The sequence below is a fragment of the Vanacampus margaritifer genome, chromosome 20, assembly GCF_051991255.1.
Source record: "Vanacampus margaritifer isolate UIUO_Vmar chromosome 20, RoL_Vmar_1.0, whole genome shotgun sequence".
Classification (NCBI taxonomy): domain Eukaryota; kingdom Metazoa; phylum Chordata; class Actinopteri; order Syngnathiformes; family Syngnathidae; genus Vanacampus; species Vanacampus margaritifer.
The window spans coordinates 3005914-3140299 of NC_135451.1; the positions used below are offsets into that span (position 1 = coordinate 3005914).

Here is a 134386-nt window from a genome sequence, read left to right on the forward strand (position 1 = left end):
TTCTTATTTTCTTCATCACCAAGACATTGGTTGATTAATAATAGAGCTAGCACAATATGGCAGCGTTGTTTAATCACATTTTGAATACCATCATAGTTTTTAGCTCTAAATGTAATTTCAAATGCCATTGGATTAATATTCACATGAAAATGAGGTGCCTAATATGAAATGATATTTTTCTCTCGCGCCTGTGACAAGGGAATTGGATAATAAACCAGCGCACAAACAATTTTAATTGGAATGATTAAGTTCCCGCATGATAACAAATATTACAGTTGTGATATTAGTGTTCATTTTGTGCATGTACACTCAGTTCTAAAGGTCTCCTATGTTATAGAGGTGACTAATCTGTTTGTTTGTTTTTCACCAAATCCACCTGCAGTCTATCTCTCTGCCTCATGCATCGCTCCCCTCCACCCTCAGTGACCACCCCACCGCCCCCATCCTTTGGAAGTGTGTGTGGATGATGAGGCGATGACCAGAAGAGGGCAGACATACTGTATTCACGCTCATATTCTATCAGGCATCCTCGTCATCCTTCTCTGCTGTGTATTATTTTCATTGTCACCCCCAACCACACCACTATTTCAGTAAATAATATCTGCATGCTCCCTTTAATTTTGGAACATTATTCATGATCAAAATGCACGTTCTCTGACGCGATCTTGAACCTATTGTAGCTCTTGGTGCTGTCAAACTAATAGATACATTGATAATAAAGTAGGATAGCATTTGTACAGCAGTGAGTAAATAATAAATTACAGTAAAAATAAAAGTAATAGAATATCAGGTCAATATTTTACCATTGTACAGTAAATGAGGAAAAATGTAACTTTAATGTATTTGCTTCCACACATATATCATCTGGTTTGTTTGAATGGCATGCCATGTTTCTACTGGATAAAAAAATGCCCATAAAGAAAAAACATCTTCATAAAAGACTTGGGTGACCAGACGTACCGTTTTAATTAACTAACAGTCTAGATTTTGAGCCTTGTGTTGTGTTTTACCTGCTCCATTTTTTTACCCACTTTGGTCCCTGCGTCTCTTTTTTTTTTTTTTTTTTCCATTCAGCAATTCTTTGGGCCATGGTACTTCTACTTCCTGTTTCAGTGTCTTAAGAATCATGGAAAATGTAGTCCTACTAGCCTAATGCTGCGATTGCTGGTCAGACCCAATGCAAGCTAAGCTTTTCTGGTGGCATATTTCAAATGTTAAAATATGGGACCGATGCGGGGTAAACGGCACAGCCAGCTTCTAATAGCGGCCAGGACCAAACAAAAAAAGGTTGTATAATGGTGAGTGCATTGACTTTAGCGCTGTTAAACCAAGATAGCATTTAACATTAGCTACAGCAATAACACAACCAGATTGACTAGCAATTAAATTTGTTTAAAATAATACTTGGTGAAAATTTATGTCAGATTTTATTTTCTGTGAAATTGTAGTGTCCCGATTTTTAACTTTGAGAATCTGGTCACAGTGATTATAAATGTACAGTATGCATTCTGTTTAGGTTGATATGATTGCCACAAATCCATTTAAATTGTTTCCCTTTATTATGTCTCTTCCTACCAGGTGAGACACAGTCTTTATGTGTTTGTGTCTTGCAGCTTCACAACTGTGCTCTTTTCCTGCAAACCTCCCTCTGGTGTATTTTAGAGGCTGGGCGCCTCAGGCCTTCGCACACCTCACTCCTCCTCCATGCCACCCCCTTCCCCGTTAGTGCTAATGAGTTAGTGTTGCTAACAACACAAGTCTAGCTAGCCTGCTGTTGAAATGTAAATGGCAGTAATGAGCACAATCCTAACGACTTGACGGGAATTCGGTCATAGCCATCCCTCTCTGCCTCTGTATCTCCATCAGTCTATCCCTGATGGACAGGGCCTGGTCTCTGGGTGGGCATGTGAATGACAGGGGCGAGCTCCTGTACTGTGGATTGCCCAGTGGGGCCTTTGGAGGGGCCCATCATAAGTGGCCGCAAGAGCAGGCAGAATGACGGCAGCTTGTGGTCTCATTGGCCCTTCTAAACTGGTCCATTAATTACACTGAACCCTCAGAGAAAATTAGCTGGCAAATTTAATAACACAAGGCGGAGGAGTTTTTTTTGTGTGCGTCTGCTTATGTGTGAGTATGTTAGGGAGTAGCCATACAATCTTGTGCTATCCAACCATGCATCCCCCCACCGTAAGTGTAAGGTCCAAGTATAACTGCCACTTACCAAGCAGAGGTTTCGGATTGGCTGTTTGGTGAGTGGATAAAAAAAGCTAAGCTTGACATGGGAAGTTCCCAAATTGATTCATTGATAGATTGAAAATAGATTCTGGTGATTATTCTGGATGGATAGATCATAAGTTATTCATAATGGCTTAATAGATGTGTAAATAGTAACACTCACAAATTGAAAAGTTAACCCTTTTAGTTTTGCTTACCGTAGAACAAAGAATATTTTTTCTCTTTGGTCCCATTTTAAATCCATCTACTGTACATTGCTATTGCCTGATCCTAGCTAGTGCTAAGCTAGTTTGTCTCTCAGGTCCGACGTTGATATTTGAAAATTCCCTTTCTTTTGTTGCTAGCGCGATATTAGCCGACTAACAGTCGAGGCGTTAGCTGGCCAAATATTCCCGTTGCTAGGATGACATAAGCCGAGCAAATACTCCCATAACAACTTCTGTCCGTCCGATCGAATGTACACATAAAACAATGGGACATGTCAATCAAAACTTTGACAGCAATATGTGATGGCACTTTCTGACTCCAAAGGGACAATTCAGATTGCGCCTCTATATTGTATTGTTGTATTATCACTTGACAAAATGAGTTGAGGGAGATTTTCCAAAGGAAATTTCATTTAGTGCCGTTGAGTGCAATCACTCTATTCAAACGTTTAGATCAGTGTACAGTACACTTTTGCACAGCTATTGGCTTTCACTCACAGTATAGTGTTTAAAGATGGATATGCTAATGCAGGAGCTCATCGTATTCCCAAACACTTATACTGTAGAAAAAGCGACAAACCCATCAGCTTTACACATATCAAACTAAAATCTAAGAGTAGTGTAGATATGAGCAAAAGATGAAGAAGAAGCAGAAGAGTTTGGCGTGGCCCACTTCTTCTATCTATTCCTTCTTTCTCTGCGGTGCTGTCAGTCTCCCTGGGGTCGGATCAGCGCCGCCGCAATAGGTAGGCCGAGGCTATCAAAGTACATGCTTTAACTTTTTAAGACTTTGCAGGTTGTCTTTGTTCTCCTTTTCTCTCTGTTGTGCAGGATCTCTTGGGCCCTGGGTTGGGGAGTCTCTGTGGGTGCAGGCGAGTGGCTTTGGGCTATTAAAAAAAAAAAGGGGGGGGGGGATGCATGTTATCTACTGGGAGTGGGGGAGCCTTTTAAATTGAAGCGAGAGCTTGTGACCAAAGATGAGGTTTTTGAGGAGACTGATAAGAAGTGTGTATATATGCTGTATATACAATATTATATAGGTGTTTAAGCTGTGAGGGTCCATGCATGTGGAATGAATTTAAGCTTAGGGCAACACCTTTGCAAAGAAATGCTGTGCGTGCATCCCAGCAAACAAACACAGACACTACCCACAACACCTCCCTCCCCTTCACACACACACACACACACACACACACACACACACACACACACACACACACACACACACACACACACACACACACACACACACACACACACACACACACACTAGTTGGATGTAACATCACCACTTCCACCATGTCTACCAACAAAAACCCACAGGCTTAAAGCCTTTGGGATGATTTGATTAGCAATGATATCTGAAAACGGCCTCGTCGTGCTAACAAGATTAAGCTGAGGCCCTGTCTGTTTTCAGTGCTGGATATTCGCTAGGTGATTAAAACTGGCTCTCTGTGCCGGAACAGGAGCCTTAGTCGGCTAGTGGGACGGTTGCCAGGTAACAAGACATGACTGCTGTTTTGATGCGGCTGCATACGCACAATACGCTGCTGGGAGATAAAGTACAAAACCTCTGTCCTTGGCCAACCAAATCAGAGAGTGACAGGTCTCATAACACATTCATCGTGTAGGAGCTGGAGCGAAAAGCATGGTTGACTCACACCAGCAAGGACTACACAAGTAATCCTGCATAACTTTAACGTGACATGTTTTTGCAAATTATGATAATGATGTTAATTTTGGTGTTATGCTACAAAAAATAATAAGCAAAGAATTAACTCATTTATGTCACTCTCTAATGCAAATAATTTAGTTAAGACCAAGCAGTAGAACCTCTAAGGGTCTAAGTAAACAGAAAAAATAGGAATGTTGTTTTCTTTGTGCTAAGCGCACAGTCTGCAATGTTGCAAATGTTGCATGGCAGGCCAGTAGCTAAACAATTAGGAGCCATGTCACTTTGAAAAGAAACAAAACGTGCATGCAGACCATTTGTTAGCGTATATAGCCTAGTGTAAATGTTATGCTTAGGTTGCTCAAGTTCAGTACTCTTAAAATCCTCATTATAGCAAATTTAGAAGAAGTGGGCCATGGTGATCAATAAACCTGCCACTTAATGACACTTGCATGAGAGAAATATAAATCTTGAACCAATCCAGAAACTCAGGTCCAAAATGGCTACGGTACATCCAGTCACTAATGCATTTTGATGAATGCCTCCTTGGACAATGGAAGTAAGCACAAAATCAAATAAATATCCATTGTTAGGAAAGCTGCGGGTACTATGTTTGCATGCAGTCAAGATAGAGGTTAATGTCAAAATTCCGGTTTACAGTACATGCGTGAGTGGACAATGTTCCTCCGGTATATATATAATCCGATTTAAATCGTGATGTGTGGGCATCATGCAAATCGACGTCATTTCTTCTTTTAGCTTTTACTGTCAATAAAATACACTGTATTCATTTCACACTCCACATTAATAAAGTAGTAGTCAGTTTCCTCCAAAAGCGTGGTTCTGTCCTGCATTGTCATGTTTCGCTATTTTGTTTACCTTTTCTTGTGGCATTTCCAGTGGTTTGCGACCTAGACGCACAGACTTATAGACACGCGTATACTGTATGTGTGTCTATAAACACACTGTGTCATTTTCACCGTAGAGACTAAAAACAAACGTTAAAAAGGCTGTGGAGAAATCAATCTATTCAAGTTAAGATCATTTAGTGAGTGGCAACCCAAGATGTCTGCCACGTATACATGTTGTTCACAACAAGATTCTTTTCGAATAGAACATTCAAAGGAGGTAACCCATTACCCGTTTGTATGACCAAATGTTCGGGTTAGAAAAGGGCTAACCCATCTTTTATGCAGGATTTTAAAATCCCGAATAACAGGATATTCTGGTATTTGTGCACGTTTACATGGCCTTTTAAAACCCAAATCTGAGCAATATTCGTGTTTTGAACGAGTATTAACAGCATGTAAACCTAGCCATTGACATCAGTGACGATGAACAAATTTGAAATGGCAGCAAATTGCATTTGAATATGTTAGGTCAAGAAAGACTGCCTTTATTTTATATTAAACTGGGTTCCATCGAACCCCAGTCAGTTTTATGGGTTGGCAATGGTCAAGACACACACACGACTCAAATGATTCGTGCTGATGCGCCCAACTTCATTGGCTGCAGGTAATCTCACCACATTGCTTGTCCTATCTGTGCTGTAGGGAATTTGGTACGCTCAGTAGTTGAGTTGTGACTGTTGTCGTGATGGTACGTCGTGCAATTTCTTTAATATTGTAATCTCTTCGTACCAATGACAATGTTGGGCAAAAAAAAGAAAGTGGTCGGACGAATATATGCAATACGAATTAACATCATTTTTAAGTTAAGCAGAATGGTTGGCATCTGTTGAAAAGTAATTTATAATCTGACTTAATTTTAATTTCAAGGTAACTGCAGCAACACTGTTAGTGACAAACGATGACACTTTGAGACTTAGCTACATATTAAGGTTACAATGCCACCGTAGGAACAGAACTGTCTTTCACTGAATCCCGTGTACTAACAGAAAAGTCACACCATTTTCCATTTACATAGGGTGACTTGTTCCCTCTTTCCATGTTTGTGTGGATTATCCAAAATAGTGACCCAGATATACTCCATATAAATTCTGGTTTGAGCAGCCTGTGCAAAAGATCTGTTCATGCAAGCCTAATAGCAATTGCAACTGATTTAATTTATTCCTCAAAATACAATGAATCAATAATATCAGTGCAAAAATGATTTTAGAATTTTTAATAACTTTCAGTTCTAACTCATCCCTATTGCTTAGTGCGGTGAAGAAAGTTTTATGTCAAAACAGGTCAATGCAATGTAATTGGACGATGATAATATAATGCATTTATAATTCATAAGGTCTACAGGGCACAAAGTGATGCATAGGGTAATCAGAAGCAAAGAGGTCATAGAGCACGTAAAGGTCACCTTTTTTAGAATATTGATTATGATTTTGCAACAGTGGTGCCATGAGTGTTTTTTCTTCCTATTGATTAGGCCAGTTCACATCTGAAGGTGGCATACAAATATGAAGCAGATGCCAATAACTGGGAAAGAGCAGTCCACTGGGCTCAATATCGAGAGTGGAAGAGTGAGTAAAAATATGATTACGTTAACGTCCTCCCTGCCAAGCTTGCTTGAGTCCTTCCACACTTTTCTTTTTATTTCTGTTCACCTTCCCAACTTCCTTTTTTATATGCCTTCCTTCTTTACATACTTTGTGTCCTTCCTTCCGTCTTTTATAATTCCTTTATTAATTATCTTAACACTTTCCTGTTATTGCATTTCTCTCTGTCCTCCATTCCATTCTCCTTCAATTCCTCACAATATCTCCCTCAGAATCAGAGGACCACACGTGGCGGGAAAACAAGGGTGGGATGCATCCTCACAAGTTATCACCTATATTCAATTCCGCCATCTATATATTGTCAACAACAGTAATCCGAGTTGTGATGGTGAAAACCTTGCAGACTGTTTTATTATATTTATTATATATATCACCGAATCTAAATGAAAGGAATGTGTCAGAGTTAATTGGGAGAATGCTGTATTCCAAGTGATGCCGAAATTCTTATATGGCCTGCTGTACATCAATTCAAACACAGGCGAGGGACTGTTCCAAATATATTCATGGGATGTTCCACAAAGGATCACACAATATCCATGAGGTGATAAGACAAGGTATTTCTCATATTTCACTGTATTTTCATTCATTCCATCCTATTTTGGCAAAGGAGGGAAAGGAGTTTGGCCCCAGGCAAGATTAATAAGCATTTAAAACGGTTTCAGTGCTAAGCGGCAGATCACAGTGTGTGTTTCACAGTATTGTTCACTACTGAGTGGCCATGAATGACATAAACAGATTGCACCAGCAGCAATCTATTGTGTTCATGGATCCTCTGTGTGAATGTACACACATTTTGCAAATTCAATGCGGCAAACAGGTAACTCTACTCACAGACAGAGAATATGAGTACTGTTATGTGCAAACTGAAAGTACATACTGTAATGTTATTTACCAACAGACTCTTGACTATCAGTAGGCCAAATTTGTCCTCTGTGGAATACATTTATAAACCTGCATATCGCTCACTGAATAAACTCCTTTTGTGTTCTACAAAATAAATTTAAATGACTACGTTTACATGTAATCAAAAACAATTTCAAAACCCGAATATTGTCAATATGACCATGGTCAAAGGCCATGTAAACATGAACAAAAACCCGAATATACCCCTGGTTACCAGTTTTCTAACCTGAATATTTTGACATATAATCATGATGGAGGTACTTTCTTTGAACGGAACTTTTGTTTGGGTTCGAAACAACATGCTCTTTTCGCAAGAAATTTTGGTCTTCAGGAACCACTTGTGTGTGTGGTGGCCATCTGGCCATACATTGATTTCGCAATGTTTTCACATTATGAGACACAGGCATTGGCCTTACTGTGTAGGTGCCAGCCCGTACGAGTACCTGGGGTTATGACTACCTGCGTTCTGACGTAAATAACAATGGCGGCAAATGTCCAAATAAAGTTTCTACAAAACGTTTCAAACTGGAAATGATTTTTTTTTAAAAATGTCATTGTTATGTTAGTAACAACCCAACAAATAACATAGAGCAAATTTGTCATTACAGTCAGGGTTCCTTTTAACCAAAGTAAGGCAAGGAAGGTCGTTGTCCAGTGAGTCAGAACGTACCGGGCAAACCAAACCCAACTGAATTGAAGGTGTTTGTCTTGGCTGCACCAACTGGTCTAGTCTTGGACAATGTGGTCTACCAGGACAAGACTACCCTCAAAGTTACAGGAGGAAAGCACATTAGAAACAAGCTGTTCTTCATTCGGCAGAGTCTGTTTCTCAGTGCACCCACCTGTTTTTTTGATTGTTACATTACAACGACCAACCTCCTTGACACCCTGACAACAAAAGGTCAGACAGGGACTGGGACTTTCATGATTAACAGGATTCCAAAGGAGTGCAAGATCATAGGGGATAAGCCCTTCAAAAAGAAAGCAAGAGGAGCAGAAGAGATGTTGGTAAGAAGAATACAACACCAACATGTGTGATGTGTGGACTTGGTCAACTGAATGTTCACTTTCAACAGGATGACCTTTTACACTAGGAAATGCGTGCAGTTTTCCACTTTTTTGAACACCCAGCTTGTGAAGCTATGTCATCAGTAGGTGAATGAGAAGCCAAAAAATATAGCGCTTTGAGGGCCTTGTAAGAAGGAAAGATGCTTAAGTTAAGTCTCTTTAAACATCAACTTTACAGATGCCATTTGTAAAAGGCCTACTTAGGCTAAAGACGTCCACCTAAATATTTCCTTAAAAGTAATTATTGTCATTTTTGCAATGTTTTTTTTTTCTTTTGGAGTCGAAAAGTCACGGGAGGTAGGGATGACAAATTTATTCATTCAGATTAGTTGGTAGGTGTTTATCGAAACCAAGTCCACTATTTGAAGGAATTTGGTATTATAATTTATATTTATTTATATGAATAAGTTTTTTGGGGGGGAGTAAGGAATTGACAAACCACTAGTAAAAAAAAAGTTGATTCCAGCCAATGATGTGAAATACACAAGGAGAAGTAATTTGTTATAGTTACTAAATACCTTTCCGAAAAAGTATCATCATTGAATTAGTCACAGAATCACTCTTTCATGAATGTAAGGGAAAGTGAATATCACTTTAATTTTTATAAAAGCCTTCACATATTTAAAGAAGGCAGATTTCTGAGTGTTTTGTCAGAATGTAGTTACAGAACAGCATAGACGGTACTTAATTTAATTTAATACAATATTTATTGGACTTTAAACTACTACTCCACATACTATAGGCTCTAATTCAAGTATTTTTTGTCACTGCTAAAAGATACAACAGTAAGTGCTTTAAAATTAATGTAGTGTAAAAAAAAATAATTGTCACACTGCTTCCAGACAATTGGTAAACACTGTGCTTCCAAGTATTTTCAATAAAATATCAAAACAAAATATATTCCTCAAATCTCACTATTTGTGTCTACTAATTAGCGTATCATGTGGGAAACCGCAACATTATTATGATTGAAAAAGTAGTAGATTTTGCATTACTGAAAAAAAAACTAATGCAAGTTGGTAACGGCATTACTTCTAATGCTGTTACTCCCTAACCTAACCCTACATACAGCACAAAATTTTGAAAGACTGCTAGTGCAAGTGTAGCCAGCATAATTGAAGCCCTCCCCAAATTGTGTTTTTATTTTGCTCCCCCAGTCCTGAAATATAATCACTTTGCCCAATTTTATTGCATTTCCTAATGATGCTTGCCCAGAGCGATTGTTCTGTGTGTTCCTTAGCAAACAGCGCGTGTCAGCTCACTGAGATTAATCTTGATTACTTTAGCCCTTGATGAAGTAGGCTACAATAATGCTTTAATTGGGGAATATTACCACATAGGGGAGGAAAAAATTGTGATAGATAGCGCAAGAGATAAATGTTTGTCTCCAAACCGCACTAATTGTGATACTATTTGGAGTGATTAACTCGGATGGCTCAACGGCTGGTTCAGCAGGCGGAACGCAAACAGCACAACGCGTGACATATTCATGACTAGTATGTGCTGAATGTTGATTTTATGATTATGATGTTCCACTAACAAATAATATTAGTAATGAAGAACACTGATGATATCCCATTAGCAAAAACTTACATTCTAAAGGGAAGTAATAATATTTCCTTTGAAAGTGTTGTAGCAGACAGTTTTGGGACAAAAGAACGGTCTCATTCTTCATTACCTGGTCCCGCATAGAGTCGAGGACCCCCGACCCCACCTCCTCCAAAAATGCGTCTGAGGCCTGTCACGTTGCTACTTACGGTGGCGAATGTACGCACCCTGGGGCAACACCCAAATCTGCCCATGCAGCTCTCCTTCTATTCTGCCTCTTCTTCACATGCATGGTATTGCACTTGACATGGGCACACACTCACGCATGCACACACACACACACACGCACGCACGCACGCACGCACACACACACACACACACACACACTCTAAAGCACAACTGTGCCAGGCCCGAACTGCAAGAGAGAGCCAATCTGCTTGGTTGGGACAGTTGTCTTGCTAGGTGTCGTACGCTGACTGGACATATGCTGACCCTTTCTGATTTTTTTTTTTCTGTGTATGCTGACTTCCTTGTTGGTGCCTATTTGTGTCAGGACTTTGTGCTGAGTGTTGTTAAGGGGGCGTGGAGAGGGGGCGCAAGAAGGGGTGACAAGAGAATTTGGAGGATGCTATTTGTCTTTTTTGGTTAACATAGTAAGAAAACTGATTACAAAATGCGACAACTGTATAGAAATATATCAACATATATTACCTAAAATATATACAGTCCTGCTCACTATTATTGGCATAATGGTAAAGTACAGTACAGTGCAGTACAGTACAGTAAAGTAAACATAAAGGTAAAGTACATAATGTGGAATATCTTCTCAAAAAATTAATCAAGTAAAACATTTTATTTTTTATGGAGAACTTGTGTTTTATCCAAAGGACCAAATGATTAAAAAGCTATTTAAAACCATAAACAATGGGTGGAAATAATAGAAAACTTGAATTGTGCTCTGTCACTGGTATTGGCACCCTTTCCAGTAAATCAGTATGGAAACTCACCTTTGGTAAATCATAAATGAGAGTTCCATGTTTTAAATTGTCTGTGCCTAATTGACATGAATTAACCAATGAACATTGTGGGAAATAACGGCGTTTAAACTAACGGTGTTAGGTAATTCAGTTTTTTTTTCCATAAACAAACTAATCTAACTAATTATTCTCCCCATATTTGATAGACCGTTATCGTTATTGTATGAGAAATGTGTTGTGTTACAATTTGTTTATTAGATTCTGGGCTCAAAGTAAGCTTACAAGACATTGTGCAGTGACCAGCTCTGAAAATGTCCTTTGCACACAGTTAGAGGCCCTGTTGTTGTCAGGCCTCGTCACAATAAAATTGTCTTGACAGCTGAAATGTATAGTGACTTTTATTTTGGAGGTGCCAGGAAGCGTGTCACGACGTGACGGATGTGTCGTCCTTCTTCCTTCTGGACTTTAAGGCTTAGCATATTTTAGGATTTTAGCAAATAGTCCACGTCCTCGCTTGGAACTGGTTTGGTCTTTGACAAGAGTGACATTAATCAAAAATAACAGTCCAGATTTGCCGAAAAACGGCCGCTATGAGGAGCAATTTGTTGACAATCATGGTCCACCAAGAGCCATATTGCGACCAAGGTTATTTTAGTTAACTAAAACTAACAAAAAGACTAAAACAAAAACAATTTTGTTAACTAAATAAAAAAAATACGGAAATGCTTTTTAAAAAACGAAAACTAACTGAAACTACATTTTATGTTTACAAAACTAACTAAAACGAACTATAATTATAGCAAAAATGTCCTTCGTTTTAGTCTTTGGTAATAAATTTAATGCATGAGCCTTTGGGGATGATTTTAAAAGCGATTCTAAGCAGATTTATTTTGATATTAACCGCAATAAGGACATTTGAAAGTGTGTCACACAAAAGTAACATCATCTAGCAGCAGCCAAAAGAAAAGCACCTTCAGATGACGTTGCCTCCATGGTGTTTTTTAAATACTGTGCGCAAGTAATAAAAAAATGTTTTAAACTAATACTTTAACTAAAACTAATCAAAACTAACAGAACCACCTTGAAAACTAATTAAAACTAACTAAATATACAAACCAAAACTCAAAACGAAATAAAAAATAAAAAAATAACTAGAATGAAAAATTCCAAAACTATAATAACCCTGATTGCGACTCCACAAGCACCATAACAGCGATAAAGATACCGGTAAGTCATAGTGACACGCTCGCCTAGTGTAATTAATAGCGTCAACAATTGTATTTCTCTTATTTCACGTGTGCTAAACATGTGAAAAGTGGTAAAAGAAAGAATATGCTCATACTCATAGAGGCGATGGAGTGAAATTTGTATGTGAATGATGCATGTTAAGTCCAGAGTTGGGCAGTTTTCTGACGGAAATAAATCATTAAACACGTCTTATATGTGTAGAATTATAAACTGAAGATATGTCCCCATACTTTCATATTTGAAAGTGTACAATAGTATACGTTTTCAGAGAGATCAACTGGAAGCTGATGATTCTGAGGAGTAAATTTAGTAGTAGTTATGGCTATGATTTTGGCCATGATAGCATTAAGCACTGTATATCTTAATAGCATTGGCAATTTCTTTTATCTATTATTGATTATTTTAGCCCGCAACAATCATAAAAAATGCCCGGGAAATCCTGGAGGGACTTGCTAGGACTATCTACAAATTACCTATAGATGACATATGTGCCACAAATAACCATCTATTCAGTATTTATTTTATTTGTATTATTATCCTGATTGCTGTAGTAACTGGCAGTGGTAGAACATACATCACCACTCCAAATTTATTATTATTATTATTATTATTATTATTATTATTATATGATGTGTCATATAATGGAGTGAGGCATTTGTGTGACATAAATATTCACAAAAATAAATGAAAACACCCTATATAGCCTGGACGTTATTTGAATTCCTTGTATAAAAATCTAATAATAATAAAAATAATAATAATAATAATACATTTTAAAAACATTAAAAATCCAAATTGATATAAAACTGTTTTCTTTTAAGTAGTGAAAATAGTTACTTTGCCTGGTAACGAGTTGCTTTTATTATGAAGTAATACAATTACTAACTCAGTTACTTTTTTAAACAAGTAATGAGTAACTATAACTAATTACTTTGTTAAGGTAACGTTCGTAACACTGCCAATGAATGAGGACTTTGATGTTTTAAAAAGTGACCCTTTATCTCCTTTTCCTTTCACAATCGCATAAACAAAGAAGCTGTCTGAGGACTTCTGAAGTGCGACACAAGCCCTCCAAAGGGTATAGAGCCATCTCCAAAGACTTTGGTAGCCCTGTTTCAGCAGTGCGTAATGTTATTAAGAATTTTGACAAGCACGGAACTGTCAAGAATATCCATAGACGTGGGGGGAAGACAGAAATTGATGACAGAAGCCTTCGACGGTTGGTGTGAATGGTGGAAAAAACACCATGTTAAACATCCAAGGACCTAAAAGCCAACCTGGAACAGTCTGGTATCATGGTTTCAAGAAGTACCATAAGCCACACACTGAAACAAAAACAGGGCTTCATGGATGAAGACCATTCCTGAGACAGACATAAAAGAGAATGGCTAACCTTTGCCAAGGAATACCTGGACAAACCACAATTATTTTGGGAAAATGTTCTGTGGACGGATGAAACAAAAATAGAGCTTTTCGGTAATGCACGCCACCAGTTTGTTTACAGACAGCGCAATGAAGCTTCCATGAAAAATAACACCCTCCTTACAGTTAAGCATGGTGGAGGATCCATAGTTTTGGTGGGCTGCTTTGCTGCATCTGGTACTGGAGGCCCTGATCCTGTCACAGGAATAATGAAATCAGAGAATTATCAAAACATTCTAGGGGGACATGTCCGACCAAGTGTCAGACAACTTGGGTGGAGTCGAAGCTCATGGATCCTCCAGCAGGACAAAGACCCAAAGCACATATACAAAAGCACAAAGGAATGGTGAAAAAATACTGTTTTAAAATGGCCAGCAATGACTCCTGATCTCAATCAGAGTGAAAATCTATAATATGAGCTGAAATGTGCCATTGCAAAAAGAAACCGGCAAACATTCAAGAGCTTGAACAATTTGCAAAGGAAGAGTGAGGGAAAATACCAAAATATCAAAGAGGGGTGCCATTATTGATGCACATGAAGTGTTTTCTATTTTTTTGTTGGAATTTCATTATGTAAATTGAAAAACAATTTCCTTTGTTGAATCACTTCGGATGTCCTGATGATATAAATTTGGTACATTTCCATTTATTTCTGAAGATATTGTAGAGATCATGCAAAAAATGAAGGGGTACATATATATATATATATATATATATATATATATATATATATATATATATATATATATATATATATATATATGTTTCTGACTGCAACAAGAACATCTTAACTGTTAAAAGTTCTTAAAACATGAGTTTCTTCATATTATATGCTATGTTAAAATTTAACGCATGTCATTCTGTCAAATTTGAGTAAAAATGTGTTAACCACTGTAACATACAAGACAACATTATTCAAGGTAACAGAAACACGTGCACACAAAAAAAGAAAATAATGAGAAAAATGAAAACAAGCACATCTGGTGAGGGAAGCATCATGTATGACATCGGTCCATCTTTTGGAGGAAGTGTTGGGGGTAAAAACAAAGAAAAAGCAAAAAAACACTTCCTGAATGAATTGATGCACTCTGAACTGAGCTCATGCTCGAATTTTTGAAGCCTCAAGTAATAACCTGGTTTTGAGATTTTTGCATGGCAGCGGTTTGAATGCATATTGTGCGACTTTACCATATTACTGTAAAAACTTTGCTAATATTTCAAATTGTGCAACCTATTCATCTTCAGAGGTTCCAATGTTCTGGTTTTGACCGTTTAAACTAACACAAACAATTTCTTTACAATAATATGTTCTATGCAGTCCCACTAGTTTAAACACGGTATTCTGATTAATGTTGTGTTTGTGGAATATGAATTAAGAAGCAAAATTCACCTGTTTTTATCCATCTCATGGGGTAGCCATTTTGCCACTGGCTGTCGACTCAATTGACATCAGTTGCTCAAGGGTCAGTTATTGACCAATCACGGCTCACTTTTTTTCAGAGTTGGATAATTTTACGTTCACTACCTCAGCCGTTATTGGTCACAAATGCAATATTTATCAGAATATCATGTTTATACTAGTGAGGCTGCATAAAACATTATTGTAAAGAAAATTATGGGTTGACTTCCCCTACAGTATTGGAAAAATTACCATTACCATTTTAGCTTGAAAAGTGTCAAGTTAATTAGCTAAATAGGGTACACCGTTGTAGAAACTAATTGTTCCCATGTTTTAAATATAATAATATATAATTAAATCTCAATTTCCACTGAGTATGACATACCGTAATAATACCGTAAAATGAGGGGAAAAAATAACCTTTGCTTGAACAAAGACAAAGAACAAAGTTATCTTCTACTACTGCTACGAAATAAAAAGTATGTTAGTGTCGCTGTAATTTTTTTGTCTCCAACTGTGGCGAGCCGCCTAGAAGTCATCCAACATGACCTCCCATACCACACAACAAACAAGGCAAACAGCAGCGCACTAGCATACATGACAATAATTTGCATGCACGTGCAGACACAGCTAATTTTGGACAACCACCGTTCACGTTTGCATGTGAAATCCTGTACATGTCAAACAGGCAATTTAATGTATTTTATTTTATTTTACTTTATTTTATTCCAGGCAAGCCTGACAAAATGCAGAAGGATCAGTCTTGCTGCTCTGAAATTATAACGTCATAAGAATCATTTACGACATATTGAAGGGAAGGGTGTGAGGGGATGGAGGAAGTGTGACGCGCACACGCACACACAATGGACATGCTTAAAACAGGAGTTGTTTTATGATATTAATGCATGAGGACTAGCAAAAAAAATCAATACCATTTTTATGACATCTCCATCTCTTTTGGCCGGCATGTATGTAGTACTATTCAAATGGGAGCAATGGTAATAAGGTTGGGCCAAGACTTCAATAAAAGAGGGGAATAGAAGACATTGGGCCTCGCTTCAGGCTTTCTTGGTGTCATAATCTGTTGTTTTATTTCCTCTTTTGCGGATGTAATCAGAGGAACAAATGCAGTTGACAGGGAGGCGTGTTATCTCCATCTTTCATATAGCTCTACGTATTGTATGCAACATGAGAGATTACGAAGCAATGCGTCAAATTGGCTCTAAACCTGGACTGCATCATCTTCTCTGTCCATACAATTCTCTTGTTCGAATCAATTTCCATGAATCCATTTTGTTGTGCACCTGCATTGAGGATATATAATTTTAATTTTTTTCTTCATATGCAGCCAAGCTTTGCAGATGTATTTGACAGTTGAGAGTCAACAGGTTGTCTCATAATAGCTCTGTGATTAAAAACACTTTTATATACTCATAAAGATACTACGACATTGTCATAATAATAAGATCTAACTTCATTATGTTCTTTTGAGTCGATTCCCGTGAATTTGAGAACTCAAAGTGACACGTGCCTGGGATGGCCTCCAAGGTTGCTGTCAGGGGGAATTTCATGTCCTTGGCATTAGTGTCTTTCCGGGAGCTTGTCACATCGGCTCAGCGCTGAATGGCGTACACCAGCGCAGACCCCTGGCAATGTGAATATTAATAGAATATCGATTCCACCAAAACACTCTCTACAACCCAACACATCTAAGTATAGGAGCCAAACCGTTGGCCCCTCCATTATTTTATTTTGCTCTTTGGTTTGGTTGCACTAGTACCAAGGTTTAATTCAATCTAAGATTAGCTTTAGTCAGATATAGTCAGAAGTAAAACTAGGTTTGAAATGAGTTAATGCCGTTTTAAAATGAATTTAAAATAATTAAAAACAGAAGAGATAATTATGGATATAGAAAATTTAATTAATATTTAATTGTGATTTCCCAAATTAAAAATTGGAACACTAATTAGAAATGTCAAATATTATCGCTAGTCAATCGTTTTTCGTCAGTGGGGGTTACTTTAGCTAATGCTAAATGCTATCTTGGTTGACAGTTCAACAGCGCTAAACAAGGCAATGTACTTGCCATTATCTCAATCTCAGAAGCTATTGGAAGCTGGCTGTGTAGTTTATCTCGTGCAGGTCCCGCATTGGAAATATGCCACCAGAAAAGCTCAGCATGCATTGGCTCTGACCACCTACAACAGAATTTACACTTAAACCATGATTTAATCTGGTTTTAAAGTTAAACCTTGTTGGTGCAATCGAGTCTTACTGTCTTGTACTGTTTTAGAGAGCAATGAACCATTTTTGGTAACCTAAACTTTACTGATGTTACAAAATAGAAAGAAAAAAAAGAATTTAACATAATTGTCTTGCAATGTGCTACCATTTTCTGAAGTTTGAACATAAAAGTTTAAACATTAATTAATGTAATACAAAAAAGATTCTACCATTCTATTATTGGAAAGAAGTGCAAATGTAAATGCTGTAGGCATGTTAAATGCCAAGTTTGGCTTACCGCCAAAAGTTTATTACTAGCAATGATGTCTGCTAGCCAAAGGTTGAATTGCACTGTATTTGTTTACAAAGTATCAAGTGACTAGACCGCAAGTGAGTAACATTTGTGTCGGTCACTGCACTGTTTCGATAAAATCTGAATACAAATACATGTAATTTTATTTGTCGGCGAACAACCCAAAATGGGTCAGCAACCCACTTTTCGGTCTCAGCCCACCAGTTGAGAATCACTGATTTACTGTAGGCATTTATTCATTAACATGCTAAACATGCAAGTCTTTTTGTCAACTGAACAATCAAATTAGAAGTTTGCAACCCAAAGTTACCGAATTACATAGAAAAATATAGGACTGAAATGGATTCATTTCAAAAAACGTAAAAGCATGACTGTCTTTCAATGCTTCGCTATCTTGTGCACATAAACTGAAACCACACGATGCGTCATAACATATTTCATTATAAGGGGCATTGATTTTGGATGTAAACATAATTATCAAAAAGAGTCAGACCAAAGTGGCCTGACGAAATAACGTTCATTATCAGCCAAAACACTTGGGAGTGTGTTCCTCTAATTAATTTTCTATAATGAACCCAATGTTTTTGTTAAGCTGCGAAATGCTTCAATGACACGTTTGTTTACTGTGAGAGCTCATTTGGGCTCCGACGGGATTTCTGCAAAGCGTACTTGTTGTGTATTAAAGTGGTCTGCTGTAACCCTCCACTCGTGTTTCATCAGCTTGTCTGGAAGTGCAAATGAATAATAGCACTTGTTGTTTTAACATCATGTAACTGGAATGCAAAACATATATATATATACAAATATATTTATAAATAAATAAATAAACAGGATTGAGGGGGTTATGGTCATCTTTAATTACAGCGTAAACACACATTCTGTTCATTTGAAGGTTTTTGGTCAAGGGTCTTGATACTTCACTGATGCCCTTTTCTCTGCATGCACACAACAGACTTTGGCATCAGAAACTATTTTCAATAATTGATTCTGCACCCTAATTGAACAGCACGACTGAACGACATAGCTCATTACTTTGCTCATTAGTTAATTATCGGAGAAGTAGGACAAGTCAATAAAAGTGAAGGCAGTAAATTCCGATACTAATTAGCCGCGCTTCCTTCGAGACATATTTAAAGGCAGATTAGTTACCTGAATGTCCCGCATCGGGATAAGAGGGTAGGTTGGGGGGCTGCAATGGGAGAGTTGGATGCTGACAGGAGATTGGGCGAAGGTTAGCTGCTTGATATCATTAAGAGGGGAAATCATAGTTACAGTGAAGTGATGGAGGTCCCCACAAGGGATATTCTCAAACACAGTGGGATTTCATGTTCGTGCTAAGTAGAGGCATATAGCTATACTGTATAGAGAGGTATATACAGTATATATATATATATATATATATATATATATATATATATATATATATATACACACACACACACACACAATTTCGGGACCGTATGATGAGTTGATTTCGTCCATTTTTTTCTTTTTGGACAGCGGTTCCCAATGTAGTTTGCACCACAGACCTTTTTCAAATCAAGTCATATTTTGACTGTCACATGCAGCCGCTGAGCAGCGAGGCCAAGACTTCCAAGAAGCCCGTCACATCTTTGGTGGCCATTCTGTGCTCAGCCACCATCGCAGCCCCCCAAATGGCTTCATTTTAATTCAGGTCATGAAGTAATTCCATTCAGGATATTTGTTAGTTAGTTGTTAGACGTTGTGGGCCAGTCTACAACTTTACCCCCCCCCCCCCCCCCAAAAGGAAAATACAAATTTATTGTTATCCAAATGTGCAGTGATAAACTTGAACCTGGTGTGCTTTCAATATTTTCAGTATACATGCACACCTGCGCACCAATCATGTGCACCACTGCCTAATATACGTACACAGTATATGCAAGTAATTGTTTGCAGTACCTTCATGTCCAATATTTAAGGAATATAATTTTTCCCATTTTGTAAAGGCTACAAATAATGTCACTTAAGCAGTAAAACTTATTCTTTAATGAAATTTCCAGACAATAATCATGTTTCAAAATCGTGAAAAATCAAACAATTGTCAGAAAACTTAAATGAGTGCGTCTACCTTGCATAGGTTAGAATTTGTGTTTAGTGTTTGTTTGCTTTCTCCACAGCTTTTAGTTATTTGTTGTTTAGCCTACTCAATGCAATTTATTTGGTTTTGTTGTCATTTTTTGGGGGGTATTTCACAATTTTTTCTCTCTCCCATTTTCATGCAACTTTGTTTCAATAAATTCTGTTTGATTGATCCTTTTGAAAACTGCTCTGGGGTTCACGATTCTGCATATTCCTTGCATTACACACAGAGGTTTTTGTTCTACTTATGTAGTCAAATGAGGTAATCAATATCAATATATAAGGTACATAGGGCTTAGTATATATATATAGCCCACCTATCATAAGGAGACCAGCCACCATCATTAAGTGCTTAAATGAGGACTGAATTTTCGATTTTGAACTGGATTTTTTTTTCAGGAATGTAACTAAACAAATATAGACATCTTAATTAATAAAAAAATGTGCTTTATTTATATATTTATTTATTTATTTAAATAGTACCTTTTAAAATTATTGAACAATAATGATTAGATCACCTTTTAGGTCTGAAAAAGTTTGCTTGATAAAAAAGCTAAATTACATATAACAATATTTGCCATTTACCAATGGGACTTAACCCTAACCGTACTCTTAAAATAGGAGTGCGGTGGCGTAATTCTTACATTGGGTGGTGTTTGCTAAACAAAATGGGCCTAATTTACGTTAAGGTTTGCACATGGAAAAAAAAGTGCAAACTTGGTTGCATTCACAACCAGATGTGAAAGCTAATCTACTTAACCAGGGCCAAACATGCAAAATATCAAGTTAACTTTCTCATTGTGGGAGGAGTTTGTGCAAATGGTTCATTTACATACATTTTAACGCTTGCTATTTGAGACCTTAGTAGATCAGCCCCTATATGTAGCAAATGTTAGAAACAGGTCTCTGTGTGTTCAGTGCTGTCCAGTGAACATTCAAGGGGCTCGTCAGTAACATCATGTGATGTTGTCTGTGACATATTGCTCCGAATGGATTCATTAGGGGAACTGATTAAATCAATGTATTCCCTTTCCTTATTAGCTTCTCCACTATTTGTATTCTCGCCTAACACCACCGATAATAACCGTTTGACACACTTGGCCCAATGTGAATAGCCGTGACCGGGTTCATGTGCTCAACTTATCTTCGCAACAATGTTGCGCAGATGCTCATTCAAGCAATCACAAAGCAGCAAAGTGGGAGTTTTTTCATATGCAAATGAAACAATGTGATAATAAACACCTGACATGAGGTTTGACTGAATTAGCTTGCCTGTTTAATCAAAGGCACTGTTCACACTCTTCTGTTTATTACACTATTCCTTCACACTTCCTTACTCTCTTCATTACTATCGCCATATATTCATTTTGAAATGTCTTTTTTCCTCCCTTCTGTCTGCTTACTTCACAGCCACTTCTTAGTTGACTAATCTCCCTGCCTTCTATCACTCAGCTGTTTTCACACTCATATATTATCACTTTTTCCGTCAATTGGCTTTAAGTTTGGAAGGGGAGGGAAGGGGGGCCCATGGGTCCTAGAAAATGACAGAAGGCGGCCTTTATTTACCTCGGCGGCCCCTACCGTGTCGTCTGCTTAATCATGTGGCTAATCGACAACACTGTCTCCCTGCTTGCCCGCGCCCAGACAATAGGGAAGCTCATTCATATTTAATACAATGGAGTGTTTAAGTCATTGCACGCGTCTGAGGAGGAGGATATTGTGTTTCATTGTGAAGGGCTCCATGGGGACCTCCTCCCTGCCCACCCAGGCCACCCTATGGGCCCTCCTCCTTCCAACTAGCATATGCTTGGCACTTCTGGTGTTAAGCAGTTGGGCCCCGGCCTGTGCAGCTGGCTGCATGCAAGGGCCCACGCCTTGTATCAAAGCATTAGTTCCCATGATTAATTCAAGTGGTTAATTCTGCTTTATCATGGCTTAAGAAAAATTACCAAGACAAATATGTACTCCACTGAAGAATGAATAAAATAGAGGTGTGTTTAATAATGCAACAGGGCGTATAATAGGGCCTCTTTTCTTTTGCACTAATCTCCTCACCAGCTCAACTTGGTGTCAGATGCTGGCTGCCATGTGCTTGCCTGTTCTTTAATGGCGCTAAAAGTGTATTATCCAACGCACACACACAAAAAATCACACACATTATGATGGACTAGATCTGTTTGTGTTGCTACTTAACCACTCATCTGAAGTGCACCATAGCTGTCCAGCATAACATAACAAGGACTGTCGAGTGCCTCTTGGAGAACTCCAATGTACCTCATGCATCTCTAACTGGTTGGCTGCGCCCACCCTGTACTTTAAAAGATTAACCAGGGTCATTAAGGACACGGAAAAGGTTCATTTCGTTGCTAAGATCAGCCAATTAATCATGGAGGTGGGTGGGGGTGGGGGTGGCATTAATGACACACTTCCATGGACTGATTACTTGCGTGTTTGCTAATTACGCTGGTTAACTAAAACACACCCGTGAAGGTCCTTTTGGTATTTTGGTCTCACAAGTCCACAAACGGCCTACAAAACACCCACTTTTTCTCAACACGATGAAATTAATTAAACAACGGAATAAGTTGTGTGTGAGATGATTATAGATGGCGACCGCCGACTGAAGGTCTTTAAGTCTACAAAATGTACACATGACCTGTACAATAATCCTCTAGGATTTTTTCTTAAACCACTTCATATATAGAATTCGAAATACATCTCATATTTTACTACTTAATTCCTAATCACAATTCTTCTTCTTCGCCTTTAGAGGGACAATACAAAGGGTTAAAAAAACGCCTCTGAAATTTGGGACACCACTCGATCCTGCCACGTCATCACTTCTCGCATCTTGCAGACACAACAATTCAAAGATGCCCTCTTTCATGATTTCTATAGTCGCTCTACGACACGTAGAGGACATTTAAGCAGGTAAAGTTTTCTCTGTAAGCTGCTTGAAAAACGTTTCATTGTTTTTATTAGTTGAAACATCTCTGTGCCAACTAGGCTAAAAAGTAGTTGACCAGCCATCACTGCTTCTTTTTTCTTTCCATAAAGGCCAGTTATTATGTGTGACTTACATGGGACAGAACAATTGAACCAGTTCTTCTATATGTGTGTTACTCACCAAATGACGCTTGCTAGAAAACTGCAGTTGTTTGTTTACATTCAACCCTTGTTGTAGCAAATGTGAGTGGCGTCATGTCATGCTGTAATCACAAGATTAGATTAGATTTTGTTTTATTTCATCCATTTCAATTACTGACCTCATACTGGTCTTTGAAGACTTAAATTTTGCTCCTCTCTCTCATTTTACTGATATCTTTATAACATATGCAACAAGAGGAAATTTAACTGCACCTCTTGTATGCTAAAATGACAATATAAAGGGAGCTATGACATATAATTAGAATTTTTTTTAGTTTATTATTATTATTATTAGTAGTATTATTATTTACCATCCATACATCCATTATTATTATTATTATTATTATTATCATCTTTTATTTTTTATGTATATACATTAGTACTAGAAATGAATAGCATGACACGAGAGGAAACAAATATTTCCTTCATTTGACTTAATAAAAAACCCTACAAAATATCACCCGGGAGATTACACTGTCCGTGGCAAAATGTATAAGTACACTGTATGATGTAATTATGGTCATGGGAAAATACTGTACTTGGTAATAAACAAGCCACCTATTCACCAGTATTCCTAATTAACAGAGACCAAGCCCTTTGTAGGGCTAATGTTATGTTAGTAAGGTAAATTAACTAGTAATGAATCCCACTAGTTTGCGGAATGTCAATTTTACCCCGTTTTGGATTATATGTAGCTTCACTCTGGGCGTCTTTGGGGCAGATCATGGTCTGTGTTACAACAATTACACTCTAAAAATGGATTGGGTAATAAAGCTCATATTGGCTTGATTAACCAACAGATTGGTCAGACATTGACCATTCAAGGTGGTTATGGGCATACCAATTGTATTGGTTAGCCAAACAACCAATGAAATTGGTTACATCAAAAAGTAAGTCTAGATAGATCACTTGGAAATATATGTATTTTATCAATGTTTTGCATTCTAAATGTATTTATTAATTGTTATGATTGCAATATATTATTATATATAAATAATATAGTGTTTAAAAATGGAAATGTGTGTCGAGATAGATCCATAGATGTGACCAGATTAGTGGCCTAGTAGTATCTACCCTGAGACTGTGAGGTTGTGGGTTCAATCCCTGGCTGGGTCATACCAAAGACTATAAAAATGGGACCCATTTGCCTCCCTGCTTGACACTCAGATCACCAAATGATTGCCGAGCGCAAGCCCCTGCTGCTGCTCACCTCTCCCTCAGGGAATGGGTCAAATGCGAATTTTTGCCCCACTTAGGTGGGGCATTTAGGATTAGGGTTAGGGCTTCTCCTGTCTCACTACTCTGGCAAAATGAGATGAAAGGGCACGGACTTACATGTAAATCCATGTGATAAGGTTGTCCCTGTCGTGACACCATGCGGGACCATAATTATGTTCTTCAGCGGTGTCACGTTACATCGAGTTTTGGTTATACGGCACAATCTTATGCGCACATGTCGTGCGCATGTGATTGGAGTTGCTTTAGAGTGACGTCATCAGCCACTAAAGATTTTCCTAAGAATGTATTTTGCTCGTCGACAGCCAATCGATGATAATCCTTTTCCATACTGTAAGTGATGGCATATTCATTCAAATCATAACTAAAAAAATACAATAACGCTTACATGTTCATAGTTCTAAACGCAGTTTATTGTTTTTGTTGTTTTACCACTGAAATTAAATGTAATGTTAAATTTAATGTCAATAAAATAAAAAGTAACACACACACATCAAGCAAATGTTTTTTCTCCAACATAATGGTCCAGTGCTTGTGGATGCACATACCTGTATATTCTCTCTCAGTCTGACACTCACCCTCTTGTATGACACTCTCAAGATCTTCAGCTGTCTCTATTCCCTGCTCTGTTGTCCTAAAAAAATAATAATAATAATACAAAAATAAAGTGTCTATAGTCCTCTGGCTCTCTGTGCCCCCCCCAAAAAAAAGTGTCCCTCTGACAAAACCTAGCCAGGCCCCCCTAAGTTCTCGAACTGCCACTAAGTGCTTGTCCATATTAGTATCACAGGTAAATTGGAGCCTATCCCAGCTGATTTTGGGGGCGAAGCACGGTTGACCGTGGTCTGGGTGCTAATCTCAGAATAAATATAAACAACCATTCACTCTCTACACACATCATCATCATCCATTAAAGGACTCCTTCAAATAAATGACCCCTCCATCTAGTGGACACCTTGTATGTCTGAGAGTGGAGTTAATTTCTAAGAGAAAAAAACGTGGCCGCTATTTTGAGGAAATTAAGGTATTTAAGTTACAAATTATATTATTATAACCAAAATTTGATTTACCTACTATGCAAGTTGGTGATTAAAATCCAACGCCATTAGGACTGCCATGATTTGACCACCATTATTATTCAGCGAAGGGGCTCGGCAATAGAATACACGTTAGACAGTGGGGGCCCCAACCCGGTTAATAACGGGGAGGATTCCTGGGGCAGGTAAGGGTCAAACTGGACACTTCCTAGCATGCAGCAAAGAGCCATTCATCTGAATGGAAATGTCAGCAGAGAGCATGAGGTCAACAGCTCCAGGCTAAGTTGGACCTGGGTGTGACTCCTGACACTCAACAGTGGACTGGGGCCAGATAATGAAGGTGAATGAATGATGGTTATCTCCTCAACTTTGACTTGTTTTCATTCTTCTTGCACCCTCCCCTTCCTCCGTCCGTATATCCACCGCCCGCCAATAACCCACCCAAACTCCTTCAAACGACAATCAAGGGGGGTTAAACGGTCTAATTCCTTCGAGTTTTTTGGGAGTGTACTGTAGATACGTGACAGATTCGTCGAGATAAATCCAATGTTAGAGCAACGTTGTAAACCGACCACATGAATGGCAGCCTTTGTGATGGCGCTATTTATAGTGTGGATGGGCAAACTACAAAAAACCCCGCCCTCCTACTATCACCATTGGAAGCTTTTTTCTGACAAGATCACATTTTGTTTCTTCTTCACTCATATTATTCCTCTATCATATCTATACTGCTACTCAAATGGAAAACAATTTTCAAGCTATTCTGCTTTTTCCTGTCACACTAAGCACTAATTTAAAACAATATTTTCTTAGCAGAAATATATTTTTTAATCACATGCGTGTTTGAAGTTGCACAAAATAAAATCAGTACATCTGCTACTTTTAAATAAAGTTACAAAAGATCCTGTTGACAAAAGTTTCATTGGACACAAAAAAACTAAAACATAACAAAAAGAAGTTATGAAGAAGTTACTTTTGGAAAAAGTTTGGAAAATGTTAAACTGGACAATTGGAATGTCCCTTAGTCTGTGGTACTCAAACACAAATCCTGAATATCTAAAATATCTTTTTCAATGAGTCAAAGGTCAATTTATCTAGGTTGGTCAGGAAATATGTAATAATATGTCTAAATCAAAATGTCCTTTTTATTCAAAACAACAACCATCCAAACGGAAATAAAATTTAATTTCAATTGTGACATACATTGAAGTGAATAATTGGATAAAACAAACAATGACCCCTGCCATAAATAAAAATGAACATTTGAACAAATAATTTCAGAAGAGTGCGATACGACAGACGCCATGGACATTAATAATAATATTACATGTGAATTCAGCGGAAAATGCAATAAATTAGCTAATACAAACCTCATAAACATTTGTAATACTATCAGAATGCATGAAAATTTAATGTCATTTGAAATAATTGGCTTTTTAAATCATTATTTGGCTAATATGCATATATGCTTGACGTACTATTTTTGTAAACAGATTTGGGCCTTCTTTGTGACATCTTTGAAACTGTTTTGTTCACAAAACCTCAACAAGAATTTGACAAAAATGAACATGACAACCGTAAAGCAGATTGTCAGTCCACATGCATTCTCTTTCAATTCAACCTGCTTGTGGCCCATAGACACTGTTTACAACCTCCTTTTTAGCACATATGTTTAATTTGATACAGCATCTTTGGCATGTTACTTTGCCTACACAGCCCCGCCTGGAGACTGCTACACGCACACTACAGTAGATAGGATTACACCTTCTAAGAAGATTTGGTTATGGAAGGGTTAACCCAGATCCCCCTGCTCTGTTAAACAAATAGGACATAATTTGAAGACACAGGAACTAACTGGACTCTTATTAAGATACTTTTTTTCTTGCTTGTCTAGAGTTCGGGTGTGTGTGTGCGTGTGCGTGTGTGTGTGTGTGGGGGGGGGGGGGGGGGGTTCTGTCCTGCTTTCCTGTAGAAGAGGCACATTGCGGCCTCCTGTCGCGCCGTCTGGTTCTGTGAGCGTGATTCAGCATGTGGCCTAATGACGAAAAGTTCCTCTATAAAAAGTATACAACACAGCTCCCTGCAAATTGAGTTTCCTCTTTGTGCCAATTGAGGGTAGTTTATGTAGGCTGCAGGGAGTTTCTATACTCCCCTTCCAAAAAAACTAGATTCCTGGGTCAACCCCCTCCAACCTCAACTCTCTTTCTCCTAATTCTTTTTTTTCTCCCCCAGCAGATTGAGAAGAGAAGAATCAGACACCAAAAAGTATGGCACTTGAGCAGTATCCGGAAAGAATAATAACATATTTTTATAAATAAATAAATAAATACATACATACATATTGAATCACAATATACAGTTAAATGATGATTTAAAAAATTAAAATTAAAAAATAAAATATTAATTCTATATCAATACCACCACCAAATTGAAAAGCCAGTTGTTGTTTTTCAGAGCCCCTGTCAGTCATAGGTCTTTCCAATTGTCAGCACTTTTTTCACCCTTGCATTGCTCTTGATGTGGAAATGTCTGAAAAGGAAAGGTCAAGAACACAACACATCACTGTATTTTTGTTTTTTTAGGGCTTTTTTATTAATTAATCGCATGATTTTAATAAGTAACTTGTGATTAATGACAAATTAATCACACATTTTATGTGTCCGAAATGTACAATAAAATTGTTTTTTCAAATTTTTCCATACTCTTGTTAATTAACATAAAAGAGGGAAAATATCTTAACGTAATACAACTATGGTTGTATATTTTAATTCCTTGATACAGTCATTTAATAGTAATTTATAAAGTTATTGTAAGTTAAAAAGATGTACTGTACTGTAAAAAGGAGTGTGGAACATTGATTTGTGTTGAGATCATTTTTCTGCCACTAGATGGCATTAGCGTTTCATGTTGGGCATTTATGACATTAACAGTGTTTTTCTTTTTCATGTTAAGTACTGCTTGATTTTGAAAATGAAGTAGCTTGTTGACTTTTTTTTAATTTCAAATTTAATCAACACCTGCATATGGAGATGCTGAATAAAATATGCTACATTGCTAAAGGTCAAGTGCCTTAGAGTTACTCCAAGTGACAAGACAAGCATACTGTACACTCGCCTTTTGGCTCTCAAAAGTTGTGCCCGTGCAGTCCCCTTTGGTAGCTGTAGCAACCTAGCTCAGTGCTAACTGCTAACTAGCATTACCAATGTTTCTGTTCGGTTCTCCTCTCTTTTTTTTTTTTTTTTTTTTTTTTTTTTCTTTTTACAGAAGAGCTCAGTATTGTTCATTCGATTTGACATCATCATTGCTCTCCTCTTTTTTTTTTTTTTTTTTTTTTTTTTTTAAAAACAACAAATCAATTAAAAAAATTTTAATAAATGTTTTTTTTTTTTTTAAATACATATACATATATATATACATATACACACATATATATATATATATATATATATATATATATATATATATATATATACTTTTTTTTTTGTATGTGGGTGAGTATGTGCGTGTGTGTGTGTGTGTGTGTGTGCGTGCGTGCGTGCGAGCGTGTGTGTATTCATCAGTTCACCTAAAGCCCATTAAAAAAAATCCCATACTAATAATATAATATAATAATAAATTGCCAAATGCAGAAACATCAATGTAAGTTATCACGATGTAGTGGCTCTCTCTAACAGACAGAATTAAGTAACCGGAATTAGGTTAAAAAATTCTATTTACGTAGACCATGTTTCTATAAATTTTGATATTTGTTTTTTATTTGAGGCAGATATTTTTTCCATTAAAATGTGATTTATGAGGAGGTTAGACCATTGGTCGATATTCAGAGTTTGTTTATTTTTCCAGTTAACAAGAATTGTTTTTTTAGCGATAGTATGGGCTACAAGTGTAGATTGAAATTGTTTATGTGGTAAATCAGTTGTTGTTAGGTCACCTAGCAAACACAAGTTTGGAGATAAAGGTATCCTACAGTCCAAAATAGCGGAAAGTTTTTCTAAGACTTTAGTCCAGAAATACATAACCGGAGTACATAACCATAAAGCATGAACATAAGTGTCTGTAGTGTTTTGTAAGCATTGGAGACAAATGTCGGAGTCTGAGAGTCCCATTTTCTTCATCATATATTGAGTAATGTATGTTCTGTGAATAACTTTATATTGGATAAGTTGTAAATTTGTGTGTTTTGTCATTTTAAATGCGTTTTCACAAACTTGAATCCAAAAGTCAGGTTCCGGTGCTATAGACAAGTCTGTCTCCCATTTCGAGATGGGTAAAGACATTTTATCAGTATATGAAAGTAACTTATATATTTTTGAAAGTTTTTTTGTTGTTGTCGGAGAAAGCTTGTTAATATCTTTAGCTAAAACAGGCGGTTGGAGCGTACCCCGAAGTGTTGGAATTTTTTTCTTTATCATATTTTTAACTTGTAGATAATGTAAAAAATTTCCGTTTTTTATATTGTATTTTTGGAGCAAGGATTTATATGATATAAACATATTATCTGAGAAGAGATGGTGGAGATGTGTAATTCCTTTCTGCTCCCACACAGCTAAATGAAACGGTTGGTTGTTAAGTTGAAAGTCGGGGTTATGCCATAGGGGAGAAAGTCCACAGGGCTCCACTTGGGCTTTTGTCAATTCTAGTGCCTTCCACCAGGCAGTCACGGTGGCGGAAATCATTGGGTTTTTAAAACAATTATGGCGCTTAATCGATGTTGTAATAAAGAGTAAATCTCGAAGTCTGAGGTTATTACAATCCTTCTGTTCTAGTTCCAACCAACAGTTAGTGTCTCTGTTGGGTTGTGCCCATAGAACGATATATTGTAGCTGGTTAGCTATATAGTAGTACATAAAATTTGGTGCCTCTAGACCACCTTTGGATTTGCTTTTCTGAAGAGTAGATAGACTAATCTTTGCTTTTTTTTTATTCCAGTAAAATTTTGTTACGGCTGAGTCCAACAACTGGAACCATTTAGCCGTAGGTTTAAATGGAATCATTGAGAAAAAATAGTTTATTTTAGGTAAAACTTTCATTTTAATGGTGGCTATTCGTCCTATTAGAGAAATAGGAAGATTATTCCAGCGCTCCAAGTCACTATAAATGTTATCCAGAAGTGGAGAAAAGTTTAAATTAATTAAATCAGTTAATTTAGGTGAGATTTTTATGCCTAAGTATTTTAAATTACCTATAGGAAATGAGTAGTGTGGGTCCTGGCTTGCAGGGTTCCATGAATTTTCTGTAATAGGTAGAAGTGTTGATTTTGTCCAGTTAATAGAATAATCTGATAACTGTGAGAATTTAGTTATTAAATTAAATACTTCCCCTAGCGAAGTAGCCGGCTTTTCTAAATAAAGTAAGATGTCATCGGCATATAGATTAATTTTATGTTCTGTTACCCCAGAGTGAATTCCTTGAATCCTTCTTTCCTGGCGTATGGCTAATGCAAGTGGCTCAATAAATATTGCAAATAATAAAGGGGATAGTGGGCATCCCTGTCTTGTGCCTCTCTGTAAAGTAAAGCTCTGAGATATAATCCCATTAGTAGTAACTGTAGCTTTTGGAGAATCATATAATACTGATACCCAGTGGATAAATGATTTCCCAAAGCCAAATTTATTTAAAACAGCAAAGAGGAAGGACCAGTTAACTTTGTCGAAAGCTTTTTCTGCATCCAATGATATAATAACTGCTTTTTTATCATGCCGCTGTGACATGCTAATAAGGTTAAAGAGTCTCCTAATATTATTAGTAGAGTGCCGATCTTTAATAAAGCCTGTTTGGTCGCTATGAATAATTGTCGAGATTACTGTTTCTAGTCTAGATGTGAAAGCCTTAGTGATAATTTTAATATCAGTATTAATTAGTGAAATCGGACGGTAACTTGATGGAAGGGTGGGGTCTTTTTCTGGCTTTAATAAAAGTTTAATTGCTGCTGTATTCATGTGTGGGCGTATGTAACCCTTAGTTTTAATTTCTGTTACTACTCTTAAGAATAGTGGAGCAAGCATTAACCAGAAGTGCTTAAAAAATATAGCCGGATAACCATCCGGGCCAGGTGCTTTGCCATTAGGCATACTATCTAGAGCACTGTACAACTCGTTTATAGTAAGTGGCGCATCTAACATGTCTTTATATTCAGTAGTTAACTGAGGCATATTTAAGCTACTGAGGAATGCCTCAATATGCTCAGGGTTAGGCTTGTTAGTTTCTAAGTATAGGTTACGATAATAGTTATAAAAAATGTGATTAATTTCTTCTGATGATTGTGTGCATTCACCAGTTGTCCCTTTAATCGCCGTTATAAGAGACTTTTCCCGATTGCGTTGGAGTTGGTTTGCAAGAAATTTACCTGATTTGTTATTATATTCAAAGTTGTTATATCTCAATTGTTGTATTATAAATTCTGTCTTTTTAGTTAGCATATCGTCTAACTGTATTTTTGTATTTTGTAAGTCAGTCCATATTTGGTTATTTGGGTTTATTGCGTACTCATCCGTCAGTTGTTTAATTTTATCTTCCAAGTCTTTTTCTGATTTTTGATCCTGTTTCTTTTTATAAGATGAATATGATATAATTTTACCTCTAATTACTGCTTTCCCAGTTTCCCAGAGAAGAGATGGCGATAGGTCTGGAGAGTCATTTATTTCCAAAAAGTCTGCCCATTCTTTTCTTATAATTTTGTCAAACTCTGCGTCGTTTAGCAGTGAGATGTTAAACCGCCATGTCGGTGGTGGTTTAAAGGTATAATCAACTTGTAGGGAAAGGGAGACTGGTGCATGGTCGCTAATAATAATAGGATGTATTTTTGTAACAGTTTTATCAGCAATAGAGTTATTTGTAAGAAAATAATCAATTCTTGAAAAAGACCGGTGCACAGTGGAAAAGAAGGTAAATTCCTTCTTATTTGGGTTTTTAAGTCTCCAGCTGTCGACGAGGCCAAAGTCATCCATATATTCCCCTATTACTTTAGTAGATTGTAATCGTCTACATGTTGTATTATTAGAACGGTCAACTAATGGATTTAAGACTGTGTTAAAGTCTCCTCCAATAATAATAGTAGAGTTCGCTGCTAAATCAAACAGCTGAGAGAAAAATTCATGGAAAAAGGCCGGATCATCATTATTAGGTTCGGTTCTCCTCTCGAAGCAGGGAAGCAGAAGCTTCACAGTCAAATGGCTCATCTACTCTCGCGTTCTGCTCTCAAAAATTGGTTACAATAGCTCCAGTGCAGTGCAGAGAATTTGTAGAGGAAATTCACATGTCTGCAGCGTTGCCACTGGAATTCCCCCAGTACAGTCTTTCCATGTAAGGGCTGTGCATTCATCGCTGTAAAAAAATAAAACAAATTTAAAAATTTAAAAAATTACGTTAAAGGACCTTTTAATTGAATGCACAATTAACACACTACTTTTGACACCCCTAATTTCTTTAACCACTGGTACAGTTTTGGGAGTAGATAAATACTGTTTCTATTTGTAAATTCCTTTGCTATAGCCAATGTATAAAAGCTCATTATTTGAGAGCATACAGGCATATTAAAATAACGTGCTTTCAAATAAAAGTGTGCCAAGAGGTGCTTGTCTTTGCCGTCTTTTGTCCTTGGCTATCTGTATTGCCAAAAGAGAATGTTGGCGGCGTCCCATGGCCTCGATGCCCACGACTCAGCCAAGTGCCACCAATTGTTTCCCATGTTGGGGGCATGAAAGCTGTGCTCGTTCTACACTAATCAAAACCCTCAAAAAGGTCTCCATATAAATCTTTAGACTTCTTCCTTCGCCTCAGTTCCCCCACCCTGCCATCCTCACAATTATGCACACACATTGCCATAAATCTAATGCGCTTTCATGAGCTGTGCGAGTGTACATAAAACGTGTTTGCAGGATTTGCATACAAACATACTTATTCTAAATCCCCCTCAGAAGTTGTAAATGATTGTCTTTTCCTGAAATACATCTCAGCAAATTGTATTTGGGCATGTTTATGAATCCTATTATGGCACGGGTTTTATCATATTTTGCGGACAGTGATGGCTTCTCAGTGTAGCTGTTAAGAAGAGGGAGCGAGGGGCCTTGGGCGATGTACATTGTCATTTGTTTTAGATGGGCACTGGATTCCCCTTCATTGCTCCATGACAGGTTCACAGTACCAAGATGGATCTCTTAAGTCCCTGCATTAGGCTTAATTCAGTAATGACTGTCTAGTGAGTCAAATCGGCTACCGACACTCTTGCTGTGAATACGTTATTTGATCTGCACAATATATGTATAAGAGCAACAAGAGCACAAGACACACCTCTTAATCAAAAACTGGTTTAGTAAAATCAGTAACTATGGGAGAAGAGTAGAAAATCTGATAATTCCAAAACAGAGACCCACTCAGTATTTAATTTTCCTCCATTTTTACTTCACACAGTTGTATTGCCCCAATACTTACTATTAATACTATTGGTTAGGGCCTTTTCAGTTTCATATTATGTCCACTCAAGAAAGTGACCTAATCAAGAGGAAAGTAAATATGTGTAGCACTTAGATGCCAAGATGACAATAGGTAACATTATTTGAACATGACGCTCATGCTACCTGTCTGAGTAAATAAAACAAAGACATTTCAACACTATCACATAGTTTCTGCTCACATGGACTCATCAAGCATTAATTGGTGCGACAAGCTGCTGAGTGGGTAGGTCATAAACATTTCAAGAGTTATAAAACTTTCATTAAGTTCTCACGATATCGCGCAAGCGAGTGACCCCCTTGCTCTCTCCCTCGCTTTTTGTCTGGGTAGTGTTGAAGAGGGGAGCAATTGGGAACAAGTGGCCTCTTTGTGGAGCGGGGAGCCTTTTTCAAACTGCCCCGGCCTCTTGACTTGTCCTAAACCAGAGATCAGAGCTTGGAAAGTGGCAAAACAAAAGGGCCGATTTAATGAGATTGTAAAAGAGGCTGAGTGGAAAGGAGGGGGTTACCAAATAGCTAAACTGCCAGCTTTGGTCCATTTCAAAAGGTCTTTTCAGGATCTCCTCTAAGCTGTCTCAATATGAGCGGGACCAAATCAAAGGGAACCAAATGCTCTGGCAGCTTTTGACATGACGAAGATGTGAATATTTGTCTCGACTGCACAATGGAGTCACATTCCTGAGATGGAATCTGTCGTCTCAATTTTGCATGAAAATCTGTATTTTGGGGGGGAAAGGGTGAATACAGTGGAACCTCTAAGGTCGAAAACAAACAGTTCTAGGACAAATTTAAATAATATAGGTCAAACTGCGACATTTCATTAAACCTTTACCAACATCAACATTTTCATGTAATTTTTATTTGTACCGTATATATACAGTATATTAGACTGATCACCTGGATCAGACGATATTTGGAATTTTATGCAATATATATATATATATATATATATATATATATATATATATATATATATATATATATATATATATATTGTATGACTTCAATAGTTAACTCATGATTAATCACACATTTTATATCAGTTCTAAATGTAAAATAAAATGTACAATAATTTTTTTTTTATATTTGATATTTTTTAAATTTTCGTATTGTTGTTAACATAAATGTGGGGAAAATAATTAAAACTAGAAGAAATATGTCCACATCTTTTAGTCATTGATACAGTTATTAATAATAATTCATAAAATTTAATTACTGTACTGTAAAAAATGAGTGTGATATTGGTTTGTGTCATTTTTCTGCCACAAGATGGCATAATTGTATTTGCAAGATGTTGGTGACAGCACAGTGCATTTTTCTTTTCATATTAAGAGCTATCTAATCTTAAACATGTAGTAACCTTTTAAATTCTGCACATTTTTAAAATTGTCAAATACAACTTGACCCCAATCTCCACAAATATATGCATTTTTATTAAATTTTATTACTGCTCAATTTTGACGTGGACATGTCTGCTGCGTTGCGACTGGAATTCCCCTAGTACAGCTTTTCCGGCTTTTCTCTTCAGGGGTCGCCACAGCGAATCAGTTGCCTCCATCTAACCCTGTCCTCTGCACCCTCTGCTCTCACACCAACTACCTTCATGTCCTCTTTAACTACATCCATAAACCTCCTCTTTGGTCTTCCTCTAGACCAGACGTGGGCAATCTCGGTCCTCGAGGGCCGGAGTCCTGCAGGTTTTGGAGGTTTCTCACTTCCAACACAAGCTGATTCCAATCAACAGGCTCATTATCAGGCTTATGCAGAGCTTGCTGATGAGCTGATCATATATCAGCTGTGTTGGAGAAGGGCAACATGCAAAACCTGCAGGACTTTGGCCCTCGATGCCCACCTCTGCTCTAGACCTTCTGCCTGGCATTTGGAAACTCAGCATCGTTCTGCCAATATACTGACTATCTCTCCTCTGGACATGTCCAAACCATCTCAGTCTGGCGTCTCTGACTTTATCTCCAAAGCCTCTAATATGTAATGTCCATCTGATGTACTCATTCCTGATTCTATCCATCCTGGTCACTTCCAAAGAGAACCTCAGCATCTTTATCTCTGCCACTTCCAGCTCTGCCTCCTGTCTTTTCCTCAGTGGCACTGTCTCCAGACCAAACAACATCGCTGGTCTCACCCCAGTTTTATAAACCTTTCCTTTCATTTTACCTGAAACTCTTCTATCACACATCACACCTGACACTTTTCTCCACCCCTTCCAGCCTGCCTGCACACACTTTATCACTTATTTTCCACACTCTCCATGGCTTTGCACTGTTGACCCTAAATACTTAAACTCCTCCATCTTCTTGGTCTCTTCTCCCTGTAACCTCACTCTTCCACTTGGGTCCCTCCCATTCACACACAGATACTCCGTCTTGCTACAGCTGACCTTCATTCCCCTCCTTCCCAGGCCAAACCTCCATGCCTCTAGCTTCTCCTCCACCTGTTCCCTGCTCTCACTACAGATCACAATGTCATCTGCAAACATCATAGTCCATGGAGATTCCTGTCTAACATCATCTGTCATCCTGGCAATTACCATAGCAAACAAGAAGGGGCTCAGAGCTGATCCCTGATGTAGTACCACCTCCACTTCAAACTCCTCCGTCACACCTCACCACTGTCTTACAGTCCTCATACATGTCCTGCACCACTTGAACATACTTCTCTGCTACTCCAGACTTTCTCATACAAAACCACAGTTCCTCTCTGGGCACCCTGTCATAAGCTTTCTCCAGATCTACAAAGACACCATGCAGCTCCTTCTGACCTTCTCTGTACTGTAGGTCAACAGCACCGATGGCGGTCATGGTTAACCCGGTCTTTAACCGATCTGGTATGGAAGTCATACACATTTGATTTGCATGTTTGATTTGGCCAAAGTTTTTACGTCGGATGCCCTTCCTGACACAACTCTCTGTATTTATCTGGGCTTGTGACCGGCACAAGAAGACACTGGCTTCTGCCCCCTTGCGGCTACATTAAGTAAGGGATGGTCATTAATCGTGTTAAAAAAAAGGAACATTAAATTAACTCAAAATGAACGCACTAATTTTGACACTCCTAATTAATGTATATGTAGAGTGAAACATGGAGAAATATATACATACTGTATATTAAATATGTCAATGATTTTATTATTTTATTAATTTTTTTTTTACACCTACTAGCATTTATTGATTGTTTCTAACCTTTGCAACCTCTGACGTAGAGGCAACATATGTGTCTCTTTGTTGCCAAAATTTGCCCCCCCCCCCCACTCACCCTATCCTCTTCCCATACATGGCAGATTAATGACTGATAATAATATCTGATGTTCCTCAATATGGTGTCCAGTAATGAGACACATTCCCAATGGGTAGGCAAGGTGTCACCATTAACAAATTCACAGACTCGGAGTGCAATTAGCTTGAAAAACGCTGGAAAACGACACAACATCAGCACGGGCTGAGACGATTGAAGGCCGCTGAAAGAAAAATGCCCCTTTGGTATCAGGCACCCGACATAGAGGGGTGGGGGCAGCAGCTCTCTTTTCCCCTCCACATCTTTCTCCATGAAGAGATGTGGACAGGTTACCTTTATAGAAACATTATTCCTCGACTGCTCCATGGCAGGAGTTCATTACAACGTAGCCCAACGTTGAAATATTTTCAGGAAAATGTCAGCATATGTAAATGAGGAGTCAGCCCTCATGCGGTTGTCATGTTTTGTTAAAAGTTGCTGCAACCTTTCTTTCTCACTCACGTCTGGCTTCATCAGCAGTGATTATTCTAATGTACAATTGGAAAAATAAACAAGAAATAACATGGATGTGGACATTATTGCCATGGTTTGGTTGCCAAAATACGATACATTGTTTTACTGTTTTTTTCTTGCAATTGTCCCTACAACATGACTGCAAGTGAGCTATGACAATTCCTCTGACAATACTGGCATCGTAACAGGAGTTCTGAAGATTCAGAGGCAGATTCTCTTGTCACTTTAGGATTATTTACTGTTCATTTCACCCCAACATTGATTAAGGAAATGTAGCCAAATGGCCATCTCTAGTATACCATTTTGAATTAAAAGAAAAAAAAACATTATGATTTGAAGCCCGTTTTAGCTACATTATATTGATTTTATGTTTTGTAGCTGCATTTATATCTGTACTAGTAAGCCATATTAAATCATGTTGAACTGCATCGATCCCTCAGGGCAGTTTAAATATTAGTGAGCATTAAATCAATATCAATGCGGTCTGTTGTTACACACTAAAAAGAACGCTGGCATGATTCAACATTTATGCAAAACAACAGCTAAAGTCTGGCATGATGTCTTGGCTGGTGCCATGCTCGTGCACTGTGCGGGCCCTGTGGCTACTCGCAGTGATGAGAATGGATAGAGCTTCTATTCACAGCCACCCGTGCGCGCCGAACGCCTCCATTCATCGCCTTGCCCGGCCCGTTCCCTCGACGTGACAGCTACCATGGGAGGCTAAAGCTAACGCCGAAGCATCAAGCATCCGCGTTCACTTTGATGCTGGGCTAAATAATTTCCCACTTTTGCATGTATGAATGCAACAACATCTTAGGGTTCTTTTTTCAAAAATTCATTTCTTGCCAGGGCACAAATGATGCCAGCGAGTTCACCTCGAGCTGTGAGGAAATGAGTGTCTTTGAAAAGAATAATGCAGTGACTCCCAAAATGAGTCTCTACTGTACCTCAGCACACGGGTTGAATCTGCGGGAGCGCTGTCAGCCTAATAAAAATTACATTAACATCCCTGGCATTTCTACTTATACAATCTTCATTATGAAACGGATGAGTATTGGGGCCACAATGTCTAAGTTTGGTAGCATTTCTTAAGCAGGATCAAACTGTGGAGCAAATGAGAATTTGATGAGTTCAACAGTAAAAATATTCACTTTGCACATAATGTAGTGCAACCTCCAAACTTAAACTCGATCTCTTATTAGTCAAGTCGTTCCAATTTCATCCATCCAGTGTTTGTCCTCATTAGGATGAAAGACTGGGTATACCCTTGAATCGTCGCTTTTCAATGTCAAAACAGTTCATTTGCATTTATTTATCCATGTTCCCTTTCGCAGACTACCATTTACATTGCTCTTTCATAACAATAAGAAAATGGTTGCTTTGTTAGAGTACAGTGTAGACAAATTGTAAGTTATACCGGGGAAGGGCAACTTAAATGCTGGAGGGGGGGCACAATTTTTCATCAGTGCTACTGGGGAGTCACATAAGCGACACACTTCCTAACCAGATGTATGGCAAAAATGTAATTTTAAATACGGACAAAATGCATACATATGTGCAAAATGCGTGCTCTTAACTTCATTTTTGAAACACATTTTTCAATTGCATGTATAAAAGATTTGCTATCCTAACCCAACAATGGGTTTGAAGCAAACAGCAAAATAACCAGATACTATAACAATTTCCCCCATTTTACGTGGAAATGGGTATATTCAGTTTTTATTGGTGTGTTTTTTTTGTGAAGATTTTTTGAGGTTTCAATAAAAAAAAAATGAAAAAAACACAACATGTTATTTATTTATTTATTTGTTTATTTTTAATAATCAAGGGACCTCTCAGTGCGGTGGTAATGTTAGTGTTGATTAGTGATTGTAATTTAAAGTACAGTCAACCCTTGCTTATTTGCAGTTCGGCACCCTCAGACTGGCATTTCTTCCTTTTTTCAAATTTTTTTGGGGGTTGTGTATTTTATATTTTTTTCCCCAGTTTCAGAAAAAAAGATTATATATATTTACATGGAAAAAGGTGAATTCAGTTTTTATTGTTTTTATTTTTTTTATTTTTTTTGGGGTTGTTAAAAAAAAACATGTATATATTTATTTATTATTTTTATTTAATTTTTTATCAATCAAGGGACCTTTCGGTGTGGGTGCAGGCCCCATGCAGCCGCAGTCCACCATTTGCCCATCTTTGAGATACTACTTTCTGTGGTGCAGTCACAAAAATGCCAAAAATACAAAACAAAACAAAACAAAAAACATACATGCGGTGTTCATGTTTTGTATGCTGTGTGACGTAGTGGGAAATAAAGGTTTGAGTTCCTGGGTTCTTTTGATTTGAGGGATTTTTAGGTTAGGCCTCTTTGGTATGGACTTTCGTATTGATGGCACTCTATGGGACACTTGCTAGTTTAGTCCTGTTAAGGCTGTGGAGTCACACACTGTTACATGGGCTAGGCAAATGACATTCCACTTCAGAAGTTTCTCTGTATACAGTTATATTATATATATATACAATACGGCTTGTTTTGAGGACTCTTATTTGTAATATCACTACATACTGGGTTGAATTGATATAAAAATGAACTTTTTGTACTCATTGACTCTATGCTTATGATGTGCGAGGATTCCGTCATTTGTTATGAAACAAATTTATGCTACAATATTGTTAATGCAGTTAGGAGGAAAAGTGATGAGTTTCAGGAAGGCACTGGAATCTCCATGCAAATGCATAATAATCGCACATCTACAATATTATAAAAATACCTTGAATTCAATTATCATGCAGGCTGAAATAATCCTAATGTTATTGGAAACTCAATTACAGAGGCAAGCCATGTCTGGAAATTAGCTGAACTTAGCGAATGCAAGTCAGCTCCTTGAATTCATCAAGTATGGATTATCACAATATTACATGTTCACTTTGATTGTGCTGTCCAAAGACAAACATTCACAGTCACTGCTGCACCCTCCCCACGTTTGTTTTATTCATGAACTGCTCTCTGATCTATTATACATACAAAACTGATTCTATGCCGATCGCCTCGGGCTAAAAGCCTCAGACATAGAATTAATTATATTATATACACATGCATGATAATTGTGTATGATTCGGTCAAACACTGAGGTATTCCTTTATGTATGATTACCATTGTTGCTCCACTGGCAATTATTTTCATTAACATCGCTAATATTGCTGACACTATTGTTTTCTTATTACGTTTTTTCTCTTGGATTTATTTACAAATTATCAGCATGTACAGTATGTGGCTGCTACTTCATGAATCATGGTATTGCTTGACAAGGCTCACGACATTAGCACGTAAACGGCATGCTCATATAGCAAGAAAATTTATTTGAAATTAAACACCAAACTAACACAGGCCAGCCGCTAGAGATAAGAGTAGTAACTCATTAAAAATATTAATGAAATAGTCTAGCCCTTCTGCAGTGTATGTAGAGAATACTATATTTTGTAGTATATTGTAATGTTAAATGTATTTCCTCTGGCACATATGAAGGCTAGATCTTGGTCTATTAGCATTTGTATATTGATGTATACTTGCTTTCTGATTTGCATGCCTGAGCATGATTGAAAATACAATTTACATTTAGGAAATTCCAATACACGCTGCAAGCGAGACTTTAGCATATTGCATGTGACTTCCAAATTGTGTTTTTTTCCCTTTGTGACACTATAGCACAGAAGGGTACCAGTGATGACAAAGACAAAAAGTCTGCTGAGCTCAGAATGGATATGCAACATTGTAAAGCTACATTTCAGAGGTCACTTTAGAAAGTTGTCACACACCAAGTAATTCAAATCAGAGTGCACATTAATAGTTGTAAATGTGTACTCTTTTGGGGGGCGGGGGAGCAAATCAAGTCCTGATATCCCCTGCAGTCCAGCTTCTGCAGTCCAAGTAATTGATTGTGTTTCAGTCCGTGTGCCCGTGTTGATGTCTACGCAATTCGTCAACTTGAAGAGTTCTTCTCAGTTCATGCTGTGCTCCCCCCTGCACCGTCTTTCCAGCCATGCCTGAGCGCTGCCTTGCTCCGAGACGACTTCAATCCCCTATTATCAGGAGAGCGCACATTGCCGCTCACAAGGGTTTAATTTATTTGTGCCTGTTTCAGCCCAAGATTAAAGTTTAATTGGCGCTGACTGGCAGCTCCCAAGTTTTGACTAATTCTCCTTATCGGGAATCCTTACCGAGTAGCTGTGGGCAATGTGAGGCACGCCTGCCTTTACACATACACACACTCACACACATGTAGATGCAAACACACACATGCACACACATTTCAACCAACAACTATTAATGTAATCCCTCAGTTTAATTGGTTAATATAATGACTACCTGTGACGACGAGTGATCTTCAGGTGTGTTTGAATAGAATTGTGAATGTTTAGGTTAATACCCCAAAGTTTACTGCTTTATATGTGAGATTGACAACAATTACACAAGTCTATTAACCTATTTTTTGGGGGGGGTTGTATTGTATTATGTATATCATCATGTAGGTGTGCTTCATTATTATTTTTTACCTCAATTATATATGACCATGTTTGGTCTTCGGCTGGATATTTTGACAATCTTGTAAAACATTCTGATTCCAACATTTATTCCCCCCCGAAAAAAGGAATTTTATTTAAGATTAGAAAGAAAAAAAAATCTGAAAAGAAAAAATTTTTCCCTCCCAATTGAAGTTTTCGAGTGGTTTAAAAACTGTATATTCCCCCTTTAATTGCAACCTTCCCACTGGTACAAGACTAGTTGTTTGTTTCACAGTAATGAGGCTTCTAACAGAAAAATATGCAAGAATGTAAGATATTTTCACACTTAGTTTTATAAAAACTAGGGATAGGGGAGTCCCAATATCAAGTATCAGTATCGGGCCAACACCCCGGCCTTTTTTCAAGGTGTCGGTACTCACGACTGTGGCCAATTCCAGTATTAACCTCCCTTTTGTGACCGTTTTTGATCAGTATACGATCAGAATTTCGATCAGAAATGAGAAGAAAAATGGAAAAAAAAAGCGCCGTTAATTTCAGGTAGTTTTCAGGAAAAATGCTACATTTGGGATATTTACAGTTTGTCTTTCTATAAAATTATCTTGCAATTTTTGGGGGGTGGGGGGGATGTTTAAAAAATACTAGTGGTTACGGTACTTGGTATCGGTGACTACCCAAGAGTTAAGTACTCGTACTGGTTTTGAAAAAAAACTAAACAAAAAACGAACATCTCTTGTAAACACTACAGCTGTCATGGTCTGAGGTATTTTTACTTTTGTTTCTGTCAATTGGTTTGTATTTTTCTTCATTTGCCCTACGTGGTGCAGATAGGAGGAGCTGAGCAGTGAGACTACACTTGGGAGCAACTTTAACTCTCTGTGTGTTACTCCTTCCTTGTTAGTCGCTGTTTGCTTGTACTTTGTTGCTGATTTTCCGATATATTTGTTGCACTTAGTAGTCCATTGCTTTGGTATACTTTGTACAGTAAATTTCTATTTATTCTGCTAGTCAGTAGCTCTTGGTTTTGTACTTTTTCCAACTTGTTAGTAATGCCCTATAGGTTGCCATTGTTCTTAACCTTTTGTTGAAACTTTAGTGGAATAAAAACTTTAAGTTGCTGTCTGCATTTGGGTTCCAACCAGTCACAAACCATAACAACAGCGCTGTGTGTGATGTTGCTGCATTTCCCATGAATCATTCAAACATAAATCATTATATAGTGCATTACTGTCGAGCGATCCCATTTCCATAAATGCATGTTTATGCCAGAATGATGCACAAGCGTAAATAACACTGATAATCTTGGCCTGTGTTTGATCAGCCAAACGTCGGAGGGAGCGATCACTTGTGACCTGTAATATTAGTGGCAGCTATTAAAATGTGCCGTACGATTTGCAAAGCTTCATTTAGTCAGTCGGGAAGACGTGCGTGAAATAGAGTTCCTTTGGTCGTAACTAATGTCTCACGATTTCTAATGAGCGTCGCAGCCACAAAGCTCCTAAAGTGATAAACATTGGATTAACAGACTCTCGGGAGAGGAAATGGAGCCATCATTCCAAATTCATCCGCTTTGAACAGGCAAACAGATGTATACAGCCACACAGCAGTGTTTATCAAATCAAATGGATGCACTTCATAGCTTAAATCACATTTACCTGTCATTATGTCTTTTTGCTTTTTGAGTGCTAGAGTTTCTATTCAACCTAACTCTGGTGTTGTTTCTTTTCTGTATTGCTTGGGCAGGTTGCCATGTTAAATGTCAGTATTGTTTTCAGAAGTATCAAAGTTGTTTGTGAGACTTTTAACAAAGTACTTCAAATTTTATTACAATAGAGCTAGATATCTGTGGGGTTCTGGGTTCACAGCCCCCCCAAAAAGTTTTATACTTTTTTTTTAACCCATAAAATTTTTCAGAAAATGCTGTGAAAAATTCAATAATAATAAAAAAAAAACTAAATATGTGAATTGCAGGTGCCATACTACAAATATACATCGACTGCAGTTTAAAGGTGTAATATCAACGTTCACCACTAGATGGCAGGCACGGCTTAGTTGAGCTTATCTCATATTACGTGAGTAGGCTTAATCATTGTTTTTCTTCTTTTTTTTTGAGAATTTGGAATGATATGCAGGACAAAGATAGTAGCTCAATAACCTCAGTTACAATTTTGAGTGACTTGATTTTTGTGGGAAAAAAAGCACAAAATGAGTACTTGCACTTAATGTTGGTTTGATGTTCAGCAGCTTTGTGGCATCCTTGAATGGTAATTTTTTATGTAAGTGTCCTTTGTCCTTCAAAAATACATTATGTGGTTAATTATTAATTATAGCTTTATTTCAGCAACTCAGTATTTCAAAGTCTAGAGAAGACTTCTGTAACACTACAAGAGGTATGTTGGAAATATTTATATTAACTTAAGTAACCCTTGCTACGTCGCAACATCGCATGAGACATGAACAAAATTGATTGATTCTTGAGTTTGCTGTAGTTTTGTATCCATTGCGTTTAGATGGTTAGATGTCAGAGACTTTCAAAGGCACATCTGGAAACCCTTTCAAATTGTTAAAATACATCATGTTTGCTTTTAAAGCATTGCATTTCAAATCCACAGTGAAGCGAATCATTACATAAGAGAGTTTAAAGATAAATAATACTAATGTATCAAAAACAAGACAAGATCATAGAAATGACAAAAGGGCCAATGTTTATTAAATTAACAGAGAGAATTGCTATCTACACCATAACTGATCTGCTCCCATCTGATATTTTCAGTTATTTTAAGAGAAATTTTTTTTTCTAATGTACATTTAGATGCTAAAGGTAGATAACTGTGCTATTTCCTAAAACAGCCCCGGAGCAATGAACAAAGATAGAGGTGAGTGAAGTACACAACATGCAACAAAATCTTGCAATTGAATACAGCAAAGGTATTCATTTAATAGTATGAATATTTTTGTGGTTTGTATATTTATACATTATTATTATGGTAATTATAGTATTTCTACAAATGTTGTGTTTTAGGCTATTGTACAATTAAATTAATATTTAATGTTATGTAGTGCTTTTGTAGATAATTTGTCATTTGTTTTTTATGTTGTACCTAATGAAGTGGCCGTGTGGACTGCTGGTCACATGAAAATCGTGTGCGATGTGTTTGCGTCTTTGCATGCTACAGTATGTGTAAGAGGGTACAAGTGTGAAGTGCTGTTAACATGGTGAGGTGTGAGGGTGTGTGTGTGTGTGCGGGTGTGGGGGGGGGGGTTGGTTCGGTACATCCTTAATGAATCTCCCAGGTCTGGTGGTCTTCATTGGCGACTGCTAATTTCACCTGACAAATGGCCGCCGCCGAGCACGGCATGGCATGGCAACCAATCGGCACGCATCAGTCTCAATCAGACACATGCAAGCTTACTCGCATGCAGGACAAAGTGCTTATTGCGGGGTCAAGATAGCTATCAGGGTTTCCACACGGCGAGCAGCTGATCCTGGCCAGGAGGAGATTCGACTCCAGCGTCCTTCAGGTGCTAAACGCTGTTCCCACTCTGTTGTCACCTCAGTCACACCTGAGGGAGGGAGAGTTAGAAATCATGTGTGGCAATGAAACACTTCTACAGCACACAGAGCTTCTTTAAAGTGACATATTCTCTAAGGCTTTTTGCGGAGGAGTCAGGACTAGCTTCTTTAAAATGAGATTAACTCTTTCACTGCCACTGACGCTTAAAGACGTCAAGTAAAAACCTACGGAGCACTGCCAATGACGTCAAAAGACGTCATCCAATGATTTTTTTTTTTTTTTTTGAAACGGGTAGAGGAAACCCTTCCGCATGTCTGGTGAAAGTTTCCAGCCTGTCTGTTGTGCCTAATGACTATTTTTGGCCCCTAGAGGGCAGCGATGACTCTCTTTTGACAAGATCGGGTGGGCGTCAGTAGAGGCGGAGCTAGAGCGTCGAGCAGGAGATGAGAATGGAAGACAAAGGAAAAATGGCGGCCGGTCGCGAGGAGCTCACGCCCGAGCCGTTTTTTTCAAAGACCAAAAGCATCGCTGAAAGAGCACATTGTTGACGACGATGATCATCATCGATGATGAAGATGAGGGTGGTCACTCCGTGGTTGGGAAACATTGACGCGGCAGTAGAAGATGTTAGATGGAGCTAGATGGAGGAGGGAACGGGCAATGGCGAGCGTTTGCAAGCAGCTCTACACTTACAAGACGAAAGGCATCGACCAACGCTAAAATAGTACATTGATGACGACGATGATCATCATCGATGATGATGAAGGTGAATCCGAGCTTGACGGTGAAATTGGAACCGCTGACGCGGCGGCTATGACGGTGTCGTAACGCGGAGCGCAACCGAGCACGCACAGACGGACGTTCGATCGGACGACGGAGAGTGCCCCGAGTCCAATGCATATTCATCGGAGGAAGTGTGTACAGTCTGCTACTTGCTTTTTATTCCCCGGAAAAAAAGCCCGTCAAGAAAGTGTAACGTTTGCACGCAAAACGGACCAATGCGAAAGTGAAAGTAAACTGTTGTGCGAGTCCTGGCGTCTCCTTGCACGCAGGAGAGCGTTACAAAAGGAAAAACTGTATTTGAAACATCCACATAATTGTAAGTAGTACCACAGTTGCACACATTTGCAAATAGTTTGCGAAATTGTTTTGTCAAATTGTTACACTGTTGAATGGAAATAAACGTATTTTGCAATCAAAAAACACTTTTTCATTGTTGGTGAAAGCGTTTTACAGAAGTAAAGCACTATTTAGGTGTTTGTGGCATCATTCATGGACAAAAAGAAGTGTACAATTCACTAGAGTGCATGAAATAACATTGTTTCACAAAAAGCTCTTTTTCTCCATTTTTTGTTTCAAAACAGAGAATTTCGGTGAAAGTAACCATTTTCTATTGTTGATTACTGAAGAACGGAAGAAGGTAGAAACAAACTTTTTTTTTCTGATGAAAGCTGAGAGTCCAATCTTTGTGTTTCCATAGTCCAAACACAACATTTTCTGTGGACCTTGAAAGATCACTCAAAATGCTTAAATGCATTAAATGCTGGCAGTGGGGACAACCCGTTTCTGAAAACGTCTGGCAGTGAAAGAGTTAAGGAACAATTCAGTTCCAGAAACAAAATGCTGTTCTATAGTAAATCCCACCACTTCACAACACAAAAGCTACACTGACCTTATTATTGGAACCTGTTGAGCAACTTTTGGTGTATATTATGTATATCTGCAGTAAACAACTGTACACTGGCCACATTGCATCAAGTTTGACCCTTTAGGAACTGTACCAATGGTGTTGTGAGTGTTGTTTGGCTTAGTTGTTTTGGTATAGCCTACTTCATCAGCTTGAGAAACGTTTGAACTGGACTGAACTATATTGAATGACGGGTATCATCGTAAAGCTCATTTTAGTATTATTTATGTATCCATCCATTTTCTTTAGGGCTGTAGGTGTGCTGAAGTGCCAGGTACACCATGGACTCTTCTCCAGCCAGTCACAGAGCACAAAAGACAAACATGCACACCTAAGGACAATTTAGGGCTTTATTTTTGTAGACAGGTGCCTGCACAGTTGGTGACAAAAATTTGACTCCGTTTTAGAATCACCAAAAGCAGGTCTAAATAGTGGCGCAGACAGATTCAGCGCTCCACAGTGTGTGGTGGATGTCAATTAATTCATAATTATGACAACAGTGTGTAACAATCCCTCTAAATGAATGATTCATTCTCATTATCATCTTGAAAACATTTTAAAAGCACCCCGCTGACCTGGACTGGGATGGTTTAGGGGTCACACATAGATGCACAAATGTCAAGGCGGTCTCCAATTGCAGGCCGACTGCATCATCGGCAAGGGGAAATCTTGCAGTTTACTTATATGAACGCATCGTAACGTAATATATTGCACGGGCCAGTCTAATCTCTCTGACCCCAGCAAATCAAATTCTGCACTTGCAATGTCAAGCATGTGTGTGCTTCCACCGGACCTGATTTTAATGGGAATGAGGGAAGGCCATGTATAGCCAAATCTATGAAAATATCAAAAAGAAAAAAAACTTCACCCATGAACACACCAGGCATAAAAATAGGGTATTTAATTAAGCATGCATGTTGGAATGGACTGCTATTTATATAGCACTTTTTTAGCTATAGTGCCAAAGCACTATGGAAAGCCTTACCTCTGAACTGTGAGGCGTATGTGCTAACCAGTCAGCCACTGTGCCGCTTTTAATGACTGTAAAAAAAATACATAAAATGTATGTAAGAGTTTGAATTATTAATACAAAAATACCATAATCTTCATATCATCCATCTCATGGTCGCTGTAATAATATTATTTTTTTCCTACTTTGGTTACCATGAAGAACAAGTTGTGAGTCGGTAGTTGTTTACAAGAGGAAACACAAGAAACAACATTGAAAAATGGCCGTGGTGGTTTAATTTTTTGGGAAACAATGAATGGTGCTAGCGGTGGGCAAATGTGCTTGTGGCCAAAAACACGTCTCTCACGTCCCCCCTAAGTGTGTGTGTGTGTCTGTGTGTGCTCTCCACATTGGTGGTTTCTCATTGTGTTGGGAAATAACATATTCAAATGTGCGTGGCTATTAAATGTTAATTTGCACAACAGATGAACACCAAGTACAGTGTTTCATCAACTAAATCTCCCTCTGTTGCACAAGTTAAACGACCTCTTGATTTTGGCATTATTGCAACTTTCCAAATGTACCCGTACTTATTAATCTATGTATTTTTAGATTTAGTTTCCAAGTATGAGCATATGTAATTTATTCTCATGCATGTTTTGTTGGTGTAAAAACAATAAACTGGAAAGAAAAGTGGAATTTTTATAGGCACAATGGTGGTGAATTGAATGCAGCAAGCTTAGTGTGTTGATAGATGGGGATTACCAGAGTGGCCGCAGAGCTTTCAACACCAACAGATCCGTCCAAGGCTCAGAACTCACAAAAATGTGTACATAGTGCTTTAAATGTCAGCTTTTGAAGGATGTCTTAGACATTGGTTCCAATTACACACATACTGTACTTAGCAAATGTCGTTCAAATAGTAGGGCTGTGCACAAAACGATGGTGACTTGAATAGAGATGTAAATTAACGAACGTTGAATATAACATATAATATTTTCAGATTTGAGTCAGAACGAGGTGGATGTGTTGCAGCCAGGGATACAGATTTGGCGGTACTCGGGTGTACATTAAATATGAAGCTTTGGACCACATACTGTAGGCCAGGGGTGCTCAAGTTTGGTCCTCGAGAGCCCCTATCCAGCCTGTTTTCCATGTTTCCCTCCTGCAGCAAAGCTGGATCTAATGATCAGCTAATCAGCAAACTTTGCAGAAGCCTGATAACGATCCTGATCATGAATCAGGTGTGTTAGTGGAGAGAAACACAGAAAACAGGCTGGATAGGGGCTCTCGAGGTCCGAACTTGAGCACCCCTGCTGTAGGCCTATGTGTAGGAAAAAAGGGCATTATATTTACCTTTGTGATGAAATTGCATTTTTCCTTTGTTGGACTATGATGTGTTTTTTTGGCAAAAGTACAATAGTAACCCGTAATTAATTAAATAAATGAGTTCATTCATGACTTGATGGTTATGGGTGTGGATTTTGGGTGTGAGTCCAAGCTCTGAAAACGAGATAATAAAAGTAATTTGTTTGTTAAAAAATATGCAAATACTCCAAATTTGTCATTCATAAAACTTGTCACATGAACAAAAGAAGAATTACATTACGAAGATGCTGGTGATGTGATACCGGCAGAAATCTCCACAACCTAATATTAATTTTGGTGCAAATCAAGATGCTGATTAGACACGATAATTAGTGCACAGGTGTGCCTTCGACAGCCCACAATAAAAGGCCACTCTGAAAGGTGCAATTATGTTTTACGGGGGGGCTGGGGAATGGGGACACAGTCAGTACTGACCAAATTTCTGAGTGCCCAGAACCCCCCAACCCCCAACCCAATAAAACAAAACTACACCTTTCAAAGTGGCCTTTTATTTTATTGTGTCAGTCTAAGGCACTAATAATGGTGTCTAATCAGCGTTTTCATACGGCACACCTGTGAGGTGGGATGGATTATGTCGGCAAAGGAGAAGTGCTCACTATCACAGATTTAGATTGGTTTGTGAAAAATATTTCAGAGAAATGCTGATATTGTGTATGTGGAAGAAGTTTTAGATCTTTGAGTTCATCTTGCGTTCATATTTTTGCTGAGTAATATATTCATCCATCATTTTCTATAGCACTTTTTCTCATATGGGTCATGACTGATCAGGAGTCTGTATAGACTGTACTTGATTGGATGGTGTTCGTAGTTTTAATAGCTGCTAGCTTGCATTTTAAACATGCTGCAAGAAAACAAACCATCTTGTTTTTCCCAACAGAGACGGAGACAGAATCAATAAAGACGTGTACACCTAGGTCTTCCCAGCCGCGATGCATAGAGGTGAGTCAAGCGCTGGCATGGACACCCCCACCAAAACGTTGCTGTCAGCAGTAGTCTGATGCTCTCCGTCGGTGTGTAAACACCTGACACGTTCTCCCGAGCACATCTGAAACAGAGCCACAACATGCAGTCACACCACAGATGCTGAAACAAAGACCCGACATCGAAGCGCCCCGGCGCTCCCTCCCCGCACTCCAGCTTTTGAGCTGATGTCGCCTGACACGGTCACAACATTGTTCCTGCATCGCTACGTCGGGCACGAGGCCGAGCGGTGCGTAGGGACATACCTGTTTCCTGTTTGAAGGCGCCGTGGAAAACCGTTGTGACGAGCACCTGGTCAGTGTCAGCAGAAGTCAGCATGAGGGTTCCACAGGAGAGGAGGAGACCTGGAGGAAACTAAAGCCTTCAGTTATTTTAATGCATTACAATTAAATGAAGAATATTACAAATACAAATTTGCTGTTACTTGCTCTACATCACATCAATAGCACAACTCTTAACTGCACTTTACTAAGACGTCGTATTCTTATTCTCATCTCTAACAAGGGAGTTTAGCATAAAAATTGTGCTAAAATGCTAGTTGCACATTCTTCATAAATTCACTATTTGCAAAGATGATAATGTCTGTTTTTGTTTTTCATTGGCACCTTCCTTTGTTGGTTGTACCTGCTGTTGTTTCCCAAAAGCTCTCTATTGCATTCAAATTATCATCAAATAGCCTAAAAGCTAAAATTTAGCTTGCACAAAGTTTTGCCGAGTTTAATTTACTAGATAGGCTAATGCCATTGTATTTGCCGTTGTTTGGTTCAGTTTGCTGTCTACGATGTTAATGGATAAATGGGCTGCTACCTCTAAATAAAGGGAGTCCTCGAGTTCCGTACAAGTTCTGTCCCTACGCTAGCGACTTAGCCCAAATTTCCGCGCAAGTCAGATTTCACCGCTAAAGTTGAAATTTACTTCAAAATACTTTGTACAGTAACTTTAAAAAACTTATTTGTGGCACCCGAAAGTTTCCAGAACCAATAGTTTGTGTTTTTGCATGGACATTTATTGCTGATGGACGGCAAAACGGAGCCTGAAGACTTAAACATGGAAATGTGATGCGCATGACGGCGAGCGGACCTGCTCGATGGACGCCCGTTGCTGGAGGTAACAACAACACAACTTTAAATACCTTTTAAATGGCGTGAGTACTTGTGGGAAATGTTAACCAAAAAGAAGGTGCTACGGACGAGGCACGGGCGTCGTAAAGTCGAAACGTCGTAGGTCGAGTATGTTGTACCTCGAGTACTCCCTGCAGTTGGGGAAAAAGGGAGGAAAAATATTTTTTAATGGCACTGCATAGTGCATTGGCACCAAAAGATGTCAGCCCACTGGGCATTTGCCCTCTATGCTAGATGGCCAGTCCAGCCCTGTAGACGTTTGGTGCATTAAAACAAATAGATTTTCCTTAGTGTCATCGCTAGTCTCCAATACAAAGTAAGAGGGAGTGTAATTGAAAGACTAAATACATGTTAAAACAAACCTGGGCATAGAACTGCCAGTGGGCTCCATCAACGGTCTCTGGCCCTCAAAGTCTTTGTTAAGCCAAAATAAATGTAAAATCTGCAGTGCTTTTATTTGGAAACCAGTGATTTTATTTTGATGTGCATATGTGCTCTGGTAATGATCTGATACCAAATACCGATCGTTTTTGAAGATTAAGGTAGATGCATCATGAAAATAGCTAATTTGGGGAATTCTTAATGATCATAGTAAAGACTTTTGTTAACTTGCTGTACAGTTTTTTTTTTTTTCCAGAAGAGCTCAGTATTGTTCATTCGATTTGACATCATCATTGCTCTCCTTTTTTTTTTTTTTAAAAAAACAACAAATCAATTAAAAAAATTTTAATAAATGTTTTTTTTTTTTAAATACATATACATATATATATACATATAAACACATATATATATATATATATATACATATACATATATATATATACTTTTTTTTTTGCATGTGGGTGATTATGTGTATGTGCGTGTGTGTGTGTGTGTGTGTGCGTGCATGCGTGCGAGCGTGTGTGTATTCATCAGTTCACCTAAAGCCCATTAAAAAAAATCCCATACTAATAATATAATATAATAATAAATTGCCAAATGCAGAAACATCAATGTAAGTTATCACGATGTAGTGGCTCTCGCTAACAGACAGAATTAAGTAACCGGAATTAGGTTAAAAAATTCTATATACGTAGACCATGTTTCTATAAATTTTGATATTTGGTTTTTATTTGAGGCAGATATTTTTTTCATTAAAATGTGATTTATGAGGAGGTTAGACCATTGGTCGATATTCAGAGTTTGTTTATTTTTCCAGTTAACAAGAATTGTTTTTTTAGCGATAGTAAGGGCTACAAGTGTAGATTGAAATTGTTTATGTGGTAAATCAGTTGTTGTTAGGTCACCTAGCAAACACAAGTTTGGAGATAAAGGTATCCTACAGTCCAAAATAGCGGAAAGTTTTTCTAAGACTTTAGTCCAGAAATACATAACCGGAGTACATAACCATAAAGCATGAACATAAGTGTCTGTAGTGTTTTGTAAGCATTGGAGACAAATGTCGGAGTCTGAGAGTCCCATTTTCTTCATCATATATTGAGTAATGTATGTTCTGTGAATAACTTTATATTGGATAAGTTGTAAATTTGTGTGTTTTGTCATTTTAAATGCGTTTTCACAAACTTGAATCCAAAAATCAGGTTCCGGTGCTATAGACAAGTCTGTCTCCCATTTCGAGATGGGTAAAGACATTTTATCAGTATATGAAAGTAACTTATATATTTTTGAGAGTTTTTTTGTTGTTGTCGGAGAAAGCTTGTTAATATCTTTAGCTAAAACAGGCGGTTGGAGCGTACCCCGAAGTGTTGGAATTTTTTTCTTTATCATATTTTTAACTTGTAGATAATGTAAAAAATTTCCGTTTTTTATATTGTATTTTTGGAGCAAGGATGTATATGATATAAACATATTATCTGAGAAGAGATGGTGGAGATGTGTAATTCCTTTCTGCTCCCACACAGCTAAATGAAACGGTTGGTTGTTAAGTTGAAAGTCGGGGTTATGCCATAGGGGAGAAAGTCCACAGGGCTCCACTTGGGCTTTTGTCAATTCTAGTGCCTTCCACCAGGCAGTCACGGTGGCGGAAATCATTGGGTTTTTAAAACAATTATGGCGCTTAATCGATGTTGTAATAAAGAGTAAATCTCGAAGTCTGAGGTTATTACAATCCTTCTGTTCTAGTTCCAACCAACAGTTAGTGTCTCTGTTGGGTTGTGCCCATAGAACGATATATTGTAGCTGGTTAGCTATATAGTAGTACATAAAATTTGGTGCCTCTAGACCACCTTTGGATTTGCTTTTCTGAAGAGTAGATAGACTAATCTTTGCTTTTTTTTTTATTCCAGTAAAATTTTGTTACGGCTGAGTCCAACAACTGGAACCATTTAGCCGTAGATTTAAATGGAATCATTGAGAAAAAATAGTTTATTTTAGGTAAAACTTTCATTTTAATGGTGGCTATTCGTCCTATTAGAGAAATAGGAAGATTATTCCAGTGCTCCAAGTCACTATAAATGTTATCCAGAAGTGGAGAAAAGTTTAAATGAATTAAATCAGTTAATTTAGGTGAGATTTTTATGCCTAAGTATTTTAAATTACCTATAGGAAATGAGTAGTGTGGGTCCTGGCTTGCAGGGTTCCATGAATTTTCTGTAATAGGTAGAAGTGTTGATTTTGTCCAGTTAATAGAATAATCTGATAACTGTGAGAATTTAGTTATTAAATTAAATACTTCCCCTAGCGAAGTAGCCGGCTTTTCTAAATAAAGTAAGATGTCATCGGCATATAGATTAATTTTATGTTCTGTTACCCCAGAGTGAATTCCTTGAATCCTTCTTTCCTGGCGTATGGCTACTGCAAGTGGCTCAATAAATATTGCAAATAATAAAGGGGATAGTGGGCATCCCTGTCTTGTGCCTCTCTGTAAAGTAAAGCTCTGAGATATAATCCCATTAGTAGTAACTGTAGCTTTTGGAGAATCATATAATACTGATACCCAGTGGATAAATGATTTCCCAAAGCCAAATTTATTTAAAACAGCAAAGAGGAAGGACCAGTTAACTTTGTCGAAAGCTTTTTCTGCATCCAATGATATAATAACTGCCTTTTTATCGTGCCGCTGTGACATGCTAATAAGGTTAAAGAGTCTCCTAATATTATTAGTAGAGTGCCGATCTTTAATAAAGCCTGTTTGGTCGCTATGAATAATTGTCGAGATTACTGTTTCTAGTCTAGATGTGAAAGCCTTAGTGATATTTTTAATATCAGTATTAATTAGTGAAATCGGACGGTAACTTGATGGAAGGGTGGGGTCTATTTCTGGCTTTAATAAAAGTTTAATTGCTGCTGTATTCATGTGTGGGCGTATGTAACCCTTAGTTTTAATTTCTGTTACTACTCTTAAGAATAGTGGAGCAAGCATTAACCAGAAGTGCTTAAAAAATATAGCCGGATAACCATCATAACTTGCTGTACAGTTAATACAAAAGTGTACGTACAGTATATTCAAATGATCCTATTTCAGCTGTATTATATAGCTTATATATAGCTTATACCTTTTTAGTTGGCTAAGTAACAAACAACCAGTGGTACTTTGGAAATAATATCAAATTATGTTAAGGGTGCCTAAAATATTGCCATCGTTATTGACCTTGATGTCTGCCAGGCTGAAAGAGAACTCTACCTCTGGGTAGGAGATCTGTTGTGTCCATGACATGGGGGATTTTACTTGACATGGGGGATTTTACTCATTGTTTTCTAACAGTTGGTTTCTTACATGTTTGTACTATGTTTGTGTTATGCCTGCACTCCCCTTTTTCATATTGCCCTCCGCTCATCCCTGCCATCCTTCAGGATTGTCTTTTTGTGCTGGTTGTACAGTATGTCTGAATGCTGCTGGCCGAGTGATACTGGCTGAGCCTACTTGCTTGTGTACCTGCGGGGCCACTGAGTCAGGTGTCGGGCGGCACAACGTTAAATCAAAAGCGCTGGAGGAGGAGCAAAGTGTGTCTGATCCGTGCTAGGGCTGCCCAGGGCGGCACTTAAGTTGTAGCTAGTGAGTAGCAACACACAGATGTACGGTAGTCAGCTATGTCACCTGTTCAATAAAACTGCAGCAGTGCATGCAGGAATAAAACATAACTCAAGTATCAATCCCATGACAATGATATTGATAGATATCAATACCAAAGTTGGTGTCAATATATCAATATTTGGATCGATTTACTCACCACTAGTGGGTGGTAACAACGGAAAAGAGCAATGACTTGTGTCTCTTGTTTTCTTACTTAGCAACTTTTCTGACCCCCACAAGTGACTGCTTGAAAGAAGAAATCGACAATGCCAAAAGTGATCAGCATGTTTGTAAAGTCCTTGCATGGTGGAGGGAAAATTGCAATGAAAATTGTTTGTGAATGCCGACTAGAAATGGTGGTTAGTGGTTAATGCTTATAATGTTAGCACAAGCATAGGAAAAAAAATGATTAGTGATATACTGCAATGTTAATGTAATTTTAATCACTGCTTATGAATTGGTTCACCATTTTTGTTTCCTAAGTATATAACAAATAAAAACATACTCCATATGTGCGCAAGTGTCAGCTGATCAAAACAATACAAATGAATGTTTTAAATTAGGAATGGGCGAGTATCGATATTGGGCCTTATTCCAAAGTATTTGTACTCACCACGGCGGCTTATACCCTTGTTGGCCCTTTTACATTCCGGAACTAGAAATTCGAAGAATAGAAAATTGCCATGCTAGGATATACATTCGTCTTTCTGTAAAATAACCTGTATTTTTTTTTTGGGGGGGGGGGGGTGGGGTGGGGGTGTATTTTATGTAATGATACTTGGTATGTATCATTGATTATGCTAGAGTTGAAAAGTAGTATTGAACATCTCTACTTTACATGAATACATTAAATTAAAATTTAATACATTAAATTAATACAGGACACAATTAAAATTAGCATTTTAGCATGTAGCATGTTGTGTGATCAATAGGGAATAATATGAACAAAAAAATCTGTTGAGTTAGATTTCTATGCTGATGAAATCTAGAATTATTAATCATTCCAGTGTTTCAAATGGGCTCATTGGAAAAGTAATTGTTTGTCCCAGTGTTAGATGCATGGAGACTTCTTAAATGTGGATACTCGTTATAAACACAGAGTTACTTAAATTTTCAATTGGCTGTTACATACTTTTAACAGGAAAACATCCATCCATCTTCTTAACCGCTTGTCCTCACAAGGGTCGCAGGGAACAGGAAAACATTTACATTTTAATTAATGTAAACAGTCAAAATCCAAGTCAAAAAGTTAATCGCAAACAAACACAACACAAGGAAGACCAGAGTGCTTATGAATGTTTTCAGCCTTCCCCTAAATTGAGGACACACTTTTAAGGTCAGCAGAGTGCCGCGGAAGTGCAGCGGGTTGCAGAATGTTGCCGGCACTTGACTGGGTGCGTTGCTGAACCTCGTCGACATCTGTGGCAAGGTCACGGCAGGAGGCATAAATGGGACTTGATGGCTCTGTTGTTCCATGTCATCCGCTGTGCTCTCCTCCGTACCGTTTGGGGACGGCACTGCTGAGTGCAACTGACATGGTGCACACACAAAAGAGGCAAGCCATGCTAGGGAGAAAAAAATAATAAGGGTGGCAAAAATAGAGCCCATTGCTACTGTGTTGAGACGCAAGCTTCAGTTAGCCCACACAATGAATCGCTGATGCATTTCCTGTATTCACCCCAAAGCTTTTTATTCATCCCTTCACACGCTCATCCCTGTTTCAAACCAAGGCTTTTGTTCATATTTGTTAAATGACATGGGAACAGATAATGGAAGTGGACCCTAATGCTACACCAGACTTATTTTTGTCTTTTTTTGCAAATGCATTCTTTTACTGCAAATTATAACCATAAAAAAAGCCTCTGATCCAACCCATTCTGTTAAATTAATAGAAGCACGCAAAAAAATGTAATGATAGCAATTAAGTCTGGAAAATGCTAATTTTATAGTCAAGGACGATTACCTCATTTATAGCATGTGCTGGAATGATGCCAGACGAAGGTAATTTAGATCCGGGTTGCTCACGGTTACATCATGATGAATAGGAGATGAGCGGGGCTTCATCACGCACGCACACATACACACACAAACACACACACACCTCCAATCACACAACACTCAATCACAAGAGAAACATAGATGCTGTCAGGGACAACTGCTGGTCCACCGGAAAGAAAGGAGACGGTGGATGAGTGAGGGTAAAATCTATTTTGTAAAAGATGTGAGTGAGCGCTGAGGGGAAATAATAAAGTTTTGCAAAAAGGGCACTTGAGCTCTGACCATAAGCTTGAAAGGCTCTGCTCATGACATCTGGGGCAAAATATTATGCACCAAGCACAAATGCGTTTTATTGCAAATGCTGACTTTTATGCTGAGAAGGATTTCAACAGAAAACTCCAGAATAATGCCATAACAATCTTTTTGCCCCTTAATCTCATAATGTTAATTCCCCCAGATTTAAAAAATTCCCATCAAAACTCCGCACCCAGTGGTAGTGTAAAATACTTACATAAGTTAATTATTTGAAAAAGGCAGCTGTAATGACATTAATCTTTTATAGGAGGTCTGCCTAGTGCAATGATCTCTAATAGCTTAACATTTCGCTTTAGCACTCCCTCCATGCTAGTACAGTACGACATGATGAACATTGATAGGCTTCATTGGTACCAACAGCTGCCTTTTTCATGTGTCATAAAAACTGCTGCTTCTTTGCGACTTACCTTTTCATCACCTTTGCAGGGAAGCTTTTTTTTTTTAAATTCCTTTGCTGGAAAAAAAAACTGAGTCATATTAAGATTAGAAACTCACAGCGATGAAGTCAGTTTCACAGTCATTTGTTCCCGAATATTACCACTTCTAGACTGTATGTAGATATATATATATATATAAAAGAAGCATTGGAATTGCTGAATGAAAAAATATATAGAAACGTGGAGAAATATTGAAAAAGGTGGAATGTAGAAAGATATGGTATTGAATGATTCTGAATGATAATGATTGATATTATATTTTATGGAATTGGTGAAAATGTGCAATAAGCAGTGTTGGGAATAACGGCGTTAGATAACTCCGTTCTTTTTTTGAATAAATGGACTAATCTAACTATGGTATATTTTAGCATTTTAGAGTCCATTTTAGAGTCCACATCTTCGCCTGGAACTGGTTTGACAACTTTGACAAGAGTGACATTAATCAAAAATAACAGTAGAGATTTGCCGAAAAACAGCCGCCATGAGGAGCGATTTGTTGATAATTCTCTTCCACCAAGAACCATATTGTGCCTCCACAAGCACCAGAACAGCAAAAAAGATACCGGTAAGTCATAGCAACACGCTCGCCTAGTGTAAATAATAGCGCCAACAATTGTATTTCTCTTATTTCACGAGTGCTTAACACGTAAAAAGTGTTTAAAGAAATATGCTCACACTCATGGAGGCGATGGAGTGACATTTGTATGTGAATGATGCACGTTAAGCCTAGAGTTGGGCAGTTTTCTGACGTAAATCAATCATTAAACGTGTATAAAAGTATGTTTTTCAGAGAGATCAACTAGTAGCTGATGATTTTGAGGAGTAAATATAGTGGTAGTTATGGTAATGATTTTGGCCATGATAACGTTAAGCACCTTATTTTAATATCATTGCCGATATATTTGATCTATTATTGATTATTTTAGCCAGCAACAAGCAAATAATGAGTAACTATAACCAATTACTTTTTTAAAATAACGTCCCCAACACTGGCAATAAGAGAGTGAAAAATGCTGAATTTTGGGGATGTGGAAATTGTTGGGATATTGAAAATCATTCCAATGGTGAACTGAACATTTTGAATGCAGAATGGGAACAAATGTGAATGTTGTTAATTTGAATTATAGCCCATGAAGTATACATTTTCAGAACATGTTGAAGTTTGAATGGTTTGCATGGTTAAGTAACGTAGAAGTAGATGAAGGATGAAAAAATAAAAAAAAGTAGAATATTATATGTGTGAATGTTTTCAGCATTCATTTCATACAATGATATACAATGCGCCGCCACAATGGATGACTGGTTAGCACATCCGCCTCCGAGTGTAGAAGACGTGAGATTGAGTCCGGGCTTCGGCCTTCCTGGGTGGTGTTTGCATGTTCTCCCCGTCCTTGCGTGGGTTTTCTCCGGGTACTCCGGTTTCCTCCCACATTCTTAAGACATGCATGGCAGGTTAATTGAACACTCCGAAATTTTCCATAGGTGTGATTGTGTGTGTGGATGGTTGTTCGTCTCTGTGTGCCCTGCGATTGGCTGACAACCAGTTCAGGCTGTACCTCGCCTACTGCCCAAAACCAGCTGGAATAGGCTACAGCGCCCCCCGCGAACCTTGTGAGGACAACTCTATATATAGCATTTCATGGAAAAATGCCTTTTAACTCTTTGACTGCCAGACGTTTTTAGAAACGGGATGTCGCCAGTGCCAGCCGATTTAAGCATTTTACCTGATCTTTCAAGGTCCACAGAAAATGTTGTGTTTGGACTATGGAAACACACATACTACCAAATGAAAGATTGAACTCTCATCTTTCATCAGAAAAAAAAGTTTGTTTCTACCTTATTCCGTTTTTCAGTAATCAACAATAGAAAATTGTTAGTAAAGCGGAGAAAAAGAGCTTTTTCTGAAACGATGTTATTTCATGCACTCTCATAAATTCTACACTTCTTTTTGTCCATGAATGATGCCACAAACACCTAAATAGTGCTTTACTTCTGTAATACACCACCACCAACAATGAATAAGTTTTTTTGGATTGCAAAATACGTTTATTTCCATTCAACAGTGTAACAATTTGACAAAACAATTTCACAAACTATTTACAAGTGTGTGCAACTGTGGTACTATTTACAATTATGTGGATGTTTCAAATACAGTTTTTCTTTTTGTAACACTGCCCTGCGTGCAAGGAGAGGGAGCAGGATTTGCACAACAGATACGTTTCACTTCGATTGTCCGTTTCGTGTGCAGACGTTACACTTTCGTGACAACCTTTTTTTCCAGGGAATAGCAAGTAGCAGACTGTACCCACTCCTCCGATTGAATATGCATTGGACTCGGGGTACTCTTCGTCGTCCGATTGAACGTCCGCCTGAGCGTGCTCGGTTGTGCTCCGCGTTTTCCGGTGTTAGCATCGCTAGCCCGTGAACCTTTATGACGTCATCATAGCCGCCGCGTCAGCGCTTCCAACTTTGGCGTCAACCTCGGAGTCACCATCATCATCATCGATGATGATCATCGTCGTCATCAATGTGCTCTTTAGCGTTGGTCGATGCCTTTCGTCTTTGAAAAAAATTCCCAAGTGTGAGCTGCTTGCAACCGCCATTGTTCGCTTCCTCAGCCATCTAGCTCCGCCTCACGTCTTCTACTGCCGCGTCAACGCTTCCAACCTCGGAGTCACGATCATCATCATCGATGATGATCATTGTCGTCACCAATGTGCTCTTTAGCGTTGGTCGATGCTTTTCGTCTTTGAAAAAAAATGCTCGAGCGTGAGTGGCTTGCAACCGGTCGCCATGTTCTCTTCCCTTCCCCAGCCATTGTCCCCTATAGCTCCGCCTCACGTCTTCTACTGACGCCTACCCAATCTTGTCAAAAGAGAGTCATTGCTGCCATCTAGGGGCCAAAAATAGTCATTAGGCTAACTAGATCTGCTTGAAACTTTCACCACAGTTGGGCAAGGCTTTCCTCCACCCGTTTCCCCCCCAAAAAATAAAAAAAATTGGAGAACGTCTTTTAACGTCCTTGGCGGCCCTCCGTAGGTTTTTACTAAACGCCATTTAACGTTTTTGGCAGTCAAAGAGTTAATGTGTCACCTTACATGTCTATTTTCTATTTTTTATTTTGTTCACATTTGGTTGGACAGTATGGCAGGGTTGTGGTCAGCATGCCTGCCTCATGGCAACAAGGTTTGGGGTTCGGCTATGCTGGCCTTTTCACACGTGGTTCATTGTGAACTATAAATTGTCCATAAGTATGAAAGGTTTGTTTTTTTGTTTGTTTATATCTGCTCTGTGATTGGCTGGTGACCAATTCAGGCTCTTGTTCAAACTCAGCTGGGATGGGCTCCAAAATCACTCACTTTCCTCATGAGGACAAGAGCAAGAGAAACTGAATGGAATTTAGTCATTAACTTCTTTTTACACAAAAATTATATAAATTAAAATAGTTTGATGTTTTTGAGTCTTTTAAAATTGATTATGATGGCAAATAGTTTAACCCTGGATCTCCTTATTTCTATTTTCACTATATCCGATGGTAAAAATATATATTTTTTCCATTCATGTTCTTTTTGCAATTCTAATCAACATATGATGATATCAACACAAAGACCTTTGTTATAAATAAACCAGAACAGACTCCAGTATTACTTTTGAGCTCACTGTAACAAAGAACAAGAATGACATTTGGCCCAAACAAAGAAAATGGCCAATGATGGGATAATTTCATGATCTCAAAACTAATAATACCATATCCGTTTGCCAAAAGTGATCAAATGAATTCAAAATATTTTCCTGTCTACTTTGATTTCAATTTCAGGAGGGGATTTAATAGTGAAAAATATGTTGTGATAGAATGAAAGATACTGCACACATACTGTATTTATTTTTTAGATTGTATCTATATGAGTAACAATTGCATTCAGGTCATACATTGCACCTGGGCTGGACTCTCTGCGCCCCCCATCCATCTCTCACACAGATTGTCCCCTGGTAGGCAGGGGCCTGCCACATTAATGGAAAGGGGGCAATGCTGGGAGCGTAGAGCCTGGAGAAGCCGGAAATGATCCCTCAGGCCATTGCTGCCACAGGATGAAATAGCGAAACTATTACCGTGGAGTTGTAAAGCCCCACACGCTCCACGCACTATCATAATAGAATATTGATTCTATCAGATGCCAGGCCGCGCCCTGTCCCCACGATGAAGAAATGAGCACTAAAGGTCATTCTGTCAAAGAAGAGAGTGGGGGGAGAGTGGAAAAGAAGAGCAAGAGCTTAAAAAAAACATTTTGTATATCACAAACAAAACTGTGTGCATAGAGTTGACCATAAACAACAAATTCCTGTTGTTCTATGAAGCTCTTTTTTTTTTGTGCTTAGCATCTGTCTTGCACACATCCATAAATAACGGGAAGCAATTTGAACTATTAATTGTTGATCAAGGCTGTTGGGAAAAACGCCAAAGGAAAAGAATGACAAAAAGGCGCCCACCATGTGAACAGCAGCACAAACAGGAGACATTAATGCTTGATTGGAGCAATTTAATGTTTTCTTACCAAAAAAACGCTCACAAATCCTGGGAGGACAGTTAAGAAAATGACTTTTTAATCATCCAAGAAGCTGCGGTGCCTTGTTTCTCCTGATGGCCCCATATTGAAGACTTAGAGCTATTAGGGGGGCTTCACTTGACGAAGCTGTTCATTGCAACAGTTGGGCTGATGTTCCTTAAGGGGTTGGCAGAACTTTAAAGTTGCAATTGTTTTTAAAATATGCACTTATTATACTGTCCACTAGGCTTTACACAATCAGGATTTTTCTACCGATCAGCAATCGAGTTTGAGGAAAAAGACAGATCACCGACCAATAAGATCAGATTATGGAGCATTATATCTATTTAAAAAATATATATATTTGAAACACAGTAGACCATCGCCATTTGCGGGGGATAGGGACAAGCCCAGCCCACGAATAGCGAAAATAATTTATGTCAATTGACATGCATGGAAAAATAATAATAATATATATTTTTTAAATCATTAAATATAACATGTAATGTCTTACTTTGTGTAACTGATCAATGATATAGATCAATTGGGCAAATTAAGATATTACAACCGATCAATGATTTTCCTTACAATGCGAAATATCATCCGATCCAGACGATCAGATCGGTAGTGTATTGTCGAAATTAAATCTAAATAATAATAATAATCATCATCATCATCATCAATAGAATAATAACAGAAAATGTATAACTACAAAATAAAGTGTAAAATATACTGCTAATGTAAATAAATATATTATAATCAATTACGTTTGATTTACTGACCTTTTATAATCTTTATGGGCGAGTACCAATACCAGGTATCTGTATCTGTATTAGGTTGATACCAGACCTTATTTCAAGGTATTGGTACTCACAACGTTGGCCACCCTCTTATGGGCATTTTGCGATCAGGAACTAGAAGTACTTGTACTGTGGTATCTGTTTGAAAAGAAGTGGTATCCAACATTCCTTTAAATTCCTTTTAGAACTAATAGGAATTAAAATATAATCTCACCTCAAACTGTATGTAATATACTTTATGTATTTGAACAGTATTTTTTGCAAAACAACAAATGAAACATTGAAGCTTGTAAGCACATCGGGGAGGCATAATACTAAACATTGCCACACAATCCATTAGGAAATTGACGAATCTTTGCCGTGACATTCTGGCCTTCACAAACTTCATGATGAATTTTGTTTTTCTGGAGCCCTTTGGAAAATATATTCATGAAATTTCAATGTCAGATGAAACAAGTCATCTTTTAAGCAGAGCTTGACTGTGACACACTATCCCTCATTTCTATTCCAGCCATGGCTTTATTTAGTCAAATAAACACCCATTTGTCTTGTGGTATTTCTATTTTTCTTTTGTCCCTGGCTTCTATTTGTTTTCTTTTTTTCCCTGTTCTCTCGCTTACACACAGCACTGGTAATTGAACAGCAGTGATTGTGGAGGGCCACAGTAAATGAAACTGCCATTGTAGCATCAAATATAATCAGTTTGATGAGTCTTGTATATGCTCTCATACTCAAAGTAATGTGATATTGATTGACTGATATAGTACTCCTCCCTTACGCCACACTGATTATTGGCTTTTTACAAATTCCGTCATAATGTCCTTCTCTGTAGTCTGACATTCCCTCTGTCTCCCAGCTGCATTTCCATCATGTAGCCTGACTAAATGTTTTTGTACCAATCATTTTTCTACTGACAAACAACAAGTATCAATACAATTTGACCAAATCTATATTCAAATGAATAAACAACATTCATTGCGCTGCTCTTTCTAACATAAATAAAACACTGAATAAATAAAAATAATGGTTTCTAATTAAAGCTTTATTTAATTGGGGCAAGAGGTCGTCTGTTAGAGCTGACCACGCGTTACATCAAAGTACTTTTTTTCCGTGTACACATTTTTTTGGGGGGCATAAGCATACTTTTATCATAGCCTAAAAATGGTTTGTATGACATTATTGTAAATAAATACATACAAAAAGCTTGAAACTGTTGGGAAACTTATGAAATTTATCCAAACTTGGTTTGCTGGTGCTTTGCATGCATTTGTTCATGTTCATGAGCCACAATGTTAGTGCTCCTATTTTTCCTAAAACAAAACAAACAAACAAACAAACAAAAACGGTATCAATAATAACATATTTGAGAGACATGTACTACATGACTAGCGCCTGAGTAAAAAAAAACATCAATATGAATAGGTAGCGCCTTTTGAGCTTTGTGCTTACTGTGATGCTATGCTAATGTAGCCTACATGTTTGGGACAGTCACCCCTGATAACATGGCCGCTTCGTGTGAACATGCATTGGTGGAATGTTGGAAGCCGTAGGTGGATAGATGAATGGAAGGAATAAAGTGACATATGAATGACTCAAAGTGGAGACAGGCAGAACATTGCAGGCCTCAAAACCAACCCAGTCCCTATTGATCAGTGTGTACACACCTGTTTGTGTGTGCATGTTTGGGCTATGGATGAAAACACCTCCGCACACAAAAGACGGCCTACTCAAAAACAATCAACATGCTAGTATGCTAGATTCTTCTCTGCAGGTGAGCAATTGATTTGAGCACCTAAGAAGTTCTGTCCAAAAAAAACAAATAATGTTTAGCAGCCAGCGAACTCCTGATCCTCAGGCATAAGATCAATTAGAAGCATAGGCCTCGCCCAATGAAACCTGTAAAATGTTGACTTGTGATTTTTAATACATATCTGTGCAATGGGGCTGATGTATTGTGAAAGTAACAAATACCCAGGTGATAAGAGTTACTCACAAAACCGTACCACAAGACAATCAGCTCTTGGTTCAGGTCCAAAGTCTGCTTCAATAGGCTCCAAATCGCCTACAAACCTAATGAGGACAAGCGGTCTACAAAAACAGATTGATGGACTATACTAAGAAAAAATGTGATACACGTAATGCAATGTCATTTATTAGAGATTAATCTGAATAATTTTGCTTCAAGCAGTGCCACAGAAGTAGTCCACTAGAATGTGTATCAGTTAATATTCCTGAAGAAAACAGGAAGACTCAAGCGACCAAATATGCCCTTTTAATTGCAGTAAATCTTTATTTATCACATCAGGAGTTGCTTTAAGCATAAACGTGAAAGGAGCACACAGCTCACCTACGCTGAATTTAAAGGGAATGTGAGGATCTGCTTCGATTGGCTGGGAATCAAGTTGGTTGTGTTGACTCCTACAACGGCCTATTTCTAACTTTGCCCAGCTAGGAAAATACCAAAAGTACTTTGTGCTAGACTTGCGGCACAAAAATAGGAACTTCAATCTATCATAGTATTGCTTCCGCCCTGTGATTGACTGGTGTCTAGTCAAGGGTGTACCGTGCCTCACGCTTTAAGTCAGCTGGGATAGGCTCCCAGATGAAGATACAGATGAAGACAAATGTGGAAAAAAGAAAAAAAAAGTTTCCTAAATGTGTCATATCTTACCCAAGGCTGGATGAGCCAACTAAGTGCTCCGCTGTTACCTTGCCACACTATCATCAGCGCCGCCACTTTGTGAATGATGACTCTCCTACAGGAACCAACAGCTGTATGTGCAAATCATGCATATAAATCAATTACAGGGGCCCTATGTACTTTAAATGTGCCTATTAATTAAGCAATGTCAGAGCCAATGAACCGTGAAGTTCATTACATTTTTAGCATTGAAACTCAGGATTGTTTGAAGAGGCTGTCCAATGATTGGGCTGATAGTTCAATGTCAGGCAAATGACAGTGGAAATGTCAGTAATGTGGAGCCGTTGAGTTGTCTACCAAACACTATTGGATGGATCAAAAAGATAAGTTGGAAGAACCGCAGAAATATGACAAGTGACATGGACTTTTTAAATTCCTTTTGCACTGCACAGTCATCTTGACACAGTTCTGTACAACACTTTTTTTTCCATTGATAAAAACAGGCACTACTAGGTACATACTATTATTAAAACAGGGTCACTTATGGTGAAAGGTCTTAGACTGGCCAAGCCAATCACTGGACCTTAACCCAATAATTTTGAATTGTACTTCCTGAACAGGCAGCTGAAAGGAGAAAACCCCAGAAACTATGGAGGACCAAAACTGCCAAAATTGAAAAATAAATACATGAATAAATCAATAAAAGTGCAAATAAAAATGGATATACGAGATTAAAAAAATAAAAATATAAAAATAAATGTGGAACTAAATACAAAAATAAATATACAAACAGAATTAAATATCAATCAATAAATAAAAACGCTCTGCTCTCACATTTATTTATTTTATGCTGCAGACACAAAATGTTATTCAAATGAGGGGGCGGTCATAAGCATGAATTGGATTGATTGATATTTAATTCTATTTATATATTTATTTTTGTATTTATTTCCACATTTATGTTTATATTTATATTTATAGTTTGAATCCCGTTTTTTATTTTTATTTTTACTTCTTTTTATTTATTTATGGATATATACTGTTTTTATTTCTATTTATGTTTATTTTTTATTTCGTTTTTGAGATTTTGGCAGTTTTGTTCCTCCATAAGAAAAAATCAAGAACTGAAAGAGGCTACAGTAAAGGCCTGGAAAGGCATTTCAAAAATATGCAAAAGTCTGGTGAAGTCAATTGGTCGTAGGCCTGATGCAGTTATTGCAAGTCAGTTACTATATATTGAAATAAACCTATCCATATTAATATATTTGAATACATTTAATTTTATCTTGATTAATTAAAAAACATTTACTCTTCAAATGTCCGTCTGAATTGGCTGTCCACATCTTTAATTGTGAAACATTGAAAGTCGGTGCAAGTTGTGCAATATTAGAGACTTTCTAATTTGTGTTCGGTCCACATGTGGATGTGTGCCATGTTCCTTTGTGCCACACTATGCTTCAAGTTGCTGTGAAATGACAGGAGAGGGTGGGAGGTGGTGGTGGGGAGGGGGTCGGTGGGGGTTCAGAGAAAAAAAGCTGGGCCCAGCTGCCTGGCATTAAGCAATGACCTCTGTATAATGAAAGATGGCGTCTACATTTCCCACTCATTACAAGGTTCCACACTGTGACTAAATTTGCATATTCATATATTTTTTTCCACTCCACCTCCCCTCCCTTTTTTCACCCACTGCAAATGATTTCTCCTGTGAGCAGGACATCTGCCCGTCCGACTCGACTCAAATAAATAAATATGTGTGCAAGCAGGCACATGATCTATCCAGATGCCACTGAAATATGGCACAACATTGACATGCTCGTACAGCCCCTCTTTTTCTACTTGCTTCCCTTTGCATGTGTTTTCCAGAGCTTAAGCACCAGGGCATCATGTTCAGGGTCAGTGAAGAAGAATACAGATTGGGCGCAAACACCTGACAGGTATAGAATGTATATCCGATTTACATGTTAGTGCTTTTCAACAAAAGAACAATGCAATGGTGTTCTGTCATGTTTGGCACAGTTTATATAAAATATATTGAGACACCCCTATAATCAATGAACTCATCAATAAAGGATTCAACTTTTTTCCCATTGAATCTTAATTTGTCAGACAAGCTGGACAATTCTATGCTTATTTCTTTGTGAAAAAAAAATGTAGTGATAGACCAATATGGTTTCTTCAAGGCCGATACCGATACAGATTATTAGTAGTCAAGGAGATAGATAACCGATATTTCAAGCCCATATTCATTTGCAGTAAAAGAGAAAATATTAGCGTAAAACATTTTAGAAAGTACCTTTTCTTTTAATTCAATGGTCATTTTAATTCAATGGTCAGCAGCAGCTGTCTTTTGCCAGCTGTCTTTTTACATCACCTGTTGCATCCCTTTGTCAAAAATAAACATATAAAGAATAGACAGCTTTGTTTAAAAATTCTGACAAAAATTAAAAAAGTAAATAGCTCCCTAAAGTTTTTACTGTAAATAAAGTTTTCCAAAATGTCAACATCATTTGTTAATTAAAATAAATAAATTAAAAAATCTTCGCAGACAGTGAGAAATTGTCTGAACATGTTCAAAATTTCAGTGTGACAAGGAAAAAACGTGAATATCTTACAAATCCTGATGAAAACCCAACATTCGCTACGTTCCAAGCCTTAATCGCTCAGTGAGATACCAGTTGTTTTTTCCCCCCAAAAAAGTGTCTCTTTGGTGTTTTTCAATAGAGGTATCTGCCCTGCCAATGGCCTACTAAGGCCGAAATGTGCTGGCAATTTTTAATCAACTGGCCATGTTGTAATCAAGGCCTTTTACTTGTAACACCTTTGAGTGCCTCAGTTTTCTCTCTTTATGAAGATCCTGACTGTTGTTTGTGTCTTTGCATCAAACAGTACTTCAGGGGATCCACAGAGAGCACTCCAGCTGGGGGACTTCAATGCTTATGTAGGTAATGACAGTGAGACCTGTTGGGGCAATCACCCCTTGCCCCTGCCAATCAGAACCCAAAAAGTATTCTGTTCTTGGACTTCTGTTCTCGTGTTATTGTCAATAACGAAGACCATTCTCAGACATTGGATGAATTGAATTAATGATGATTACACTGACTACACCCACTGACCCACTTTCTTCAGTGTTTAGTCGATCTTTTTTTATTTAAAGTTTCTCATAATTCATCAGAAAAACGGGGGTCCATCAATATTGACGGTGTTGTTACCAAATGTGATCGGCTGCCAGATCGTACCCAAGTCGCCCTACGAACACGTCACGCTACAGGACTGGCTGGAAATTATCCCGTTGATGTCAAAACAATGATGTCGAAACAAATATTAAAGATGTTATTTCAATAACAAAATCTAGGGATGAAATTGTAAAAAAGTAAATAAACCTAAGAATATAAAAGCAGGATACTTTAATTTTGAATAAATAAATATAAAAGATTGAATACATATTAAATTAGATGAAACACAAATAAATAAATAAGTAAATAAAGATAAAATAGCACATAATCACATCTTTAATATTTTATTTAGAATGTTTTGAAGTCAACGGGATAATTTCCAGTAGCGTGACGTCATCAATAGGCGACCCCGATATGATCTGGAAGCCCGATCACATCTGGTACCGACCACGGAATGAAACGTGTTAGTATGAAGGGCCAACGTCCTATATCATGTAAAGTTTCAGAGCATAAAGCACAGCAGTGAGTGTCATCATATTTTTTTGTGATTTAAAAATCAACCATGAAATGCCAGAAATTACAAAACACGCGCATACAAGTGTGAATTTGAATCCCTTTCATTTTTTTTTAGGTGTGTTTAATTCAATTGAATCAGGCTTTGCCCAAAGTGTTGCCAGTCTCAACAAAAAGCATAATGATCTCGGCAGCACTTCTGAATGCAAACTGTCATGCCAACACTTCAAGCTGAGGGCTACATACAAAGAGTCATATTTTTCATCCTCCACATGTCACACGGGCTACATCCCCAGGTTGACTCGGCTCTGAGCAGAGCAGATGCAGACACACACACACACGCATTAACTTCAAAAAGTTAAAGTTCCCTCATGAAAGCTTTGCAAAAGTTTTTTTTTTTCTTTTAACATAAATCAGCAAATGTGTGGCGCTGAGACCTAGTGGCATGTCTTTCTCCCCCCAGTAATGTTTTTCTCCCAGGGACCAATTTGAAATTTAGATTGTGTGGAAATGGTGTTTGTCCTCAGCAATCAAATATTTGAAACTGTGCAATACCTTCAGCCACTCTGCAGCTGCACCCTTCAGCATCACTTGGAAAAGGCTTTGTTAGTCGGGTGAAAAAGGTGAGAATATGGTGAAAGAAACCATTGATCAAAATGATCAATAGAATGGAACAAACATCAAAAACAGATCAAAAGAAAAGTTTATATTCTTTATTGAAAATGCTTCTACCAATAAATCTACCAGTCCATTACTTTCAAACTCGTACAGCATTCTGGATAAAAACAATTACATCACACGCTCATGTAAGCTATTAAAGAATATTCTGCTCACATTAGAATGTGAATTCCACCAATACTTCACATTCTAATGGATGTTGCACTAACCCTACTTTGAAAGCCTAACCCAACTTTGAAACCCGGTTTTGAAAGTCTACCCTCTACCCCGACTTTGAAACTCAGAAACCCAAACCAGAAGTCACACATGGTCGAGTTGAGATCAAAGCCACTGTCATAAATTGTGACCCTACCTTGAAAACCCACTTTGAATCTTTAACCCTCCTTTGAAACCCTACTTGGAAATCCTACTCTAAAACTGCACCAAGTCTAAACCTATTTTGAAACCCTACTTGGAAAACCTAACCCTCTTTTGAAAATCTATCCCCACTTGGAAACCCTACTTTGTAACCGTAACCATACTTTGAAACCTGAGGTCACACATTCGACCCTACTTTGAAAACATGATACAAACCCTATTTTCAGACCCTGCTTCTAGTTTGAAACCCTAACCCTACTTTGAAAGTCTAGTCCATTTTGAAACCTTAAAACTACTTTGATAGCCATCCTTGAAAGTCTAAACCTACTTGGAAACCCTAATTCAACGTCATGTTATAATTAAAATAAAATAAACAATTACAATATAAAATGAGATTACTACCATATACTTCATAACTTAATAAAAGGTATTTTATACAAAATAAAACAAATAAGCCTACAATATTACTGTAATTTCTTATACAGTACATTTACCCCCCCTAAAATGTCATTAAAAATCACAGTTGCGCATAATTTATGGAGAGAAGGGAAGTGGCAGGGGTCGTCATTTTTGTATACGGGTACCTGCAGGTTGTGAAAAAGGAATATTTTCATTTCAATATGATATGTAATGTTTAAAATTACAAATGTATATACAACCATAATTTCACCATTTCGATGTTTTGGCCTCCAGACACACTCTCGAAAAATCAACGCATATCTGGGGCATTCTGTTCTTTGTTTTTGTGAGATCCCGTGTTCTTCTCACACCAGGAAGCGTTTTGACAGATTTGATGAAGGCTGGAGTGAGTGGGAGAGTCAAAACTATTGGTAAGGTAAGAGAACCTCTCTTTAACCCCCCAAAAATACATGTCTGAAAACAAGAAATCCCGATCTATAAAATTGCTATGCTGATAATTTTAGGGAAGCGTAATATACACAAAACAATATGTTTTAACCCCTGGGCGTTATTATAGTTTGATTAAATTCTTGTAATTTTTGTCAAAATCTGGCATTTCCTTTGAAGTGTGATAACTTAGTCATTTATGAATATTTTTTTCACTTTCAACCACTCAAAATGTTCACTGGCATCAGACCTATCTATTTATATATAGTTTTAAAAAAAAAAAGAAGTTTTTTTTAATGCCCTCTATGGACAATAATAGCAGTATTATTAACAGCAAAATTAACTATGCTGTATAAAGGAAAAAATAAAGGTCTAATTTGAATATTTCATATGACATATTTAGAGGCTTGAATAAGTCCATAAGTCATAACAATATCATTTTTTTATGCATGCCCAGTTTTTCACAATGGCATTTTTCTGAACAGCACAAAACTCTTGTAATTTTGCCAAAATCTGGCATTTCCTTTGAAGTGAGATAACTTAGTCATTTATGAATATTTTTTCACTTTCAACTGCTCAAAATGTTCAGTGGCATCAGACCTATCTATACATATATAGTTTTTATCTTATTTTATTTTTTTAATGCCCCCTATGGACAATAATAGCAGTATTATGCTAATAGCAAGACTAACTATGCTGTATATATATATAAAATAAAATACTAATTTGAATATTTCATATGACATAGTTAGAGGCTCAAACAAGGTCATAAGTCATAACAATATAATTGTTTTATGCATGCCCAGTTTTTACACAATGGCATTTTTCAAAACTCTGGTAATTTTGCCAAAATCAGGCATTTCCTTTGAAGTGAGATAACTTAGTCATTTATGAATATTTTTTTCACTTTCAACCACTCAAAATGTTCAGTGGCATCAGACTTATCTACACATATATAGTTTTTATTTGTATTTATTTTTTTAATGCCCCCTATTGACAACAATAGCAGTATTATGCTAATAGCAAGACTAACTATGGTGTATATATATATATATATATAAAATAAAATAATAATTTCTATATTTCATATGACATAGTTAGAGGCTCAAACAAGTCCATAAGTCATAACAATAGAATTTTTTTATGCATGCATTTTGTATTCATTTATTAGCCTTTGGCGCCACCTAGTGGATTTTCGTGTTAACACTCTAAACACACAAATTCCTCTATTTTCATGTCTATGACTCGTCAAAGAAGCGATTGCATCAGTAATCACGGAAAATACATTATAACACATCAGGTTTACAGCATATCAAAAACTGTGATTTATAATGGGAGTCAATGAGCCAAAATCGGGCATTATTACTACAACTTCGTGTGAATCTCTCCCTCCTGTTTGGTAATAATTATAAATTACAGCATGGCGCCAATTTGAACTTCTACATTTTTAAACAATCCTGGTAAAATGTCAGGTCCCTAGTGTATTTTTTTCAAATGATTTTTCTTTGATGAAAAACAGAAAAACAGAAAAAAGCCAGAAAATGGACAAATAACGCCCAGGGGTAAAGAAACAGGGGAAAAAAATGAATACACAAGTGAGTTACTACAATAATTAGATACATCACGCTTTTATTTGATTTAAAATATTCAGAACTATACTGTGTATATTTTCTTTGTATTTTAATGGCTTCAAACACAGGCAAAATAAAAGGTACCACTTATTTTTCAAAAGTAAATAGATACATCAGTCATAAGGTTTTTAGAAAGAGTATATGCCACCAATCTGAAATTATTCAAACTAAGTTAGACTTTCTCATGTATTTTTATAACAATCTCCTGTCTTGTATAAAGTAATCGGTGCCATGCTAGGGCTGCTCTTCAATCACGCAAATACATAAAAGATAGCTGGATAGAAGGTCAGATGGGTATTTGTAAAAGAGTGCATAATCAAACAGTAATGAGACAATGCTGGTAGTCTCAATACAGAAAAAACAACAACATCGAAATAGTTTTGACAAAGGATGTAAGGAGTGAGGAAGGTGTAGGCCACAAGGAGACAGGCAAGAGCATCTTATCATCTATTGTGTACAACACAGCATGTCTGCTTAGTGTTAGTTATGAGACTGATTGAATTGGGCGTGGGGATGAGTGGGTGTAGCATCAGCTTTCTTCCCCCCTTTTTTTTTTTTTTAAAACTCTGGCTTGTGTCAAAACAGATAAACATGTAAGACACATAACAAAGTTACTCCATTATGTCCATTACTAAAAATACATACATTGATAAATCCAAATTCAAGCTTTTGGATTTTATTGTCCAACATTTACTTTTACTGTTTTTCAATGGCATGTTTCCTTTTTGTTTTTGTGTAAAGAAAGTCCCAAGGAAAATATAAGGTCACCCATCGCAAACAAACTTCGCGTTTGTCTTTGAATTTGAATGTGTTGTGAAATGGAGCCACTGAAAGAGCAGAATAATGTTAAGATTGCTATAGAGCTGTAACGATAGTGTAAATGTTTAACTCTCAGCATTCACACAGTAATATTATTTACAATAATTACAATTAGCTCCTGAATCCTGATAAGTGTGGTTTCTGAAGAGGAATTACACAGAACGTCAGCGTATCGTAGCATCCCCTAGGTACCATACTTGGTCCACACCACTTTTCGATGCACGCTTCTGTTGTTGAATTTGTGTGTTCATATTATAACTTTGAACGTTGAAAATTAAAACTCATTTGCTTCCAAAAACGTATGAAAATGTTCTATTTTAAATATTGCCATGGTCCCAAAAACGTATTTATATGTTTTTATGTTGTTGTTTTAATGCTAGAGCATACAGGAGGATTTGATGCAGCCTCTGACCTGAAGAGGTCGTTTAAAGCAATGGTAATTATTACAAAAAACGGCCAGGAGGCCTAGGAGATCAACCAGGGCTAGGGTAGGTTGTTTTTATAGCAATAGAACACAATATTCTGTGGGTCTTGCAAAATCAGTCAAAATCTAGTAAACCAGCAGGGAGCGAAGGCGGTTGCTTCAGTGAAAATGGCTGGGAGTGAATGAGTTAACACAAGGATCAAATTTAAGGCCAAAGAAGTGTGTTCACACGAACAAATCCCAAATGGCCCTGATGTGTAATGGCTCTCTATACGGGAGAATCATTAATAGAAATGTCAGGTTATTAAGCCTTGATTTAAGTTTAGCACGACACATTAGCTATCTATAAAATCTTTAAAGGCTGGCCCTCTATGACATCTGCCCCTGATCCCCATCATATCAGTGTGCCGCGGCTAGAGCACATGCTAATAAGCTCACAACCTTTAATTAAGTAATATGTGTAAGTAGGCGGCCATTATGGCCTGATTTGTGAACCACTTCATTACACTAAGCACCAGACATATATTCAATACACATCAAACTGGCTGGAATATTATCCCATCTAATGGGAAGCCATTATTTACATTTTATCACTAAATTTGAGATTAGCAACTTTTACATCAGCTATCCTTGAGTTGCATTAGCTATGTTTACACCCTCTACTTTGTGTAAAGTGTCTGTTGATTGATCATTACATTCCAGACTAATACATGTTTCCAAACAAAGTTCAAGTTAGCAAGAATCAATTGGAGCCCTCACCTGAGCTCCATTTAAGATTTAATTTGTTGACCTAATTACTTCATTTCATTAAAACTATTGCATTTTTCCATGTAATACCTCAAGCTTGAGTCAAAATGACAGTTGTTAAAATGACATGCCAACAGTTTGGTGACCAAACCCCTTCACTTCTTGCTTCACTCCCATTGGTTGAGGTCTTGTGCTTAACCAGAGTCACACCTGCTTCCTCCTACTAGCTCAACACGAGGGCACCCTAAGGGAACAGAGCCGCCATTAAAACTGTGCAAATTCACTTAAGCAAACAGCGGGAAGAAAATGTTTGCGCAAGTGGGAGGCTTGTATGTTTGAGTCAGTGGCATCTCCACCAATGTGTACTCGTCATTATGTGTTATCATTTTGTGAGAAAACATGCAAGCCAAATTCTGTTACAGCACTCACGTCCAAAAAGCTTATTTCTTTTCCGTAGTTGCTGGGTGATGCCTGAGCCCTCCTGGTCCAACGTCCGAGGCCCTGATCGCTGCCCTGCAAAAGGTGCCATCCTAGTTGCGTTGTCTAAGTCTTCCAGGTCTCCAATCACCTTTAGGAGATCACATGTGCAATGAGTGAACAACTAGTTTGAACCGAGTTACTTCAGGAAAGCCTTGCGTCACTGTAGCAGATACTTAAGAAATAAAAATAAAGGACTCGATTTTTGCCACCTTGGTAAATAAAATCATTATTTAGAAACTGCATTTTATATACCGTTGGGTTGTCTCAGTGTGAAATTAAAATGAAACCTTTGCGAGTGATAAATATGCAAAAAACTGAAATAAGGAAGGGGCAAATCATTTTTTACTAATTATTCCTCAAGGGTCGCGGGGGTGCTGGAGCCTATCCCAACCAGCTTCGGGCAGTAGGCGGGGTAGACCCTGAACTGGTTGCCAGCCAATCCAGGACACACAGAGACGAACAACAATTCACACTCACAAGCACACCTAGGGACTATTTAGAGTGTTCAATTAACCTGCTGTGCATGTCTTTGGAACTGTGGGAGGAAACCGGAGTACCGGGAGAAAACCAACGCAGGCATGAGGAGAATATAATGTATATTTGTGTGTGTATTTTTATGTGTGTGTCAAATAGTACAAATGATAAAGAAAGGAAGGGTAAACACCTTAGCAAAGGGAACGATCGGTAATTTTGTGAATCCATAACATACACATATGTTCCATGTAGAAAAACGTTGCCAGGCACTATTTTATTATTTTTTTTACACTTGCAAATTGCAAAGATAGGGCAGCCAAGTTGAAAATTGTGCCGCAGAGAGTTTTTTATCTAAAACTTGTACTAACTTGCCAGATAATTACATGCGGTGTACTTTGGAGAAGTTCTCCTGCTAAGCAGATATGGCTGCCAGGGAGGCATTAATCTCCTCATGCAACATACACTACAGTATATAGCCAAGGACATTCTCCTCTGTCTTGTCGCCTGAAACACACACACACACACACACACACACACACACACACACGCACACACACACAAAATGCAGACCACACTCACTCGCTTTATGAATCAGATTCATATTTCTTAGGGCTGACAATGACCTCATGGCAAATGAAGTGTGGGTCCTCCAGCACCAAAGCGGCAATCAAACGTGCGGTGGAGTAATTACAAAAAAGAAAGGCAGAGGGAGAATTGATGTGTTTTGTCAATTATTGTTGCTGCAAGGTGTTTTTTCAAAAGGTTAACCTCTTAATATTCTCTGCATGTTAAATGAGGTCAATATTGGTATGGTGAAGACCCAAATGGATCACCAGTTGTGTGGTGGAAGATCGTTCATGGCATATTTCATGGGTTGTCAGTTATTAATCAGAGAAATTGCACTTATTCCTCATTATCATCTCTTTGTGATGGTTGTGTCATATTATTTGGACAAGTCTATGCTTCACAATTTGTGGGAACAGTTAGGAAAAGTCCCTCTCCTGTCCCCTGTCAAATCAATTGCCAGTTAAGCACACGGCATATACAGTATAGACATCATTCATGCTCAGATCTACACAGAAAGGTTGCTCTGGTTAGACAAACGCTTTTGGATCCCAGAAGATACACAGGACTGGAACTACAAACAAAAGGGGGACAGGTTGGACTGTGAAAATCACCATGGAATATCTCTCCTGTCAACCGTTTAAAAAAAATTCCACCATTATCACAAACAGACATCACAAGCATCTTATTGAAAGTGTCCTGTCCGAGACACCCTGCGGATTGTAGCCATCTAGAGGGACAACAGACACATCATACGTCATCATACGACAACTGCAGGAGAAATACGGCAAACATTGGTCGTTCTACCTTCTTTTCATCGACCTCACCAATGCATTTGACTTAGTGTACCATCCCCTGCTGTGACAGATCATAAAAACAAACTGCACCAAGAGGTTTGTCAACATTGCCCTAATTTTTAACGACATGTCCGCCTCAGTTCTCAACAATGGCAAAAAGACCAAAGCCTTTAAAAAAGTTCACTTTAGCTAAAAACAGCGAGTCCTTGCAGGCCCACTCTTAACACGCTTCAACTTCGTAGCTTTTACCCACCTCATGATAGAAGACAAGATTCCACTAGTGATCGATATTGTGCATCTGGCCAACAGGAACGCTTTTAACCTCATTCAATTTAGGGCCAAGACCAACACCTCATTCTTGGACTTCCAGTACACTGTTGAACAGTGCTTCATGATACACGGGAGAAGGCAACAGATTCTGGGAGGATTTGATGATGCTTACAACAAGCTTGGCCTCCATGTCAACCTGAAGAAAACACAGGTCCTGCATGAGCCACCACTCCATGCCTCCAGTATCGCACCACTGAACACTTCACTAAAAAGACAACCTCTCAAGAAATAACTTCACGTGTATGTACTGGAACAGCAAAAAGTCCTAGGTAAGGGATCAGAAAAAGTTTGCCCCAGAACCCTCTGTGAAGATTGGAAGAAGTTTTTCCTGTATATGAGTCACTAGGAACGATAGGTAGAAAATACCATAATTTACTATATGTCATATGTATATATGACATTGCATCGGTCCTTTGTTCATTCATTAAAGTCTGGTTTGGTGCTGGACAAAATCCGACTGCAATAGTTCTACTGCAGAGAAGATCATCAGTACCCCCCTACGCAGCCATGTGGTCTTGCATGCTGCAAGAACTAAGTGAAAGGCAAGTAAAAGTCTCATTGCCCCTCCACATCCCAGTCACCACCTCGTCCAGCTTTTTCTCACACATAGGCACTATCGACCTATACACACCGAGACCAGCAAACATTCCAATTGATTATTTACTCTTGTTGCAGTCTGTTTTGAGTGACGTGTGGTGGTCCCCATTTTTTATGGTCGAACTGCAGCGGATCACAGTCCTTGATCTGGTTTTCATTCTGGCTGAGGAACAGTGGATCAACACGATAACCTCAGCAAGGTTCTGGAGAGTGCATGTAAGTTTACTCAACCAGACTACATGTGCTTTGTGGACTTGGGGAAGGCATCTGACCATGTCTCTTGGGGTATTCTGAGGGAGGGTTGCTCTGGGAGACTGCACCCCCTTATATGGGCTGTAGGGTCCAGTACAATAAGTGTCATAGTATAGTCCGCTTTGCCGACAATTTGTCACATTCGCTTCCAGTGTGGTTTAGACTTTGTCAAGGCTACCCTGGTCAATGATTCTGTTAAAAAACATTTATGGAGAGAAATCCTAGGTACAGCCATGCCATTGAAGGCGTCCAAAGTGGTGGCCTCAGTATTATTACATTGCTGCATTTTTCAGATGATGAAGTTCTGTTGCATTCTTCAAGCCGCAATGTTTAACTCTCGCTGCAGCAGTTCACAGCCAAATGTGAAGGATTGGCTGAGAACCAGTACTTCCAAATTGGAGGCCATTCAGAAAAGGATGGACTGGTTGAGATCTTGCCCCAGGTAGAGGAATTCAAGTGTCTTGTGGTCTTCTTCAAAAGTGTTGGAAGAGTAGGGCAGGAGATTGACAGGCGGACTGGTGTAGTGTCTGTAGTGATGCAGAGGTAGTAGGGGCTGGGGCTAAATGCAAAGCTCTCAATTTACGGTTCAATATAAGCTTCCACCCTCACTATAGTCACAAGTTCTGAGGAGCAAGATCACAGATAAAAGTGGCAGAAATAAGAGTCCTACGCAGAGTGACCAGGATAGGGTGAGCATCTCGGTCATCAGGGAGGGCAGTCACGTCTTCTTTGCTTTGAAAGGATTCAGATGAGGTGGTTTGGGTATCTTGTTAGGGTGCCCCGGTGAGGTACTCTGGGCATGTTCCTCCAGCAGGAGGCCACGGGGAAATCCAAGGTCAGGCAGGAGACACTCTATCTTTTGGCTGGTCTGGGAATGCCCCGAGGTACTCTCAGAAGAGCTGGATTAAGTGGCTGGGGAGAGGAAAAGTTTGGTCTCCCCTGCTTAGGCTGCAGAGGAAGAAAATGGATGGATGGATGGATTAAATGCAGCATTTATTGGGCAAGTATCCTGATACTTTTGTCTGTAGTCTTGGTTGACATATCTACAAATTCAGACTGAAGCACAATGCATAATGCAACAAAGCAATTGCAGTATAAAACAGCAGAAGTGTACAGTGTGTATAAACTGCATACCCGCTCCAAAAGTGTTTCAGCACATCACCCAGAAAAAAAGAAGAAAAAAAAAACACTGCTGAATTGCAAGTGAAAGTGTTTTTTTTATTTTATTTATCCTTGCTGGTGGAGATAGTCTTCATCAGCATTTTTTTTTTTTGGGCACCATAAATAATTTGCGGGGAGAGGTAATAGTCAAGCTGGCGGAGCCTTAGTTGTGCATCTTTAATGGAAGTTTTACAGAAGCAGAGCCAGTTTTTGCATATGCTGCCGCCTTCCATATGGAGCGAGGAGACAAAAAACAAGAGCACAGTTGTCCGTCGACACTTAAGTACTAGCCCGCAAGGAAAAGAGCGACACGGGGGGACATAAACCCACTGTGGTTTTAGGAGGAAAGATAATGACTTTGCCTGCATTAATTTCTTCATCAGCCATCTTGTTTCTGCAGACAGAGCGCTTATGAGGCCTTCACTGAAGGTTCTCCGTTATATGGATGCAGTTCCTTGCGTCATTTTGGCCCTAACTGTTGTTGCCATCAGTGTTTTTTTGTAAGCTGACATCTGTGGAACATCTGTTTTATAGATAATGAGTGTTTGCAAAGCTACACCTCACTTTACCTTCAATGTCTTTTTTTTTTTTTTGCTGCACGCAAGCACACGGAGGACAGTGTTTTGTATTGTTGTAATTCCGCTCCACAATTCCACCAGCATGGTCAATATCACAGACAAACCGCCCTGGGCCATATGCAGAGTGAGACCATATGAAGGATCATTAATATAAAGAACTTTCTTCCTCATTATTCTGACATTTTAGTACACATTTGCCATTTCATTCATACCAAATATTATTATTTCAACACAGGGAGAAAACATTTCAATCAACATACAGTAACTGGTTGAATAATAACTGTATAAACAATAGAAATATCTAGTTTTGCACGACTGCTTCTCATTTTCTCACATTTCAGCAAACAGGACACACCTGACTGTTGGGTCCCTTCCAAACAGTGTCTAACAATGTCTATAGCTCAGGGCCATTCTTCCGGGACTTTAATTGTTGAGGTGTTCGTTTAGACAAATTTAGGCTCTAAATGTGTAAGTAATATGCAAAGCCACTAGCCCCCGGAGCTGTGGTCATGTTAGTCTAAGGGAGGAGCTACTCCTCCGGGGTATTGGCGTTCAGGACACTGCCTATGAAAACAGAGCACTTTAAAGGAAATGAACCATCCGTCAATATTGCCTCAGTAAATGGAAGCAGCCTTCTTACGGAGCACAATTACACTTGGTAACTAGCTGGGAAGAGAGTGGAGTCACACTATTACATATTTAAATCAGGTTAAATATTTGTATCACTGTCGATCTCGGAGGGCAGGTGTGACCAAAGATTTTACAACTGAAAGAAGTTCATTAAAAAAAAAAAACTTGTAAAAAACAACGTAGAAAAGAACAACTTAAAAAAAATGTACAAAGCAGAGAAAGGTTATATTTATATACATAGTTGTATTTTAGATGCAGTGATGGATAATATTTCAATTTGTGTTTCCACGCAAAATGTTTCAATCATAAATTTTTATTTGGTAATCAACTGAGTAAAAATTATGTCATTGGTCATCAAGCAGTCATGTGATTTTGAGGAAAATGGCATTTTGGTTCAAGATGCCTGTTGTCTTTTGTATCATAAACAGAAGGGGCTTTTCATCACTATTGATGGACTTTTTTCTGACGGATGACAAATGGTGAAAACGTTTTTTTAAAAAAAGAAAAAAAGACGGACTAATCAGTGTAATTGTCAGCACATCACTAACGGATGCCCATTTTGTTGATGATTGACGGACAGTACTGACCTACTCTGTTGATTCAAAAATAGTGGTGATGAAGTCATGATCGAAACGTGGTTAAAAGGAAATGACAATGATTGCAGTTCGGTTCACCTTAAAAAAAAAGACGGACTGGCGATGACTGAAGGGTGCCCAGGGCACTGAAGAATGACAGGCCACCAAAATTTCGTAAAATTCCCAACTCTGTATAAGTTTAGATATTTCTTTGTTGATGTTAGAGCAATCCATGTTGGGCTTTAGTTTTCATCTTGTGTAAGAACCAAATCTCAATTCTGGTTTTGGAACCATTGGTATGTCCCATAATCAAGATGTTTTCTGTTTTGTTTTCTATTCTCTTATGTATTCAGTTTTTATTGCTATTTATCTCTAAGGAGCTATCACTGCACATCTGGAGGCCAATTGTACACAGCGCCCTGTTGCGTGTGTATCTTAATGCCAGAATATAAAGCGGCAATAAAAAAAATCAGCGCAAGTGTGCTTCTGAGTACTAAGAATGCCCCTTGGTGATTCCTGGATGCTCGCATATACATAAAAACAGTCCATATAGTCAGGGGAGGATTAGTTTGGAATAAGCATAAGAGGTCGGAGCTTCAAGGCGCAGGGGGGATAAAGTCGCACTCTCTCGCCGACGCCATTTTTTTGATTCTGTAGGTCCCCGCAACCAGCGGGTGAAATGCCATCAGCATCTCTTGTGGTGAGGTTGCAAAGAACAGACAGAAGCACCCAAGGGACGCTTACATCCTTTACTTAACGTGGCCTTTATGAAACTCTTCTCCATTTAAAGAACAGAAGTTATGAAGTGATGTGCTTTGTGTGGCTATTTTCCCCAGATGTCTGATCTAGGTCTGCAGGCTATCCAGAGAGAGAACCATGTTGCATGTTTACACTTCCGATCAGTCAAATAATGACAGAAGACTATTAGTACGCAGCAGACCCTCCAAGCTAATTTTTAGCGTCTATGTATATACCCCACCTCCTTCCTTCTCCCCTCATTTCTCTGACAGTCAAACTTCCAAATATCAATATAGTGGAGATGATGCAGGTTGCTCTCAGGGGGACTGACAGGAATGATTGAGGAAAGGAATAAATCCAGCACTTGTCACGTAGCACTAATGAAGCAATGTTTCACATTGCAACGTCTTGTCAAAAGTCGGATGAAAGAGTTAGCAATGTAATTAAATTCCCAACTGCTTCTCTCTGTTGATTCAGTAAGGCAGGCTGACACTGTTGTCAAGCCGTGGTCTCAATACAGTGTTATCAGGCAATTGGTATTTGGTAAGCAGTGACTACAACAGATCTTTTGAATGAAGTTATGATTTGTTTCTGGGGGCAAATCCTTTCTCTTCTATTTGAGAAGGAAATACCATTTTACATTTGTTTTTGCCCAAGGAAAGCCTTTTGATTCTCGTTCTGCAGGTTAGTACTGTAGTTATTTGCCCTTTTGCACCACACAGCTGTACTCTTGTCTGTGGATTGGACTTAATATTGTAAATGCTGCTCCCTCAACATAGAAAGAGAGGGTAGGGAGAGGATGAAAAGAGGGAGTGGTTGGGAATGCACATCCCACCCATCTTTCCACCCTCTGTCTCTTCCATTATCCTGTTCCTTTACGCTTAACAAACAAGAATGACAGGGCACAACATTAGGTACACTTGCCCAAATCGTTACAATAAATTATTTTCTGAGGACAAAACATTCATATTTTTAAATTTTTTGACACAGATCATTTTTGATTTTGCAGCTGTTTCCAGTGTAGCCAGAAAGTGTGACTCCTGAATGCCGTACCTCAATGATGGCCCCATCCGGTTGTCGGAGGAAATGTCTGTATCTTTGCTTGAGCCCGCTTACGTAGAGCGTGTAGATGGCCACGTGGGTGCTGGTCTCACCCTGTGCTCGGGGAGAGGGCTCCCTATGTGGGTCATCTAGGGGGATAGAAGAACCAGCCAATGGGTTCTCTGCTGTCCAGATGTAGTTATAGACTACCACCTGCCACACACACAATGAGATTATAATCATTAAATTTTTTAATAAATTGAGATACGCATTGAATCGTCCTTTTTTTGGAGAGAAATATCTTAGAAGGAAAGACCATGTTTGCAGTACTAGCATGTTCATTAAAATGTATGTAAAATGACACTAAAATAGTCATTGCATCATACCCTCTCGAACTGGAAATACGGACATACCATATCAGATCGAATCGGAATCCCAGTCGAACCAATAGAATCGTTCCACTATTACATGGAACCATCCATGAATCATTTCGCACCCAACGTATCGAAAACCGTATCAGATAATCTTTTGTGTGTAGATTTATTATTATTATTATTATTATTATTATATTCTACATCTCATCTGTATAATGCAGCATTATTCTCTAATACAAATGGGAAAAAATATGTTAAATATGTGTTAAATATGTGATAATCGGTTCACCAATAAGTTAAACAAAAAATGCAATCAAGGATGTTTGAAGAAAAAAATTGTGCAAATTATTATCAATGTGATATATTATTTATCTCTGTATATTAGTATAAATTAAGACGCAAGAAAAACAAACAAGAAACCTGTACCCTGTGAAAGTGTCAATCAAAGCAGATAATTAGAAAAAGTCAACACTTTTGATCAAACAAATAAAATATAAATACAATGTTAAAAAAACGTTTTAACATACGGCATCAAACAAACACTGCTAGGTGCTTACTAGATGATACTAATTGTTACTAGTACTTGAATCCTATGGGGCCCAATCAGTGGCAGGTTGTATACATGATCATGCATAGTTATACTTAACCCTGAGACTGTTCACTGTGTGTGAGTGTGTGTGTGTGTGTGTGTATATTTGGGGCTTGCACACCTGTAATTCTCTGCCCTTCTCTATTAGGGTGAGACACAGGCAGCAAGCAGAGCGTGTAACATGTTATATAAGTCATGTAACTCGAAGTCATCCATGTGTGAAGATCATGGAAGCTCTCTCTGGAAGTGTGTGCTAGTAAAGGCTCCAATGTGTCCTGAATGCACACTTTTGCTGAATTTTACACAGTGTCAGCTAGTAAGGTAATGTAAACAGCATGCACTGTTCTTTTGTTGATCTTTTGTTTCAGAGGAATCCAACGTGAAAGAAATAAAAAGCAGGAAAACCGACTCATTAGAATTCTGCGTAAAATGGATGAAATTGCCAAAGGACAAAAAACAATTGGTGTCACAAAGAATAACTTTTTCAATAGTAAAATTCAAGGTGACCCCGTAATTGTTGGCGTAGTTATAACTTGTCTAAAAACACAGAAAGTGTTGGAGGAAAAATAACTACTCATTCAACGTGCTGTGAGTGTCCGGGTCAAGCTGAAGGAGAGGTTTAATTTAGTGGTGTATCGATGTCAGCCGGCATCTCTAAACACTTAGCCAAATACAACTCAAGGCACTTTACAGAGAAAACAGTGAGGCCTATTACCTCACTTGTAATTAGAGACACTGCATAAGCTGCAAAGCAGGCAGTCTCTCCATTAGAAAGGATGTCATTGTCAAAATTGCATGTGTGTGTGTGTGGGGGGGGGGGGGGGGGGTCCTTGTCTTTTTATCATTGTGTGGCTCAGCCCCTGATTCTTAAAAGTTTGAATGCATACGTAAGTATAAGTATTGAACGGTTTATACAAGTAAAATGCTTGGATGACATTATTTCACTGTGTGTATGTGTATGTGCAAATACCCAAATGTTGCAGGCTTCGCCAGTCATCGGTCTATTTAGTTAGTATGTATCCTAATTCTGTGTTATTACCCTCACCATACCTTACTTGTTTTCATTAGCCTATGTCTTTCCATTTAAGTTGTATTTAATTGTACACAACTTTCTTGAGTATGTTTTTCATATAAGTCCCTATCATATTCCATGAATGTTTATATTTTAACCACACAGAATATAATATGTGTACAGTAGTCACAACAATAATTAGGGATGTTTTCGCAGCTATTCCCGGATCAAAATTAGTCAAGGGATTTATTCTGACCCTGTATTAGGTTCCTTTATGTAAAAAAGGATTTTGAACTTATCTTACTGGCCTCAAGAATTTAAACAGGGAGAATGTCAACCCCAAAAATGTATTTACAAAAATACGTTGAATGCACCCCCACTAAACATGGCTTTCTGATTAATATTGTGCTTGTGGAATATAAATAAAGCAATGGCGCCTCCAGTAAGTTTTCATAGGGATGGCCAGATGGGGACTCTCAGGGTGGCACAACAAAACTAAAAGCCATCATTTCAAGATATCATTATAATGTTGTAGTTAACTGGCCAGTAGAAAGACTTAAATGCCTACTAATATACTTTGGTTACTAATGATCTAATGTGCAAAGAATAATAACAGTACAGTTAAAAAAATTTGTTCCACTGGCCATGTACATTTATAGGGTAGGCCAGTAAATTTGGTGGTGTCACCATTGATGTTTTTTTGTCCTCTCAGGGGATGGCCATTTTGCAATTTGCTGTCCTGAAAATTACATTGGAGTTGTTCAGTGCTCAGGTAACAACCAATCATGGCTCAGCCTGTGTGTGTCACATGATCAAACTCAGGAAACCGTAAACCGTGATTGGTTGTAACCTGGGCCCTGAGCAACTGTGGTTTATTTTAAGTTGACAGCAAGTGGCAAAATGGCTGCCACTGAGATTGATCAAAACAGGTGGATTGTGTGGTTTACTTCATAGTCCACAAATAAAAACAATATTAATCGCAATGCCGTGTTTAGACTAGTGTGGCTGCATAATGTATATTACTGTAAAGAACATTTTTGGGTTGACTTCCCCTTTAACACAAACCTCCCAAAAAAGAGCCTCATTAAAAAAAAAAAGAAAAGATATTTAGACATTAACTTTGGACAATGACTCATTTTCAGTCATTTTTCAACCATTGTGTCAAGATTAGAGCTGTCAAACGATTATTATTTTTTATCAGATTAATCACGTTTTATAATTTTGATTAATCTCGATTAATCGCTTTACAAAAAATGGCTTTTTAATCAACATTTTCCCACCAAATTAGAAGAGCACCAGGTTGTGTGTTATTTTGACATTTAATGTTATGAGGACGTCTTCAACATTTGTTGATCCACTGCTCACGCTCATTCTCCTCTTTTTCTTATCAGTTAATTACTTGCATAATTTAAAATGGGAAAAAAAGACCCCAATATTTTGACATGAACAAATATTGTAAATGTGATACGCAAACATTTATCAAATGCTTTACTTTAATGCATGTAATTATTTTCTTGCTACCTTAAACGTAGCCAGCCGCTAATCTATGGTCAAAATTAATTGTGCGATTAATCTGCATTAATTCATGATTAATGCGATCATTTTTTGTGATTAATTAATCAGTTAACGCTTTACTTTTGACAGCACTAGTCAAGATACACTAGGAACACTGGAGATGTCTCAGTTGACTGATCGTGGCCTCAGTCACAACCACAACAAATCAAATATAAATTACATTTTAGTCCTGTCGCACGTTTTTTGCTAGTCAACGATTTGAACATCAACAGTTTTATAATTAGCGCTGGCATGATGGAAGTCACTTTGGTTAACCACACCTGCTTGGATGTCTCCCTGTGCTGGTAATGATTCCACTTTGAATGAAAATATTTTTTTTTCTTTTCCTGTTCACCATGCTACGGCCCTATGTGAATTAGCATGTGAAATTCAGTTGACAAGGCCAAACAAAAGCTTTGAAAGGTGTTTGTATGTTGGGTTTGGGTGATGACATTTCATGCAATGCACCATGGCTCTCAGGGTACATCACGGCTGAGACAAAACAACTGGAAAGAGCATTAGAGGCTCCACACTACTAGTGTTCTGTTCTGGATTTGTTCCATCATTGTGCTAGCCTGGCTTCTTGCTTTCTAACAAGAGTTTGAGTGCTCTTTCCACTCCGCCATTGTTCCATTTGATAGCACTAAGTGACTGATTTAGGTTCAATGCCTGCATGGAGCAGACAGGCCAGCTGTGGTTTAAGCAGATAGCATTCAAGTGAGCTAACCCAATTCAAAGCCAATCAAGCTGGGATTTATTGTCAGTGTCTGTATTTAGAAATCTGATAGAGTCTGCATCAGTCCCTTGACTGGCATCATGAGAGACAGACCTTATTTTGGCTGAGGACTATAAATGGCAAACCATGTTTTCCAGCAGGGACATAAATTTCAGGATTTGTAGAAATGACGGCAAATGGAGAACGGGCAATGGGGACAGGGGCACAGGAAGTGTGGATGGCACAGCTGCAGAAATGGTTCACAAAAGACAGTCAGCCTGTTTTTCTCTGGCTAAATGTGATTTTCTACTAACCAAATTATAGTAGAGCTCATCTGAATACATACAAAAAGTACAGTCGCAAATGATGATTTGTTTTTTCCAATCATTTTCATTCAAGTGTCTGTCAATGTAAAGCCTATTCAGATATACATTTTAAAGCCATGTCATTAAAAAATTGTATAATACCAAATACCTACATTTTTTGTGGCCTTATCATGACTGACAACGACTTGTGATTTTGGCTGAAATGGTCCATGATAATCAAAACACAATGTCAAAATGGGACCTAAATGCATGAGGTGACTATAAAGAATAGCATGAGAAGGGTAATGTTATTCTCAATTAAAATCATTAAAATGGGAATTTAAAAAAAGTAAAGCACATATGCATTCTCAATATTACTGTAATTAGAACATCGCAACAGAAGGCAGCACATTTTGGTGAATTGTCATTGTAAAGATAAATCCATCCATCCATCCATCCATCTTCTACCACTTTTCCGAGGTCGGGTCGCGGGGGCAGCAGATTTAGCGGGGAAGCCCAGACCTAAGCCACTTCAACCAGCTCCTCCAGCGGGATCCCTAGGCGTTCCCAGGCCAGCCGAGAGACATAGTCTCTCCAGCGTGTCCTGGGTCGTCCTCGGGGCCTCGCGCCAGTAAGACATGTCCGGAACACTTCTCCAGGGAGGCGTCCAGGAGGCATCTAAACCAGATGCCCAAGCCACCTCAACTGGCTCCTCTCAACGTGGAGGAGCAGCGGCTCTACTCCCGGATGAACGAGCTTCTCGCCCTATCTCTAAGGGACACCCTGCGGAGGAAACTCATTTCGGCCGCTTGTATCTGGTATCTTGTTCTTTCGATCACGACCCACAGCTCGTGACCATAGGTGAGGGTAGGAATGTAGTTCGACCGGTAAATTGAGAGCTTTTCCTTTTGACTCAGCTCCTTCTTCACCACAATGGACTGATACAAAGTCCGTATCACTGTAGACGCTGCATTGATCCGCCTGTCGATCTCCCGCTCTAACCTACCCTCACTCGTAAACAAGACCCCAAGATACTTGAACTCCTCCACTTGGGGCAGGATCTCATCCCCGACCTGGAGAAGGCACGCCACCCTTTTCCGACTGAGGACCGTGGTCTCGGATTTAGAGGTGCTGATCTTCATCCCAACCGCTTCACACTCGGCTGTGAACAGCTCCAGTGAGAGTTGGAGATCACAGCATGATGAAACCAACAGCACCACATAATCTGCAAAAAGCAGAAATGCAATGCTGAGGCCACCAAACTGGATCCCCTCAACACCTCAGCTGCGCCTACAAATTCTGTCCATAAAAGTTATGAACAGAATCGGTGATAAAGGGCAGGCCTGGCGGAGTTCAACTGGAAACAAATCTGACTTAGACCAAACTCTGACACCGGTCGTACAGGGACCGAACAGCCCGTACTCCCGAAGTACCCCCACAGGACTCCCCGAGGGAAACGGTCAAACGCTTTCTCCAAATCTACAAAACACATGTAGACTGGTGCCACACTGCTCCTCCTGAATCTGAGATTCAACTTCCCGACGGACCCTCCTCTTTAGCACCCCTGAATAGATCTTACCAGGGAGGCTGAGGAATGTGATCCCTCTATAGTAGAAAACACACCCTCCGGTCCCCCTTTTTAAAAAGGGGGGACCACCACCCCGATCTGCCAATCTGGAGGCACTGCCCCCGATGTCCATGCGATGTTGTAGAGGTCCTTCGTTGACACCTTCTCAGAAGGAAGACCTGCTCTTGCACAGACAATGATACCTTTTGGTTTGTACTTCTGTCCTGCTTGGCTTTAATTTACAGTGAGGGAAATAATTAGAATCTCACTTTTGCGACGAGTGGAGTGAAAATGTAAACAATGCCTCCCTGCGGGCGGGTGCTTCATCACTTTGACAGGTGCATTTGAATTTGCCTGGGTGGTGGACAGCCTTGGTTATTTATGTATCATTCACGCATGGAAGGCGAGGCTGAGGATGGGACCATAGTATTGTGATGAAGGCCAATGTGAAGATAGGAGCTCTCTGGAAGTGTTGGGGAGACTTGAAAGAACTGTTTCCACCAAGCATTAGTTTGACACTAAAGTCTCTACTGTTAAAAGTTTTAATAGTAGCAAAATAACTCTACTGTGGTACCTTGACATCTAAATTCCCTTAATTTTTTTTTAAACTTTTTTGGGAGTTTTATCTGGATTTTGGACTATGCTTGAAGCCAACCTTTTCTTGTTTTTTTGTTTTTTTTCCAGTTTCCATCCCAATAGCGTGCTGCACAATACACATCACCACACTTAATGAATATTCTGGCGCTAGGGTGGTCAAACTCGGCAGGTCAGTCATGCTAGACGCATATAAACAGTCTACGAGTGAGATGTCTACTGAGCTAAACCTACTAATGGGTTCTTTGCACAAATCCACTACTTCCTGAACTCAATACCACTCCTTCATTTCCTGTCTTTCATGATTGGACAAACTGATTAATCCAGGTGTGTCTGGCCATTGTCGTCGTAGTTACTGAGGTCAGGAACACCTGGATTAATCAGTTTGTCCAATCATGAAAGACAGGAAATGAAGCAGTGGTACTGAGTTCAGGAAGTAGTCAAATTGTGCAAAGAGCCCATTCTGTCCAAGAATGATGTCCCTGGTGCCAAATTCACTGGTATAGACGTTAAAAAAACATACTAATGTTCAATTGAAGAGATGGCTTAGGTGTAAAGGGCTGAACAAGACGGGAAAAAGAGATCCAGAAGTAAAGTGTTTGTTTTGTTTTGGGTGGGTTTCAAAACATTGTTCTACGCAACTGACAGTGACATTCTCCAGTTTCAACAAGCTATCCTTTACTACGATACGCCCTGTCTGTCATATCTGGTTGTCTTACATCTTTGACAGTTGTTTGGGTAAATTCTTATTGCTTTTTGTGTGTGTAGCGATCACAATTTCTATTCTGGCACAACCAACAACACTCGCTATATTAACAAACCTCAATTCTTTCAGTTATTGTATCCTTCCCGTTTACTAAGGCTCCTTCCTTACTTCAGAAAAGGCCCTAACAGATAACTTTTCATGCATTACACAGCATGCTACAATGTATATGAAAGGCAAACATGAATGAATAAATAAATGAAGAAATAAATAAATAAATCGGGCAGTAAGCAAGACCGGTCTGAACAACAGTGGCAAGGCCATTTTAGCATTTTTCCTCATCATTCTTTATTGTCGTCCGGTAATCTGGGTAGGGCCAAACGCCAAACAAAAAAAAAGAAAATCTCTCATTTCTTTGGGACAGGTGGTAGCCGACAAGGTATCATGATTGTCATCTGTATGAGCATGACCCCCAACAAAATGTTTACTACATATGAAGGTGAAAGGCTTCACTTTGCTGGCGTTAAACTGGTCTTTTGGATGTCCACACAAGTTGACCCCCGTTCACATTTATCCTTCTTGAGTTTTTGGCTTCAGGAAACCAAAAAAACATCCTTCATTTGTGGACGGTCGTGGTGGTTCGTTTTTGCAAGTTTCGTAGCAGCAGTGTTTACTCTGCATGTTTTTTCTGAGATAAATGAGAAGAAAAACTATCAGTATGAGCATGGATCGTTTGGAGTGCGTTTCTACGTTGACCTCCTTCCGGTTCACGCAGCTAACGTCATGCGGTCTAAAAAAAGCACTCGTGTGGCACCCTATTGTGTCGTACACTCACTAACACAAACCAACACACCATGTATGCGGGGACGAGCAAAGAAAATGTGTTATTTCAGAAAGAAGTGTGTATCAACCTCAACCTCTATCAACCCTCCACTAGCTCAGTACCCAAGAAGTTCTCAGTTTCAAAAAAGTTATTATCACTGACTTAAAGCAGTGTATGCGTTTTGCCTATTCCTTTGACTTGGGGGTGTTTTGATCTTTGTTTTTGTTTTGTTTTTAAATCAGCTTCCTGTTCTTGTTTAATTTCCATTTCTTGTTAAGACTATCAGTCAATAGTCGCTTGGTGCATCGGTTACATTAATTGAAAGCGTTGAGTACATTTCCGGTGCTAATGCTAACATATAATATAATAAATAAAGAAATTTTCTGTAAAAAATAAGTAATTGAATCACTGTGGCAGAACTTGTGGTTACCACATCAGCGTCACAGTCGGGAGATTCTGGTTTTAAATCTTAGCTACAGCCTCGCTCTCTGGCAGTTGCATGTTCTGCCTGTGCTTGTGTTGGTTTTCCTCAAGTACTCTGGCTTCCTCCCACATTACAAAAAAATTTGCATGGATTGAATAATCAGTTGGTATGAATGTGAGTGTGTCTTTATATGTCCTGTGATTTATTGTTTATTAGTTTAGAGCATAGGTTTCAAACTAAAAAGTCCCCAAGTTCCCACTTCACACCGCATATGTCCTTTTGCCATGTTGAAAACTAGTGTGCGACTAGCATGCTACATTCCACAAGGGAATGAGCAGAATTTTTTTTATTGGCTATGATTGAAGTTGGCTGTAACCACTCCCACAGTGTTGCAGACCTCCTTACCATATCCACCTTGCAAAGATTTATGCCTGTCACAAATATAGAGCCCTGTAGTTTGGATTGAAGCATATATATCTTCGTCATATAAATTTCCTTACACACCTCATGTAGATACATTATGTGTGGAATTTTTCAGCTAGCTGTTTTGATGTAATAATTAATTGGTGTAAATGGTGCTTTGATGTAATAATCAATTGGATAATAAATTCTAAAAAGCAACAAGTGAATGTCAAGTGTTGGCGAAGACATAGACATGGTTGCTTCTTTTGTCCACAAATCTTGATTTTCACACAAACGCACATGCACACGCACACACACACATACACAGAAACAGCATCGCACATCTACATGCTAACACACACACACACACACACACATACACACTTGCTCGTGAACAAAGCCTCACACGGCGATCATGCGTACGTCTCCAGTGCCTGCGGGCTCTTGCGGCCAGGCAGCAAGGATGAGGGGGAGGAAGGGTTTCTGGAGAAATGGGGAGAAGTGTGAGGGTGAGGAGTATGCACTGTACAGAGGCTATCTAAGCTAGAAAGGGTCAGCACCCCTCCCCTGCCATGCCCCAATACTGCCGCCACCATGGAACTGACCCTGAGTTTAAACCTTGGACTGGCTTGATTCCACTTAGACATGACTGTGTGGAAGTACACATGAGCACATGTCAACACAGATGAATTGGGCTCATTCACAATTTTGACATAGCAAGTGCACACTGTATTATAACACACATAAATAAGGCTCATATGTCAAGGTTCATACTGCACAAATGCCCATCCACAAATAAACTAATGCACACGCAAGCACATAGAGCTTCTTGAAGTACACACATGCAAGACCACGGAGGGCTTCAATACACAGTAAGTGGCTGAGAACATGTGTAAGCACAAACCATAAGCACACAATCAACATACATGCATGGATGGATAAGCCAAGCAATGTCAGCCATTAGAATGGAAATAGATATGCTATTATTCTAAATTTGGCCAATATGTGGATGGTTGGCAGATATAATTGTAGCATCTTGAAAATGGCATGGATGCACACTGTATGATTTGGCCACAGCAAAGGCCTATGTCTTGTTAAACGCACCACTGGACAAGACAGGGTACACATTCATTTGCATGCAGGAAACACACATTCACAGAGTGACAAAACTGCAAACACACTACACACTACTGAAGTGGAATAATCACAGCTACAGTAGTGCAACAAAACAACATCCAAAACTAGCACAGAACCGAATTGGACTTCGAGTAAAGAAAAGCAAGCAACAGTGGCAATAAAGCATCAGAATAAACTGACTTTTAAAAGAAGATTATCCAAGGAAATAATATAGTTGAGTGGCTGAGATAATCCAGAAAATAAGATATGCATAATTTACTGTTACTAATCTCCTTTGCGGGAAATAATGCCATTTGCCAGCCTGCAGTAAACAGCTCACATCATTGAGCATCTCTTACTTCTACACCATTTCTGACTCACCCCGTAACCCAAGGACACACTTTCCCATTTTATGAACATGCTGTATATAAATTTACCTGGCAATCTGATATGAAAAGGGTAAATCTTCAAAGTTCATTGCATTTGAACATTGAACCCTAAAATGCACAATGTATTCAACTAATCAGATGAACACACAAAGCTAGAGAATAATTTATACCAGTGTATCTCAATAAGAAAAGTTATTTTATTTCAGAATAGGCTATCAAATAAAAAAATGAAAGTATTATATTATAAATACTATATATATATATATATATATATATATATATATATATATATATATATATATATATATTATATATATATATATATATATATATATATATATATATATATATATATATATATATATATATATATTATATATATGTTATAAACTACATGGGAAGAAATATAAAGATTAATTCCTACCTAAATTATATATTTAAAGTAATTTTGATTTTGTTTAAAGTATGTGATATTCCACATTCCATGAGATCGTAAACTGTGTCTTTCTGTTCGCTGTAAGCTAAAATGGTCAAAATTATATTAAAAAATATATAATCACGAAATGTGTCACTGTGTGTAGTGAATCTGTCTTTCACTTTTTGTCTTGAACAATTGAAAATATACTGGAATTAATTAGTTTTCTACATTTATTGAAATGCAACTTTAGACAGCTTTAGACACAGAAGTTTGATAAATGAGGTGCATCAAATCCACTGCAAACTACATTTCCAATAAAAAAAATAAAAAAAACTAAATGTGAGCACTATTATTTAAAAAAATAGCAGTACAGTAAAAAATAGCAATGTTGAAAAAATGTAGTCGAATGGAATTTAATTTGTTGTCATTGCACACATACTGAGCAACATAATTTACTTATAACAGTTACAACCTGAGACCTAAAAAACAATGACCAACAGAGGAAAACAGAACGGGTCGCCAAGTGTGCCCCAATTTTTTCTAAAGAAAAACCTTAGGAATGGGGAATGAGGAAACACCTCCAGAATATCATCTTCTAAGGAATTATAGTAAGGTTGTGTATGGCATTGTGTGTAGTGTATTCGTGTGTGGGTGAGTCTGTGTCCTCGTTCATGGCCAGCTCGACAACATATTGTCTCGTTCCAGTGAGGACAACCTCGAGAGTCCTAACGGTGGCGCAGGAGGGGTAAGGGAGATAATGGGTGCTTCAGCCTCCGACAGTAAAATCATCCAGGAGAAATGGTCTAACAAACTAACAGATGCTTTAGGTCAGGCTGACTTTAGCTTTGGCCTTAAGTCTCAACCTGGACCTCTCGATGGGCATCAATTGGCCAAATTTCTGGTCATTTCTTCAAGGCGATCTGTCAACTGCTCCACACTGTAATGCATCACACAAAGGAATTCAGGAATCACATCCAGTCTGCGAACGAGGTCACTCGTTGCTTGAGTCGGAGTGTTGACCACATGACATAGCCTCACTCATAACTTCATTTTTTTTATTTAAAATTTGTTGCACATTTGTTGTCTAAATGTCAATGTCCAAATGTTTTTGGTCTTTTTTTGAACAACTTGATGTTTTCAAACAGAGTGCTGAACAATGACAGTACTGTTGCACCATTTCTTTCCTAATTTCAGTATGATACCTAAGAAGTAGAGCAGCTGTGTGAGCCTGTGTGCTCTCAAAATTAAATAAGTAGCACACAAATATCAAATATATTAGCCTGACTGTATAGATGGACTACAGAAATTAGCGTGCATATTAAAATTGTCTGAAAATCTTATGTACCTTTCATTTTCTACACTTTAATGCAGACTTCCCCTGAGAGCTCATTCCTGGCGCTGCTTGTACCTCAATCAATTCAAAGATCAAGTGTCCTGGGAGTATGATGCCAGTTTGGGCTCAAAACGTTCATAACTTCAGAGAAGATGATGACAGCACACAAAAAGTCTATCCAAAAGCATAGATTGATAGTCAAAGCTAATACCACATCAGTATGTTGTCAATGTGCCTACATGGAGTACATTTCAGCAGTTCAATGGGTCATCTTTGTATTAAGATGCAGCAAATAGATGCCAAAGCAGGGCATTGCCTTTGATATTAAAAAGGGAAAAAAAAATACGCTGGAGCAGCTTAAAATTAATCAGGCCTCGGTGGCTGGAGGTCATAAGTCTCCAATAACCAATTTGAGAGCTGAGGATAAGGGATGAGATGCATTTACAGTCTCACATGTGCACACACCTACAGTACATGTAACACCGCTTCTGTACGGCCCTTATGGGGATAAAAAACACACCAAAAAAAACATCCATCTCTTCTCGGGATGTCATGTGGTGCTGTTAAGACGCAACACCTGTCACCATCACCAAACCTTCCTCATCCCCTCAGGGGCGAAGGAAGCAGCCAAGGTCAAAGTATTTAAAGGAAACAGAGGAGGAAGAAAAGAAACCAAGTGACTAACTACAAAGCGTCACATACAATCACATCCTGAGAATTTTGTCAGTTCATGTTTTATGTTTGTCCCATATAAAATGCTATTGGGTCTGCAGAGACACTCCACACACACTATATCAGGTACACCTAAAATGTATACATTACATTTGATGCACTCCTGTTGTTTAAACTATAACCATCTAAATAATCATAAATAAATACCTGCTTATTGGTCCTTATTTAGCAACATTTGTAACAAACGACTCTTTCTTTAATCCCATTGCCTTTCCTCGCATTCAGTTTTATCCCCTACCTTGTTTTGACTCTACCACTAAAGTCTGGTCAGGCCCAGGTTTTGGAAGATAATGTCATCCTCTTCCCGGATTAATTGTGAAGGACACATTAAGCAATGGTGCTGACACTCCCTGTAATTAAATGGTTCACACCGACAAGTTCATACTAGAATACTTTCTCCTTTCTATTTGCCAAGTGAGGGAACTGTTGACCTGTTTAGAAATGGGATGCAATATTGTACCACAGTGCTGCTTTTATGTGGACCTAAACTTGTGTAAAATGGAAAAGGGGAAGACAGTTTCGAACGCAAGTGGGACAGATTATCCCCCTATAATGTATTAAAGTCAACAACGGCCTGATTATTGGATGTCTATAGAATAACATGATGGATGTTCCTGTGGTGTTAAGAGTGATTTTTTTCCTGCTTTGGACTGCTTGGAAAACTGTCAGGCTGACTATCGTAAATGTTATACATGTTCAATACACAAATATGGATGTGAATGGTCAACAAGTTTGCCTGACCCACAGACTCTAAATGTGACCTAGAACAAATGATAGACAATTAGGAAGCATTTTTTGGTTTGGTTTTGATAACATTGAAAAAGCTTATGACCTCTTGTATAAGATGAAACATTTACAGCAAGTCTAGAATTGTCTTCAACGGTTACGCTTTGTACTTACAGTAAGTCCTTAAAATTGACATGTGTGTGAATGTGTGAGTATATATAATGTGCGTTTCATTTTTATCTTTGCGCTTTAGCTCGAGTTGACCGCTGCTTTTACATGTTAGTGTTCACTGAAGTCTGTGACCTTTTCAGGAAAGCAGCCGTGCAGCATTTGCAGTCATTTCTCATATTGAGCTTTGTAATACTCAGACTGTGTGGATGTTGTGCTTCCTGCCCTTGCCTGCTTGTTATTGCCTCAGGCCATCGGGGCCCAAAGCGCTGTCCACTTAAAAAAAAAAATCTATCCTCTGTAATGGAAGAAGCCACTTTAATGTGACATGCACATGCAGGCACACAGAAAGGTTTGTACGCATATACTTTCCCGATGTATGACTGTACTTTAACAAATATGAATCAGATGAACCATGAATTGGATTTTTGCACATGCCGTCCAGCATTAGAACAAACCCATTGACGAAAGAGAGCTGTAGTAAGCGCCCCAACACCCACTCATTGCTCACACTGACCAAAGGTTTACCCCTCCGGTTTGACCTACACCACCTTAGCACTCAGCGTGTTCTCGGTTCCTGTTTCAGGAGCTGAGGGTTCTATTGTTAAGTGACAGTGTTTCCTGTGTATTCCGTCACAGGCAGATGCCCTCTCTGTCAGCCTGACTTCCTCCCGCAGATTTTCTTATGGTCACTTTTGCATCTCAGGTGGCTTGGGAAAAGATTTTTTTTTTAATATTTTAATATACCACGGAAAAGACCAATACAGTGGATGTAAGTATCATTTTAATTGTGTTTTAGCCCGTTTATAGAGTGAAAGTAAGAATGTTGGGGCAGAAAATCACTGGCACAAGTATAAACAAATATACCTTTACAAAGAAAGTAATGCTCAGTTGATAAAAATCTAAGCGATCTTAACAATAGAGTCACGGGTGTAGAATGGCACTACATCATACTGATATTTATCTTCTTTTGTCATGTTGGCAAAAATATTAGGAACATCTTAAAAGCCTCTATACGTAAATAAATCTGATATCGGCCTGCAAAATTGCACCTGAAAAAATACAGAAATACACAATAAAAACGTAAACAATGCAGATTGCTATCTTTTTGACTCATGATGTACTCTCTCAGGCTCTTTACAAAGGATCGTGTAACATAAAAGTAAATTTTACCTGGTAAAACCAGTTGCGTCTCCATGTTTTGTCATAGTTTGGCTTTCATCACTCTATCATAAAAATTTAATTTAATGCCGGTCTTGAACCATAGCGACGATTGTAAAATTGTAAATAGCTTACTATTGATCTACCTCCTGTTCTTCTCCCATGCGCTGATTCACTAACAGCCAATCAGAGTGATTATATCACTACGGTCCAATGTCGATTCAACACGTTGAATTCGCCGAAATCTCCCCCAGATGCTCCGGCAACGGCTCCGACATTGCAACAGTGCTTTATACACTAATCAGACAGCGCATCCCAACACTTGGCGACTTCCCAACTCCCAATGTCGTATTGGTGTATAAAGGCCATAACATTAGGCAATATAATGCAAGCTACAATAGTGGTTATAAAATAAAATAAAATAAAAACCGAACTTTTTTAAATACTACCTCTCTGATAATATCAATCCATTTATCCATTATATACTATATATCACTTGTCCGCATTAGGGTTACTGGTTTAGAAGAAACATGTCCCTGTCTTCAGCTGAGAGGTGGGGTAAACTCTGGGCTGGTCAACATTCATTTTCAAGACTCATATAGACAAACAACCATTCACACTCGCATTCACGTCTATACACAATTAGGAATCTTTCATGAAAGTGGAGGTACCCAGACACCACTAGTCCGCCGTGCATAGCACATAGTATTCATACACCGAAGCATTATTTTGTATCTTTGATTAAACTCTATTCTCTTAATGGTCAGGTGGAGCAGATTAAGTGTCCATTATGTGTAGATGTTTGTTAAAAAAAGCATAACATGAAGTAACCTATTCAAGATCCTATACTCTCAGCAGTTTTCTAGCCTACCAAGCGCGTCAACATGGCAAACAACCCAAATTTGCCTGCCATTAATCTATTACCTCGACACACGAAGACAAACGACATGAAGGCACGTGAGTGTTGATGCAATCAGTTTGCGAAAACATCTTCGGGGCCCCCCCACAAACTGCCTCTCAGCCTTTTTCGGCTTTCTATTTAATCTGTCCTCTCCTTCAATTATCCCAATGTCACCACCACTGGGAAACTTTGCTTTTGGATGAATTAGCAGCAAACAAGGTTTGCAGCGGGTAAGCTGCTGCCACACTCTGTCACTGCCATAGCGATGGCTCTGACAAAACAGTTTGCATACCTGTTTAAGTATTTCAGAGTTTAACACCTCCCTTCTTCGTACAGTGATCTGGAGGGGGTGACAGAAGACAATTAATAATGTTGCTGTGCATCACTCCCTATGCATAATTAATGGAGCTCATTACTGAAACAGTAGTAGCTTGCTAGAACCCTCCATAGCTAAGAACATCATAGTATTAACAACGGGCCTGAAAAAATGTTTTGGGTTCAAGGGTTTTGAACACATTTTCAGTTGACAAATTGTCCCATGTTCTTTATTAGCTCATGTCCATTAGTACAAAGTGTCCCTTTTGCATTAACACCATGTTGTGTTGTTGAGTGGACTTTAATCATTCACAACACTGAACTTTTTACTCCAGGGTCTCTGGATTACAATGTCAAATCTATGAACTACAGATACTGCTCAAACAACTTGTGTTCACGTAGCCAAAGTTGACCCTTCATTGGCATGGAAAGTTTCCTGAACAGAAGCAACCCAAGCATGGCACTCTTGCACTAGGTCACAGGCGATGAAGGTATACTGTTTTGCACATGTTTTACCATATAACTCATAGCTAACCTGGAACTATGCTTGCAAGAAGCTAAAAAAAATAATGAGTGCTTACCGTCCCTTTTCGGCCCAGATTTGATTTGTCAAAAATGTGACATTCGTTTTAGGATGCATCATTGCATGCGTTTCTTAACATATGTAATACACATAGTCCCTCCCTCCCCCCCCCCCATCCCTCCTTTCTCCCAGCCAGCTAATGAAGGCCTACTCTTATTAAAATTTCGCCCTTGCCTCTGATATTAATTGGGTTCGTAATAAGAAATGTGGCAGAATCATTATTTAATTGCAGGGGCACATTTGGAATACAGTTTCTGAAATGTATTTTTAATGAATAACACTACATCCTGACCTAATCATATCAACCTTATTCTATCTAATTAGGGATGCAAAAAATCATTAGAGTTGCAAAATATTAGTTTCAGCTCTTTTCGGGCTGCTCCTATGCTGGCTTTATTTTTTTCCCCTATTTGTGATAAATAGTTAATAAGGGAAAATGACACAAGAAATTGCACATAAGCAAATTAGTCTTGAGTTAGGAAAGTGACCCTCAGTAGAGACATGGTATTACTAATGATAAAATAATGACACATCGGCATGTCTTATTTTGATGAAAAATAACACTGTGGTGTGAGGTGTAATAACCACCAATTACACAATAATATGTGCTTTATCTGTTAAGTCAGACTAGTAGTTGAAGATTAGTTTTTGTTTTTAGTGTTTAATAAATAATTGTTGGTAAACAGTATAGAATGTATAATACATACAATCAGGATTTTTCGACCGATCAGCGATCAACGAGTTTGGAAAAAAATGATAATTGATCACAAATTCGATCAGAAGATTGGGCAACATGTCTATTTAAAAAACATTGATATTTACTCTACAGTCACCATTCACGGGAGATAAGGACTAGCCCGGGCCACGAATAGCGAATATGCACGTTTAATTGACACCAATTGAAAGGTATGGGGAAAAAATCTTCAAGAAATGCTGAAAAAGATTAAAAATGTAATGTATTATTTTGCGGAGCCGATCAATTGATTGGGCAAATTGAGACATTACAGCCAATCACCGATTTTGCATGAAACGACAAATATCGTCCGATCCTGATCCAACTGATCAGACGGGTGTAAAGTCTAATATGTACAAAACAAAAACATTGATAATGTCAAAGTTGGGCAATAATTGCTCAAAAAGAATAATTTAATAAAAACATTGCGTTAATAAGTAATTACATATTTTTTATTCCCTACAAGTAAAAAAAATGCCTATATTTTAATATTTTCGTAGTCATATACTTTGAGCAAGCAAAGAGCAGAGAGTTAATGAAAATGGCGAACACGGAGCGATGTACGCCATTAAAAATCCAGCACACTAAATTAAAGAGGGGCCTGCAGTTTGATGGCCATGTTCTATTTCCCTTATCTCAACAAGTCACATTTTCAATCACTATGCAAAAGATTTGACATCTGGTGTCGGCTTGGTGCTAATAGACTTTTTGCTTCTGTGGCGTCGCCATGGACCAACGCCGCACTGTCAAACATGCGACAGCCTCACTCTGGTGATGCTAATTTCATGTGGAGCGACATTTATGGAAAGTGGAATTTTTATCTTGTGACATGGACTTGTCGACCACACCTTATGATATTCCCAAAATGAATCAAATTCACATGCATCATGAATGCATGTTGATTGAGAAATTTATTTTACTGAAACGTCTTTGTATGTGGTTTTCACAGACTAATCAGGCAGCTTCCTAGCTGGATTTCTGTTTTGGTAATTATCCTGTACTAATTAGAATGAAGCTAAATACCGCAGAGATGAGTTCTCAGCTTTCAGAAATGTAACTAAAGAAAATGAAATGATATAAAATGAGCAAATTCTATGCATTGTTTTGGACTTCTATTCAATTATTATCTGGCTGGATGTACTGTACTTACCTTGCGCCTCTCTCCATTAAAGCCCCTCCACTGCTCTGCCTTTTTGACAATGTAGCTAAGCTCCTGATTGGACAGCTCCAAGTCTTGAGGTAGGAAGTAAGTCCCCTCCTTGGCTGTGAGCCTCTGGAAGATGTCCAGCATGCGGCCATTGTTGTGAAATCTAGAGGGTGTGGAGTCGGAAAACAAGTAAAAATGTGGGAGTGGAAGCAGGAGGAATGCCAGCCTGAATCACTGTCTACTCTCTGTTAAGGTCATGTGGGGTCAAATACCTAAGCAAGGCAGAATAAGCAAAGCTGTGAATATACTACATAGAAGCCTGTTTTGTCTGTCACATTGGATTTTTTCAGAAATCAATGCAAAAAAACACAACTATGAAGACAAACATGGATCACAAGATGCAATGGCTCAAAAAATCTAAGTGCAAATGGAATCAAATATGTTGCCCTTTGAGTAGGAAGCACTTTGTTCTCACACTGACTTCAGCAATGTCTGTCTCTATCAGTGTGTGTGTGTGTTTGTTTGTATGTGTGTCTGATGCGGCTGGTAATGTGTGGGTGTCCAATCCTGACATGTTGCTGGTTGTAGATGAGTTTGGAAAGCCCAGCCTGAGTCACAAGGAAAGACTCAAGATCAAGCGGATGGCGTATTGATCCATAGATGCTTATCACAAAAGTGTTAAGATTTATTTGAGCCGCACATGGATGCAACCTTGAAAAGGAATCACCATGTCTGTAAAACAAAAATATAGCATTGGCTGACCATCAAAACAAGCCAACGTTGTGCCCTTCCATAAAGAATGTAGTCTGTCAGAGGGTAATCAGCTCTCAAATAAAACCAACAACAAGGAGACAAGGATTTATGCATGGAAGTGGTGCAACGCTTTGAACCCAGCATCATCCCCTGTGTCCCTCTTGGGATGGATGTTTTTGTAGTACCCTGACCTCACACACAACAACAGTGTGCATCTATTTTCATGCTACACTTGAATCTTGCTTCTCATTCATTTATGCAATCTCTAACAAAGAAGTAGTGCATCATCTCTTCAAATCACATTGACTTCTTTGGTGTTGGGATGGGTTCTGACTTTTGTGCGAGTGTTATTTGTACGGAAGATGTAACCTGGATTGAAAGCATCCAGTAAATTATCTTCAGTTTGTGAGGACATTTGTTTGTTTGGAATATTCTGTATAATACAGGACATTTCTTGGGTTAATTAGTCAAAATATACACTATAGTCTGAACCGAGATATGTAAACAAAAACTAAGACTATGTTTACATGCAGTCAACAACCCCTTCAAAACTTGAATATTGACAATATTCAAGTTTTGAAAGGCCATGTAAACACACTCATTTATATATATATATAAACATAGCAAGGTGATCATCTATGATGTATCTATCCAAATATAAAGCCATGTTGGTGTAAGAACACTGACCCATAAGGTAATACTTATGAACACTAAAAGACACTGAATCGGTTGTGCTGTCATGTTTAATGTACTGTATTGTTTCTATTCTTAACAGCAAAGTTGTGTTGTCTTCTTTGTGTGTTTAGTCCAATTGTATGTTTTTACTAATTGTGTGTCTGTGTTGTACTTATATTTTTGTGTTTTGTTGCTTTTTTTTACATCATGGCCAGGGGACTACAGTTGGATAATATCCTTCTGGATAATTCTGCCTTTTTTAGCTCATTAATTTGTATGTGTTTTATTAAATTGCACTGTCTATTTTTAAATAAATCAAATTCTCATATAATGAACTGGTTGTAACTTTGCTGTCAATGTCACATGACCCTTTCTGGTGTTTGTTTGGTGTTTCAAAAATGATTCTGGTATACAACCTTCAATGAGTGACATGCATTTCTACAGCAAGTGAATAAAGGTTACGTGAAATGTAATTAAAAGGGGATAACAGTCCATTCAACAAGTATCTATACATATAGCCTGAGGCGTTTCTTTTCCAAAATGGGTCACGCTCCATGTCAGAGCCTCTGCAGCCAATAAGAAACTGTAACCCATAAAATTATCAGCCTTGTGGCCTACATTCAATACAAATCAGTGTGGCGCTTGAGTGGCAGAAGTCATTCTTCCTGTCTACAGTTTTATTATTGTCTATTTAGCAGGAGTTTGATAACCCACCCGCTCACTGAAATTAGATGGAATTCTCTCATTGGCCGCTAATCTCCAACTGATTAATTTAATTAATTAGTTTCCTTACATTTGGGCCATTAATTGGATCTGGCTTGATACAAGGTGGCTGTTTTCTTATGGATTTTTGCAATCTGTAGGTAAGTCTGAATTTACAATTGCCAGCCTTTGTACAACATTGTGCCACAACAGGTCTAAGGTCTACTGGAAGAGATGCAGTGCAATTAATAGCAAGAAGAAGAGGCAGAAAAGGTCCCCAACTCCTGTCATAGTCCCCAACAGTAATAGTCATTGTTCCCACATTTCAGAGAGAATACATGCTTGTGGGCACATTTTGGTATTTAAATATGACGTAAAAAAATTGTGTTGTATGTTCTATTATTATTCTTATTATTTGAAGATTTATTACTATTATATCGATGTTAATTTTCATTAGCCCGTCTACAATGTTTTACATTATATGTTAGCATTAAGATAGTGGACTGTCGTTACAGGGAATCACATGGTTTGGTTGAAGATTACATTTTTAAACATACATTTTCTTTTGTTTTATGTGTAGGTTTTACAGTAAACTTCAGCTTGGAATGACAAATAAACAGTGTCCTTTCTTAGAATCCTCAAAGTAATGTTTTACGATAGTCTTCCATACTTTTTATGTTTTTTGTTTTTTTTTTAACCACAAGAGAGTGACAACAGGGGAATCATTTAAAACAGTGAATTTGAATTAGTTTGTTTTTTAAATTGGGAAATTGAAAAGGTATCATTGCTAAGTATAAAATAAAGGTTGTCAATAAAAAAGACGAGAAAGTACAATTTGAATGGTACTGAATCATATGGTAGGATATGAGTGATACTGAAGTATATGGAATGATATTGAACAAAAAATTGTAATTTGTTGATGAAAAGTGTGGAATAATATTGACTGATATAAAATTCTTTCATTTTATGAAACTCGGGAGAAAAAAACGTAAGAGGCTGTTTCTATTATACTTGTTATAATCCCTTAAAGTGTGATGCAATAATTTGTTTTTTTTAATCAAAGAAGCTTCAAGAGAAACATAATGATTAAGCACTGGTGACCTCAATCTCTAAGACATGACTGGAACACAGACACTGTCAGATGAGTCCTCCTTATATACATTATACAGTATATCTGGTCCATTTCAATATGCATGAAGGCTTCAGTCATACCAGCCGTGCAAAGCATTCAGCCTAATAGGATCATGTAAGAGGGTTATATGTTCACGCTATATCAAAACACATTTGAACTTTTGGATTAGAAATGCTTTCAATGTACCAACCGATACCACGGTATGGTGGGTATGAAAAGGCTGTGTGTTGCATGTGTGTATATCGCCTCCTGTGTTTATGTAAACTCAATGTGCTGATGTGTGAGGTCCACGCACACCTGCATAAGTAATTCTATTCGACTGTGAAATCAAAAGGCATCAGATCAACATTTGTTCCATTTTCTGTTGTTTTTTTTCCAGGGTGGATGGGTTAGGACCAGCACACATGGCTGCGGAGAGAGAGTTATTTCTAAATGGATGTTTAAGTAAAGTCTTCTGGTGAGAGCCAGGCCAGAGTGTTGCAAGAAAGGTATTCATCTTCATTGTCAGATTGTCCCTACAGGTTGCTTTAGTTTCAAAATAGCCGTGACTTTCATTGCTCTCACAACTTGAGCTGTCATGCTTCTCGACCACTGGGGAGATATAAAATGGAATTTACATATACATTTAAAAAAATAAATGGAGTCTCGGATGCATTCCCATTGCAGTTTTTTTTCCTCCTGATGCCATAGCTTCAGTGCTTTGAGACATTGATAAAACAGGTTTAAAGTATGTTGTGTAAAGGACAACTTTTGTGAAGGTAAAGGGCAATTAAGACCAACAACAACTGCACTGAGAGACTACAGATCCCTGTTAAGGCCTAAACATTTGCCACATTCAAAGTACCTGAAGTACATTTTGTAGGAAAGTGGTTTGAAGAAAGGAAATCTGCAGTTTGAAGAAAGGAAATCTGAAATTGGATGAAATGGCACATCCATTTTGCGAGTCTTACCTGAGCAGATAAATGCAAAGGATGGTGGCCGACAGAAGAAAGATAACTGCGTAAAGGAAGACAGTGATGGCAACCCCGGCTGCGCCTGATTGGTCGACTCTGTGGAAGTGCCAGAAAAGCTTGGCGGCATCCCCCACTGGCCTGTCTGGGCTGTAGGATAGACGCTGCAATGACAAACATAGGGTGAGAGTTTAGCGGGGGTTAGCATTAACTCCATAAACTTAAGGATGTTTTTTTTTTTTTTACAAAAGTAAATTATTGGTTGTAAGGTTTGAACTTGACATACAGTACATTTGTAATTAATATAATTTGACCACAAGCCTTCCCTGTGATAAAAAAAAAGACACACAGCTAACCTTCCACTTTTTCTCTCATCTTCTCTCCCCATTTTTTTCTGTAATCTAAAGTCACTTTGCCAAGATAAAGTGAAGTCCTATTTAAAGTGCACAAGTGTCCAAGTTATTTTTAAGTGACTTACCCCGAGGACGGCGTCCACTGCAAGGACTGCCAGGGGGTGCAGGACTGTCCACACTCCCTGAGCCATGATAAACTTTGACGTGAAGGAAGGGAATGAGCCAAATATCTGTTGACAGCCCCATCTGATCAGAACCAGCAGGAACGTTACTGCGTTCAAGGTCAGGGGACCCACCACCACCATGGCCAGCTCCTCGCGGGTGTGGAGCAAAGAACTCTGGTACACGAGGTCCACCGTGTGTGCGTGGAATCGAAATCTGGTGAGAGGTGGTGCGGGAGGGGGGATTGTGTCAATATGCATGTGGCAGATTTGTGTTTATGATGTTGTGCCACTTTAGGGCACTTGTTTCCAGCCATTCACACACAATATCATATTATATGTGAATGATGTAATCATTTTGAATTAATGTGATGACCATTATCAACATTAGGACTGGAAAATAAAGAAAGACGACATGAGAAAAAGCATCTCAACAATATTTTCACCTGCAAGAGAGTACGCAAGATCGACTCTGCATTTACAAGCAAGCCTCATGAGCTCCTTAATCTTCCCATCAGTCAGGAGATGGCAAAGCTGTGGTAGCACAGGACAGGTCCGCTTTATGCTCATTAAGTCCCATCTGATTCTGTCTATTCCAGATTCTGTTCATTAATCCCGATGAAGAGGTCCATTGGAGTTTCATGTGAAGAAAAAACTCCAAAGAGACCAATGCATATTATAGCTTTGTTAGAGTATTGCTTGTTAGACATTATATCCCACTTTTAAAAATGTTAAATCTTTGCCTTGCCCAGGAGTCACATGAATAGCAGCTCTTTACTGAGTCTACGATACCAAAATGTTAGAAAACACCTCTTAGAAAGATGCAGTTCCATCACTGATTTTGTATAGTCGGTAATTTTGGAAGCTTTATTCAGAGGAATCCTTTGGGATATACTGTATTTTTTTTGGGTGGTATATTTTAAGACTCATGGTGCTGGATGTATGTAAAATCTGAAAGATAACAGAATGTAATAGAAGTAATCATATAAAATTCTAGACAATTCTAGATTAGATAGATTATAGAAGATTTACTATGTTAGCGACGTTCTTAGCCGGATTTGGATAGTGACAGCAAATTTTGAAGATTGCTAGTGACTGTCGTCCCATACCAGATTTTGTTCTGTCATTTTTAAACATGTCCTCTATTGTCCCTTCTACTTTCCTGTTTTTAATCCTCGATCACTCCACAATTTAATATGTGATGTTTTCACCCCCACAAAAATAAAACAAAACTTGCTGGTATGCATGTTCACAGCTAGTCTGTTTTATTGTGATGAATTAAATCAGCACCCTATGCCAATTAAATGCTATTTTACAGGTATTTTTCTTTTGTGTCGTATTGCTTAAGTCGCAATGCTGCATAAAAAGTAACATAAATAAAGAACACTAAATTCCTTCCAAATAATGTACTGTAGTGTATGTGCGCCGTGAAACCAATGAAATTCCACATTGAGGGTGTTAATGTTGAGACAGTGTGTTGAGACATGTGTTAAAAGTATTTTGATATTTATCCACTCCAGTTTAAAAAAATATTCTTTCCGGGCCCACAAAACGCCGATTCTGTGTGGACGAAACAATGAAAAACCTTTGTGGATTCCCTGAGATGCATTTCCGTGTGGATGGGGCCACGGTACTGAACACTCAGGTTGGTGTTACTTACTATTTCATTGTGTGGGAACGTATCATCCTCACTGATATTTATAAATGTTGGTTCAACAGGATACAGAATATGCTACAAAAGCAGCTATACATTTATGTTGTCTGCGCGTGCATGCATATCACTGTAGGCCCCTCCCCATCCTTATACTGTAGTTGTGTATGTGTGTGTATCAAAGGAACTGAACTCACTTGTTGACAGGAACTGCTATGGCCTGGAGGTAGAGCCACTGGCTGCAGTAATGCAGGTAGAGCCTCACAAACCACATCAAAGCCAGCAGCAGCATAATGAGGCTGAGCTGCAAAACAGAGACCCGCCAGCTACCACATGGTTGTTGTTGTTGGTAGTGGTGGTGTTGCCACAGCAACAGCAGGCCCAGCTCAGATGGCAGCATGCAAAGGACCAAGTGGGCCGGGTTGGACAGCTGAGCAGAACTCAGTCCGTTCTGTGGAGGTCTGTTTTAAAACAACGAACAACAAAATCACCACATCAATATTGATGAACCATAGGTTACACCCACAGGCCACACACACACACACATGCACACGCAAATTTTCAAAGACGGTTCAATTTGAAAGTGAAATGATTACAATTGACATAATTACTTTATTGTTGTCATTTTACATACATTAGAACTTGTCAGTACTATTTGTAAATATACTCTTTCCTTCTAAGATATATCTCTCCAATAAAAAACTATTTGATACGTACCTTGATAGATTTAAAAGTGGAACTGTTGAATTTGGTTTGATTCGATGCACTCACATATTTAAATCAAACAATTTTCCATTTCAAGCCACTATGTGATGCTTTTTCACAAAATCAGGCGTATGTCTCCAAAAATGAAAATTGAGATATTGATACACTTAATTCCCTTTTAAATGACATATAAAAACCTAAAAAACGGACGTAGTCATTGTTGGCAGGTTTAAATTCCTTGTTTTGAGAAAAACGTGTTTAAAATTTTGGGCACAAACATCTTTCAAAGGTCAATAGCAACCAGTACCTTAGAAAAAACATATTGACACTAAACTATTGTACACATTGTACGCAGATACACAAATAAATACCAGCAGGTTATTTGGAAAACAGTGCTGAAAAATCAATCTATTCAAGTTAGGCAAGCATAGCGAGTGGCAATGTAAGTTGGCCGCTGATGGCTTCACTGCTCGCTACGACGAGTAAGGGACATTGTTAAGCTGCATTCAAGATGCTTTGGGGATGTCGATTTTTTCCTGGACCAACCTCCAGGAAATGTGCACTAGAATGCCCCATTCCAGGTTTCAAAGTCTAAAAAAAAAGGGCCTAGAATTCACCAATAGACTTCAATCTGTCGTCACTCAGTAATGGCTGGCCCCATGGAGACACAGACCATGAATGGCAAAACATAATTGACAAGATTATAAAACATAGTTCTTTGGTGGAACATATGAGATGCTTTGAAGATAAGACATTTTTTTTTATATAAAATAAAGGAAATGAAGGAGGAAGGTGTACTAGTGGTCAAAATGTGTTGTGATGAACCAGAATAACAAACAATTTATCAGAATCAGCCATCTTTGTTGCTTTCATTCGCCTGGGATGTTTGGAGGTCGGGAACGAGACAATCTGACAACTGAGGTACGCCCGACTTCCCACAATATGTGCAATACCGTTACATCTCTAATATTTATTGCAATTATTAAGTTGTATTTGGTGACTGATTGCTATTGTGTGTTTTGACTTGCATTAAAACTTCAGTTACGTCATCTCCGTAAAAACTGAGTTCCGTCTTAATCTGAAGATTCCATGTATACAGGAAATGAATGAAGATATTGGTATTTAATATGACGTGACTGGCTAGAGAAGTAGTTCATTTTTACACAAATCTAGAGAAGCATTCTAAGCAAAAAAAAAAAAAAAACTCCTTGAGCGATAGGCTATATTCTGCTATTACTGTTTTGACTATGACGTACGCAGTGGTGTGCACGCCCATATTGAACACAGCTGTCATGTAAACCAGTGGTCCTCAACCCTGATCCTCAGGGACCGGTATCCAGCCTGTTTTCCATGTCTCCCACAGCCAACACAGGTGGAGATCGTTATCAGCCTTCTCCAGAGATTGCTGATTAGCTGATGATATGAATCACCTGTGTTGGCTGTGGGAGGCATGGAAAACAGGCTGGATACCGTTCCTCGAGGACCAGGGTTGAGGACCACTGATGTAAACAAACCAATATGAGACAATTTACATTAATTTTCACTTGTGTAAACGGCCACTGAAGGTGCAGCTCAGGTGCTATATTTGTGCATGAATGTGCTGTCACACAAGCAGATAGCGATCCCTTCCAGCAGTGCTCAGCATCCCTCGGCACCTCTGCCTCCTCTGTGCTGCCCTTAATTGCTCTGCTCAACTATTCCCTTTTATATAGAGGGCACAGATGGAGCAGCCACAGACACAAAACTCGCAATATGTCAGAGCATGCAAGTACATTTGTTTTGCATGGGAAACTTATACTGAGGCACCCCACTTACGGTAAAACAGCACATCGGAGTATAATGTGTTTGCACTTTACACTTTACATGTAAACACAAGGAGCCATAGTTGACCCAGATCATCTGGCTAGCGTTAATTAAACTAGGCTCAAAGTAGCCGAACTATGGTTAGCTTCAGAGTGAGACTTCAGGCTTTTGCCTGTGGATATCCCAGTGCCTCACCACGGTGTCCCATAGCACGGCTGGAATTCACTTTGTAGTGTCTATCTAGGGACAATGGTACAGTGCCTTAGGACAAAAAAACAGAATCAATTGTGTTGCCCAACCCCTCCACCCAATAAATTAGTCCAGAGTTGCGTCTCACATTACTTTAATGCAGCGATTCCCAACCAGGGTGCTAGTGTGAAGGGAGAGATTATCAGGGCTGCCGCGGGAAATGATCCAATTGCATTTAATTTGTCTGAAAATAATTATTCATTAATTAAGAAAATATCAGTGTTTTGTCTATCTATGTCAACGACATCTTGTGACGAGAAGGACAATTAAATGTGCCTTCATTAGCTGGCAGAAGGTATAGTACACCTGCATCCACCTGTCGCCATTCATACAACAGAATATGTAATGACAAGATCCTCATAATTCCAGTGTTCATACTTCATACTTTTTGTGATATGTTTGTTGAGTTGTTTTTTTTAAACGCAAATGTTGCCATGATCTTAATAATGGTTGGGAAAGTCCACTTTATTACGCCAAGCAATGGACTTGGTGCTTTCTTCCCAGCTTGTATCATTGCTTAAATATGAAAAGTTACTCACGTACAACAATTTTCTTTTTTTGTGAGGTTGGCATTTTCTCTGAGATGTTGAATTGTTTCAAGTTCTCAAGCTCCTCGTGGATGCACACATGGGCCGAGGGATTCATTGAGAAAACACTTAGCCAGCAATTTTTGGCTGATAAATATTAATAGGCTTCCTGAAACAATAGCAAGAAAACATCTGTCAGAAAAGTTGGCCACTGGTGAGATGAGATGAAGTGCAGTGTGTAAAAACTGACTGTGGTTGTACATTGCATGAGAATTGATTGATGTAAATATTATATAGAACTAATCCACCGTACATCCATTTTCTCCAACGCTCATCCTGTTCAGGGTCACAGGAAGCTAGATCCTATCCCAGCTGACCCCAGGTGAAAGGCAGACCATCCTTGACTGGTCATCAATCAAGCACAAGTCACTTCTAGACACATCATTTAAATCATTTTCATGCTGGTAATGGAGGGTTTGGTGACTAGTTCATCACTTCTATTAAAGATGGATTATGGTGTTTTTTCCCTGGGCTGATACAAACACCATTTTTTTGTTGTCAAGGTGGCCGATAACCAATATTGTTTAGCCAATATTCACAATCACCAAAAAAAAAAATGGTGTAAAAAACAAAAACAAACTCCAACTGTTAGCCAAATGTTTATTTATTTATTTATTTATTTTTCTTTTGTTTTAGACAATAAGCATATTTGCTTTAGAATTAATTTCTAACCAATACTTCAGGAAGCTTTCAGGGTCATCAGCATGTCTTAAATACCAAGTAAATATTTCCCTGTTGTTTTCTACAGTAATTAAAGTTTTCAAAAATGTCAAACTATCTGAAATATTACATTTTAACTTATTAAAGTTTAATTTCAATCCAAAAAAAGGTGCAGAGAGTTAGTTCTCAGGGTCAGCAACATCTCTCACAAATTTAGCAGAAAATTTAGTTCCCTGAAGTCAACACACTGATCTCTTATCTGCTGTAAAAAAAAAAAATTGGGGCAGATGTAGAATATCCTTAATTTCTATACTTATCCTGGTGAGGCTCACTGCAGTATCTAGAGGCTATCGCAAATGAGTTGAGCTGAATGGGAATCAATCTTAAAAAAATCAGCATGAACACCTACATAAACAATGGTTCTGTGACTATTTCACAATGTTTGTTTGTTCGTTCTAAAAAAACAAAAAACAAAACTCCTTTATAAAAACCTTCATATGACTAAGAAAGCACACCGGTCATTTAATTTTACAGCATCTACATTAACATTTGACTTGCGATACATCATTTTCCTATTCTGATATGCGGTAACTTGCTCTGCTCATATCCGTATGCACTTTATACAATGTATATTCATGTATTTCATTATTTCATGCACAGAAATATGATGAAAACTGAGGATTTTGGAATAATTAAAAAAATGTCAGTGTCTTTCTTTCAATTATAGGATTATTATTATTATTATTATTATTATTATTATTATTAAATATATATATTATTATTATTATTGTTTTTATATATTATTATTATTTATTATTTAAAATTATTATTATTATTTTTTGGGGGATCCACAGCAAAATTAAGTTTGTGGCATTAGCCCTTATTCCCCAATTCCCCAAAGTTACTTAGAAATTTGCAGTGTAGTGTTGATGTGTGTCTGTTCACCACCAAAGAGACAAGGCCATGAAAATATACAGTAATCTCCAGAGCGAAAAACAAATTACAGGATGTAAATATATACAGTATGTAAATGCCTTTCCACAATGATTAGAGCTTTTATTCTCTTTCCAAGCTTTTTCACAAATCGGCACACTGTGGGTTTTTCTCTGTGTATTTGAAGTGGAAATGCAAAGTAGACAAAAAAAAGAGAAATAAATCAGTGTGCCGTAAACACATAGGCAAGATGCTCCCCTGTCAAGTGGCATTAAATGAAAACAGCAAACTCGACCTGACGCCCATCCTTCACATAATGAAGATATTGATGATGCATGAAAGAGGAATATTTTTAGACACTTGAGTGACTTCCTTGTGCCTCTTCCAAAGCAAACATGATTTAAAATCTGCTGTCACCGCTAAATTGATTTCATTAAGGCACCTCCAATTACAAAAGTATAATAGATAAAATAGAGAAAAGGCAAGGTTGGATATTTCATCTTCCAAAATTACAACATGTCCCTCGAACGACTGGTAGCATGTGACTAAGGCTCAGAATTAAAATGAACCATTTCAACAGCCATGCATTGGCACACATTACTACATTTTAATTGCACATTAAAGGATTGTGTGAAATCTGGGTCAGAAGATGTTCCCTAATTATCTTGCTTTGGATACGTTTGTGTTTCTATTTTGCACAAGCTGACTCATCATTTTTTCTAAACCTTGCCAGACTGTGCAAGGTATGTGTCAATCATTTTGCACACGAACTATCTCTTGGAATGGTTTCCTCTTAAAAAAAAATTTAAACAGAAAAGCCAGTATAGACACAAGCATTACTTTTAAAAAATGCTTAGGTATTGAGAATGTGCAGCGTGAGGTGGTTTAGAAGGAGGATTACAGTGAGATGTTCCATTTTAAATAGCAGATTAATGGTAATAAGTCTTGAGGGCTGAACCACAGAAGGTAACCCTCAGAATCCTTCTGCACACCACTGCAGGCTTAAACCCTCCAGTTGAGGGCCACTTAAAAGTATTTGACTTATCCTTTCATTTTGAGGATTAAGTTATTTCCTGTCACTTTAATATTTGGGCCACTGGCATTGTTTATAAATGCACTAAAACCTACCATCTTTTCACACATAGTTAAGAAATGGCTTGCTGTCGGGGGAAATCGAGAAGGCAAAAATTGAGAGTGTGAAAATAGACTTAAAAGATTGACAGATAATGTGATTGTTCTCTTCGTGGCCTACATGCATGACTGCCATACTGATTATGGAAGTGTGATTATCTGAGGTGTCAAAGAAAGAGATAGGACTGGCGATACCTTATCTTTGTTTACATCTCATACCCTTGATTAGGAATTTCTTTGAGAATTTGATGGCATTTGTCTTCTATGTCTTTGTGCTGACACTGCCAGGCTTTTCTGCAGTATTGTGTGATGATCTTTAGGAACACACCTTCACGGGGAAGTTTATACCGTACTTGGGCATGCTTGACATCTTAAGTCAGAATTGTTTGTGAGCTCTCCATGCTGTTCTTATGGAGTACTCAAGATTGGTCATAGTCTTGAGACTCAACTCAGGTTCAGAATTGATTGTAAACCTGGGTCTTGTTTTGGAGTCAGGACTAGTACACATTTTCTAACCTGACAATAGCCAGATTGATATTGTGATTCACTCAATGCAGTTCTTCACAATATCAATATCAACGGTGAGTAATTCTGCAAGAACAGAAACAGAGTCCATTCGCCCATGTTAGGTTTGTTTGTTTCTACCCGGCGTCGCCGCTTTCTGGTTTCGTCATAAATACATATTCCACCCCAAACGCTCTGTGATTGGTCCGAACCACGATCAGTGAAAATCAACGGGCTCGCTACAAGATGTGTTCTCTAGAGTTTATGAAATCACAAATACCAAGAGAATTCATCTTGCAGGGCAAAATTGCAGATTTTTTCGCCATTAAAGACCATGAAGATCTACGAATACTCCGTTTACATGTCTGCATGTGGACGTCAATAACCAGGGATTTACTTTTCAAAACGTCACTGCCTGTGACAAAATATGTTCTTACGTCACATTTGCGACCTGTGTTCAGAAACGGTAGGGATGCTCTCACAAAAAGTTTTGGCGCTTTAACTTGTCCAGGTGCTTTTTCTTGCTTGTTTTTACAAGCCCAGATACACAGAGGAATAGCGTGAACATTTCCGTATGTAACATAACACATATAACATTTTCTGTATCTCGCTCCTGTCGATGTCGGAAATATTATATACCGGTATTTATGAATAATCTTAAAAACGCATTTATGTGGTCAGATCTGGATGATTTGTTTTTTAAAAACAATGTGGTGTGTATGTGTTTTTGCTATATTTTCTCTACAGACAAGGCAGGGTATTCAGTTTTACATAAACCCTGCTACGTCTGGACAAGTCCTAAGACATCGGAGACTCAGAAAGCTTTACCTGTGGTTTGTAAATTCATGTGTACTACTCATACTTGGTGGTGAACTTGGATCTATATTTTGGTTTATATAATCCCGTCATAACTGATTAGGAGTATCATAGTAATAGTAGTGGTAGTCTAGTTTCCAGTTCCTAAAAAGACCTGTATATATATATTTGTATGTTTCTTTAATGTTTCAAAATGTTGTACTTTTGTACAATTGTATGTATTTTTACAGACGTTAACATGCAAGCCTCAGCCTGGTCTAGTTCTCGGGCGCCCATGGTCTTGTTGTTGCCTTTTTAACTTTTTAACTTAATTAATTGTCTAATTTTAACTCTTCAAAGTCTAGAGCTTTACTTAGTCTTGGCTTATGTGCTCTTGACTACAACACTACTTCCGACAAATACGCTTGCTTGCTCACATGCAGTGACAGGTGTAATTAATGTGATTCCATTAATATCATTGCAGCAGTAATAACAGAATGATCTAAAATGAGCCACAAACTCTGGAAAGTTGCAGTATAACGTTTATACATTAAAAGTCTTAGAGAATGGAACATTGTGTCCTAAATTCATTAAAAATAGAAAAAAAGTAAGATCGATTACATCACTACAAAAAAAACAAAAAAACATGTTTTGTTTCGCTAATGGATGACATATAAATGCAAAGATGGGGCTTATACAGTATACCGCAGGTAGCTATGAAGCTGCATGGAGAACACAAAGAGCCATAAATCCTAATTAGTAGTTGTCGTTTATGCTCATGTGCATTTAAACAAGTTGAACAGAATAACAGTCATCTTGATATTGCAAAAAAGACGTCTCAGATGTTCCATATATTCCTCTCTCCTTCTCCTCATTTACTTTTATTTTATTTTCTCCTACAACAATTACCATGTGGGAGCTTTATAGGCTTTGTTTCTTAGCAAGGCCCAGGGAAGGCATGCATATACATAAATGAGTTTCATTGACAAAATGCTATCTCAGTGGCAGGTATTTGGAATGTAGTTAAAGGAGAATTATGGAATTGCGACGGTGCCACTGTATATCAGTGTGTAATTAAAATAATAGGACTATGCATTGGTGAATTATCACAATTATTTGCAGCAAGACAACAAGCAAAAGAGAGAGTGCATAATCAGAAGCAATGAAAAAACATGTTTCACTTAATTAGGAATCCTTGTTTGACTTATCGTTAGCTGCTTATTTTTATGTGAGCAAGGTTCTCATGTGCAGGCAAGCGTGTGAAGTCAATGCAAAATGTCACTAGTGGGTTCTGCAATATATGTAATATGTAAAATAATTACAAGCTAAAGCTAAATTATACCTTGCATTATTGATCTGTCACAGTAAATGAATGCAAAAAAAATCAAGCAAAAAAGACCGTTTTTTTTTTTAGATTAATAAAATGTGTGATATTATTTTGATAATTGTGATTAAAGATTTAAACATAAAATTGCATTGGCATCATTAGGCAGTTTGCTAAAGTGTAGTACAGACGTACCGATAACTTGGATGAATTTGACTTTCCAATCAAAGTCACAAAGGCAAGACAAATTGGACATCTATAAAACATCCTGACATAAAGTCTTATTGAGCGAGGTGTCCTAAGAATTTTTTGTAGAAGTTAAACTGCAGCGTAAGTTGTATGCCAACTCACTAAGACACAAAAAACTGTCATTCATGTTTTGCGAAGGTGTACTCTAAATAGATTTTCAAAATGGCAACCTATTTAGTTAGGTTTAACAGTTTGGGTAGCCATGCAGCCTTTTCTCAGAATGGAAGTGATGCTCAGTGCTGGAGAATTAAATCCTCCGGAGGACTGCAGAAGTATTTAACTGGTTTCTGACCTTGTCTCCTACTACAGCAAATGGTCACTAGAGACATCGGAGTAGAAAATTGGGCAGCAAAAAAAGTGAGCCACAGCTGTTTAATATGATCTATAAGGACTGAAAAAACAATTTTCATTTTCATATTTATTGTGGGTATATATATATATATATATATATATATGTATATATATATATATATATATATATATATATATATATATATATATATATATATATATATATATATATATATATATATATTAGGGCTGGGACAAAATATCGTTTGGCAATAAATACATCGTGATAATTGTTCACACGGTCCGCAGTATCGATCCATTAAGTGGTATTGTGATGCTTGATTAATTGATACCATACATTGAAAATGGATTAAATACACTTTATCAACATGCATATAAAATGGGTCACTCAATATTTTTAGATTTGAGTGTAGTTTTTGTTGTTTTGGATCATACAATTTTATTAAATAAGTTAAATTGTTATGGATTTGAGTTATCTGCGTTAAAGTGGTTAGAAATTTATCTCAATAATAGAGATACAGATGGATTATGGAGTGCCTCAGGGAAGTTTCTTGGGACCCCTTTTTGTTGTCTGTTTTTATTAATGATTTTCCATTGGTGTTGAAGCATGCCACCATTGCGATATATATATGCAGATGATATTACATTGTATGCTGCTGAATAAACAATAGGTCAACTCAATAATATTTTAAATGAAGAATTAGTTTTAGTCACTCACTGGATAAAAGAGAAATTATTTATAAATATTGGAAAAACAAAATGTAAGGTTCTTGGTTTAAAATATGGTTTAAAAATGAAACCTATGTTACACTTAATTCAGGAAAATGGCGTAATTGAACAAGTGGAAGAAGCAAAATTATTAGGTGTAGCAGTTGACGCTAATTTATCATGGACCAGTCAAGTTAACTGTACTTCGGAAAATGGGAAGAAGTATGGGCATTATTAAATTTGTAAAAAAAAAAATATTCCTCAGTGGTCGGCCAAGCAGCTAGTTCAATCGTTGGTACTTTCATATTTGGATTATGCATCAGTTGTGTGGTCAAACACAAGTGAAAGTAATTTAAATAAGTTACAGATTGCTCAAAATAGAGCTGCAAGAATTGTGTTGGGTTGCCCATACCGAACAAATGTGATAGCGATGCACGATAACTTGGCTTGGTTAACAATTAAGTGCAGATTGAGGTATTTTTAATAACATTTATTAGGAATATAATTTTTAACAAAAGAGATTATTTATGGCAAGGTTTCTTTTTTTTTTTCATATTATCATGGTTATGGCACACGTCAGGTTAGTGAAGCAAGGTGTGTATTGCCTTCATGTAGAACAAATCAAAAGCAGCGAACTGTATTTTATCGAGCTATAGTTGCATGGAATTCATTACCTGGATTTTTGTTATTAGAAAATAATAAGAGATGTTTTAAAAATAAGTTGAAACCTAATGTGTTAACACAATAATTAATATGACATGAGAGTATGTATACCTTATATTATGTGAGCATTGAAACAATGAGCTAAAGTGTTGGATTTGTAATTCATTAATATTTTGGATAATTGTAAAACAATTGGAGCATACTTATTGTGTGTGTGTATATGAATATGAATATGAATATGTTATTTGACTGCATTGACCTTTCATTTACTTTTATTTATTTTTGTGAGTGTGAGAGTAGTGTGTATATGTTTATATTATTTATTTGAAATGATTGTAATGAATTTGAAAAGACCCCAGGAAGATTAGCTCCTGAGATGTGTCAGGAGCTAATGGGGCTCTTAATAAACAAAACGAATCCCAGAAATGAAACCTATGTTACACTTAATTCAGGAAAATGGCGTAATTGAACAAGTGGAAGAAGCAAAATTATTAGGTGTAGCAGTTGACGCTAATTTATCATGGACCAGTCAAGTTAACTGTACTTCGGAAAATGGGAAGAAGTATGGGCATTATTAAATTTGTAAAAAAAAAAATATTCCTCAGTGGTCGGCCAAGCAGCTAGTTCAATCGTTGGTACTTTCATATTTGGATTATGCATCAGTTGTGTGGTCAAACACGAGTGAAAGTAATTTAAATAAGTTACAGATTGCTCAAAATAGAGCTGCAAGAATTGTGTTGGGTTGCCCATACCGAACAAATGTGATAACGATGCACGATAACTTGGCTTGGTTAACAATTAAGTGCAGATTGAGGTATTTTTAATAACATTTATTAGGAATATAATTTTTAACAAAAGAGATTATTTATGGCAAGGTTTCTTTTTTTTTTTCATATTATCATGGTTATGGCACACGTCAGGTTAGTGAAGCAAGGTGTGTATTGCCTTCATGTAGAACAAATCAAAAGCAGCGAACTGTATTTTATCGAGCTATAGTTGCATGGAATTCATTACCTGGATTTTTGTTATTAGAAAATAATAAGAGATGTTTTAAAAATAAGTTGAAACCTAATGTGTTAACACAATAATTAATATGACATGAGAGTATGTATACCTTATATTATGTGAGCATTGAAACAATGAGCTAAAGTGTTGGATTTGTAATTCATTAATATTTTGGATAATTGTAAAACAATTGGAGCATACTTATTGTGTGTGTGTATATGAATATGAATATGAATATGTTATTTGACTGCATTGACCTTTCATTTACTTTTATTTATTTTTGTGAGTGTGAGAGTAGTGTGTATATGTTTATATTATTTATTTGAAATGATTGTAATGAATTTGAAAAGACCCCAGGAAGATTAGCTCCTGAGATGTGTCAGGAGCTAATGGGGCTCTTAATAAACAAAACGAATCCCAGAGGGGAACAGCATTGCGCTAACGCAGTTTAGAGGCAACTTATATTTTTATTTTATGTATTTATTTCTTTATTTTAACTTATGTTTTTACTAATTTCTTATTGCACTGACAAGGGGAAACCATCCACAATTTCATTGTACAAGTGTATAATGGCAATAAAGGCATCCTCCTCCTCAAAAAAAGAGATGAACAAGAATGTAGCCTACTAGCTATTAGCTAATATGTTCGCCTTGGACCTTGAAAAACCAAAGACAAACATCACTCTCCCTCTTCACTCGCCGCTACCGGTTAGTTTCTTTTCCTCTCTTTTTAGTAATGTGCTTAAATTCAGCAGCTCGTCTTGTCTGATCTCAGGTCGTAATTAATCGCATGACTTCAATAGTTAATTAGTTAATTCACGATTAATTGCAAATTTTATATCTGTTCTAAATGTACAATAACATCTTTTTTTTCTACGTTTTCATACTCTTGTTAACATAAAAGTGGAAAACATTTTAAACTAATAGAAATATGGCTGCATCTCTTAGTCATTGATACAGTAATTTCAGAATAATTCATAAAAGTGAGTTAAATTTAAAAAAAGTACCGTCAGTACTGACAGTAGATATTGAGAGTAGTAGTGAGATATTGATTTGTGTCAAGGTCATTTTTCTGCCACTAGATGGCAAAATTGCATTTGTAAGACGTTGGTGACAGCTCAGTGCATTTTTCTTTTCATACTAAGAGTTATCTAATCTTTAACATGAAGTAAATTCTGCACATTTCTGCACAAATATATGCATTTATTAGTACAAAATGTTGTCTTCAACACGTTAAAAAAAAATGCGGCGTTAAGGTAACTTTAAATTAACTCAAAATTAACTTACATTTTAACACCCCTAATACACACACACACACACATATATATATATATATATAAATACCCCAAAACGTGATACTCCCCCAAAAATTTAAATCCTATTTAATGGTAAATGGAGTGTACTTTTAGTGCTATATCTACACCAGATATTGTCCAAAACACTTTACCACGCCTCATAATCACTTTTTTTGAAAGCATATCAGTGTATTATTATTATTATTATTATTATTATTATTATTATTATTATTATTATTATTATTATGAAAAGCATAGTCAGCTTGCCAACCATCAGTTTCCAAAATCCCATCTGAGCCCCTGACTGGTGATATACTGCATCCATAAAGCTGTATGTTTGTTTGTTTTTTGTTTTTTTTGGGGGGGATTACACTGGCATCATATGTGACAACACCAAACTAATTGCCTGTCAGGGCAGTTTTTGTAAAACTGCAAATTTATTTCCACAGTACATTAGTCCGTAAATATCTCTGTACAAAAAGCTACAACAATCTGTGTTTAAACTCTTGCTAAAGCACTTGTTTGTTGACTTGAATTATCTGTGTGAAGATCTTTGTCAGAGTTGGGAACAAGTTGTTTCAAATTGGGAATTTAAAAAAAGGGAAACGCATATGAGTGTGTCAGCTTTGGCCTAAACACACATACAAAGAACATACATGAATAAATCACATGCAATCACATTCGCTCACACATATTGTTCTTGTCATTTGCCCTGTATGAAACCCCTTCCCCTCGTTTCTGTATCTTTGGGAAATGCACTCATGTGACCCGAAGCACCAATGGGATTACTCTCAGCACTGACTGACAGCCACATCACAGAAGATTAACCAATCATTTGGCAAATTTAGCCTGTCGAGAACCTGACAGCTCCCATTTCCGTAAACAAGGAAGAAGGATGATTGTGTGAATATATGTATGTGGGTGACTGCGAGATATGAAGTGCTTTGCATCTAAGTTGACAGCACCAGAGCACGTCTGGACACACAAATCCCTGACGTGCGCCCGGCCAGTGGTAGCCACGGGGGCCTCCTCTTTCTTTCTCTCATGCATACAAACATTCCTCTCCCTTCGGCACAGGAAAGCCACCCAGAGGTGACCGGCATTGCCATCCGCCCACCTCTCCAAGCAGCATTACATCAGAATTGATTGACCTCTGCACTGCCTCGTGATTTAAAGTTCCAACATGCACAGGACTGACAGGCTGCGACTAGCCGTTGGTTAATTTTAGGTGCGACGCCATCATGTTTCTTTTAGATGCCAAAATTTTTTACAGTCACACTATGGATTCCTGACGTAACAACATTACCCCTTTACTACTAAACTTACACAAGAGCATAAAAACAGACGGCGAGGACGAGATCAACAAAGATAGAGCCCTCCAACTGGCTCAGTTGGGGGAAATGTGTGAAGAGGAACGTTAGTCCCCAACGAGACGAGCTAACTGGGGTAAATTAGGTCAATGTGTTCCCTTTGACTCCACAAAAAGAACATGCCGTGTACGAGTGTCTGTTGCACCTACACCACCATAATGTGTTGCACTACTGCCAAAGTATCACAAATGCGCGAGTCGTCGTAGGCCCTACCAGCTAGCTAGCATAGAGCTTCAGCTGGCTGGCTAGTGTGGTTGATTTTTGAGTTTATTGTTACATTTTATTTTTTACTTTACTTTACCTTACTTGTTACAGTTATTGATTGAGTACACTTTCCACAGAAGTCCATCTAGAACCACGCAAGGGCGGAGTGTATCCAACTTTGAACCGCAAAACCTGGCTCGTATACACTCACTGATTGCCCAACTGATGTATGTGTCCCTTCTACATAATGATGGCTGAACGTTAAAATTATATTTTATCATATTACAATATTGTCTTATAAATTGTTGACAAAAAGAATCAGCACGAGCAGACTTTTTTCTTTAGTAATGAGGAACAAATTGCACATGCTGAGTTCAAGCGCTGATCACAATTTTTGTTTTATTTTGTATTTGATTTAGATTTCACCAAATCACGCCTCTTTGGTGATTTGCGCACATATTTCTAGTTCACACATGGCAACAGAAATCTTGACGGGGGAATTGCAGCACTTTCAAAATGTGGTGGTAAACCTCTGTTTTACATTAAATGATCAGTTTGTTTAAAAAAAGAAAACTGAAATTTGAGTAAGAATAAACTCACTTCAAATGATTTACAATGAGAAGTTTAAAATTACAACTTTGCGTCAAACAGTACCACAGAAAAGATTGTGTTAGACTTTATTTGCCTAATTGCAGCATCACGAGTTAATACTTATTAACATCTTGCAAAGAAAACATTATACAAATGCTGAAAAAATAATTACCGGTAATTGGTAAGCATTAATTTGAGGATCTGCATTTCTCAAGCAGTTCTAATTCTTTCCCGTGGCAAATTTTACTGCTTGATTCTTTATACGCATTATAGGTAATAGAAATGATGTACAAAATTCAATTTGGTATGAAATGTGTTTTAGATATTCAACATTTGGGGAACAAATGTAGTAATTCAATTTAGTATGAAATGTGTTTTAGATATTCAACATTTGGGGAACAAATGTAGTAATTCAATTTAGTATGAAATGTGTTTTAGATATTCAACATTTGGGGAACAAATAGTAGTAGTAGTAATTTCTCTCTCTCTCTCTGGGTAAGACATACATATAATTGATATGAGAATTCGGGGTTATATTTCAATGTAATTAGAATCTTCATAATTGAACTAATTAGCTCGAAATGCTATGTGAGAATGACTTTGATTAAAACAGGTTTCTCACCTACAGCCAGTAGTAGTAGTAGTCGTCATCGTAATAATGTAATTTTATTTTATTTTTTATAAAAATGTGAATGTTTATTCTAATGGTCACGAACTGTTGACTTAAACAACAAATTACAAATTTTGGCCAATTGTATTGCTGTATATTGTTTCACCAAAATATATGGATTGCCTTTTTAATGTGAAATACTTTCCGCAGCAGCTTACCAATGTTTTCAGTACATTACCTCCTTAATTGTCTCAGAGGGATAACATTTTCTTTAATCAGAATTAAAAGCTGGAATGAGGGGAATAAGGCTCAGGATCATTAAAATACCTAATATCTGATTGATAAAGTTATGATACAGAAGAGTGATCAAAAGCTCAGTGACACTTCATTACTGTATCTTTCTCATACAATTCACATTGAATTGCAACATCTGCACATAATAGGATTAACATAGTTTAGAGCTTCAAGGTCACCAAATTACTTTCCAAGCATGTTCAAGCACATAGCAGGAATGTTGGGTGTCCACAAACAAACGAGAAATCAAAATGGATGCTCTTCATTTATTTCTTCAGGAAAGACCTGTAATTATCAATACAGTACAATTGTTCTTAATTGTGCATTATTGCCCCTGGGGCATATTATTACTTTTTTTTTTTTTCATCAAGTTCATCTAGTCCAAATACATGAGGATGCACACAGTTCAATGCAACTGACATCTCTGCTTGATTAATTCCTACAACCTGTCACTTGTCATACGCTTGACAGACAGTCAATGTATTCCCCCTCAAGTTGTTAGAGACGTTGACGTTGCACCTGCAGCCCAAAATATTACAAGTATGTATTTTGTGTTTGTTTTAGTTACAGTGCATACTGTACCACTGAGACTTGTTTAAGACAAGCCGGCTCTCTCGTTCTTTTTTTTTTCAAGGTGCGCGCAGATTCCAATTCACTGAAAATGAATGCATTGTGTGATTCATTTGAATATCCCGAATTAATTCTAAAGTTTGAAAATGTTTGCTTAATAATACATGAATATTAGGACACCCTATAAAAAATCTTAATGAGCGCACTCTAGTGTGGCTCAATAGATGGCAGTAATATCCCTCAATCACTTGCAGCATGAATCCCACAATATATGTCAGTGGTTCTTAACCTTGCGGGAGGTGCTGAACCCCACCAGTTTCCTATGTGCATTCACAGAATCCTTCTTTAATGAAAAAAAACATGTTTGTTTTTTTCAATCTTAGACATAGATATAGGGTTTACTGATGATCAACACTTTTCATCGTATCTGTCTCTCTTCACCTTGAATTCAGAAAGTGCTTGTAATCCCCATTTCTATGCATCTTAAGGAAGTTTTTCTTTAGTTTTGCTAGATAGCTAGTTGTGGACTAAGACGCTGACTTCCATCACTCAATATTTATAGACCACTTTAAAATAACCACAGCTGTTTTCTTAAGATGGAACCCAGCAGCAGCTGCAATGAAAACAGCAGTGGCCCCAGAATTGAACCCTGTGGAACACCATACATTCTGTTAGGCATGAGAGTTCACATTGCACATATTCGTCCGACCACTTTTTTTTTTTTGCTTGACATCGATAGTATGAAGGGATTACAATAATAAAGAAATGACACGACATACCATCACAACTGCCACAAGTTGACTACTAAGCGCAACAAATTCCCTGCTGCTCAGATAGGTCAAGCAATGTAGCGTGATCACCTACAGCCAATGGTGGCCAATTGCAGTGTATAGTCACAAATTAGTTGAGTCGGGTATGTGTCTTGACTTACTTAGTATGCACACATATTAAAAAAAAATATGGATATCGTCGCTACTATGTGAAAGACACTTATGCCTATTTTTGTCATTTTTGTTACATTTCTATGTTTTGGGGAAGAAACTGAATGCAGACATCTCAAAAACGCAAAAATCTAAAAAATGAAAACAAATGAATATAAGTGTTTTACACATAGCAGTGACGATTTGTTACATCACATCATTACTATGCAGGAGAGATAAAAAAAAAAAATTAAAAACATAAATAAACAGTCCCTCCCTCCCGCAACTCTTCTAGTCCTCAGGTAATGTGGAGAAGCCTTGGCAAAGTCAAACATCACAGTGGGAGGGATGTAAGAGGCAATGACTTTGAGCTTGCGGTGTCTTTTATATCGCCGTGAAAGCCAACAGCAGCACTGTGTCTTTCTAATGTTCTGATTAGGTGAGGTCATAAAACAGCCTTTAGCTCAAAGATGGTGTAATATGTTCTCCTGTGAAGATGAAATCAATAGCAACACTTGGAGCCAGGCCTCCATCCCAGTGCAATCCTCATCAAGAACGGAATGAAAGAAATGTCTTTTGCGGAACTCTGCAACTGCTCAGAAGTCTTCAAAAAAAGCAACAGCGATATGAATAATCGTGAAAAACATTTAATTGTATTTCTTTGTGTGTCAGCTTGTTTATCGTGTGAGTTTGTGTGTGTTCACTCCCGCTCCAGACTGTGTTGTCATTTGTTGGCGGGACGCTCTGGTAATCATTTGAATTCCCTCGGTATGTTCACAAGATGTCAGCGAGTAGTCTCTGATCTTGTTTAATAGGGGACCAGCAGCTACAAATTACTATCCCTCACAAATGAGGAAACAAGGATACGACTTTTAAATCTCAAGGGTAAGCATCGTCACGTAACTCCCAGCGCCTCCCCTTAATTTAGCTGGCTTTCAAAGAAAAATAAAATACCTGTATGTACTGTACTTTGTTGTTCAAAATAGCTCATTTTGATGCAGCATGGGCATATATACAGTTTGATATTCAGCAGCCCCTGCTTTGTTTGTTTTTTCATGCATTCCCTTTTTCTCATTAAAATCAAACGCAGAGAGCTATGATGAAAAAGAAAACCTCAGTCACGTAATTTTGACGTTAAATTGGGCCTGGAAAACAACCGATCGTGGCCCAAAATTTAGGCTTTTATACGTTTGAAATTTAGGAGTGCAGCTAAGATTGGTAATACCAGCATGACTAAGGCCAAACTAATATAGAAACTACATTCATTTATATGCAAAATGACTGAAATGTTTTTACGAAATGAAGGGGGCACTGTTACCTATAGTTTGAAAATGTAACAAAACACTGGTATATAGAGTTATGAAGCCAAAATTATGTTTTTGCTTGCAATACTATTTTGTATTTACAGAAAAAAATTACATGATATGGACAAAAGTAGTTTCAACAACATCAGATAGAAATGAAAGAACATGCAGATTTCTTTGCAGCTATAACAGCTATAACTCTTCGAATTTAGTGTCTGAGCTCACTCATTAGAGAGATTCAGTATTTTTTCTACTTCTGTCATTCTCAAACCTTTTACACCAAGTACCACCTGAAAAACAAAAAACTACTGAGCACTCTAAGTGATGTAGCACAATCATGACCAACATTAAAGGGATAATTAACTAATTGAGCCATTTTCAGCAGTATAAAGTTATACAATTAATACCTTTAAAAACAATTTTTTCCACTTTCTGTCGACTGAAGATGATATTACCTGTGATTAGGAAGTAGGTAACGGCTGGTCATGGCTCATTTTGCTGACCAAACCTATATACCCACAATAAAAAGTCAAACTATGCTTGGGCAGTGATTCTTTCATGTGCCACTAGAGTGAGCTCAAATCCCACTAGTGAGACTAGTACAACACTTTGAGAGTTACTGTTCTAGTTCATCGAAACGTGCTTGATGGGGTTGAGTTTATAGAAGGGCAGTCACTATTGAATATCTTAGACCTGATTATTCTATCAATTCTTTTATCGATTAAAGTAAAAGTAATTGAACACTTATTTTACATATTTTTTTTTAATTAAAATGTTTTGAGTTTATTAACTGATTATTGGTCTTCGTTTGATATGATTTTTAAAAAAGTAAATAAACAATAATTCAACAATATCACATGTTGTACTCACCAAAGTGTTTCAAACCAAGAGCTACTTCTTGTGATTAATGCAAAGGGCTACTTGTTTGATATACATTTAAGGTTTAACTACATGTCAAAAAACAGATGTTTGCAAATGTCATATTTTGATTAAACACAAACAATATAATCAGTTTGCTTTCATGAAGGACTACAAAAACCATTGAATATTTACTGTTGAGAGGCTAAAATCTAAGACTTTTGACTATTTTTTAATATAAGCTCCGAGGTATGCAAAAAGTGGAGCCTAAGTTTCAAAGCAAACATGGTGATGTACCATTTAGCTGTCCTGCTGCACGCAAATGGAATACTTTGCCAACAAAAGTCAGCCCCAAATATAAATGTTTTTAGATCCAAGTTAAAAACTATGCTTTTTCTCACACCATTGATGATTTGTTTTTAAACTTTACTATACCCTCACCTATGGTCACAAACTGTTGTGACCAAAAGAACAAGATCCCGAATACAAGCGGTCGAAATGAGTTTCCTCCGCAGGCTCTCCCTTAGAGAAAGGGTGAGAAGGTCAGTCATCCGGGAGGGACTCAAAGTCGAGCCCCTGCTCCTCCGCATTGAGAGGAACCAGTTGAGGTGGTTCGGGCATCTGGTTCGGATGCCTCCAGGACGCCTCCCCGGAGAGGTGTTCCGGGCATGTCCCACAGGTGGGAGGTCCCGGGGACGACCCAGGACACGCTGGAGATACTATGTCTCTCGGCTGGCTTGGCAAAGTTGCCTTGCCTCTTTCAATTTAAACAGTGATTCTACTCAATCGATTATTAAATTAGTTGTTGGTTAATTTGACGATTGATTAACTTTACTTTACTTTTTTAACACCTCTAATTCAGGGCTTTGAACCTCTTTCACACCAAACCCATCTATTCATGCCTTTTTTACCTTGCTTTATACACTGAGACATAAAAACAAGTTATTTTAAAAATGTTCCAAAAAACATGGAAGCAAAAAATTCAAATGTATCACAATTCATTAAGATTTAGGGGCAACTGAGGAGTCTAGCCCAATCCCTGACTAATTAGGTGTGTTTCATAAAGTGCATTTGCTGATTTACAATGAAACTTACAGCACCGAGAAAGTGTACTCCTCCATCTCCTCCATGTCAAGGTTCTGCACTGACGGCTGCATCTTGTGCTTGCCCGCGCTGCCGCCGCTCACGCTGAGGCCGAGGCTATTTGTCTTCTTGATTGGCTTCTTCTGTGAGGAGCAGCAATTGGGGAGAACACACGCAGACGTCATTTGTAAGCAAAGCAGGAAGCAGGCCTCGGAATTTATCTCGGGGGATGCACGCGGTGACAGTGACAGCATGCGTGACGCTTCTGGAGCATCTGAAACGCCGCACGATTGACACGAGACGAGAGCGATGGCGAAATCGCATATGGCACGCCATCATTCAAGTGGAGTTTGTTTGGGAAATGTGTGCACAGTGACGGTGGTGTTAAATATATGATATCTAAGAACCGACACCCCCCACACCTACAAGTCGTTTACTGTCATCATCATAAACACAGTCAAATGGAGTTAGGAAGTGGGGCTTTAAATATTTCACCAAGGTTCTTGGGAGCAGATATTATTTGTAAAGCCGCCAACATGTTAACGGCTTGCTTTCCCAGCCCTGTCAGCCCTGCGTTGCCCTTGGGTGGGCTTAGTGCCTTTCTGCTTGAAGTTGTGAAATACTCATACTGATGTATGTTAATGAGCTCCACCGTTGCAACCTCGCTCTGTTCCCTTCTTTTCAACCTGCTCCTCTCCTCCATCTCCCTCCTTCTCCATCTCTCCTGAGACAAACCGAGGCCCAGGAAGTACTAAATGAGCAGGGCCCAATAAAAGCTCCATTCGTTTTCATAGGGCAATCTTTGCCAAAGAAAGCTTGGATTCCAGAGTGATGATCACAATAAAAAGGTGGAAAGGAGTGGGAAAGAAAGCAGAGAGGAAAAAATGCAGCGGGTATATGAAGCACAATGTTCTCTGACGTCTCCCTGCAATAAATTTAATGCAATACCTTAAAAGCAGATCTAGTATATAGCTGGATTCCTGCCCTGTGGGCAAAGTGGTCGCCTGGAGAAAATTCATTTTAATTAGGCCTGCACTGTAGGTTCAATGGTTGAAATTTGATCCCTAGTGCTTCCAGGCTGGGGCAGGTTGGAGATCACTCCACTTAATCATTAGACAACAGGGTTCCGCACCACAACATTTGACAGAGTTAGCAAGGTTTTAAAGACCAGAAAAAGGAGGGGTGTCTATAGAGGCTTCAAGAAACTAAAACCTCATAGCAACAAATTCATTTATTGAAGGGAATAGCATAGATTAATGGCAAGTCTGTGGGGCCATGTGTACTTCAACAAAGGGAGGATAAAGACTTGAGGTTCGAGGTGCTGCTCATAGAAGCGTGCTGCCAATGTGGAGTAAACATTTTTGACTGATGACTACATTATAGCGTATTTTTGTGTTTATGTTCAAACGTATTTCAATATGTTCAAACATACTTGCAGGCTAAATGCTACAAACATAGCATATTTTCTCATAATGCCACGTGGTATTACTCGCCTCTGCGCAAGTCAATATCCTCTGGCATTACAGGAAAATATGTCGAACCTAAATCCTAAAAGTTACAAATAATATTTTTTAAATTAATTTTCAAACACGTTGGTATAATGTGGGCAAAATCCTTTAAGAAAATGTATTATTTAATTAATTATGGGAGATGATGCTATGGTTGTACTCCTTAGCCTACAAATCCGTTCGAACGTACATGCGAGTACGTTCAAACGTATTTGCGAGCATGTTTGAACGTATTTGGGAATATGTTTGAACGTACTTGCGAGTATGTTTGAATGATGACTGTATATGATTTTTCTTCTTTTAAATCTTTTTTTTTTTTTTGCTACTTGTTTATATGTTTAATAAACAAACATATTTGTGAGAATGGAGAATGTACGAATGTATTTAAATATATTCGAACGTCACTCTCCACTCACAAATGTTTATCCAATGGTAGTTCCATGCTTCTGTACATAGGTTCCCAACAACTTTAATAATGTCATCAAACAGCTGCAGCAAAAGAAAGTCATTGCACAACTATTACTGTTTCTTCAAAATGTGGTGGTTATCATGCAAGCTTTGATTCCTTTTGCTTAAGTCCTCTGTAGCACAAAGCAAACGCGCTTTGAGAGTTTTCTATCGGCTACCAGAGAAGAGGGTGGTCCGCCTGGCTTTGCTGATTTCATTGAATTTAACTCCTCATGCTGATTAGAACTGTCTTTGAAGACTTCAAAATACCTGTTAGTGTGAAATTCTTTTTGACAAATTTCAGATAATGGGCTGGGGATGGGTGTAAGCGTGAGTGTTTGGGTCTGGTGGTGAAGCAAAAGGTGGGAAGGGCACAGCAGGGAAAAGTAGTGAAGGATGCTCATTTCAAGGGTGGGAACGCTTCCCTTTTAAAATCACTCTTACCTTGAAGTGGATCGCACACTCTTCCTTCTCTCTGCGAGGTTGGCTCTTTGCTCCATCATTGACAGATATGCCTCCTGGAGAAGGATCCTTCCCTGAATTCCATCCAAAATGTGGGAAAAAAAGACACCATCAAAACAAATACGATGTCTGTTTTTAGATTGTCTGGATGTGATAGTCACGTTCGATCTCACTATTTTTCCAGACCGATACCAGTTCGAGTACTCCCTTGAGAAGTCACTGATACAGATACCAAGTACTGATACCACTAGTACTTTTGACACATAAAATTTACCTTAAAAAGGACAGATGACCTTTATGTATCAGTATAGCACCTTTCCTTAAAATTGCATGAAATCAATGTAAATTTTCTATTCATCTGATTTCTAGCTCTCAATCGTAAAAGGGCCACAAGAAGGCAGCCGATTGCGAGCACTGATACCTTGACATAAGGCCTGGTATCGATACCTTGTATCGGTAATCACCCATCCTTATACTATTACAGCTACCATTAGTAAAATTATTAAATAATTCCAAAAACAACAAATTCAACAATCCATATTATCATTATTTTCACAAGTTCCTCACATTAAATGGAACTTTCAAGATAAAAGTATGAAGGTGCAGTCTATTCTGAGTATTTCAAATGTTTTTGTAAAGAACAATACACAATATAAACCTGCAGATAATTTTAAATGTGGAGTTATCTACCAGATTTTAATGCATACAATAACAAAAATATAAGTAATAAAAAAAATAATTAAATAATACATGTTTTTTTAATTTGTCTTTCCTTTGGAAAATGACTTTTTGAAGTGTTTTTCCCCATCCCTTTTCTCTGAAATTTAAATGGTAAGCCGCCAGATGTGTGTCTCATGCTTGAAGAGTCAGAGATCTGCATTATTTAGCATATTAACATTCACGGAATTTTAAAACGGGGTTCCTGCATTGCCTGAAGGTTGTAATTAAGTAAACCTTAGCTTTATACATGCGGAATCTTACTATGTGAAACTTAGCAACCCCCATGAAAGTGATCACATCTTTATATTACATATGAACTCCCTCTTTTTTGTCCTCTGCACAATTAAATATATCAGTACTAAAAAAAAACGAAAATATGGCAAAAAAAACAAACACAAACACATTTTTTTTTTTGATTAAATATCAAGGACGGATAGGTAGAATGATATAATTTTAAGCTGTTTGAAATGTGGTCTCATCCCAACACAGATGTAACGCTAATGTATGATGTATTTTGGTGTCATTACATAACTAGTAATGATTTAGATATTTATCAAATGTCTAAAAACTGGAAAATACCATTTCAATGTGAGGACAAGATAAGACAGGTCGTGTCTGTGTAATGGACCACCAGATAGTGCTGTTTTTTCTCCCCTGTGATTAGTTTTACGTAAAATCTCATGCTGCTGAATTTAGAATTATTTCTTGACATCCTGTTCCTGCTGGGTCTCTGTTTAGAGGCACGCTGCCTGACTTACAACATCAAACACTAGTTGGGTGACCAGACATCACCAGTTATTCCCAAGCTGAGCTTTTCTGTCTACATATTTTCAATGTTACACTGGCTCGATGTAAACATGCACAGCCAGCTTGTAATAGCTGCCAGGACTGAGCAAACAAGGTTGGATAATGGTGAGTGCACTGCGTTGTTTAGTGCTGTTGAACTTTCAACCAAAATTGCATTTAGCATTAGCTAATAACACAAGCACCAGTCACCAGATTGAGTAGCAATTAAATTTGTTATAAATAGTTCCTGGTGAGAATTTATTGTATATTTGATTTTCAGAAAGCCAAAGAAAACCATCGGAAAAATAACAGCAGTTTTAGTTGTGGCCCCATCATATTTTTCCATGTAATTACACTACCGGTGCTATAAAAAAAAGTATCTAAACTGTAGCAAGTAGGCATTAAGCTAAAGATATACAGGATGCATAATGAGAGAATGTTTTGCTGCTTGTACACATTCAAGGACAACAGCTCAACAAAAACAAGCAGCAACGGTGTGGCCCACTGTGAATTATGATGCATTTTGCTCAGCTGCACACAGCAATTTTGTGAGGCCTCACTGGCTAACGCGCACGACTCAAGCAGAGGCAGCGGTGGACAGCTGAGGGCTACGTCCGTGAACTCAGAGCACTAGAGCAGCCACAACTCCAGCCTCTCCAGGCACTCAAGGCCAGCAACAATCCCCTATGCTACCAGCACGTGTGAAGACAAGTGCATACATCTACACACTCACACACATTGACACACCCACATACGGATCGACGATCATTAATATTATTCTACATAGACTTTCAGCACTTTCCAGA

At 38.0% G+C, this 134386-nt stretch overlaps 1 protein-coding gene and 2 long non-coding RNA genes across 4 annotated transcripts in view; 1 reads left to right on the plus strand and 2 right to left on the minus strand.

Moving 5' to 3' along the window:
• Window positions 1-941, plus strand: part of LOC144039997 (uncharacterized) — a 6122-nt gene extending 5181 nt beyond the window's left edge. Inside the window, exon 3 of the long non-coding RNA XR_013289600.1 lies at window positions 383-941. This is a non-coding gene — a long non-coding RNA (uncharacterized LOC144039997). The remainder of the gene's footprint in view (window positions 1-382) is intronic.
• Window positions 942-48167: 47226 nt separating this feature from the next.
• On the minus strand, window positions 48168-51151 carry LOC144039998 (uncharacterized). The gene is made up of 3 exons (XR_013289601.1): window positions 50743-51151; window positions 50427-50561; window positions 48168-48219 (listed from the first exon to the last, which is right to left on the minus strand). It is a non-coding gene; the product is annotated as an uncharacterized LOC144039998 (long non-coding RNA).
• Window positions 51152-73542: 22391 nt separating this feature from the next.
• LOC144040389 (uncharacterized) lies at window positions 73543-109239 on the minus strand. Of its 2 annotated transcripts, XM_077554537.1 has the most exons (8): window positions 109129-109239; window positions 107245-107497; window positions 106767-106930; window positions 102558-102717; window positions 100069-100116; window positions 83783-83983; window positions 75983-76121; window positions 73543-75797 (listed from the first exon to the last, which is right to left on the minus strand). In XM_077554537.1, the coding sequence occupies exons 1-8, from the start codon at window positions 109221-109223 to the stop codon at window positions 75748-75750; spliced, it is 1110 nt and encodes a 369-aa protein (XP_077410663.1). In that variant the 5' UTR covers window positions 109224-109239; the 3' UTR covers window positions 73543-75747. The 2 variants fall into 2 exon arrangements, with proteins under 2 accessions (XP_077410663.1, XP_077410665.1); XM_077554539.1 differs by lacking the exon at window positions 100069-100116.
• Window positions 109240-134386: the final 25147 nt, after the last annotated feature.

Excerpts from the sequence above, each read along its gene's own strand:
- LOC144040389 (XM_077554537.1), bottom strand. The coding sequence starts at position 109,223 with ATGCTGCTGCTGGCTTTGATGTGGTTTGTGAGGCTCTACCTGCATTAC. Across the intron at positions 107,498-109,128 it reads ATAGCAGTTCCTGTCAACAA|ATTTCGATTCCACGCACACA; the intron begins GTGAGTTCAGTT and ends ACCTCTCACCAG. Across the intron at positions 83,984-100,068 it reads ACTCTGAAATACTTAAACAG|GTGGTAGTCTATAACTACAT; the intron begins GTATGCAAACTG and ends TGTGTGTGGCAG.